Genomic DNA, 128,704 nt, shown 5'->3' with positions numbered 1-128,704 from the left:
GCCGCGCACAGCGCCAGCGAGCCCGCGAGGGGCCGGGCGCGCGGGCGGGCGGCGGCGCCCCCTGGAGGCCGCGCGGGCTGGCCCGAGCCTGACCCCCCGCGGCCGGAGCAGACCCTTTCTCAGACCTGACCCCGACCCCGACCCCGACCCCGACCCCCACCTGTGCCGTGACCCCGACTCCAGATCTGGAACTCCCCGGGGAACCCGGGACATAAGAAGACCCTGGACCCAGACCCTGACCACAACTCGGATCCCAACTCGGATCTGAGACCCCACGATGGACCCCGGCCCTCACTCCAGACTTAACACTTCAGAACATGATCTCCAGGACTTGGACCTCAACCCTTGGACATAACCCCTGACTTCCGGACCTTGGTCAAAGTCCACGACCTGACATTAGACCTGGATAACATTCCTGACCCCAGCCTCCAGAAAGGACCCCAAGCCCAGACCTCAGACCACTGTCTTAGACTCTGTGACCTGAGATCACAACCCTTTGTCCTGCCCTCACTCCACACCGAGACCTTGACACTGACCTCAGACCCCCAATAGGACCCCAGATCTAGTTTTTGGACCATGACCTCAAACACTGATTCCATCCTGGTTACTAACCCCAACTTTGATTCCCATCCTGGCCCCAGACCATGGTCATGACCCTAAACCCTGGGCTTGGAGACAAGGACCAGACCTGAACTTGGACCATCAACCCCAGACAAGAGTTCCAGACCCAACATCAAGAACTCTGTTCACAGAACCAGGACCAGGATATCTAACCAGGGGCCCAGTCTGAACCTAGAACACTTAACAGGTCATCATGAACTTGGGACTTGACCACTGCAGTCAGGTTCCAGGCCTACCCCAGCCCCAACCTCACTCCTCCTGCTTTAGACCCAGCTTTTGCCCCAGGATTCCCATGTAGGACAAAGGACCCCTTGCCAACCCTCACCATCCCTGGACCAGCTTGTGGACCCAGGTCCCTGGCCTGCAGCTCCAACCACCCATGAAATCTTAATGGAATCATCATGATTCCACAACATGGAATCGAAACTCTCTCAGCCTGGGAGGACAAAGGAGTGTCAGTGCTACCTGGTAAGGGAAACTCGCCGTACTGAAAGGACTCGAGGAAGGGGTGGGGGGGAATCCATGTGTCTCAAAGCAGCACCCCCATCTCATCTCAACATGCCCCTCTCTAGAGTCTCTCCTCCTCTGCTTTCCAGGATGACAAGATCCCTTCCCAGTCCTTGAGTTTGAGCTTGAGGCCCATGTCAGTTTGTGGGCCAGTAACCAGGACCCTTTCGCAAACAGAGCCCCCCTCTCTGTGCATTTCTCAGGTAATCTTCTGAGATCAGCACCAGAGCACATCAGAAATAATCAGGTCCCTTCTCAGTGGGTAACACTACCATCCCCCCAGATACACAGGTCAGAACTCTAGGCATCATCCTTGACAACTGACAATTCCCTAGTCTCCTGGCCTAATCTCTCACCACACCCTCTCGTCTGGCCTGAGAATCTTCTTAAACCTGTCCACTTCTCAGGATCCCCATAGCTGCTGCCCTGATGCAAGCCCTGGCCAGAGACACCTTTCCCAAATCTAGACCTGACGGAGTTACTAAGGATTTTGGGAGCTGCTGATGGGGGGAGGGGGGTGTTCAGGGGGGCTCTGGGTTCCCACCCCCTCTGCTCAAAGCAGAGTTCCTTAAGTCAAGGAGCTGGGATGACTGGACCCTGCTCCCCTCTCCTGCTTGTGCTGCCACGATTCTCTGCACCTGGGATCACCCCACCAGCCCACGCATCCTTCTCACCTCTGCTCCTTTATTCTTTCCTCTTCGGACAAGCGCTCCAGTTCTGCACTTAGCCCCGGCTTCCTTGATTTGAAAACAACATCCGTTACAAGATGTATCATTCCAAGTTTTTGACTGGGGTGGTGGGGACTGGGTGGTTGAAGTTTCCTTAAATGTTTGTATCAGCTGGAAAATGCATCCTGATGTTGGGGAATGCTGATTTAAAAAGAAAACAAAAAGGTACATACAATCTCCAACTGTAACTGATAGTCCCAGTTCTCCCCTTGCCCCAGTGCCCACCACGGGACCCCACATAGAAAGGAATAGTCTGTGTTTGGTGCATGAATGAATGACGGAGTGAATGAGCTCCTCAGCCCAAGCAGAGTCTGAGGCTGAACAGAGCCGGTGGTGCACAAGGATGCCACAGCAGGAGGCCTCTAACCTCCCCTCCTCCTGCCCCACCCCAACTCTCCAACTCTTAGGGACTGACTCCAGCCAAACGCTGGCCCCGGTTTTCTGGAGCAGCCCCTTATTTTTAAAATTCTTCCTGAGGGGGCCTGGCTGGCTCAGTTGGTAGAGCTTGCGACTTTTGATCTCAGGGTTGTAAATTCAAGCCTCACACTGAGTGTAGAGATTACTTAAAAAATAAATAATAAGGGGCGCCTGGGTGGCACAGTTAAGTGTCTGACTCTTGGTTTCAGCTCAGGCTGTGATCTGGGGGTAATGAGATCGAGCCCCGCAGCCCCCAGGCTCCATGCTCAGTGGGGAGTGTGCTTAAGGCTACCTCTCCCTGGTCCTTTGCCCTCCCACCCCCACCGTGAATTTGTGTGCGCACATGCTCTCTTTCCCTCAAATAAATAAATAAATCTTTAAAAATATAAATAAAGGGGCGCCTGGGTGGCTCAGTGGGTTAAAGCCTCTGCCTTCGGCTCGGGTCATGATCCCAGAGTCCTGGGATCGAGTCCTGCATCAGGCTCTCTGCTCACTGGGGAGCCTGCTTCCTCCTCTCTCTGCCTGCTTCTTTGCCTACTTGTGATCTCTTGTCTGTCAAATAAATAAAATCTTTAAAATATATATATAAATAAAAATATAAATAAATAAATAAATAAATAAATAAATAAATAAATATTTGAAAAAAATTAAGTTCTCCTTCATCAACTTGTCCCTTTGGGTTCCGAAAGGCCAGCCATCCTGGCCCAGGAGGTCGTTCTTCCCTCCCCTCACCAACTGAAAACCCCATCCCAGCCCTGCCCGGGCCCCGGCAGGCCTGAAGCCCGGGTCCTTAGACGGGGAGCCAGTCCTCTAGGGCAGCCCTCCGATTCCGTTAACCCGGAAGCACGGCTGGGGGAGCCCTGGCTGGGAAGAGGTTGAGGGGAGTCCCTGGCCTGGGGCAGGCTGTTTTGGGGGATGATGCTGCCCCCTGGTGGTCGAGGAAAGGCCGATTGTAAACTCGTCTATGCCCCTTCAGACATTCCTTCTCTTAAAAAACCTTAGTGTTGGCCCAGCTGGGATGCTGGGAGGGAAGGAGTGGAACCCCATCTTTGCCCAGCTGGCAGGCCCGCAGACACACCACTATCTGGCATCTCTCTCAGATGACTGTAGGTGTTGCTGACCTCACGCATCCCACGCACAGCTCTGGCTCCCACCACCCAGGCGGTCCAACCTGCTCCTCTCTCCCACCTACCCATCCCAGTCGTGGTTCCTCCTTCTTCCAAAACCTAGGAGTCACCCTCGAATCCTCTCCTCCCTCATCTGCCACTGCCCCCACTCATACTCCTGCTGTCATCTGGCGTGTCTGCCTCCCAAGTGTACCCTGCGTCCTTCCACTGCGTCCTGCTGAGCCCCATCCAAGTCCCACCATCTCCAGCCTGGGGCTGATACCTGCACCAGCCTCCTCTCTGGGCTCCTGGCCTCTCCTCTAGCCAGTTTCTACAGGCCTAAAGCAAACCCCACCTCCAGTGACTGCCTCTGCACGAAGGAAAGATACCCCATGACCAAGACCGACAGGGTCTGGCCCCTGCCTGCCTCCCTAACTCAACTCCATCTTCCCTTCCCCCAGCCTCTTAGTCTCTGGTCATTCTGGTCTTCCCTCACTACAATAAGCCAAGTTTATTTCCACTTCTGGGGTTTTGACTTTATAATTCCCCTTGCCTGGAATGTTGCTCCCCTCCTTGCTGTCCAGGAAGGCTCCTGTTCACTCCGTGTCTCTTTGGCTGAGAGGTTCCTGCTCAGGGGGCTCTCCCTTGGTGCCCCTGTTTGCTGTGGTCACTGCATCATTCCTCACACCCAGCATGGGGCCTGGCACAAAGTTAGGCTCGCAAAGAGAAACCGGATTTAGTGGTGGCCCAGTCCTGTAAGGAAGACCTCTCAAAGTACACCTCCAATGAAGCTGGCAAGAGCTACACTGTAAGGAGGTGGGTGGGCAGAGAGGGCAGGGGAGAGGCGGGGAAAGTCTTCCAAAGATTTTTATTTATTTATTTAATTTATTTGACAGAGATCGCAAGTAGGCAGAAAGGCAGGCAGAGAGAGAGGAAGGGAAGCAGGCTCCCTGCCGAGCAGAGAGCCCGATGTGGGGCTCGATCCCAGGACCCTGGAATCATGAACTGAGCCGAAGGCAGAGGCTTTAACCCACTGAGCCACCCAGGGGCCCCAAGGCAGGGAAAGTCTTGAACTTGACATTGTGTGTGCATAATAAGCATGCGTCAGGTTGGGGTGAGGACAGACATGTGCCCAGACCCAGGAGTGCCAGTTGCCTCCTGCGGGGGCCTCCTAGGCTTTGAAGATCCAAGAGGATAAGCTCGGAGGCTTCCCTGACCTCATCAGGGTTGTCTGGATTGACAGGGAGAAACTCCTGTCTAACATGGACAGCTACCTCTCTGATGTCTAGGGCTTAGACGGGTGCCAGGCTCTTCCTGGGATGGCAGAAGTTCACTCGCTCACTCCTCCGAGAATATTTGTTGAGCTCCTACTACATGCTAAGCACTGGTGCTTGGCCTTGAGGATCCAACACAGGGAGAGACAAACAGTGAACTTACAGGCAAAATACACATAATAATAACCGCTGACATTTATCGTGTTCTCAGTCTCTGCGGAGCACTGTTGCTAGAGCCCAGATGATCTCATTTCATGCTCAAAACATCCTTATGAGGCAGGTGACAAGTTATTATAAGAGCCAGGAGGGGCGTCTGGGGGGCTCAGTCGGTTAAGCAGGGAGCGGGGTGGGGTGGAGGGGACACTTTTGGTTTCCGCTGGGGTGGTGGGATCCAGCCCTAGGATGGGCTCCGTGCTCCTCGTGATTTGCTTGTTCCTCTTCCTCGTCCTCTGCCCCTTCCGCTGCTTATGCACACACACTCTCTCTAAAATAAATAAATAAAACCTTGGGGGAAAAGCAAGCAAGCAAGCAAGCAAGCAAACAAGCAAGCGAGCAAGCCAGGAGCCTTCTCCTGTAAATCAGGGATACCCCCAAGGAAGGGCGTTTTTGCCAGAGCCAGAAGGATGGGAGGGAAACAGCTTTGTTTTAGGGCAGGCAAAAGAGTTTTTCGGGCATATGGAACAGGAAGTTAAGTGCGAAGGCCCTGAGGGAGGAAAGGGCTCTAGTATCCAGTAGGCTTGACTCTCCAGGACGCTGGTCCTATGCTCCCATCCGCACAGTCCAAGGCCCTTCCTGGCCCCTTGGCTCCCAGACACCCGCCCACAGTTCCGGGCCGGGCTTCCAGACAGCCTGCTCCGCCCGACCCGCTCTCCGGAGCAGCGCCTCTCCGTGGAACCCTCCGGAAGGTCACGCAGTCCCCGCACTGCCCCGGGGCCTCTTGTCTCTCTTTCCGCCTCTGAGAGAGCCTTAGCTAGGCCTGGGTCCCCGCCTGTGGCCCCAAGCGATTAGGGCCCCGGCCCTGGCCCCGCTCCCGCCCCGCCCCCGGCCCCGCCCCGGCCCCGCCCCGGCCTCCGTGGCGCCCCGCACCCAGCCGTCTCTAGCGCGCGTGCGCCCCGGCGCCCCCGGCTCCGCCCGCCTCTGGAATCGTCTGTGTTCTCGCAGGGAGCGTTTGTTTCCTGGCGCCCCAGGCCCCCCTGTGAGTGTCCGAAGCGTGGTCTCGTAGCCCCCACGGGCCTCATGCTGTGGCCTGTGGTACTTGTTGTGTCGCGGAGAGGGAGGACGTGTGCGGAGAAGACCTGGGGTCCGAAGCGAGTGCTGCTTGCTACTGTCCGGGCTGGATGCCCAGCCAAGTTACTTAACCTTTCAGAGACTTGCGTTTCTCTTCCTTGCCTTCCGGCCTGACCTCACCGGATCGCTCTGAGAATTAAGGGAGATGCTGTGTGTGCAGTGGTGGGCGGGACAGACGGCTTGCTGAGTGGCCACTGTCACACGTGGAGTATGTGGGCCTCGCTTGTATCTCCCTCTATGTGTCCTCTATGGCCTCTTTTCTCCCCTCTCCCCTTCTCTCCCTTTCCTTCTCTGGATCTTTTGGGGTGTTTTCCTCTGTGTGTCTATGTCTCTTTCCACTTCTGTCCTTCTGTCTTGCCATCCTAGCACTCCGATGACACATACCCTGGGGGAAGGGCAGCTGGACCATCCAGCCCCCTGTAACTCCCTGGAATGGGCAGGTGGCAGAGGCAGAAGCTGGGTGACAGCGCCAGGCTGAGAGCAAACCCAGGTGCGCCCGACCTCGGGTGCCTGCTGTCACTGTTTCCTGCCCACTCGGGTGTCAATGCTGAGCTTTCCTTCTGGGCTGGGGCACCTGGAAAGGTGAAGGTAGGATGGGTCTCTCCAGCCAGGAAGTGCCAGGCCTGCTCTGCTGCTGGCCTCCCAAGTGACACTTAGCACAGAGCTGGCCTGGGAGGGAGGGCGAGAGCTGCATGTACATAGACTGCAAATGAACTCAGGGCTCCTTGTTTAAAAAAAGAGAAGAGCATTTGAAGATGGCGATAGCAGAGCATTCCGCTGAGTGTGGGATCCTTCTGCGTGCAGGGCCCTGTAAGGCCATGTCCTTATCCCACCGCTCCTGGAACTGATGAAGTGGGAGGTTGAGCTAGCTCAGGCGAGCCCCACCCTCAAGAAGGGCTTGGGAGAGCTGGGGTCAAGGCTGTAGGCCCTGGCCTAGTGTTCGCATGCAGCCCAGCTCAGCCACTGACTCTAGAGCCTTGCTTCCTCTCGGAACCTTGGTTTTGTCATCTCTAGAATGAAGGCACCTGCTCCCTGGTCTGGGGTGTGAATGAAATGTCATCACTCGAGAGCCAGGGAGCCAGGTGGATAGGACTGACTCCCGGGCCAGCCTTAAGGTTGGTTTTATTATAGCCAGGACACTTCAGCTAGCTGCTCAGTATCCATAACTCAGTTCTTCACCTTTATTTTATTTTAAAGATTTTATTTATTTGACAGAGAGATCACAAGTAGGCAGAGAGGCAGGGAGAGAGACAGAGAGAGGGGGGTAAGCAGGCTCCCTGCTGAGCAGAGAGCCTGATGCGGAGCTCGATCCCAGGACCCTGAGATCATGACCTGAGCCGAAGGCAGAGGCTTAACCGACTGAGTCACCCAGGTGCCCCCTCCTTTTTTTTTTAAGATTTTATTTGAGAGAGAGCATGAGTTGGGGGGAGGGGCAGAGGGACAAGCAGACTCCCTGCCCACCCAGCACCTCAGGTACCAGCTGTTTTCACTACATTGTTGATGCCAACAAAAGGCACAGAATGTCCAAATTAATCCATTTTGGGTGGAGGGGAAATGGAGGAAGAGGTTTGAAGGAAAACGTTCATAGTTTTAGTGAGGGTAGCATATCCTAACCCGAGCAAGCCCAGGACCCTGGGATCATGACCCGAGCCGAAGGCAGAGGCTTTAACCCACTGAGCCACCCAGGCGCCTCAGATTACTTAAGATTTTTGAGTGTGCTTTAGGAAGAGTAATTCATAGCTGAAGGCTATGTGAGTTTTGAGAGGGTGGCAAGAGACGGACTGCACTGGGAACAGATGGGCCTCTGAGGATCTGAGCTACTGCTGGGCGCATCACCTGTTAGGTGTCAGGCTCTGCACCAGCTGCTGGAGATGATGTGGGGAGCAACACAGGCTGATCTCTGTCCTCATGGAGCTTCCCGGCTAGCTGGGGAGATGACCTTCGCGTCCTAAAAACTAGTAAGGTACTGTGGGAGCACAGGACTAGTCTAGAACGGGGCGGGAGGTGGCTTTCCAGAGGAAGGTAACAGATAAATTGAGGCAGGTGTACCAGCAGAGGGAATAGCAAAGGCCCAGAAAGGGTTGGACTGAAAAAAGGTAGGTATGGGTAAAGAGGAGTCCGAGGGGCAAATGGTGAGTGAGGAAGCTTGAGGCCTTTGTCCTGAGAAACATAGCAATAGGTTTTAAGCAAAGGAGTCAAATCTAAGAAAAATGTTCAGGCTGCCAGCATGGTGGGCAGGGGTTGGACTGGAGGCCGGGAGGCACTCAGGGCTCTTGCTGTGTTCAAAGTTCCAGACAATGGTGGCTTTGATTAGGGTGGCAGAGATGAAGCCACCTAGAGGCAGATGGGTTTCTGAGGCAGTTAAGCTGCAAACCTGACATCCTTCCTTCCTTCCCTGGCAACATCTGACCACCACCACATCCATATCCATCCTCAAGAAAGCAACATGAAATCAACTAACTCCTTGTCCAAGACCTTGTCCTTTTCTAGAACGTGCAGAGCTGGAGCTTGGGGAGTAGGATGGGCAGGGATTCCCCACTCCTTTGAAGGTAGTGGTGGAAGCCAACTCAAGACCTCCCAGATGTGAGTGCGGCTCTCTGGATATGCTGCCATCAGGGCTGGGGTGGTAGTCGGCTGGCAGCACCCAGCACACTGATCTAAAGGCTGCAGGCTTGTACTCAACAAGCCAAGTGATGAGAAGCAGCAAGATGTGGTGGGACCAGTACTGACTGGAGCCTGTCTGGTGCAGACCTTGCTCAGTGACCTTGAGCAGGCACTATCAATGGGTCGGCTCTGCAGCTTTAGCGGGTGGAGGCTGGTTGGCCTTGGATCTCCAGGGATGGTAAGATTAGAAATTCCCAGGCCTTCTCAGCACAGCACCATGGGAGGGGGGGGCGGGGACTACAGGGAATCAGGTCATCACATTTGCACATTCATTACAATGTTCGCCGTGATGAAGTAAACTAGCATGGTGTTTCTAAAAGCAAGTAATGTTTTTTGACATTAAAAAAAAAAGGAAGGGCAAGTAGTACAGGCCCGTGATGGTTCTGCTGCTTCTCCTCCGAGGATCAAACAGGCAACCCTTGACCTTGGTCTCTAGCACCAGAGCCTCCATGACCTTCTGACACTCAGGCACACACACACACACACACACACCCCAACGCAGAAAAGGTTTTGTTCTTTAGTTTTTAAAGTCTTTTTATTAAAAAAAAAAAAAAAAGAAAGAAAGAAAGAAAGAAAAAGAAAAAAAGAAAAACACCCAAATCCCAAAAAACCCAAATCAAAGTATTTCCCATCGGAGGCTGTTTCTTTTTTTGTCTTTTAAAAATTTTATTACACAAATATCTCCCATTCATGTGTCAGAGGAAAGATGTCCTTGCTCTTTCTAAAACCAATAGTGGAGAACGTTTAGAAAACCGAAGTCCAACTAAGCTTTCCTCCTTCCCTGGCCCAAAACAACCCCCATGTGTCAACTGAGATAGCAGGACTTGCCCCCTTAATGCTTACATTTAATTTAAAATTTTTAGCACAACATTGGAGATTGACTCTAAATCAGCAACAAAAAATATATATTTACAGTATTTCTCCAAAAAACAAACAAACAAAAAACACAACCAAACCCTTTAAACATAGTGACTTTAGGAGTTTTATTTATGGAGCAGTTATTTTTTTTAATCACCAAGTGATTTTATATTATATATATATAAATTTTCTTCCTTTCCTTTGTGGTTTTTCGCCCCGGTGCTTGGAAAGATGGAGGCGGGGTGTCTGGCCCTGCGGTCTGAGGAGGGCAGGCTCTCCTGGCAAGGCCACATCTCAGAGCAGATTGCAGGAAATGCGATGGGACTCCCGGGATCCTCTGTCCCCAGAGACATTTCTTTCCTCCACGCAGACCAACCCTCACCTCTAAAAACCATTTCCCCCCTCACAGTCCTAGAGAAAAAGGCAACCCAGCAAGGGCATAGGTCCATCTGCCACCACTCCTGGGCTCCCTTTCCTGCTGACCAATTTACGTGCGCGGTAAAAATGCTTGTTTTTCCAAACCAAAAACAAAAATAAAAACCAACCCCCCCCCACCCCCAACCAAACCATCAGCTTGGAAATTTCTGTGGATGAAATGTCCCAAAGTCAGAGGCACTCTCCCGGCACAATCCCTGCTCTGAAGGGGTCTCTCCACCTCCCCTTTTATAAAAAGACAACAAAACGAAACAATCTTTTCAGTACTTTCCACAGGAGCAACCAGAAAAAGGCAGGAAGCTTCCAATTATAGGTCATTAACAATAATATTAATAAGGTTTTTGCTCAATACCCAGGGTTCTTTACAGAGAAGTCCCCCTAACTGAGGCACTCTGGAATAAGTCACTGGCATTTCCTCGAAGTTTCAGCCCCAGGTCACTGGGGCCTGGAGACCATCGGAAGGGGCAGAGGGTCACGAGAGCAGACCGCTGCTTTTAAGGTGCAGCCAAGAGAATCAGCAGATTGGAAGAAACAGACACAATGCCACCCCTTACCAGGACCCAGTTTTCTCTTAGGAGGCCAGTCTATGCCAGGGTCAAAGCTGGGCTAGGTGGCAAAGAGGGGGCCCCTCTGCCTCTATTGCTTTGGAAGTGGCAAGTGTGCAGTTGGCGTCTCTCCTCGGGGTGGCTCACGCTTCAGACCCCTGGTGCCTGGGCTCCTTCCCCTCCCCCACGGGGCTCCAGGAGGAGGAGAGCCTGAGACTGGGCTGCAGGGAAGGGGCCAGGAAGGAGGGGGCTGGAGGACGAGAAGGCAGGGCAGGGTTGTGCTATCGCTATCCTCACAGATGGGGAGCAGAGTGCAAATCCGCGTCTGTCACGTGTAAGCTCCTGCCGCAGGCTGCTGCCACTGAGCATCTCCTCACACACTTAAATATTGACCCAAAAGAAATTCCGACCTTTCTTTCCTTTTTTTTTTCTTTTTTTTTTTTTTAAAGTGCAAAAAGCTCTCTGCTGCCCTAGAGAGAGGATCTTTGGACAGGCCGTTCAATGCAAAGTAAAAGGGGGCAGCTGATGGGGCTCGACACAGGGCGGTGGAGGGGGAGACACCATGCTCCCCTCCCTCCCTCCCTCCACACACACGTGTAATACACTCAGCCACACACACAGAGGCACATGCACACCCCCTTCCACGGCTACAGGCAGAGGGCAGGTGACTGGCTTCAAAGCAGGAACCCCCCCCCCACCCTGCCACAAGGTGCCGGATCAGTGAGCCACTGGGGCTAAACACAGGCCTGGGCTCTGGGGGCTACACCACAGCGGAGGCCCGGAGCCTGCTGGGAGGCAGGTGGGGACCTAGCCAAGCTCTCTGTTCTCCCCGGCTTGGGGAGATAGGCTGCTCCCTCTGAGGACACATATCCTGGGAAAGCCCTGTCCAGGCAGGAAGGAGGAACGTGTGGAAAGGGCAGTGGGAGGCTAAAGAGAGAGGGGAACAAGGAGGTGGTGCCTGTCTCAGAATCTGCCAAGGAAGCAATAAAACGGGGGTGTCCCTGGGGTACACAGTTCCAGCTCCTCTGAAGAGCTTCAACCCCAGTAAGTGCAACAAGGACCTCAGAGAGACTAGCGGGCAAGTCTGGTGCGGGGGGGGGGGGGGGGTGTGACCTCATTACGCGAACTACCACGAGCATCGGACAGGATCAAGCTAAAGGAAGGGGCAGAGCGTGGACACGGATGAGAGGTTTTAGACACCTCAACAGCACCAGTATGATCTGCACGGGTCTGGCCTTCCTGGGGCTGCTGGCCCCTCCTGCATAAGCCGGGAGAGTGTGGTGGAGGAGAGACACGCACGGGACACCACGAGGAGAACCTGGCCACGGAGACAGGGCCGCTTTCTTCCCTGGAAATTTGCTCAGAACCAGGCACGGCTGGGGACCATGAATGGGGAGAAGGGCTCCAGGGCCCAGCACGGATGACGGTTGCACAGACACCCCAAACTGAGAGCCCGGCCTCCCGGCCGGTGAACAAGCGGGCAGACAGGCAGGTGAGCAAGCGAGCAGGCACCTTGACAGCATACAGCCTGTGCTCTCCCCTCGGATTCGGATCAGTCTGCTACTCCTTTCTCCTCAGGAGGAGAGGAGCAGGCAGGCAAGCCTGGTGTCTAGCCCCCTCTCTGCCCCGCCTGTAGGGGAAGGGCTCAAGGGACAGGAGAGCAGAGAGGGAGTGTGACGCTGGCCTCAGAGCCCGTGCAGGGTCGGGGAGAGAGGCTCTCCTGGCTGGGGAGTCAGGGGAAGATCGGTTTCCTGCTCAGTCTGGGCTGCGCGTGTTTTAGCTGATCTTCTGTATCAGCTTCTCGTCAGACAGGCAGTAGAGACTGTTGATGGACAAGTCTGAGATGAAGTGCTCGCAGGCTTTTCGAGTGATCTGCTTGCATCCTCGAAGGTCGATCAAGGTGACGTTGGCAATTCGCCGTAGGTAGATCAGGGTCTGGTCTGTCAATTTATTGCAACCTGTGAGGAAAGGGACCACGAGGGCAATGCCGTGCACGCACAGCCACAGGAGCCTGCTCTGCCGCTCAGCTCCCCAGCTCTTTCCCTTCAAATGCTAAGCAAAAGCCCTCTCTGTCTCATAAGCTACCGGCTCAGAGACGAGAAGCGAGCCCTTTCTGCCTCCCACCCGGCAAGGCCAAGGCCGACCAAACTGCAGCCGGCAATGGCCACGCCCTTAAGCACCTGACAAGGACCTGAGGCCTCCATCCCCCGATCAGTTAAAAGAGAGGGAAATCCGTGTCCTTGTCCAGATATGAGGAAAACAACTTAATTCCCTTCAAACAAAGCCAGGTTCTCTGTTTCGCTGGTCAAGCTCCAGGGAGGCCTGAGCCCCTCCGGAGGCGGGCGGCCCTGCCCGTCCTGAAACGCCGCGGCGGCGTACCTGCCATGTTGAGCTCCGTGAGGGAGTAGCGAGTGGAAGACCCGACAGCGGTGAGCAGGTTGGAGGACTGGTCTGTCAGGTGGCTGCAGTGACTGAGGTCTAATCGAGAGAGGAGGGGCATGTGGCGAATGATGAGGCGAAGCGTGGCATCCGTGATGTCAAGGCCTGCCAGCCGGAAGTCAGTCATGTTCCGGAGCTTGCTGCGATTGTCCTGACCTGCACAGGCAAGGCCGGCGCCTAGGTCAAAACTCTCACCTCTAGTCTGGCTCCAACGCTGAGGGCAGCCTCAGCTACTACCGAGCCAGGCCTCCTCGCAGGGGTTAAGCAGAACTGCCCACACCCAGCCCTGCCTGCAGGGAGTGAGTGGGGTGTGGGGGCAGTTTCTAGGAAACCAGACACGTTTTCGTTCTTCCCAGCTGCTAGATTATGCCTCACACAGCAAAAAGGGATGTGTGGAACGCTCCACCCCTCTCCACACTCCCACACTTTTCTAGACCATAATGCAAACGGCTTCTAACGTCCCACCTCAACCATGAAGACTTCCCAGACTTCCTCAGGATTACACCATCTGCGTCCCAGACGGAGTCCCCCTCCTTTGCCTGCAGGCAGGTAGCCGGCTGTGAACAGCTAACCTGTGCGTCCACACCGCCCGGCACTCTGCCCTCCATCTGTACTCATCCACAGCATCATTCTGGGCACTTCCTTAGTTTCTGAGGCAAAGTCTGTCAAAAGACAAAGCTACCCTAAGATGAACACAGAGAAGTCAGGCCCAGAGCATACCTGGTTTATCAGCCGGTGGAGTCAGCAAGTCCCGAATTTGAGGGTCCTTGATTCCTACTGCCCACCGAAGATCAAGGGTCCTGAGAAGGGGGCAGCTGGAGGTGCTGAGGGCAGATACTGCAGACCAGGAGCAGCCTGCTAGGAGGAGGTCTTTCAGTCCTACAACGGGAACAAAGACACATGCAACCGGATACTCTATTGCATTTCCTAGCTTTGGTGGTAAAACCAATTGCTTAGTTCCTACCAGAGTAATGTAGTGAGCGTGAGTGACTTCCTATCTTCTAAGACCCCAAAATGCTGAAGAGAGAAGGCATGCTAAGGGGCCAGTCATGGCAGTAACATACTCAAATCTTGTCAGTGGCTCTGCCAAGAAGACCCAAGGTCTTTGCCGTCCAGGGTGATGACTGACTAGTCCAGCTAGCCTGGAGCGGTGCCCTGGGGACTGGCAGTTAGGGGGCCCTGGGTGAAACCCCTGTTAACAAGCAGGAAATGACAATGGCATGGGACTGCTGCCCAATATTGCTCTAAAGCAATTTTATTTACTTTTTCAAAATTTTACTTATTTATTGACAGAGAGAGAGAGACAGACACAGACACACAGAGAGAGAGAGAGCGATAGCACAAGCAGAGAGAGAGGGAGAAGCAGGCCCTCCCCTGAGCAGGGAGCCTGACGCGGGACTTGATCCCAGGACCCCAGGATCATGACCTGAGCCCAAGGCAGATGCTCAACTGACTGAGCCACCAGGTGCTCCGCCCTAAAGCAATCGGAAGCAGCACTGCCTACAGCCAGCCTTCCCTGCCTGCTCACCCGGCAGCCTGTTGACGAGCCACGTCAGTTGTTTCTTGGAGATGTTGGTCCAACTGAGGTCAAGGCTGACTGGCTGCCTCTTGATGATGCCACTGAGAGCCTGGGGTACAATAGCCTTACACCTACTCAAGTCAATTTTTGTCCAAAGTCTCTTGTCGCAGCACCTGTGATAGAGAGAGAGAGAACTGGCCGTCAACAACCCAATACCCCTGGTCGGAGGAGCTCCCATCAAAGTGTGCTGCGGGCTTCTGGGAGAAGCAGAGCACGTGGAGAGCCACCCTGCCTGGTTAGGCTCTTCTATAAGCAGACAGGTACCACACCCTGGGTTTTTTATTAATTGTTGTTGGTTTTGGTCTTGTTTTTTTTTTTGCTTCAGAGAAAAGGACTTGTCCTTTACGGCAACCATACAGGTTAAGCAGTGAACTTGACCCAGTTCACCAATTTACTCTGGAAGGGCTGAGAACACAACTGTTAGGAACACACAACAGACAGTACTGTAACCCCTCAATTGCATTAAAACAATATGGCTCCCACCAAAGCTTGTAGAAGGACGTATTAAAAAATTTGACTTCTTACTGCCCGAAGCCTTAGACTTGACTCCAAGTTTCTCCCTTGTCAGTCATACCCAGCTGCCCGGGCTGCAGGCTGTTCCTCAGCACAGCTACAATCCATCCTGCCTTAAGCCCTACAAAGAGCCCATCCCTGTATGAGGCCGAAAGACGGACTTTATCATCAGGCCAGGACAGTCTTCTCCCTGCCTTGCATTTCTGCTTCAGTGCTGCCTTTTTATTTTCTGCTCCAGTCCAGATCAGAACTGGAAGGGAAAGGCTGCCTTCCCACTGCAATCTACAGTCCACAGGCCATAAATAGCACTGCAACATGCAGGCTTCTGTTTAATATTTTACAGCCCCTGCCCCCAAGCCTGGCTCAGAGTCTGGTCAGCAGGGGAAGGGGAGACAGCACGTAAGATGAGTCTTATGTGACTTGGTCTGGAAACTGAGGGTTAGAGCCAGGCAGGCCCGCTAGCCCTACAAAGAGAAAATATTAGGACAATTTGGGTAGATCACATATTAATTCAGATTTGGGAAATAAACGCGCATTTGCAAAAAATGAGGTCTTTATTTAAAGACTGAAAATATTTCACCAATGGCGCATGAGACTTATATGGTAAAAAAAAGCTGCTTATGATAGAGCAGTGAGTCTCAAACTTTAACGTGTATCAGAAGCCCCTGAAGACGTGTAAAAAACAGATGGCCTGGCCCCACCCCCAAAGGTTCTGACTCAGAAGTATTGAAACAGGCCATGAGAATCTGCATTTCTAACATGATCCCGGGCAATGCCAGTGGCCCACCAGTAGTCTGAGCGTCACATTTTGAAAACTACTGTAACTGGGTTTGGCCCAGATACAAAGGATATGTTACATCCTAGGGTCTAGGAGCAAAAGGAAAAATAATGCCCTATGGAAACGTCTGTTCATCATCTCGAGGGACTTTTTCTCCCCGCGAAGTATCTCACTGCTGAGCTTGAGAAGAAATGGCACGTCTCATTAGGAAGGATGAGTAAGTCTCAGGAAGCTCAAAATGCGACTCTGCTTCCTGAAGAAAGGAACTAGGGTCCAGACTTGGGAGATAAGAACAAAACCTGGAAAACTGTGAAAACATTCGCGTTTTTTGAAAAGCATGTCCACCTCTTTCAGTAGATGGAGAGGAAACGGAGGCAGGGGCTCGAGAGCAGTCACCTGTGTCAGCAGCAACAGGAGTGCGACACAGCACAGGCTCTCAGCACACGCGTGCTGAGTACAGGTTACTTAAGGGGGGAAAACTGATGACTAAAGGCTTTACACAAACTGTATAAATCCATCCCCCAAATCAGTTTCATACACCCCGGAGAGAGAAACGGGAAAGTACAGAGCAGGGAGAGGAAGCAAAGGGCCAAATTTCCCCGAGGACACGTGTAGGCACAAAGAGCCACATCTTTAACAGGACCCGCTGTCTAGGGAGCGGACTGAACGGATTCAATCCTTGGGGACCCAGCAAGCCTCCAGATGCCAAGGCGCATGCAGTTCTCATATGGAAAATCTGCCACCTACTCCCATACCCCTATTCCTGATCCCTGTATCCCTGCTCACCATTTATACCACGTCTTGCACACTCGCATACATTCACAAAGTTCTCTGCGGCTGAGGTAGCGGAAGACAGACATCCAGACCTCCCGCTGCATCCAGCTTTCGTCTCCATCCTGAGCCCAACTGCCCCGGCCATTCAGCCTGGCTGCACCCCCCTCCTCTGCACTGTCATCTTCCTCCTCCTCCTCCTCCTCTTCCTCCTCCTCTCCCCCCAGCCCCTCCTCATCCCCACGCTGGGGGGTTCGGGCTGGGCAGTGCTGCACTAGCACACGGGGGGAATGGCGAAGGTTGGCAGAGGAGGCCGTGATGGCCTGCAGCTTGGGCACAATGGATGTCCCGTGGAGCTCTTTGGTGGGCCTCTGCAGCGTGACAGTGAGGTACGATCCCCGGATCTTGGCTTTCTCAACTTCAGACAGCTCCTTTTTGCCGCTGGGATTGTTCTCCTTTTCCCGTACCATGGTGCGCTCTGTGGCCTGTAGCCGCAGCAACTGCCGCCGTTTGAAGCGCTCATCGCGGCTGGCACTGTGGTGGTCGCTGGGGCCAGCCCCAGGGGATGACCGAGTCACCATACCCCGGGGGGAGACCGGGTCATGGATGAGCTGCAGCATGGAGGTGGGTGAGTGAGGCGGGGGCGTGAGGGGCTCGTCGCAGCTCCGCAGGGGCCGCAGGACTTTGGCTTGCACGGCTTCGTCGTCACTCTCTTCCATTTTCCGCTTCTGCAAAACACGCCCCCAAAAAGCCCCATCAGTACCTTCCTCCAAAACCCTCTAAATTTGCAGTGAGCCTCACTGTTGCTCTCAGGAGACTAGAAAGAAGACAGATCACTGCTCTTCTACGGGGAAAGGGGTAGCTGCAGGCTACAGGGTGGTCACCTCCTCAGAGTCTGCAATCCGCCACATCAGCAACCGGGCCCAAGCCTGTGCTGGAGAAAGCTGATTACAGAACAAACCCTTAAAATAGGTCACTTGGGAAATCTACCTGTGACACAAAGGTTTGCATCCAAGTATAGAGGAGTGAGATCCAAATTTGGGCTGCATGATTCCACAGCCCACCTTATGCATCTCTTGCCCCCAATTTTGGGATTATAATTCCCTGGATAAAGATATCCTTTAAAGAGGCCACAACTTTACCCCTATGCAATCTGACCATTTTTTTTTTTTTAAAAGACTTTATTTATTTATTTGACAGACAGAGATCACAAGTAGGCAGAGGCAGGCAGAGAGAGAGAGAGGGAAGAACGCTCCCCAATGAGCAGAGAGCCTGACATGGGGCTCGATCCCAGGTCCCTGAGATCGTGACCTGAGCCGAAGGCAGAGGCTCAACCCACTGAGCCACCCAGGCGCCCCCACAGTCTGACCATTTTTAATTCTGTCTCTAATTTAGCTCCTTCACCCTGGAGAGGCGTCTGATGGTAGATGCTTGTGGTAGAAGAAAAGCAGCCCACAGAAACCGTTGAACTAGGACACGGATCTCACAGCAGTAAGCACCACGTTTAGCTCCAGCGTCTGAGCCAGACTCTACCAGGCTGCTTCCTCCCCTCCACACCCCAGCCTATCACTAGAGACCAACCCCACGGAAGACAACGCAGAGCGCGAGAACCTCTGTGAGCAACTGCACTGCTCCAGAGGCGTGTGCGCCAGACGAAGAGGAGGAACTGGGGTTCAGTGAAGCCAGTGCTCCACACAGGCCAACACCTCGTCCCAGGGCACCTGTCTCTTCCTGGCGCCCACCCGTGACTCTGCCGTGATGACGCCAAACCAGTGTTCCACTAGGGATCAGAGAGCAGTGTTCGTATTTTCCTCACGGAGACCGTTTCTGTCCCTCAGCAACAAGCCCCGCTCCCTTTGCTCTGTACTTAGAGCACTATGGCTGGAGAGAACGACCACCTCCTGGGTGCTGGCGTTGACAATGCAGGAAGGTAACACTAGAACCCAGAACCTGCCGGCCCACCTGTTATAGAAGGGAGGCAAACGCCCACCACCACGGTGCTGCCAGCGAGGACAAAAAATGTAGAAGCGTCCAGTATAAGAACCTGAGGTAAGGAGAACTTCAGGACTAGTCAACTCTACATCCCCACAACTGATAGACTGAAATTCAACTACTTCAGTGCCCAAGTGGGAAGAAACAGAAAGACGACAAGGAAATTTGTCTTTGCTCCTGTGCAATGGGCCCATGAGGGGACCACTAGGGGCTGGATGGCTGCCACCAGGCCAGCTGCCTCCTCTAGGTGTGCCTTCAACAGGTCTTGTTCTTGCTGGTCTGAGTAACCAGAGTCCTTCTGGCCCTTTAGCATTACCCATCGGGCCAGCAACCTCGACTACTCAGGGCCAAGGTCATGGCACTGGTCCCCCTGCAGGGAGGGGCTACCTCTGTGGGACATGTTTGGGCACAAGGGCAGGGCTTTCTGCAAGGCCACAAAGGTGAAGAGGACAAAAATGTGAGCCTGCTTAACTGGAAACTCCAGCACACCACTGTACTTACCCACTGCCTCAGGTCACTGCCTTCCCTTTAGTTTCATTCCTCAGGAGCAACCGTGCTCGCCTCACCGCCCTCCTCAAATAACTCAGCTGTCTGTGCCGCCTAGGGTCCCAGAGTGTAAAAAGACCTCAGCGATTTGCAGACCCCAAGTGGAACAGTATTCAGTAATACAAAAAACCCAAACATTAAAAATTCAAAACAAAAGAAAAAATAATTAAGCAAAGGTGAAAAAAAAAGACACAATACAAAATAATCTCTGTGGGTCAGAAAAACTATGTGAATAAAGTCGCAAAGGCAAATGTATTCTAGCCATCCTTCAAGCCTGGCATTTCCTTTCTTCTCCAGTGCCGTCTGGAAAAAGCTCCCCTACCTGCGCTTTCTCTGAGCTGTCCTCCTGGTAGCACTTTGGACACTCCCAGCAATTTGGCAATTCCTCGTTAAGCAGCCCTTCTCCATCCATCTAGAGTAAGACAGGGATGTTAAAAATCTTAGCACATTAGAAGCAAACAAACAAACAAAAAAACAAAATATAAGAAACCCCAGCCTCTTTTCTTTTTTTTAAAGATTTTATTTATTGAGAGAGAGAAAGAGGAAGACAGCACAAGCAGGGGGAGCAGCAGGTTTCCCGCTGAGCAGAGAGCCCGATGCGGGGCTCGATCCCAGGACCCTGGGATCATGACCTGAGCTGAAGGCAGAGGCTTAACTGACTGAGCCACCCAGGCACCCCCACCCCGGCCTGTTTCTTAAGGCTCCTGTATCATACAGTAACAGCCACATGGTTGGGAAGAACGTGGAAGTTACCTATTCATAAACACGTCGGTGTTTGTGGAGATTCCCAAGAGTCTGGGTCAATGTGGGGTCTCTCTCCTGACATACACATGTATATATTCATCTCTCCTGACACATTCATTTTCTTGAAAGTTTCCTGCCACTCTGCGGAAGGAACTGACCACACAATTCAGAAGGTGCCAGACCTTATCTTGATAGTGGGGCACAATAATTATGACTGCTTGGGTTCTGACACCAGTGGCCTAGTCTCTGTGACACTGTGCTCTCAACTATAAAGTGGGGATAAATAACAACTCCTATCTTATGGGGTTGTAGTGAGGAGTAAATGAATTACCCGTTAAGTGTTTAGGAAAATGCTTAGCGTATAGTAAATACTTTATCGACATGGAGATGATACCCTATCTTACTGATCCTAAGATGCATATTTTTTCACATCTGACTATTTCAAAAATTGGGCTGCGTCTCACAATTAACAGTATCTTACAATCATTGTCAGCCAGGTGGCAGTCATGATACAGTTGTCACCCTTGGAGAAATCAACTAAATACCAGTACCAATGCCCTTTAGATTGAAAGAAATATGAAGTAATAGGGTAGACCTGACTTCACAGGGCTGTCTTCAAGACGTAAACAAGAGGGGTGCCTGAGTGGCTTAGTCAGTTAAGTGTGTGACTCTTGGTTTCAGCTCAGGTCATGATCTCAGGGTCGTGGGATCGAGCCTCACATTGGGCTCCGTGCTCAGCAGGAATCTGCTTGAGATTGTCTCTCCCCATCCCTTCCTCTACTCATGTGTTTTCGCTCTCAAATAAATAGATCTTTAAAAAAAAAAAAAATTTAGAAGAAGATGTAAACAAGAGAACGCATGTAAAACAGTGGTTCCCCAGGTGCCTGGGTGGCTCAGCTGGTTAAGGGTCAACTCTGGATTCCGGCTTGGGTCAGGATCACAGGGCTGTGAGACAGAGCCCTGCATTAGGCTTGGAGCTGGTAGTGGAGCCTGCTTTCCCTCTGCCCTTCCCCTCCTCCCTCTCAGAATCAATCAGTGAATCAATCAATCAGTGGTTCTCTGACCCAGCTACACATTAGTATCATTTAAGGAGCTTCTGCACACACTTAGGCCCAGGGTCCCTGCCTGAAGAGTGGACATGCCCTCTTTTTTTTTTTTTTTTTAAGATTTTATTTATTTATTTGATAGCTAGAGATCACAAGTAGGCAGACAGGCAGGCAGAGAGAGAGAGGAGGAAGCAGGCTCCCTGCTGAGCAGGGAGCCCAATGTGGGGCTCGGTCCCAGGACTCTGGAATCATGACCTGAGCCGGAGGCAGAAGCTTTAACCCACTGAGCCATCCAGGCGCCCCAAGGACATGACCTCTTAAAAAACTGCATCAACTTCCCTATTACTTTCTTAGAGGCCCTCATGTGCATACAAAGCGTGATAGAGCATAAGCACTCATTAAACATTAGCTGATACCATCACTCTCAACATCTTTCAGGAACTCATATCCAGAGATACACTGAAGTACAGAGCACAGATGCTTAAAGGCACAAGGCATTCCGAAATAGACCAAGCAGTACCGCCATGGCCTGGCGACTCCAAATACACTCTTTGGAGGCCAGACTGCAAGCTCCAGGAGGACAGGAACTGAACTATTATTTTGTCCTGGGCTATCCTCAGGGTCTAACACAGCGGCTGACACACAAACCAGGCATCCGAATCAACGATGTTAGACTATGACATGACCCACAGCTGACGGTCCCTATTAGGGACGCTGGTGGCCTCTTGTGACAGATTCCCACTCCCTGCTCCACCCAGTGCCTTCAGACATCCTACCAGCTGAGGCCTCAGGGGCCCCTGAGGCCTCTCCTCACCTGGAGGCAGCCAGGATGAACAATCTCATTGCAGATACAGCATTCCATGAGTTTCTTCTCGAAGTCCTGTGTCTCCTCATTTTGATCCACCTCTCCACAGAGGGAACACGTGACGGAGTGAGGCAGTCTGGGCTACAAGAGGACAAAGAAACCAAGAAAAGAGCAGACTTAGATGCTTATCAGTTCAGCTTCCCTTTAACTCAAGATGGGTGATTTGCTTCCTGTAATTCTCAGGGAGCGTGGAAACTGGGCAAAGAGCGGTTTCTGGTAAGGTAACCAGTGGAGGAAGACAGGGAGAACAAACCAGCTGGAAACTGGAAACAAAGACCAGTTCACTCTCACCAGTCAGTCCCAGGCCTCACAGGCCCTCCTTCCTAATCCACGCAAAGAGGGACCGACGGCAGTGACTTGTCCTTGCCATACTGCTTTCTTAGTTGGAAACTGGGCAAGCAAGGACGAAAAATTAAACAGGATCATTTCTGAGCCCAGAGAGAAAACGGACAAACAAAGCAAGCCAAAAGAGACAGAAACTTCTTTCCATCTCCGAAGTCTCTAGAACTCTCACTACCTGTACTTCAGTCCCTTTGGCACCACCTGTCTTCTCCCTCCCCCAAGTTCTTTACCCAGCAGGCCACTTACTGCCAAGCACTGCCGAAGAACACAGGACTGCTTCATGCGACCAGGCCCCCCAAACTTCTTCATGTCCCTGCAGTAGTGGCAAACACCACACTCTCCTTGCACACACGCTTTGCACTTCCGACAGCGCACTCGTCTCCGCCTGGCTCCTGACACTATGGGGGAGGCGGCAGCTGGCCTCACAGGTGTTAACCGAGGAGCCGGTTTCATGGTGTGAGGCTTTGTGATGGGGATGGTAGGAACCCGCACCTTTGGCCGGGCGGGGAATTTAAGCTGGAAAGAGAAAGCAGCGAGGTCAAATATATCAAGTAACTCTGAGGACTGGAGAAGGTGGAAGATAATGCAGCTTGGCAAACTATGGCCCATGAGCAAATCGGCCCACTGCCCGTTTTTGTAAATGAAATGTGACCAGAACACAGTGACGCTCATCTGTTTACGTATTGTCTATGGCTGCTTTCACGTGCAACTGCAGAGTTGAGAAGTTGCCACAGAGACTGTATGGCCTGCAAAACCAAAAATATTTATTGCCTTTATTATATTTGTCATCTGTGTATTACCTGTATAGAAAAGGTTTGCCAATCTCGTCAGTCTTTTTACCTCACCCACATCCGTCTCACTCTGCTGAGCTGTGACATCCCCCCACTCCCTGTACCAAAGCCATCCAGGGGCCCTCTGATATTTCCTTGTCCTGAATACTCCTACTCAGAAGATACTCATAAAGAAGACCGTAAACTACTTGAGGGTGAGACGGATCTTGCTCATTTCTTTATTATTCTCAATCTGGTACATAACACACACTCCAGTAGCCCTTAGGTATAGAATATATTTCTTAGGTATACGTTTATAATCTTATTACTTGTCTTTGTCCTGGTGATCTTTTCAAGAACAAGGACTGGGTCTTTTAGTTCTTCAAATTTCCAGGGTACCTTAAACATGTTTCTGACACAAAACATACAACAGCGAGAAATGACTGAACTGTTTTGAGGCAGTTTCATGTGGTCAAGCATCGGCTAGGTGGGACTTCACCTAGAAAGTGGTTCTTTTAAGACATCTTTCACAGCTATACACCTAAACATTCCTAGAATGTGACAGCTCCGCAAATTTCAACTGGGGACACCAAGGAAGGGCCTACGTATTTGCCAAACTCACGGCAAAGATCAGAATGCTAGCTCTTATTTTTATTTAATAAATAACCATGACAAAGGACAATACAGGAAAAAAATCATACACAATCTAACGAAAACTCATAAACGACAATTTATTAGCTAACAGGTCATTCCTTTCCTTCTTTTTTCAATTTGATACTGAAAAATCCAAATTAAGGGGTTTCCTGAGTGTGTGCACTCACTCCATCATTGAAATATTCCGGCCATTTAAATATATATAATTCTTTTGGCTAGTTTTAAAAAATATCTGTGAAAATAACTGAATCACTGGGCCAGAAGGATAGGAACAAATCCATTCTGGTGAATAAATGCACAATTTTTGGATCTAAACCTGGAGGCAGGTTCCTAGTTTGATAGTTTTGTTAAGAGAGTCACCTCCAAAGACAGCCAATTATCCTGACCTAAGAGTTAAAACAGAACAGAGTAATGATTTTCTGTCAGTTTATTTTAATGTGCCAAAAGCTGTCTGCCTGTAGTTGTGCTTTTTCTTCCTGGAACGGTGATGATCAGCCAGCAAAATGCTCCAGCAGCCTGAAGATCAAGAACAGTTCCTTACCTTATCCCTTTTTGGCCACTGCACTATAGGGACTCCGGTGAGGGCTAACTTGGGATCGCTGTTGGCAAGCTCCTCCAGCAAAATCTGAGGGTGGGACAGGATAGAAGAGGGGGAGGAAAAGCAGGGCACAGTGAACAAAGAGCCAACGACTCCAGCAGCATCAAGACTTAGCCCCGGTCCCTAAAACCAACATGGGAAGGGCAGGCTGGCAACTGTGTTTTCCCGTCGTTTAATAGAGACTCGCTGTAAAACAAACTGAAGATGAAAGAGAAAACTCCGACTAGTGTAGTACTATCAAGACTTTGAATTTACCTTTGCTCCCAACCCGAAACTCGCATACTCACTGTACCGCTGGTATGTACACTGAAGTAGCTAGCTACGTGGCAACAAGTGTTACTTGTCATACAGTTCTATATATGGCAGTACAACTCTATACTGCCCCTTTACTTCTCAATACCAGTCAATGAATATTATCAAGAAGTAAGTACTGCCTTCATTTTGTAGATCTCAGCAAAGTGGCAAAAAAGACTGGCTAATACTGGATTAATTAATATGAAACGCAGAGTCTTAATGTCTTAATTCAACCCAGAGCTCTGTTCTTCTAAAGCTGATTACAGAAATCTCAACTTCAAATCAACCAATCAATTGATCAATCTCTCTCTCTCTCACACATAAAGTCAAGTATTTGGCTTTATTCTTGTAAACGGAGCAGGAACAATCTTAGGGACAACAGTTTTGACTTGAAGACAATGCGACAGTAAGAAACTGCCGCTGAAGTGATTCATACTGGTTGACTGTTACTTGGAAACAAGTCTTTATGTTTTAGACAGAAACTTCTGAATCCCAGACCTTCTAGCAGAGTGAAATCCCTCTTTCCCTGACCTCATAAGCCCTAATGCAAAGGTAACAGCAAAAACCCCACAAATCCAGAAGACAAGTTACCAGATTCCTTTCAGGTTGCCCTCCCTCGTGTATTAACTGTTTCAACAACTAAACTTTGATCCAGGACCGGGAGCGTGCCTGGGCCATCTTTAATGATCATTTCCATATTCCTGCAGGCTCGGCCTAGAAGACCAGGGCTTTTTGAGGCATGAAGCACTTCTCTACCAAGCATTTTCATCCTAACCTAAGGATCATGATCCAAATCCCAGAGTTGGGACTCAGAAAGACCCTTAAAAACTCACACCCAGGAAGCTCCCCCACGAAGATCCCCTTTGCCAAGTCTCCAGATGCCTCTCACCCTCCCCCAAACTGATTTCATTTGCAGACGTTTTATTTACTTCAAGTTGCTATGGCATCCTATTCTGAAGCCTCCTGTTTAACACCACCCAGCGTGGGCTGAAGAGGCGGGGTGCGGTGCCACGTGGGACTAGGCTCTGGTATGGGCTCCTAATCTCCCTAGGGTGAAAAATTCAGGTCCATTCAACGTGTGTGCGAGGGAGTGCACAGCTCCCCTCCCCCAGGTCACACTGCCGAGGAGTAGGACTCTGCCCATTTCCTCTGCCGGAGAGCACTGAGCTGTCCACAAACAGGGACTTTCCACTTTCAGCAAAACAGACCGCACAGAAAGATCTGCGATTGTCTGAGGAGGAAAGGAACCTAACTGCTCACCAAAAGCAGTCTACTTCTACCTGCACGGTTTTTTGTGTGGGGGACAGGGAAAGGTAGGTGGAGAAACTGCCTCTGCGTGGGGGTGGAGGGGGGCAGCTGTTCTCGCACATACCGCTCACTTGCCGGGGTCCGTGTGGGTGTGGAGGGAAATGCAGATTTCCTTCCAACCCTTATTTTGTTGGGGCCATACAACCAAGCTCACCCTGCTCATCAAAAAAGGCAGACTCCAGATGAGGCCCTCTAAGAAACCATATAAAGAAGCCACCACCCTTCACCAGAGGGGGTTTGGGACGGGGAGCGGAGAGCGGGGGTGGAGTGCGGAAAGGCTGACGCCTATCTAGGCTCCTGGCATTCGGGAGAACATTCAAACACAAGCCCACACCCCACACATCACAGGAAGGGGAAGAGAACAGCGGGCGTCTGGGCAGAGAAGGGAAAAGGATTCCCAAAAGCCAAGCGACCCAATTCAAAAGCAGAGCCCACCAGGACAGGGAACAAGTGCGACGACGGCTCACCGGCTCACGCAACACTAAGTAACCTGAGCATTGTCCTGGACCCGCCCGGCAGGCTGTTCTTCTGCCTCTCCGGCGAGACAAAGTCCCTACAGTTACACACACCCCGAGTCAGAAAGGGTTCGCCGCCCGCCCGCCTGACCTTGCGTTTCTCGTCGCTCTGGAACTGCCGAGGCTCTTGGTTGAAGTTTTCCCAGCGTCTTTGTTTTGTTTTCTGTATTGGAAGTTGTGCTGAAGGAGTTAGGTTTTCTCCCTCTAGGAAAATACCAATTTACTTGAAAATTCTGGAATCTCCCAAAGTACATCAGGCAGGGCAGTCCGGTTATAACCCTTCAGGCTACCCAGAGGGAGCAGCGTGTCGTGTTCTGAGCTCCTTCTCGAGCCCTTCAGCTCAGCCGCGGCTTCCTGTGCCTGCGAACAATGCTGCTGCGTCACCCACATGCAGCTCCCAGAAATGCTTTGCAACGGAAGATGGCAGGAGGGGGAGCTGAGCTCGAGTGAGCGAGCCAGGCAGAGGGCCCAGCCGTCCTGCTGCAGAGTCGGGAGGGGGTGTGCTCGGTGAGGGCTGTCGGCCCGTGATTGGAGGAAAGGCTGCCCAGGAGGCGAGCGGGGCCGCGCCCCCGCCTCCTCCCTCCCACCACCACTGCAATAGGAGAACCCAAGGCCGGCCCCAGAGGGCTCCCTCTGGCCGACTTCGGAAGGCGCCAGCGAAAGGAAAGGCTTTAACCCATTCTGCATCTGCGCCCGTGAGTGTCCTTGCCTCCGTCCACACCCTTCAACGCAGGGTCACCTCTTACTCTTACAGCCACGCTCTTTCCCGGGGAGCAAACACACACGACTGTGCCCCCTGCTCTTCACGCAAACAGCAAGTCGCCCGAAGTTCAGCCTGTGCCAGAGCCAGGCACCCGGGCTGAGCTCCTCTGAGCCCCCTTTCTCCCGGCACACCCGCCTGCTTCACCTGCCCCCAGCGCTGCTCTCCCAAGTCCAGAATTCACAACGAACATACGTGTTTCCAGAAAAACCTTCAGGAACAACACATTTCAACCAATACTGAGATATCCAATACATATGTCTGTTTAATATCAACTAGTTCTACAACAGATGCCTGCCTCTGGTTGCGACTGGGCACTCCACCACCACCGGAACAGCAATGCCTAGGCAGCTAGCGCTTCTAGCAGTTCCATCACGACCAAGTCCAGCGAGCTGAGGCTCAATCGCACGTCCAGGTGCTTTACTCTCCTGCCTTGGAACCAGCACAAGGAGCCACTGAATCTGTCTGCCAACTCCATACCCACCAGTCTCCTCCGACTCTCCGGGACACCAGCACTCCTGCGCATTTCCTACTCCAGTCGTTTGTTTTGCCTGCCCCATTCTTGATGTCCCCTGGATGAAGCAGGTGACCCTGCATCTTGTCAGACACCTCAACCATGCCACTCCTGACAGCCCCTTGAGTGATGTGTGTCACACACTCTCCATGCACTGATCACAGTTAGGGAGAAGCTCAGACTGAACACACACTCTCTCAGGCTACAGTGTATCTTTTGGATCCAGATTTATGTAATTTTTGGACTCTCATAAATGTAACTTGGCTTTTTCAGGAATTACAGATGCTGCTTTGAAAGACCTCAGGCCATTAGGAACCTAGCTAAGAAACATTCTTATTTATTTTCAGGACAGTTGTTTCAGTGAGTTTCTGGTGCAGAGTCAGTGGCTAATGGGCTTTATGGGGCCTAGACCAGGGGCTACATATTTTAATTTTCACAGTAGTTTACCAAGGAAAGGTGGGAGTTCTGTGTTTTTGGTAGAGCTCTTCTGGAAAAGGTTCTATGATCATCCCAATCCTGAACCTCTAGTCTGCACTTTATCTTAAGACTCAAAGACCAAGTGCCATCAGCCTACTATGTTTGACAAACTTTCCTTGATCATGTGGGAGGTCTTCTTAGAAAATCCTTGTTTTGGTCTTGGTCCTATCTAACCTAGAGGGATGATAAAGAATGAATACTTAGGAAAACATATTGTCAAGTTGTAGCAAGTGAAAACCCTAAAGGTCACCAGGAAAGGACAAAAACCAGGTATGATACTGGGGAACTCACTCCAAGTAAGTTTCCAAATCACTAATTAAACAAGGCCAATTTTTTTCTATTAATTAAGAATTAGTAAGAACCTGACGTGTAATACAAGAATGTAATAAAAACACTTTGAAGAATTATATACATTTTAATCTAACCTTACATGCCTTGTAGCTGTTAAATTATTTAAAACTTTCTATTTAAGGGTGCCTGGCTGCTCAGTCAGTAGAGCATGAGACTCAATCTTGGGGTAGCGAGTTCGAGCTCCATAGCAGGTGGAGAGTTTACTTAAAAAAAAAAAATAGTAAGTATAAGTAAACAAAGTAAAACTTTCCACTTACTAACAATGTGTGAATTATTACAAATAACAGTAAAAACTGCAAATGAAGTTTTATTTATAGAGGCTGCCTTCTCCCCCCTCTCATCTAGTTTTATTAAAGATTAAGATCCAATACAGGGTCCTCTACCAGTTCTCTTTAACTAGCATCAGAGTCACCTCCAAAGTGTCAGATGAAGCAAACTTGTGATTAGTGTCTATACTTATCTGAAACCATGACTCTCTGCTTTTAGTTCTAGCACACTCCTGAGATGGAGCCGACTGTAAATTTTTAGATCATGGTTGCAAAACATTAGCATCTCAGATCAGAGCAGCAGTAGTAGTCTATGCACCACAAAGAACAACTCTGGAATTTATAAGTTGAGAGCCATTTATATAATGTTGGCAATGAATCTGTATCATCTAACAGGAAAGTTTATTAACGTTCTATTTTTTATTTAAGAGCTCACCTGAAATTTTTATTTTATTTAAAGATTTAATTTGTTCATTTCACAGAGAGAGCATGCATATAAGCAAAGGGGGAGGGAGAGGGAGAGGCAGGTTCTCTGCTGAGCATGGAGCCTGATAGGGGCTCGATCCCAGGACCCTGAGATCATGACCTGAGCAGAAGGCAGACGTTTAACTGAGCGAGCCACCAGGCGAGGCTAACTTTTAATTTTTATTTATTTATTTCTTGAAGCGGGCTCCATGCCCAGCATGGAGTTCAATGTGGGGCCTGAACTCATGACCCTGAGATCAAGAGTCAGGATGCTTCACTGACTGAACCACCTGGGCCCCTTATTTATTTATTTTTACGTAATTTCCCTACCCAATGTGGGGCACAAACTCACAACCCGAAGATCAAGAGTCACATGTTCCTTCAACTGAGCCAGCCAGGTGCCCCCTAACTCTTGAATTAGTAAGAATGGCACCTCCTTCCCTTAGGACAGAATCCACCCACCACACCCAGTGCTCACTCAGCACCCCACACCACGCAAGGTGCCTGTAAAACCTAGAAGGCACTGACTTTCTCAGCCCATTTAAATGGCTGCTCCAACACTGACCTGTACGCCCCCTGAGGGCTTGATCCATAGCACGTCTGCATATTTACTCCAACACTCAGCCTGCTTCCTGGCACAGAGTAGGCAGGCATTATTCGGAGAAGTGGAATAAATGAATTTCATAGATTTGTAACATCTCATTTTGTTTTCTCTAACAGTGATATGGCTTATTAAGTACTCTACTAATATTATCATTAATTTTCAGAATAGCTCCACTGAGGTAGATGTTATTTTACAGAAAACAGGCTTTCATATATCTAGTATCTTGACTGAAAGTCACTTGTTTGCTAAGCTTATCAAAATAGCTTAGAGGGGCGCCTGGGTGGCTCAGTGGGATAAGCCTCTCCCTTCAGCTCAGGTCATGATCTCAGGGTCCTGGGATCGAGCCCCGCACTGGGCTCTCTGCTCATCGGGGAGCCTGCTTCCCCCTCTCTTCTCTGCCTGCCTCTCTGCCTACTTGTGAGCTAGCTCGCACTCATTCTCTATCTCTAATAAATAAAATCTTTAAAAAAAAAATAGCTTAGAGAAACCAAGAAAGTAAATATACAACACTGAATTTGTTTCACTGAGTTGGGTAGCCAAATACACTGACACACTAAAAATCTTTTACTTATGTACGTATATTAAGAGCTCCTTTATGACCAAAATAAATACAAACAACACAATAAAGTCCGATTAAAAACTCAGTCTTCCAGCTGACGCCCACCACATTGCTGTGACCTACTGGCAGCAGTGGGCATGTCCCTCTCTCCAGCACCTCTGCAATGCACATACAAAAGAGACATTTTCTCACATTAATGGGAGTGTACTATACACGCTGCACCAGGTTCTGTCTCTAATCAACATCTATCAAGCACAAGACTTCCCGGTTTCAGAGATGAGAAAGTACCTCACAGTGCGAGAGAACTCCATTCTACTTTTAGGGAGTCCAAGTTACCATACCTCCCAAACAGACACACCACTGACTATTTTCCCCTGATCTTTTACCAATAAGTCAACACTTTTTAATGCCCCTTTTTAAATCAAATTCCCTTCCAATTTTATATTCTACGATCTTTCTTCAACAACGTGGAATTTAACGTTTGGAATCTTCAAAGCCCTTTCCCACCATCACGAGAAAGGACTTTTCTTTCAGGGATACGCAATTACGGATCTTTCATCTTATCACTTCTACTCTCGTCTCCGCTCCTAGTTCTTTGTGAGAGCCACAAAGGCTGCACCAAGAAGCAATCCCTCTCTCTGCAGGAAGAGTAAACTCCGGGCTTGCTGTCGTCTTCCACTGCAGCACAGGCCTCTATGCTACAGGCTCCAAGTTCTCGAGCACTGCAGTCTCCAGCTGTGCGGGAGTGGCACCTACCCAATCCAGTGCTTCTTTTCTTCTTGGTGGTGTTCAGATTCTCAAAGTATTCAAGCTCTACATTCACTATTGTCTGAAGCTCAGACTAAACATGAATAGTCAAATGCAGGCATAATTATCCGTAGGACCTTAAGTGAAAACTACCTGCAGAGCTGGGATCTAAGTCTGTCGTCTTCTGCGATCAGCTTTACTCTAACTACGGTATCAGGGCAAACAAGACAAGGTGTGGACAAGCCCCTGCAGGAATAATCAAACACTGTAACCCCGCGGTCGTCCCGGTGGCCACTCCCTCCTCGTGCTCTAGTCTCTACGCCACTCTACCTTAGCCAGTGATGTCAACCATGTTTTTCATGATTCCTGACAAACAGAAGGAAGCTCTCCCTAGACTCTTTCCCTAATGCTCAGAGCCCTCTTTGGAGATCTTTTTGACTCATTCCCTTTCTTCCTGCCTCCTTTCACTCTGCTTAGATATTTGACACAAATTTTTCTACATTTTCCCGTACCACTCTGCCTCCTCAAATATCTTTATTTAACTACTGTAGTTAAGGGAGCATCTGTATTTCTATCATGACACTTGACTCTGTACAACTGACCAGTGGATTATAATATGACTTCCTACAACTGGATTCAATGGAGTCAAATCCCCTATTCTTTTTCATGATTCAGAAATATAGATATCCAGACCAAAAGAATGTCAATGAGATATAAACTTAGAAATCTTTCTTTTTAGTGATCCTATAGGCAAGTTAATTAATTTAATGTTTCCTACAGGTATCTATGATGGAATAGCTACATACAAAAGAAACTTCTGGGGACGCCTGGGTGGCTCAGTTGGTTGGACGACTGCCTTCGGCTCAGGTCGTGATCCTGGAGTCCAGGGATCGTGTCCTGCATCGGGCTCCCAGCTCCACGGGGAGTCTGCTTCTCTCTCTGACCTTCTCCTCGCTCATGCTCTCTCTCACTGTCTCTCTCTCAAATAAATAAATAAAATCTTAAAAAAAAAAAAAAAAGAAACTTCTGAGGGAAAAAGGTAAAGATGCTATAATCAAACTCTCAGGAAAGTATAAAAATATATGTCCTATCACAATGGAAAAGAAAAAATTTAAATGTTGCTCACTTTAGGGTGGAAAGTGAATTTAGAATCTAGTTTGTGAGTCTGGAAAAGTACGGTTAAGTTTGTTTTGCAGCGTATTTATCATTATAGAAACAAGACCACACCTACCTGGACCTCTGCCATTTCCTCCCCTAAATATAAGCAACAATGATACCACCTGTCTCTTCTAGAAACCTTTTACAAACCTTGTAAAACCAAACTATAAAACCAACTGTCCCACTTCTGTCACTACCGGAGAGGACCAACCTCACCAGGTTACCACTCTTTCCTGCCTCTAGTCTTTTACCCTTTCACTGATGCCTGAACAGTAAGATACAATTAAAAAGTTTATCATAAAAAGAAAAAGGAGGAGAAAGAAAAGTTCAGGTCCTATCCCAGATAACGGAATTTTTTCCTGAGGTGGTTGGCAGAAGTGGCCAAGGAAAAATGTGAATCAGGAAATCAGAAATGGAACAGACATACTGAGATATTAAGCCCATCTTCCTTAGGGCCACATAAATTTATTCAATAAAATACTTCTGTGGCTTAAAATAATCTGTATGACAAATTTTGAAAATAAACACTTATTTACCAATAGCAAGCCAGCTTTCTAATTCACATATCCATGCCCTGCATCCAAACCGTAGCTCCAAAGGATGACTTACAAAGAAAATTGATATTCCCAGCTTTACAGTTTTTGGTGTTTATGGTAATGGTTACTTGTGAGGAAAGACTTAAAAGAATTTCCTCCAGTTTAGACAGTTGATACCTGGACCCCTGCGAAGCTCATTTTTTTGAGACTAATACATGAAGGGCGGGACAGCTCTGAAAAATCACTATTACTGGGAGATCTCTTGAAAAAGTAGAAAAATATATAACATGAAGAAACCTGATCTAGCAATCAGATAGGTTACGTCTTTTTTTTTTTTTTTTTTTTTTTGACCTCTATGCTCAATGTGGGGACTGACCTCACTACCCAGAGATCAAGGGGCGCATGCTCCACTGAAAGAGCCAGCCCAGCACCACAGGACAGATTATGTTTATTTACAATGACACTTCCTCAGAAGCTGTCCAATGGTTTTTAAAAATTTAAATCTTAAAAGTAGATAAAAATGAAACTGAGTATGTGAAAGCTACTCAACATCAACCAGTGGAAAAGAGCTTCTTCCTTATCTGCTTGGGGTGAGAAACTGCTAGAGATTGTTATTGGCCACTTTTATTCTGAAACAGGCCTCTTTATCTGCGGGTAACTTGTTTAAATATTATTTCCTAATACTATTACTTAGTATTAAAAATAAAAAGTCTCCTTTATTTTTAGAATGAATCTGAAATCTGTGTTTTTAGGACTAAATTTAAGTCCTAATTGAACATATAAATGTTAGTATTTTCACAGCAGGGACCTAACCTCACTTTACGAATTCTAACACTGTACAGCACACACATACCAGTAAATATTAACTTCTTTCTGAATGAACCAGATTATCCGGAATTCCTGTACTTTCTAAGAAATGTGAAACTGCTTGCCCGAGCCAGATGAGTGGCTACCATGCCACATAACCAACCCTTACCTTCACGTCGGCAATAAGAGCATCTTCATCTTCTATCCCTGTGGGGACACATTTCTTGTGCAGTGGCAGAGACTCCAACTTATCTACAAGACAGCGGAGGCCTTCAAGCTCAAAATGGGTCAAATGCACCTGCCTGTCCTTTCGAGGACTACACTGGGGATCCCACACTTGGCCATTATGGGAGCCCCGGCTAGAGTCAGAGGAGGAGTCCCCTGACAAGGTTTTCTTCAGACTTGGAAGACTTCGGCAGGTTTTGCCCAGTCCATCATAATCCAGGTTGACCCCATTGGCTACAGGGCTCGTGAGGACAGAACGCCTATTGCTCAGGCGCCTCGGTTCTCGATCCACTGCTTCTTCATCCCCATTTCCAGATTCCAACCCATTTAACTCCAAATCTGCCAGTAAAAAAAAAATATATAGTAAGAACATGCCACTTGACCATGTGATCAACGAGAAAAACAGGCGGCATGGGAGGGACCCTGGGGTTATAAATGACAAAGCTGGGACATTTTTTTTTTTAAGATTTTATTTATTTATTTGACAGAGAGACCACAAGTGGCAGAGAGTCAGGCAGAGAGAGAGGGGGAAGCAGGCTCCCTGCTGAGCAGAGAGCCCAACGCAGGGCTTGATCCCAGGACCCTGCGATCATGACCCGAGCCGAAGGCAACGGCTTAATCCACTGAGCTACCCAGGCGCCCAAAGCTGGGAATTTTTTTTTTTTTTTTTTAAAGATTTTATTTATTTATTTGACAGACAAGTAGGCAGAGAGGCAGGCAGAGACAGAGAGAGGAGGAAGCAGGCTCCCCGCTGAGCAGAGAGTCCGATGCGGGGCTCGATCCCAGGATCCTGAGATCATGACCTGAGCCGAAGGCAGAGGCTTTAACCCACTGAGCCACCCAGGCGTCCCAAGCTGGGACATTTTAAAATGGTCTTTCCTTATCCCAGCTATGGCTACTTGTTGAAAATCATAGTTACAGGTAAGAGTAGGATCCTGAGTTAGTATAACAGCTAAGGTAATGATCAACTGATTTTTCAAAAGATTGAAGAGTCCATGAACTGCGTGCTAGAAATAAGTCAGCTGACAATGACTATAAATTAATTCCAAGTCCAAACTGAAATTTGGGGTTATAATTTCATTAACTTTTTATTTCATTTTATTTATTTATTTGACACAAAGAGAGAGAGCACAAGCAGGGGGAGCAGCAGGCAGAGGGAGAAGCAAGCTCTTCTCTGAGTAGAGAGCCCGATGGGGGGCTCAGTCCCAGGACCCTGGGATCATGATCTGAGCCAAATGTAGACACTTAACTGAGCCACCCAGGTGCCCCTTCATTAACTTTTTAAAAAGCAGACAGTACGAAGCACATACAGTTTTTTTGTTTGGTTTTGAAATTTATTTATCTGACAGAGAGAGATCACAAGCAAGCAGAGAGGTAGGCAGAGGGAGAGAGGGAAGCAGGCTCCCTGCTGAGCAGAGAGCCGGATGCAGGACTCCATCCCAGGACCCTGAGATCAAGACCCGAGCCGAAGGCAGAGGCCTAACCCACTGAGCCACCCAGGTGCCCGCACATACAGTTTTGTTAAAAGTTTTGGTCATAAAACTAAACTATGGAATTGAAATCTCATCAATATGGCTAACAAAACAAAGCAAGTGTTTTTAAAAAGATTTTGATAGGGAGGCCTGGGTGGCTCAGTGGGTTAAGCCTCTGCCTTCGGCTCGGGTCATGATCCCAGGGTCCTGGAATCAAGCCCCATGTCTGACTCTCTGCTCGGCAGGGAGCCTGTTTCCTCCTCTCTCTCTGCCTGCTTCTCTGCCTACTTGTGATCTCTGTCAAATAAATAAAATCTTTTTTTAAAAAAGAAGATTTTGATAGTCAAAATAAAGATCTAATGAAAGAAAAACTTAAATGTTCACTGGTCCTTTATGATGAAAGTAACAGTAGAAACAGACTCTTCACTAACAGAGCAAACAGAGGATCACCAGAGGGGTGGTGGGTGGGGGTGTGGGTGAAACAGGTGATGGGAATTAAGGAGCATTCTTGCGGTGAGGAGCACCAGGTGCTCTATGGAAGAGCTGAATCACTATACTGTCCACCCGAAACTAGTATTACACTGCCTGCTAACTAACTGGGATTTGAGTAAAAACTTAAAAAAAAAAAAAAAAAAGTATAAAAATTAATTAGCCAATCCAAATGGGAAAACAAGTAATATGTTTATTAGTAATAATTTAGAAAATGTAAGATGGTGCAAAGAAGTAAATATTAGTCATCCCTTATCCCTCTAACCTTGGATAACAACTCATCAGCTGGTATTTTCTTTCCATCCTTTTCCCTTTCTTTTTTATAGCGGCTATGTATTTATTTGAGAGAAAGAGGGCATGAGTAGGACAAGGGGCAGAGAGAGAGAGAGAGAGAGAGAGAGAGAGAGAGAAGGAGATTCCCCGCTGAACAGGGAGCCCACTGCAGGGCTGGACACCAGGACCCTGAGATTAGATCCCAGGACCCTGAGATCACAACCTGATCCAAAGGCAGATGCTTACCTTACTGAGCCACCCAGGCGCCCCTGCATCTTTTTCATTGCATATGCGTATGACTATGGTTGCGCTGGGATATGTGGCATATACAATTAAATTCTGTATCCTGCTTTCATGTACTAGGTGATCATTTTTTATTTTCAAACAAGAATATAAACTATCCTCAAAGGAAAATGCTGAAGCAAAAAAAAAATTATCTGGCTTAGATCGAAGATTCTGTGAAAGACATGACCACAGGATATTACACTGCTGACTCCTCCACACCTCAAGGCATGAAACAACCTAAAAATGTATAACTAACAAAGTATCTTGCCATCCAATAAAATACTTCTCTTAATATAAGTTGAGGAAACATTAAAGCACAGAGGTTAAGGGTATAGATTTTAGAGACTTACCAACTTGACTAAAACTGTAGCTTTCACATTTATAAACTATAGGATCATGGACAGGTTTTTTAATTTCTTTGAAACTTAATGTCACCATTTGTAAAATGAGGATAATACCTACACCTCACAGGTAATAACAGAATTTACTCCTTAGTAATGTGCCTGGAATATAGTTAAGAGTTAGCATGACGACATTTAGTTTTTATTGTACCAAAGACCATTCTTTAGATAATAAATATAGTAGAGAAGTGACCCTCTTTCTTAAGGAGCTAAGTATCAACAATTCAGACAAAGAGGAGATCCAGATACTTAACGTTGCCTAGTAATTCATGTCTGGGTAGGAGCTCAGCTGTAACCAATGTTCGACTCCAGTGAATGAACTTGGTAGTTCCAAGCAGGTAAATGCATGTTCATGCAGGACACTTACCCATACTGAGGGACTCTTTCTGAAATTCCTTAGTTAGGTGGGAACGGTTTGTTATGCAGTACACATAGCGCTCCAACACGTACCAACACATCTCGTAGTAGAATGGATAACGGAACTTATTTGGAACCTACGTGAGAACAAAATAATGGGAAAAACAAGCTGATAACAATTTTCAAGGAAAGAGAGTAAGACACACTGTATCACTGCAAAAATTAACCCAAGAAAAACACTCTCGTCAACACCTAGGGTGGCATTTGGAACAAGAACCTAAGTGATCCGTCAACCTAAAAATTGTCGGTCTTGGGAAACGATCACCAAAATAAAGTTTCAGCACCACTAAGAAGGTGTCTTGGGAAAGCATCAAAAGTAAGTTTTGGGACAGAGAGTAAAGTGCTAGAGTACAACACAATACACTTGAGAAAACTGTTTTAGTGTTCTTAGGATACAAAGGCCTGCCAAACAGTCCTAACTTTACGACAGTTCTAACCTGAATTAGAAGGCCACGGGATAAAGAATCTAATGGACAAGAGGACATGAGATGAAGCTATATGCTTTTATTATGTCCTTACCTATAGGACAGTAGATTAGAGAGACCTGTTCTCAAGCTATGCCTAGTCTAGGACACAAGACTGTGTATTTTCACACCATCAGCTCTTAGCTGGTCTGTACAATACTTCGCAGTTTGCCCCAATGGCAGGTCCACAAATGAGACTGCTGCTCCACATGGCCTAATCAGCTACTGCCTTTAGCTCCTTTCATTCCCTCCAGAAGCAGCATGAAATCATTCCAGCTGAATAATAACAAAAAGAACTGCCCTTCAGCTCTAGCATAGTCGAAACAAAGGCAAATCATCATGGATTAATCAGTGAGGAAGACCAACAATGGGGACTACCCTATATATATTTTGCTGTCTTGAAAGCCTAGAGGATAGCTTTCAAAAGCAGCAGCCCCACAATACTTTTAAGATTGTTTTGAATATGCAACTGAGAATGTTTTCATCTCCTTTTCAAAGCTTCATGTCAGGTAGTATTCCTGAATTGAGGAGATCTGGATGGAAGGCCCTTTTCAAAATCCTTCACCAGGTCACAGAGCATGACTGTGGAATGAGACTACTTTCCTCATTGCAAGGCAGGAGAGGCAGGTACTTTTCATTAGGTTTCCAATTCAGACAAGCTGGGCTCTGAGTCTGGGTATCTTAAGTGTTACAGTTTTAACAACTAAAAGCAGTGTTTCCTCTTTTATTTTCAAGTCAAATTAGGGGCACCTGGCTGGCTCAGTTGGTAAAACATGTAATTCTTGATCTCAGGGTCATGAGTTCAAGCCCCACACTGGGCCTAGAGTCTACTTAAAAATACATAAATTAAATTAGTTTTTAAAAAGACCAAATTAATTTACTTTTGATAAGGTGTGTGGGGGAACCAGAACAATTAATAGATACTAGGTCCCCCCAAATTAAATATAACACACGGGCCTCTCCGCTCACCTTTTACACATATTAACACTTTTCTGGAAGGGTCTTTTTTTTCTTTTTAAAGATTTTATTTATTTAGTGAGAGAAAGAGAGACAAGAGGGGGAGCAGCAGGCAGAGGGAGAGGGAAAAGTAGGGTCCCTGCTGAGCAGAGAGCCCAACGCAGGGCTGGATCCCAGGACCCAGGATAATGACCCACACCGAAAGCAGATGTTTCACCAACTGAGCCACCCCGGTGCCCTGTGGAAGGGTCTTTATGAAAAGTTCCGGACAACCCAAAATTCTAAAGCCCTTTGGTACTCTGTTGAGAGCTGAGTATTGACAGCTTTAAAAAAAAAAAAAGACATTAAACTTCCGATTTTTTACTTGGAACTCATCAGACTGCATTAGTAACACCCAAGATACCACACACCCATCCAACTTGCCTCATTATATTTTATCTTTGTTGCCAGACATCACAGAACATATAAATTTCTAAGACTGGGTTAGAATTTTTTGGTGGGGGAATTTTTTTTAATCCTCCTTACAAATTACGGAGCTTTTAAGTGCTATCAGTAGAATAATCACCATCACTCAAGTTTAAATAGTACAGTATTTCCACACTGGCATGGCAAAAGAAACCAAACCATTGTCTTAATTTATAACACACTTTTTTTTTTTTAAAGATATCATTTATTTCAATCTCAAGTAGGTGGAGAGGCAGGCAGAAAGAGAGAGAGAGAGAGGAGGAAGCAGGCTCCCCATTGAGCAGAGAGCCTGGTGCGGGGCTCGATCCCAGGACCCCGAGATCATGACCTGAGCCGAAGGCAGAGGTTTCACCCACTGAGCCATCCAGGTGCCCCTATAACACACTTTATTTTTGTAAAGCAACATATTAAATGAATGCCAGACTGGTTTTGGCACATAAAAGGTTGGTGTAGAAAGCAATAATAATAATAATAATAACAACAACAACAACAATAACACTGTGTGTACATATGCAGGGGACTCAATGAAATTTTACAGAAACACCAAGGAGTTCCTTATTTAGAATGAAAGAATTAAACTATATTTAGGGAAAATGGAATAATGTGGTCAGACTGAAATTTGACATTTTCTGATAAACAAAGTCTAGGAATATTAGTTAAATCAAGATCAGTTATTACAAGTTTAACAGTCTGCAAGAAACTTCTAGCAGAGATAACGTAACTCATTTCACCTATGCCACTAAATACACATTCTCCTTTTCTTCCCTCCAACAGGGCAACTTATCAATTAAGTCAGTAACTCAAAGGCATGATAATAGTAATTTTATCCAAAAAAGGGGGAATAGTTTCTAAAACCTAATTTTCAGATTAGAGTAGATAGGTGGTATTACCTCAGAATGATTCTGAGTTAAATAAGCGTACTTTATTATGAAATTACATAAATCTCTTGAAAAATCAACTTTTTTTTAATTATTGAAATTTCAAACTTAACTATTTTCTTGTAGTTTCATTACTCTTCAAAAACAAACACATATAAACTTTTTGTTAAAAAAAAAAAAAGAACTTATTGAGAGAGAGCGCAAGGGTGTGTGAGAGAGGGAGCAGGAGACTCCCTGTGGGGGTGGGGGTCGATCCCAGGACCCCAAGATCATGACCTGAGCTGAAGGCACACACTGAACCGAAACACCCAGGCACCCTTATAAAATTTTTTTTTTTAAGATTTTTATTTTATTTGACAGAGATCACAAGTAGGCAGAGAGGCAGGCAGAGAGAGAGAGAGAGGGAGAGAAGCAGGCTCCCCGCTGAGCAGAGAGCCCGATCTGGGGCTTGATCCCAGGACCCTGGGATCATGACCTGAGCTGAAGGCAGAGGTTTTAACCCACTGAGCCAACCAGGCACCCCTAAAATTTATTTTAAAAGCACTGCAGGGGCATCTGGGTGGTACAGCTGGTTACGTGTTCAACTCTTGGTTCCGGCTCAGGTCATGATCTCAGGGTCATGAGGTCAAGCCCGGTGTGGGGCTCCACACTCAACAGGGATCCTGCTTAAGATTCTCTCTCTCTGTGACACAGAGCTCAATCCCAGGACCCTGGGATGACAACCTGAGCTGCTTAACCGACTGAGCCACCCAGGCACCCCAATAAATAAGGGCACTGCATCATCATCATCATTTTTTTAAAAATTTTATTTATTTGACAGAGAGAACACAAGCAGGGGGAGCAGGAGAGGAAGACGCTGGCTCTCAGCTGAGCAGGGAGCCCAAGGTGGGGATTGATCCCAAGACCCCAGGATCATGACCTGAGAGGAAGGCAGATGCTCAACTGAGCCACCCAGGCGCCAGAACTGCTTCTTAATTCTAACAGGGAATCCCTATAACTCCAACACTACTACTCTTGTGTGTAAGTAAAGTAATAGGTAGCTGCTAACCAAAATACAGGTCTCTTCTTTTAAAGATTTTTTTTTAATTTATTTGAAAGAAAGAGAGACAAGCAGGGAGAGCAGCAGGCAGAGGGAGAAGCAGGTTTCCTGCTTAGCAGGGACCCTGACACGCAGGGCTCGATCCCAGGACCCTGGGATCATGACATGCACTCAAGACAGACGCTTAACGACTGAGCCACTCATATGCCCCAAAACACAGGTTTCAAAATAGGAACCAAAATATTTGAGCATGTTCACAATAAATATGTCAATGACTGTTCCTTCTAAAAACTGTAAATTCTTCACTGTGATATTTTATTGTTTTTTAATTACTTTTTAGAGACTTTATTTATTTAAGATAGAGAGACAGAGAGCGAGCATGAGTGTGGGAGAGGGGCAGAGGGAGAAGGAGACGCAGGCTCTCCAGTGAGCAGGGAGCCCAACAAGGGGTTTGATCCCAGCACTCTGGGATTGCGACGTCAGCTGGAGGCAGCTGCTTAACCAACTGAGCCACAGAGGTGCCACAACTGTGATATTTAAAAATGATTTTATTTACTTATTTGAGAGAGAGCAAGAGAGAGAGAGAAAGAGGGAGCACGTGCGAGCACATGAGCACAGGGAAGGAATAAAGGGAGAAGCAGACTCCCCTGATGAGCAGGGAGCATGACACGGGGCTCGATCCCAGGACCCCGAAATCATGACCAGAGTTGAAGGCAGACGCTCAACTGACTGAGCGACTCAGGCACCCCCTAACTGCGATTTTTTAAAATTTAACTTTGAAAACTTTCAAATCCACCAAAAAAATTTTTTTAAAGATTTTATTTATTCATTTGACAGAGAGAGAGAGATCTCAAGGAGGCAGAGAGGCAGGCAGAGAGAGAGGGGGAAGCAGGCTCCCCGCTGAGCAGAGAGCCCGATGTGGGGCTCAATCCCAGGACCCTGAGATCATGACCTGAGCCGAAGGCAGAGGCTTAACCCACTGAGCCACCCAGGTGCCCCCCACATCCACCAATTATTAAGAGCAGTGCAGAACACTGCCTATAGCATTATTCGAGATTCACCCCCTATCAACATTTCCCCACATTTGCTAATCTCTATTCATATACCCTGTTATTATTCTGCTGAACTACTTGAGAGCAAGATGGGAACATCACACCCTCTAAAGACTCTATGCTCTAATTGGTCTTTAAGGTCAATACCCTCTATACATTAATCATATGTAATTCAGCCTTGGCTTCTACTAAAGAATTAAGTCCTATTTTGCGAAGACATGGGTTGTTCAGCAAACAGCAGCGAGTGGATTTGGTCTGCTGCCTATTTTTGCAAGCCCTGTGAGCGAAGAGGGTTTTTTACATTTTTAAATGACTGAAAAAAACCCAACAACTAAAATTAGAGCATTCTGTTACACGGGAAAACTATATGAAATTCAAATCTCAGTGTCCATAAATAAAATTTTTATTTTATTTGAGCCATTCTCATTCGTTTAAGTATTTCATTCTACAAGGCAGTTAAGTACTTGCAGCAGATCCTGTATGGCCCACAGAGCCTAAAACATTCACTATCTGATTCTTTACAGAAAAAGTTTTGCCAACTCTCGCCAGGGCATCCACTACATTGTAAGTACCTAACTTTTTTCCGTTATGTCTAGAATGGTATCAGCTACATACCTTCCCAGGGAAAACCTAGAAAATAAGATGCACCAATCATTTTCTGAAGGACTTCATTCTCTCAAGGAACCCCAGCTGGGAAAAACAGTATGTACCCTGATTTATTCAAGTACAACGGTTTGGGTGAGGGATAGTAATAGGAGTAAAGATACGTGAATTCACGCTATGACTCCTGAGTTGATATATCTCATTACATCGAATTATTCTAAGAACATAAAATTTAAAAACATCAATTATCAAATGTCCATTTCTAGCCCTATAAAAATCCAAGATACCAAGAACCTCAAAGAATTAGAGTCTTCCAAATCAAGCATGTAAATCTTGTTAAAGCTTTCCTCTCAGTGTCCCCGAAATGTAAACAATGCATTTTAACTCAGAAAAAACTGAAGTTTTGAGATAACTACCAATGAATCTCTTATAACATCTCTTAAATGGCGGTCATCTCCTCCACATCCAGTTCCATGCAGAATTACTCACCCGTGTCCGATCTTCAATGTTGTATATTTTTAACTGCATGGGGATATTGAAGCTATGCAAAAAATTGCCTCCAAAGACTAATGTGTCTGTAGGAGTGTACACAGCATGAATCCAGCCTAGAAGAAAGGAGTGAAGGGCAACGACTTTAGCACATGTTATAACACGGCTTTCTCAGAGACCTAGAAAAAGACTCCTAGATCACACATTTTACTCTGATTCTGCCACTGAGTGGTTGGTCAAATTATTTAATCTCTTGCAGCCTCAAATGCTCTATAAAAATTAAACTTTATATGGTTGTTAGTAAGCATTAAATCAGAAAATGCATGTAAAGTGTTTAGCATACAGCAAGTTTAACAAATGCTGTTTCTACTTACAGGAGCACCTACTGTGAAGGCGCAGAACCAGAGATTACACAGGTATTCCCATTTACCCCTCACAACAAAATGTGACAGATTTAAATATTTGACCAACGTGGTATTAGCAGGTAAATACACAGAATTAAATACACGTCTGTGATTCCAAAACCTGTGTTCTATTTATTTTAGGACTAGTGACCCAATAAAAATATCACTAATATGGGACGCCTGGGTGGCTCAGTTGGTTAAGCAGCTGCCTTCGGCTCAGGTCATGATCCCAGCGTCCTGGGATTGAGTCCCACATCGGGCTCCTTGCTCATCAGGGAGCCTGCTTCTCCCTCTGCCTCTGCCTGCCATTCTGTCTGCCTGTGCTCTCTCTCTCTCTGACAAATAAATAAATAAAATCTTTAAAAAAATATATATATATATCACTAATTTCTACACCCCTTGCAGCCATCCCTTAGAACAGGGAGCTCTTATCTGGACATTAGACACTGCATGCTGACTAGGTCTTATCCTTAACAGACTCTGATTACCTAGAGCTAATGTGGGGCCCAAACATGTAAATCTGAAAAGCCACCACTGGCAATTCCTTTTTTTTTTTTTAAGATTTTGCTGACTTGAGAGAGAATGCACAGAGCAAGAGCGAGAGCATGAGTGGGGAGAGGGAGAAGCAGGCTCCCCTCTGGGCAGTGAGCCCAATGTGGGTCTCAATCCCAGGACCCTGGGATCCTGACCTGAGCTGAAGGCAGACACTTCACCGACTGAGCCACCCAGGTGTCCCACCACTGGCAATTCTGATTTTAGTGGAAAATCAGTGCTTTTTTAAAAAATCCAAATTCTTAGCATCTGATACTCCATAATGACCGGAAAGGACACTATTGTTTTCTGCCCACCCAATCATAACCATTCTTGGTGGTAATCCATCAATTCTTTTTCTTAAAGGAAAGAAAGTGGCCAAACAACCCATTTTTTCCCATCCTGCTTACCTGAGGGAATGACGAAGGTATAGCCCTGCTTGAGCTCAATGCGCTGGCAATCTGACACCCGGTCACCCAGAAAGATGTCTCCCTGTTTCCCTGACAGCAGCCAATTCTCGTACAGCTCCAGGTTGTGGGCTGTAGGGGGGATGAGCCAGAAGACCTGTGAGTTAAAAAACTTCAGTCTGTTAACAGCTATTGACATGACCCAGTCGTCTCCCTCAACTGATAAATGGGTACAAGTTAAGGTCAAGAGGTAGAAGAGCAACAAGCAATTCCCTTAGCTTACAGAACCTGGCCATTTGGGAAATTCTAGAGGCCCTAAGGAAGTAGATCTTTTTTTGACTTGTTGAAATGGCATTAGAGCTTCTTGGGGGTTTGATGTAGAGTCCAGAACTGATCCAGGACTGAGAGGGAAGTGGTGTATTCAGTTTGTTACCTAGATAGTCCCTTACTTGCCCCTAGCTATCTGGCCTCTATAGTCCTAAGAAGAACAGTTAGGTACAGTGTCTTGAAGAGACAGGCCTAGGTTGCTTTGTTCTAGGGTAGTAACCAAGATCAAAACGACAAAACTTAAGATATCAGTGAAATGGATCCAAAGTAAACAAAATGACTTTGGATTTGGAGGTATAGTTGTTCTAAATTAAGACTTCATATTTTAAAAGCATCGGTTTTCAATCTAGATCTACTTTTTCTCTCACAAAAGCATCCACTTCCAGCAAGGGGAAAAAAGGCTAACCATAGGAGTACAATACTATAAACTTGACATTAATCCCAGATTTCTGTTCTCACACAGCATTTAGAAACAATCTGATAAGATGGAATACACTTCTTTCTGAATGAGAATAATATTTCAAAATCTATTCATACCCTCAGAGAGGACTTAAAGGCTTCCTTTGACCAAATTTCAGATCAGTGCCTTCATATAGGAAAAGGTGGTCTGAATTCTAATTTCTGATATCGTTGTGAATCTATATAAAATTTCTGTTGCCTTCTATTTCATTATTACACTTCCAGGTAGAGAAGTCTGGTCTTCCTAAAGCCACTCCCTTGCCCTCATGTGGAAAATCCGCCCTGGGAATCTAAAAACAGGACTGTTGAGGTTTACTAAGTACTGTGCCAATACTGGTGTAATGATAGCAGACCAGATGAATACTAATTCCTACTGAAGTCTAGCCAAGAAGGTCAACTTAATCTATGATTCTCTCTAGAATAGGGGACAATTCTCTAACAGATTCATTTCCAGGGTATATTAAGCATGCATGAACTGAAGCAGAGTCATAAAACCAGCTTCAGATTCCAACCCCCATCATGACTATGACCGTACCTTTCCCCCTTGATGGATGTGATACCAAACAGAGGTACCACCAAAGTCCACATGGAAGTCAGTATAGCAGCCTCGAACACTCATTAGACAGTACCTGACCCAAAAAAAGCAGCAGCATTAGTGCACTGATTAAAAAAGAGAGCCTGCTCTACCCCAATGCCACACTCTCCCCTTTCACACACTATCCCACTTTGTGCCTAATCAATTCCCAGTGAGAGGAATGCAATTTCAAATCATTGTATTATCAGACCATACATTTTCTTTAACCTCTGTAGTCATGGTTATGACACTGTTACATACACGCTCCCCTTTAGAACTGTAAAGCCTACTGCTTAAAAAATTCATCTTTTTTTTTTTTTTGAAGATTTTATTTCTTTATTTGGGAGACAAAGTGAGAGAGAGAGAGAGAGAGAGCGAGCGAGCACGAGATGGGAGAGGGTCAGAGGGAGAAGCACACTTCCCACTGGGTAGAGTCTGATGCAGGACTCGATCCTGGGACTCCAGGATCATGACCTGAGCTGGAAGCAGTCTCTGAACCAAATGAGCCACCCAGGCGCCCAAGAATTCATCTTTTTGATCATTTAGGACACAGAGCAAGGCTGTGAAGGGAAGAACCAGTCCTTGCTATCACTCTGACTTCCCAATGCACCTGAGCAAATGCAGGAAAAGCCACTTACTTCTGCACTTTGGGGTACTGCATCTCCAAGATGGCATTTGTCGATTCAGTCTGACTCTCCTTCAGATGCCTTGGCCACATGTTGTCTACCCAGTCAATGAAATCCACCTTTAAAAAGGAGGAGGAAACATTTAGGATTCAATGGGAGGACTGGGATTAAAGAGAATTTTAAAGTCAGGAAAACAGAATTTCTCAAAATACACACTGAAAGACTACAATTTATTTATTTAACTTACTTTTTTCTCTTTAAGTAGGCTCCACACCCAACGTGGAGGTCAACGCAGGGCCTGAACTCATGAACCTCAGATCAAGACCTGAGCTGAGATCAAGTCTGACACTTTACCAACTGAGCCACCCAGGGACCCCCGAAAGACTGTAATTTAATTATGAACAAACAATCTGTTGGTGAATCATAGGGTCAGCAGCAAACATTCTAGAAATCATTATTCAGTGAGAACAAAGATTAATGGCTCCATCAACATGATCATAAAGACAGATCTAAGCAAAATGAAGTCACAGTATCTCTTCTGTGTCAGTACTGGTATAATCAGCTGTCTTTTTCTGATTCAATAAAAGGCACTGTCTGGAATGTACTGATAAATTTATCAGAAGATGTAACACTGTTAGAGCAGCTCAAATGTCAAAAATAAAAATAAATAATTTTTTTGGAAAAGGAAAGAAATCCAATAGTGTGCTATAGAATCTATTAGGTTAGGAATCAGAACTTCCAGGTCTGTCATGTTTTCTCAGGGTCACATGCAAGTCCCTGGAACTCATTTGTAAAATGAGGATAATTAACTCAAAGTGATATTATGAGGATTACATGTAAATACAGGTTAAAATTTTTAAAAATAATGTTATCAGAATTTAGGAATCTAATTCATTCATTCATGCATGCATGTATTCATTCATTCATTTAAAAGATTTATCTGAAAGAGAGAAAGCATGAGAGAGAACACACAAGGTGGGGAGAGGGGCAGAGGGAGAGGTAAAAGCAGACTTCCTGCTGAGCAGGGAGCCCAGTGTGGGGCTGGATCCCAGGATCCCAATCCCAGGACCTCGGAATCATAGCCAACTGAGACATCCAGGCGCCCTGGAATCTATTTTAAATATGTGTTGAAAGAAGAAGGGAAAATAGTATGAACTTATTTGCACTTTATAATGAATTGTAGCATGTCGTGTACCTCCAAACGTGTGTACCACCCCATCACTGACCTCTAAGAAACAGTCTCAGGTAGCTAAAATGTGAGCCAAACCATGAATCCAGTACAATACTGACACAGTAAATATCTAGCTTAATGCTATAAAATGCATGTATCTGGTAAGCTTTCCAACAAAATCTACATTTGATCATTTACTTCTCTTATAACACAAACCTGGACAAATACATACACTCTGTGCATAGTGACATGAGGCAGGTGTCTAGGGGAACACTCAGATGTAAACTGTGAAAGAGTGGCCAGAAGGGATCACCAATGACATGCAAATTGAAGAGCAACAAATTAAAGGTTAACTTGCTACTTTACTTTAAAGGATTTCTGTTCAGGGAGCCAAGAGTTTTAACCTAACACCCACTGGGCCTAGAACACTGAATGAACTCTAGCTTCCTTTCTTTCCCTCAAACAAAATTTACTTTCTGTTCTCTTCATGTAGTGGTCAGCATCTCCCCCAACTCCTGGTATTCTCCTTTGGAAAGTCTTTTTTTTTTTTTTTTTTTTTTTTAAGATTTCATTTATTTATTTGACAGAGAGACAGATCACAAGTAGGCAGAGAGGCAGGCAGAGAGAGAGAGGGAAGCAGGCTCCCTGCTGAGCAGAGAGCCCGATGAGGGACTCAATCCCAGGACCCTGGGATCATGACCCGAGCCGAAGGCAAAGGCTTTAACCCACTGAGCCACCCAGGTGCCTCCTTTGGAAAGTCTTTAAAGAAGAATGAAGATCTTACTTGCTCAAGACACCACAAATTCTTATGTCTGGATGGGGGAAAGAAAGGGTTAAGAACACATGGGTATTTTTTTTTAAATCAATTGTCCATTCAGAGAAACCTGAATTTCTTTGGCCAGAATTTCCCACCTGCAGTAATAAGTTACACTTTCTGGCCTCTCTTTAACTGGTATTATTAGGTATCAACTGACTACCGAGAGAATATTGTGTTAAGGTACTCATACTTTTCTCCTTAGATTAATCTTTAGGCTCTGGATAGGACTTTTGCTAAACGTCCGGTTCCACGTGAGAGCAAGTCTCCTGTAAAGGTAATCACCAGTTCTACCTGTTCTGCATCAATATTAGGGCCAAATTGGTAAGAAGTCCAATACCTAGGAATTCATCTATGCATATGCTGCGTGCGCACGCGCGCACACACACACACACACAAAACTCATGGCGTTCCATGAACTAATTTCCCCACTACCAATCTGCATATTTTATATGTTGCTTTTCATCTACCTCTCAGGTACTGCTGGAATGACAGCAGAAAACAATCTCTCTCTTCTCACCAGAGAATCCCACTTTATGCTAACATCCCATAAAAGGCACCTAAAGGCTGCCCACCTTTCTCTCCCTGTGCCTACTTTTATACAGATGACTCCTTCTGTTTGGAATTTTGGTTTTCGTTCTGTCTCCTTATTTCCTTCCTATCAAGCTTAGCTATCACTTCTTCCAAAGAGCTTCCCCTCCCTAATTCTCCTCCAGTTTGTTAGGGGGGGTTCTTCCTATTGTCCCCACAACACTGTATTTATTCACTTCTGAGGCACTCATCATTATCATGGTTTGCAGAAATGTCCATCCTCTGGTTTTTCTTCCTGGTGAGACTAAGCTCTTTGAGGATGAGAATGACCTTATTTTCCATAGGTCCTCCAGCACCTAGCATAGCACTCAGCATGTGGCAGGCACTTGAACTAATAATAAGCTAACTCTGAAGGTGTGAATGACACAGAGAACAAGAGGTTATGTACTTTATGTGAAAGATTATTACATGAATGAGATTTACTCAAACTCACTGAAATGTACACTTAAAATGAGTATACTTTATTGTATGTCAACTGAACCTCAATAAAGTTGATTTCTGAAAAAGCATTATTATTTTAAAAGATTTTATTTATTTATTTGACAGACAGAGATCACAAGTAGGCAGAGAGGCAGGCAGAGAAAGAGGAGGGAAAGCAGGCTCCCCGCTGAGCAGAGAGCCGGATGCCCGGCTCGATCCCAGGACCCTGGGATCATGACCTGAGCTGAAGGCAGAGGCTTTAACCCACTGAGCCACCCAGGTGCCCCTGAAAAAGCATTACTGAGATATATTAGAAAAGACCTAGATAAATGGAGACACACTGTGGGGGGAAAAAATACTATAGTAAATAAATAAATAATACCCCAGCAGAATAAGCATATTACTGCCTACATGGTAAGGTCATCAAAAGCTTTTCTGCTTTCAGGAGGTGACCTTGGTAATAGTTCACTCAATCTTCCTGAACATGATTTGGGTCCCTAAAAAATACCGAAGCATTGTTCTCTGCCCTCTAAAGAATTTTCTGTTTTTGAGTCCTTCCATAGTTCTACTCCTTCATTTAATGGTTCATTATTTTTCTGTTAAATGATGTAGCATTTTTATCATTAAAAGGAAAAAATGAATAAATCAAGAATGTTACAAAAAAGGCTTCCTATGTAATGACACATTTCTAAATTTTAAGAATGGAAAAGTATGCATCAATTTTACTTTTCTTTTTTTAATAAAGATTTTATTTATAAATACAAGAGAGAGAGAGAGAGAGAGAGAGAGCCCACCCATGCAAGTAGAGGGAGAAGCAGAGGGAGAGGGACAGGCAGATTCCCTGCCAAGCACAGAGCCCCGACGTGGGGCCTCATACTACAACCTGAGATTACCATCAAGCCAAAACCTTAACCAAATGAGCCACCCAGGCGCCCCATAAGTTTTACTTTCATAGCTACAATCACTTTTTTTTTTAAAGATTTATTTATTTGACAGACAGAGATTACAAGTAGGCAGAGAGGCAGGCAAAGAGAGAGAGGAGGAAGCAGGCTCCCTGCTGAGCAGAGAGCCTGATGCGGGGCTCCATCCCAGGACCCTGGGATCATGCCCTGAGCCGAAGGCAGAGGCTTTGACCCACTGAGCCAACCCAGGCACCTGCTACAATCACTTTTAAATTGAAATTTAAAAAATATTAACAATGTTCATTTGTAAATATTATAAACAATTTATAAACAATGTTACAGTGATTCTTACATCCCTCTCTATTTTAAACCAATGAACTGTACATTAAAAATTAATTTTTTTTAAAGCAAGCTCTATGCTCAACATGGGGCTTGAACGTATGACCCTGAGATCAAGAGCTGCATGTTCTTTTTTTTTTTTTTTTTTTTTAAAGATTTTATTTATTTATTTGACAGACAGAGATCACAAGTAGGCAGAGAGGCAGGCAGACAGAGAGCCTGATGCGGGGCTCGATCCCAGGACCCTGGGATCATGACCTGAGCTGAAGGTAGAGGCTTTAACCCACTGAGCCACCCAGGTGCCCCAAGAGCTGTATGTTCTACCTACTGAGCCAGCCAGGCACCCTTTATTCTTTATTATGTGGACCACGTCTGACTAATAGTAAGATTAAATCCTTTCTTTTTTCTTTGAAGATTTATTTATTTGAGAGAGGGACAGTGCATTGGGGGGAAGAGGGAGAGAGAATCTTTTAAGCAGACTCCACACCCAGAGCCTAAGAAGGGGCTTGATCTCAAGACCCTGACATCCTGACCTGAGCCAAAACCAAGAGCCAGATGCTTAACCAACTGTGCCACCTACGTGCCCCTAACAAGGCTATATTCTAACCACCTGTCTTCTTGTATTTCCACATGACCAGATGATAATTAATGTAAAAAGAATTTTTATCATCCTAGGGAGATAAAGTTCTCCTAATGAGAAATTCTGTATTTATTTTTCATTTATTCTATTTTCTTTCTTTTTGAGAGAGAACCAGTGGGGGAGGGGCAGAGGGGGAGAGAGAGAAAATCTTTTTTTTTTTTTTTTTTTTTAAAGATTTTATTTATTTATTGTAGAGAGAGGGAAAAGAGGGAACATGAGCAGGAAGAGAGGCAGAGGCAGAGGGAGAAGAAGGCTCTCCACTGAGCAGGGAGCCCAATGAGGGGCTCGATCCCAGGATCCAGGGATCATGACCCGAGCCAAAGGCAGTTGCTTCACCGAATGAGCCACCCAGGTGCCTGGAGAGAGAATCTTAAGCAGGCTCCAAGCTCAACAAGGAGTCCGATGCAGGATTTGATCTCACAACCCTGAGATCATGACCCAAACTAAAATCAAGACTCAGAGGCGCCTGGGTGGCTCAGTGGGTTAAAGCTTCTGCCTTCGGCTCCAGTCATGATCCCAGGGTTCTGGGATTGAGCTCCGCATTGGGCTCTCTGCTCAGCAGGGAGCCTGCTTCCTGCCCCCCGCTGCCTGCCTCTCTGCCTACTTGTGATCTCTCTCTGTCAAATAAAGAAATAAAGTCTTTAAAAAAAAAAAAAAACCACTAAGATCTTGACTGTTTTATTGTTATTTTTTTAAAGATTTATTTATTTAGTTGGGGGAGTGGGGGAAAAGCAGTGGGGAGGGGCAGAGGAAGAGGGAGAAGCAGATTCCCCACTGAGCAGGAAGCCCAGTGTAGGGCTTGATCCTAAGACCCTGAGACCATGACCTGACCTGAAGGCACATGCCCAACTGACTGAGCCACTCAGGCACTCAAGATCTTGACTTCAAAACAAATGATTAGGGGCGCCTGGGTGGCTCAGTCGTTAAGCGTCTGCCTTCAACTCAGGTCATGATCCCAAGGTACTGGCACTGAGCCCCACGTCAGGCTTCCTTCTTTGCAGGAACCTGCTTCTCCCTCTCCCTGCCACTCCCCCTGCTTGTTCTCTCTCTCTCACTCTCTCGCTGTCAAATAAATAAAATCTTAAAACAAAACAAAACAAAACAAATTATTAGAATACTGTTAGTTCTGCAATTCCATACCTAGTATGTAACTCAAGTGAGTTCTGAGATCAAAAATGACTAGGCATATTTCAAAAGTGAAGTGTTTCAACATTCTGTAGATCGCTACTCCTTGCAAAGGGATGAGCTAAATCAGCGTCCACCTTCAGGAGAGTGAAGGTTCAAAAACAAACAACTTTCCCTTAGGATGGTTTGTCAGTTACTAGCCATCTAGTGGAATCTGCTCCAGAAACCATCTCATAAAAATGATCACTTGCCTCTAAACTAGTTTTCCCTCAAGCTTTTCAGCAAGTCTTTTAAGAGTGAATTTTAAGACACTTCTCCACTCTATGCAAAGACCAATGTTATTCTTAAATTAGGTTACTGGTGATCAGAACTAAACGGCCCCTCCCCGGGGCGCCTGGGTGGCTCAGTTGTTAAGCGTCTGCCTTCGGCCCAGGTCATGATCCCAGTGTCCTGGGATCGAGCCCCATATCGGGCTCCCTGCTTGGCAGGGAGTCTGCTTCTCCCTCTCCCTCTGCATATATGCCCTCTCTGTCTCTCTCTCTCTCTGATAAATAAATAAAATCTTAAAAAAAAAAAAAATTTAAATGGCCCCTCCCCATATAAAATTAAGTGATTTTAAAAAATGAACTTCCTAAAAATGAAGGTTATTATCAAATTGTCTTGTTTATCAATTTCATCTTGGTATGTATAAAAAGTTACAGATTCTCCCATTCTCCCATTGTATAAACAACCCTCTTAATGACAATGAAAACGTGGAAAAAATTATTAGACTAACCGTGGAGGGCCTCTGCACCATGTTCTCCAGCCTGGTGTGGCTGAACTCTAGACTGATAACATTATAGAGTTTTTCTCGCTCCTCCTCTGGGGTCTCATAGTAGCGTGTCCACTGAGCCATGGTCATTTCAATGCCTTTCTGTGTGTTCACATCCATGACATCCACCATGCGACGACTCCCTGCCACAAAAGATGTATCAATCATCTCCACTGAGCCACTATTATCCTTAATATATTAAGAATATAAAACAAAAGTGGAAGGAAACAAGCTATCCTTTATTTGAAGAGTGGGAAAGCGTTTTAATTACTCAACAGATTTACTGAGTACCTACTATACTCCAGAGATTGTGCTAGGAACTAGGAAATACACAGTGACAGGCAGATAGCTGGAATCTAACAAAGAAATAGTAAGGGAGTGAAAAATAGAGGGAATTAGAGAACCTTCCTCTACCTGGGTTATCTGGGACTTTCGCCTCTTAGAAAAACAGAAGTTATCCAACCATCTAAAAAGAGCCCTCAAGTGGCTAAGAGACAGTACTGCAATTTTAATTTCCAAAGCAAGAGTATGCACTGGAACTTCAACATAGAGGACAAAACTTAACAAAAAGTAATGTGGGGAGGAAAGCATTAGAAAAACCTCCTTCTGTTTCATGACCTGTCTGAAACATTTCCAAAAGGTTTTAAACCATTTTACTGCTTTAATGTGTATAGGAGAGTGACCATGCCTGAATTCCTAAGGATCCTTCCTGGTGAGTCTCAGGGCTGCACTGAACACCAAATGGTCTGCACAAAAAAAATTGACCTGAATTTTTACCAACACAGGAAGTTTTTTTCTTTAATTAGACTGATCTAATTTCCTTTCTTTTCCTCAATTTTGAATAAAATATAAATCAGACGAAAGACAAGTTAACCAGTCACTGATAAAGAGAAATTTTAATATATTTCTATTTCTTAGCTTACACTGACTGATCAATTTTAAGAAATCTCTCCACCCAACACGGGGCTCGAACCTACAACCCCCAGTTCAAGAGTTCCACGCTTCAGCTTAAAAAGTTTTAAATGTTGACCAAGTTACCAAATGTAGCATTGGTGAAAATTTCCAGGAAATTTCTCTACTGTTTTTAGGGAACGGAAGAGAATCACAGATATGAATGAGTTTCATTCTTGGTTCAGAGGTATAAAATATCCTGGAACAGGCTCTTCATGGAGAGAGGGAGGGACAGAGAGTGATAAAACAGTAGGTAGGAGAGAAATAGAGTTCTATGCCTAATGAGTACTAAATGAAGCAACTTTATAAACTCCCTTTGAGAAAATTCTCAAAGTTGCTAAGAGCAGTGTTCTATAAAAAAACTACTTCAAATGGGGTACCTCAATCATGTACTTCCATGTTCCTAAGCCTTAAACCTCAGTCAGAAATTTAGAATTCAGTCCCAAGTCTTAAATCTTTGCCTAAAAGACACAAAGGCCACAAAGCTCAATACTTACCCACACACATTTTGACATCATTCACAGTGAAGTCTGGATCTGGCATCCTATGAAACAAACACCAGTAAGTGTAAATAGGAAGCACACCTTCTCTAGTCAGTGTGAGTTTTTTCTTAAGAGTACTAAAAACTCCTAAGCTGAGACACATAAATCTTATATTTAGGTTTAAAAACAATATATTTTAAATATATAAAAAACAATATGTTTTAAATATATAAAAAACAATATCTGAGGGTAACAGATTTTAAGAGATTTAAAATTATTTCTTTTTAGCTCACCTGTATTTTCTCACTTAACTAGAACAACCATGAACTGTTTTTGTAACAAAAGAAGAAAAAGACACACTTTTAAAATCTAAATGGGGGATTATTTTCAATTATCTACTGCTTTGGGTTATCAACATGGCATTGTCTATAGCCCTGGTGTAACATGATCATTTTGCAACCTAACAAATCAGGCCAACAGTACTTACTTTATTCCAAGTCCATCAGAATTCTTGAAAATCAGAGGGTCTCTTAAGCCACCCCGCTGGATATATTCTACATTAAAATCTGTCACCATAAGAAAACAATTATTAGAAGGCAAGAGGTACAGTTGGAAAAAGATGAAAGGACCATAAAAAAAGATCCTAAGTAATAAGGTAGAGATAGTGTTTGCTGTTTCTGTGTATATAGTTTCGCTCTGTTAGATACATGCTTGTTATAAAAAGCATCTCTCAGGATACAGGAAAAGCATCCTGACAGGCAGGGCTCAAGGGGTTTGCTAAGTCTATATTTACATAGTAAACGGAATTTAACCAACAGGGGGTAGTACTATAATTGAGTTACCTTCTAAATCCTAAGCAGAAATTATCATCACCCTGTCTCTTAAAAGCCAAAAAATTTAATTCTGTCCACTACAATACATACCATAACATCCTTGTCACTTTGCCAAGGAGCAAAAAAGCCCATGGTACACATGGAATCCCACCTCTGTTTTGTTTGGGGAGAGGGGATGCATGCATAAATGAATTTTTACTGTACTATTTTTAATTAACCCCAAAGCAAGGGATGGAAGAAGGGAAAGGACTTCAGGGAAAAACTCCAACAATGCTTCTGGCCCTAATAAAGGCTTGTTTCTTCTCATATAGCAGGGAATGACTCACAGGGTGGGAGGATTAGGGGATGGGGTTGTGTGTGTTTGTGTGTTGAATGGCATTGTAGAATAAGAGAAAATAAACAGCATCACAACATCAATGGGCAATATTTAGCTGCACAGATTCCGAGCCCACAGTTCCCAGAATCTACAACCTCCTACATCAAGGGACTATAGGTCCCCTGAACCAAAATGATACTGACCTTTTCCCTCCATAAAAGTAACAAAATTTGCATTATATTTATTGGTGTGGAGTTTCTCTTCCAAGTCAAAAGTTCTTTTCCCTTCAATTTCATCATCTGAGATGCCATCATCTTCATAGCGTCGTCGCATGGTACCACGCTGCGGAGAGAGGGACATAAGGATCAAATCATGTACTTTTCATGCCTATCTAAAAGAGCCCAAGAACACGTGCACACTTCAATGTCATGTACTTTCAACTTCAGTTATTATGTCAAACATCAATTCTCCTTGTCTTATAGATCTTCCTCTCAACTAAAGGTCAGCTTATGTCCTCAGAATGTACAGAGCATAACAAAATTTTGATGAGTCACTGGTTCCCTACTTGTGAATTTAACCTCTGATAACTCATTGACCCTAGAGATATAAATTTACAATAGAAATATAACCATAGGGTCCACTAAAGATTGGGGACCAACTGTCTTCATAGACATTTCAGGTCAGGATACAAAATACAGTATTTTCATAGGGTAAAGAGCAGTATCTACATTAGTTTTCATTTTCTTTCTTCTTTTTTTTTTAAAAGGTTTACTTATTTGAGAGAGAGAGAGAGAGAGAGAGCTAGAGAGAGAGCACAAGTTGGCGGGGAGGGGAGTAGAGGCAGAGGGAGAAGTAGGCTCCCCACTGAGCAGGGAGCTAGATGCAGGGTTCAACCCTAGGACCCTGAGCCGAAGGCAGATGCTTAACCAACTGAGCCACTCAGGTGCCTCTCTACAATAGCTCTCTAAAATCATCTTTAAGAACATTTGAATTAATGAATTAATTTGAATCAATGAAGCAAAAACTTCTTTACATCCGATAAAAGAAGAACGTTAACCTAAATAATAGCATTCCAAATAGCAGACCATCAATATTTGGCTTTAGAACATCTCCCTAAAGAAAATATACAGGGGTGCTGGGCTGGCTCAGTCAGAAGAAGATATGGCTCAGGATGCCTGGGTGGCATATTGGTTAAATGTCTGCCTATGGCCCAGGTCATGATCCCAGGGTCCTGGGATGGAGTCCTGTATCTGGCTCCTTGTTCACAAGGGAGCCTGCTTCTCCCCCGCCTGCCACTCCTCCCACCTGTGCTCTCTCTGACAAATAAATAAATAAAATCTTAAAGAAAAGGCGGGGGGATGGGACTCTTGATCATTAAGTTTGAGCCCCAGGTTGGGTATAAAGATTTCTCAAATAAAACTTGAAAAGAAAAGAAAATATACAAATGGCCGATGAACACATGGAAAGATATACACTATCAGTCATTAGGGCAAATGGAAATTAAAACTACAATGAGACATCACTTCACAAGCACTAGGATGGCCATTATCAAAAGGTGGACCATAGGGGCAGTGTCTGGGTTGCTCAGTCAGTCATGATCCCAGAGTCCTGGGATGGAGCCCAGCCTCGGAGGGGGGGGGGCGGTCCCTGCTCAGCAGGGAGTCTGCTTCTCCCTCTCCCTCTGCCCCTCCCCCTGCTCATGCCCTATCTTGCTCACTCTTTCTCTCTCACATAAATAAATGAAATCTTAAAAAAAAATAAAAAAATTTAAAAAGGTGGACAATAACAAGTGAGAGTGAGAATGTAGAGAAACTAGAACCCCTGTACACTGTTGGCAGGAATGTAAAATGGTACAACCACTCTGGGAAATGGCTCAGAAGTTCCTCAAAATATTAAACATAGAGTTATCTTACGACCAGCAATTATACTCCTAGGTACGTATCTAAAAGAATTTAAAACTTATGTCCACACAAAAACTTGGTACACAGATATTCATAGCAGCATTAACCCAAATGTCAACTGACTGACGTTGTGTATTTATACAGTGGAATATTACTTGGCCATAAAAAGAAATGAAATACTGACATGTAACTACAACATGGAAGGATCTTAAAAACATTACGCTAAGTGAAAGAAGCCAAATGCAACAGACCAGGTTCCACAGATGATATAATTTTATTTACATGAAATCTCGAGAATAGGGCGCCTGGGTGGCTCAGTGAGTTAAGCCTCTGCCCTCAGCTTGGGTCATGGTCTCAGGGTCCTGGGATCAAGGCCCACATCGGGCTCTCTGCTCCGCGGAGAGCCTAATTCCCCTTCTCCCTCTGCCTGCCTCTCTCCCTACTTGTGATCTCTCTCTCTCTCTGTCAAATACATACATACATACATACATACATACATACATAAATCTTTAAAAAACAAAACAAAAGAAATGTCCAGAAAGACAAATCCATAAAGACAGAAAGTAGATTAATAGTTGCCAGGAACTGGGGAAAGGAATAGGAATAGGAAGTGACAGTTAATGGTCTGCGTTTCTTTCAGGAGCAATGAAAATATTCTGGAATTAAAGAATGGTGATATTTGTACAACTGTGAATATACTAAAAAGCCAATTAATTATATACATTTAAATGGGTGAGTTTTACAGTATATGAATATTTCACAAGCTAATTTTTTAAAGATTTTATTTATCTATTTGACAGGCAGAGAGGCAGGCAGAGAGACAGGGGGAAGCAGGCTCCCCGCCGAGCAGAGAGCCCGATGTGGGGCTCGATCCCAGGATCCGGAGATCATGACCTGAGCCAAAGGCAGAGGCTTAACCCACTGAGCCACTCAGGTGCCCACAATTTTTTTTTTTTTTTAAAGATAACATGTTGCTCCTGCTGCAAATTTACCTTCTAGCGCATTTACTTTAGCCAGTGTCAAATTTTGCTCAAATTTCTTGAATATGTACACAGTATGGGCGCGGTAGAGGCGAGGGTAAACGCAGCGGCCCCACCCTAGGATGTGCTATGAACAACCAAACCTGGAATTTAAAATTAGATATTGGGGAAAGGTCTTTTGGGAATGGGGGTCAAGAAAGGGGCAGGAATGAGTCATAAAAAATAAAAATTAAAGGAAATAAAAATGACTGTTACCAGCAGAGAGCTAGATTTAACACGCCAGGTTACGTTTGGGTTGAAAACACTGAGGGATACCTGATATCTTTTCCATGTCCCCAAAACTCCTAACACCCTTACCTAGCACCTTTGCTGCCTGAAGTCCCAGCTCAAAGGCCAAAAGAAGACCTAATTTTGGTAGACTTTTCACTTATTTCAATAATGCCATCACTGGTCAAAATATTTTTAGATAGATTTGGGGTGAGGGTATTTTCACTGACAATTTCTAACGAGTTTGTTTGTTTGTTTTAACAAGTTTTAATTCACTATCATTTTTCTTGTATAAAACTATGTGGTGGCCATAGCGGGAGCCTGGATCCTCTGTATAGAGACTCTGGCATGGGTTTTTACAAGATAGTCAGGGCATTCCTGATAGGGAGACTTGGGAACACAGTCTCTTTCCAGAGGTCGGGGGTGAAGTAGCTGAAGTCTTGGAAATGGCATCAAAAGTGGCCTTGGTGAAGTTGCCCACGGGGGATGGGGGGGTGCAACAGAGCAGCCCCTGGGCTGAGGTATGGCAGTCATCAATACCAGCCACTATCAGTAGCCTCAGGGGTACTGCAGCTGAGCGAATTTGTTTTTATAAAAGACATCATCAGGTGGCTCAGTCAGTTAAGTGTGTGCCTTTGGCTCAGGTCATGATCTCAGGGTCCTGGGACTGAGCCCCACAAAGGGCTCCTTGCTCAGCAGGGAGTATGCTTCTCCCTTTCCCTCTGCCCCTTCCCACCATTCATGCTCTCTCTCAAATTAATAACATCTTTTATTTATTTATTTATTTAGAAGATTTTATTTATTTGACAGAGAGAGAGACAGCACAAGTAGACAAAGAGGCAGGCAGAGAGAGAGATGGAAGCAGGCTCCCTGCTGAATGGAGAGGAGAGCCCAATGCGGGGGGCTCGATCCCAGGACCCTGAGACCATGACCTTAGCCGAAGAGAGAGGCTTTAACCCCAAGCCACCCAGGCACCCCTAATAAAATCTTAAAAAAGAAAAGAAAAAAGATATCCTTAGTTCCCTTCCTTACTATACTTGATTTATATGCTTCAGAAGAGAATTCCAAAAGATGAATTCCATAGAGCAAGGGCAACACCATCAAAATAAATGTAGATGCCCCTTCCCCTCACGTGCACTATAACTTCTAATACACTTGTCAAAAAAAATCCCAGTCACATTTTCAAACTTTAACCTTTCCTAGGTCTACCATTACTGATTCTTCTTCAGTAAGGAGGACATAATCACCCTGACTATCCCAACATTTCTAACATGGTAGCCAGAAGATCCCCCATCCTTCCTTCCTTTTTATATGCTTTTCTTCTTCCTATATTCAAGAATTCCTTCTTCCATTTACATTTCCAATATACAGAGTATAAGGATATGGGGAAGGCACTTGCTCTAGCCAAGCCACTTAAAGACAACAGAAAAATGAATCTGGATTGTTTTCTTTTTGATTGCTCCAACTGATAAATCAACAATAATGTGAAAACTATCTGTATCAGTTTTAATACTGTCAAGAATATTGTTTTTTTGCCTATCCTCATCTTAACATAAATCCTAGTGAAAGTAAACAAGTATCTATAGCAAACCTCTCAGCGCTTTAAATATATATTCAATCCTGGGGCACCCGGGTGGCTCAGCTGTTCAAACATTCAACCCTTGGTTTCAGCTCAGGTCATGACCTCACGGTCCTGGGACTGAGCCCCGAGTCAGGCTACCGTTCAGCAGGGAGTATGCTTGAGGATTTGCTCCCTCTCCCTCTGCCCCTCTGTCCTCCCTCTAAAAATAAATATATCTTTTAAAAAAGCACAAGAACATTTTCAATCCTTGCAATAAGCTTGGAAATCAGTAGGCAATAACACAATCTGCTACAGGTAAAACCCAAAAGGCAAGGCTACTTTAATACTAAGGAAAGCAACCATCGAGCTCCTTCAGCACACCAACATTGTCAAATAATTCACAATGGCTTACCAGCGTGCTGTGCTTTTTCATTCTAGGTGATTTCCATACAGGCCATTTTAGGCAGCCCAGAGGAAGTTACTGGTCTCCCATAGATCCCAGCCCTCACTGAACCAAGTGTCACAGAAAATAGCAGGCACAAAGTGAACGCTGAAATCTATTCCAACCACATTTTCCCTCAAAACCAATTTGTACTTTGCAGGGTCCACAGTGAGTTTATAATCAATAATGGTTTATTCTGTTTAGATAACCAAACTACATGAGCAAACTTGTATTTTCCAGCATCCAAACAATGAAAAGAATTTTAAAACTGCCTTAAAAAAATTTACCATCCTTAGTCAAGTGGTGATTAACTATATTTAATGGTAATAATGGCCATGTAAATGAACACCTAGATTAACTCAAGTACTGACAGGTAGTTCAAGCTCAAGGGATACAGATATTAGATACTGTTATACTAAGTATTAGTTATACTAATATTAGTTACTAATATTAGTAATATCTAATATACTAATAATCTACTAATATACTAGTAAATACTCATATACTAATATCTCTCCTAGATGATGAAGAAAAGACAGTGAGGCAAGGTTAGATGCAAATAGGTTATTAATCATTATACAGAAACTTTTGGCATTCCCTTTTCTAAACATGTAGTAAAAAAGAATGATGGAAAGGGCATTGTCTTAAGATGCCTTTACGTTATACACCTAAAAAGTAAAAGAACAGAGCAGAGCGAAGAAATGAGGCATTTTGAGCAGGGAATATTCCTTGATGCCAGAAACCATCTGCCTTTCTTAGATATTTGGGGGAGTGGAATGAGGCGAGAAAGAGAAATCATTTTCTAAAGGTCACAGAAAACTAGACTTGTCCTATAGGAAAACGGCTAAGCCAACCAAGGCTAACATATACTCTAGTGAATATAATGTGACCATCAACATATTTATTACAACAAATAGCACTGAAAAGTGCTTGTGAAATATTAAATTTAAAAATCCGCACATGAGAGGTGCCTGGGTGGTTCAGCTGGTTAAGCGTCTGCCTTTGACTCAGTTCATGATCCAGGAGTCCCAGTACCATGCCCCACATTGGGCTCCCTGCTCTGTGGGGTGCCTGCTCCTCCCTCTCTCCTTGCCCCTGCCCCCATTCGTGTTCACTCACTCTCTCAAATAAATGAAATCTTAAAAAAAAAAAAGGACAAAAATGATAATGATCCTCTCAATAAATGCAGAAAGAGCATCTGGCAAAATTCGACATCCTTTCATGATAAAAGACACTGAACAAATTCGGAATAGAAGGTAACTTCCTCCAGCTAAAAAAGGGTATCTACCACAAACCCACAGCTAACAACATACTTAATGGTAAAAGACCGAAAGCTTTCTCTCTAAGATGAGGAGCAAGACATGGATGTCTGCTCTCATCACTTCTATTCAACACTGTATTACAAGTTCTAGTGAAGGCAATTAGGCAAGAAAAAGACATACAAGTTTGAAAAGAAAAGTAGAACTACCTCTATTCACAAATGGCAGGATCTTGTACATAGAAAATTTTATGGAATCCACACACACACAAATTTGAGTTAACAAAATCCGTTGTATATTTATATACTAACAATGAAAAATCCAAAAATGAAATTAAGAAAACAAGTCTATTTATAATAGCATCAAAAAATACGAAGAAATAAATTTAACCAAAAAAAGCCAAGACTTGTACACTGGAAAAAAACAAAACAAAACAAAACACTATCGAAAGAAACTGAAGATCTAAATAAATGGAAAGACATCCTGTGTTCATGGACCGCAAGATTTATTATGATAATGGCAGTACTCCTCAAATTGATGTACAGATTCAACACAGTATCTAATGAAATCCCAGGTGCCTTTTTTTTCTGCAGAAATTAGCAAAATCATCTTAAAATTCCTATGGAAACGAAGGGAACTAGAATAGCCAAAATAATCTTGAAAAAGAATAATACTGGAGGACTCACACTACCTGCTTTCAAAACTTACTAAGAAGGCTACATAATAATCAGGACTGTGTGGTGTGGGCATGACGACAGACATACAGATCAACAGAACAGAACTGAAAACCCAGAAATAAACCTTTACATTTATAGTCAACTGATTTTCAACAGGGATGCCTAAATAATGCAATGGGGAAACGAGCCCAATGCAGGGGGCCAAAATCAGGAGACTGAGATCAAGAACTGAGCAGAGATCAAGAGTTGGACACTTAACTGACTGAGCCACCCAGGCGCCCCAGGATGAGAGTCCTTTTAAGCACGTGCTGGAACAACTGTATCCCCATGTGATAGAATGAAGTTGGACCTCTAACCCATATCATATACCACACACACACACAAAAGCACATTAAAAATGGATCAAAGACTTAAATGTAAAGGCTGAAACTAGTTCTTAACAAAATGTGGTGTAAATATTCATGAATTTGGATTAGGCAATGGATTCTTAGATATGACATCAAAATAGTCTAACAATAACAAAATAAATGAACTGAACTTCCTCAAAATTAACATTTCTTATGCTTCAAAAAACACTATCAAGAAAAATAAAAGGTGAACTACAGAATCAGAGAAGATATTTGCAAATCGTGCATCTCACAAGTATCCAGAATATATATTTATATCTAGATAGACATATAGAATATATAAAAACTCCTACAACTTAATAATAAAATGACAAAAATTTTTTAAGAAACAGGCAAAGGGCAAAGAGCTTTAATAATTATTTCTCAAGGATATATAACCGGCTCCAAAAGCACATGAAACACTATCAGTCATGAGCTCATCATTAGTCATTAAGGAAACGCACATAGAAGCTGTAAGGAGACACTACTTCATACCCATTAGTCAGATAATAAGTGCTGGCGAGGGTGTGAAGAAAGTGAGACCCTCATACACAGTTGGTGGAAATGTCTGGCAGGTCCTCATTAAACAGAGTTATCATATGACACAGCAATTTCATTCCTAGGTATGTACACACATATACCCACAAAAATTCCTAACATTATTCATTACAGCCAAAACGCAGAAAACAACCCAAAGGTCCATCAAGTGAGGAGTAGATAAAAATATATCTACTAGATGTATGTGGATAAAGTATATCCAGGGGTGCCTGGCTCAGTCATTAAGCGTCTGCCTACAGCCTAGGTCATAATTCCTGGGACTGAGCCCAGTATCAGGCTCCCTGATCAGCGGGAAGCCTGCTTCTCCCTCTCCCACTCCCCCTGCTTGTGTTTCCCTCTCTCGCACAGTCTCTGTCAAATAAACAAACAAAACCTTAAAAAAAAGTATATCCACAAAATGGAATACTGTTTAGCAATAAAAAGGAGTGAAATCCTGATATATGCTACACCACAGATGAACTTTGAAAACATACTGCTCAGTGGAGAAAACCAGTCACAAATGACTACATATTATAACATTTATATGAAATATCCAGAATAAACACACCTACAGAGACAGAAACTAGATTAATGGTTACCAGGGGTGGGAGGGAAAAGACATAGGGAACCACTGCCAATGTCTTCTGGGTTTCTTTGAGGTACTAAAAATGTTCTGAAATTAGATAGTGGTAATGTCTGCACAACTTTGTGAATATATTAAAAAACCACAGAACTGTACACCTTAAAGGGAGAACTGCATAGTACAGGAATTGTATCTCAATAAAAAATGACTGGCAATCTGTAAAAGAAAAAAGGTAATACACATATATGTTTAAATAAAGCAATGTAGGGGCAGCATCTGGGTGGCTCAGTCAGTTAAGCATCTGCCTTCGGATCAGGCCATGACCTCAAAGGCCCCGGGATGGAGTCCCACATTAGGCTCCCTGCTCACCGAGGAGCCTGCTTCTCACTCTCCCTCTACCCCTCCCCCTGCTTTCTCCATACCGCTCTCTCAAATAAATAAAATCTTAAAAAAAAAAAAAGCACCGTAGTTTGATAATATCAGAATAGGGTTTGAGGTAGACTAATTCAAGACACACTGCTTAAATAACATTTTTGACAAAGCACTATTTTTTTCTAAACAACTGCAGTCATTTTAATTGATTTTATATGAATAGACAAGTGACTAAAAAAAGTTAAGTAGTTAATGAACTCCATGAGGTGTCAAGAATGCAAAAGCTATTTGTTAGTTCTAAGAATTTCCACTCCTATCAACTGATGTAATTCACCACATTAACAGATTAAAGGACAAAAGAGATATGATCATCTATATCTGTGCTGTCCAATATGGTAGAAACTAGCCACATGTGGCTCTAAGATGTAAATTAAGATTAAATACATTTTCAACAAATGATGCAGGGAAAACTGGATATCTGCATGCAAAAGAATAAAGCTGGGCCCTTACCTTACACCATATACAAAAATTAACTCAAAATGGATCAAAGACCTAACCAAAAAAGTTAAAACTCTTAACATTTTTAGAAAACACGGAAGATCTTCACAACATTGTATTTCTTAGACATGACACCAAAAGCAAAAGCAAAAAAAAAAAAAAAAAAAAAAGATATACTGGACTTCATTGAAATTGAAAACTTTTATGCAAAGGATACTATCAACAAAGTGAAAAGACAAACTACAGAATGGGAGATAATATTTGCAAATCATCTATCTGATAAGGAATTAATATCTAGACTATATAAAGAATTCTTACAACTCAACAACAAAATAACCCAATTCAAAAATGAGCAAAGGACTTAGACATTTCTTCAAAGAAGATCTACAAATAGCCAATACAGAGTGCCTGTGCATCTCAGTTGGTTAAGCATCCATTCAACTCTTGGTTTCAGCTCAGGTCATAATCTCAGGATCTTGAGATCAAGCCTGTGTGAGTCTCCCTGCTCAGCGTGGAGTCTGCTTCAGATTTTCTCTCTCTCTCTTTCCTCTTGCCCCCCCACCACCACCTGCCCAGGCGCTTGCTTGCTTTCTCTCTGTAAAATAAATAAATCTTAAAAAACAAACCAGGGGCACCTGTATGGCTCAGTTGGTTAAGTGACTGACTTTGGCTCAGGTCATGGTCCCAGGGTCCTAGGATGGAGCCCTACGCCGGGCTCCTTGCTCAGCAGGGAGCCTGCTTTTCTCTCTCCTTCTGCCTGCTGTGCTTGCTCACTCTGTCAGAGAAATAAAATCTTAAAAAACAAAACAATCCCCCTCTCTCTTTGCCTCTCTGCCTACTTGTGATCTCTGTCAAATAAATAAATAAAAATTTAAAAAGGGGGGGGCGCCTGGGTGGCTCAGTGGGTTAAAGCCTCTGTCTTCAGCTCAGGTCATGATCCCAGGGCTCTGGGATGGAGCCCCAAGTCGGGCTCTCTGCTCAGCGGGGGGCCTGCTTCCCCCCTCTCTCTCTGCCTGCCTCTCTGCCTACTTGTGATCTGTCAAATAAATAAAAAATTTTAAAAACCAAAAAAAACCAAAACACAAATGACCAATACACATATGAAAAGATGCTCAGTATCACTTATCATCAGGGAAATGCAAATCAAAACCACAATGAGATATACTTCACATCCATTAGGATATCTATTATTAAAAAAAAAAAAAAGACAAGTGTTAGCAAGGAAATGGAGAAACTGGAACCCTTATGCATTGCTGGTGGAAAAATAATACAGTACAGCCTGTATGGTAAACAGCAGGGCAGTTCCTCCAAAAATTACACATAGAATTACCATATGATCCAATAATTCCACTTTTAGGTATATACTCAAAAGATTGAAAGCAGGGACTCAAACAGATACTTTCAAACCAATATTCATAACCGCATTATTCACAATAGTCAAAAGGTAGAAATAATCCCAAATGTCCATTTACAGATAAACACATAAAGAGAATGTAGGATAGTGATACAATGGAATCTTACGCAGCAATAAAAAGGAATGGAGTTCTGACACATGGGGCACCTTGGATGAACCTTAAAGGCATCATGCTAAGTGGAAGAGGTCAGATTCAAAAGGATAAATATTATACGATTTCACTTATATGAGGAACCTAGAACAGGCAAATTCAAAGAGACAGAAAGCAGATTAAAGGTTACGGGGGTGGGGGGTTCGGTGGCTCAGTTGGTTAAACGACTGTCTTCGGTTCAGGTCAGGATCTGGAGTACCGGGATCGAGTCCGGCATCGGGCTCCCTGCTTGGCAGGGAGTCTGCTCCTCCCTCTGACCCTCCCCCTTCTCATGCTCTCTCTCTCTCAAATTAAAAAAAAAAAAAGAAAGGTTACCAGGGGCTGTGAGGAGGAGGAGGAGGAATAGGGAATTACTCCTTTGTGGTTAGAGTTTCTACTTGGGATAATCAGAAAGTTTCAGAAATAAATAGTGGTAATGGTTGCACAAAGCTGTGAATTAATTAATTAATTAATTAATACCACTGAAATGTACACTTAAAAATAGTGAAAATGGCAAATTTCATGTTACATGTATTTTGCCACAATTTTTAAAAAAATCACACAACATACCAAAACCATTCCTAGAGAACCAATGTACAATTTTATCATTTTAAATTCTATATCAAATAGTTTTTTTTATACCTAAGATAGTCACCCTATGAAAGTCAGGAAATAGGATGGCATTATTTTACAAATGAAGAGGGGAAAAAAGGTAAAATTGACCTAAGTTAAGTTTTTTGGATAACAGAAAAACAAGAAACCAAAAGTGTCTATAAGCAAAAGTATCTAGTGTCAATTCTACTATTACTATTATGCTGTGTGATTTTAGGCAGCTAAGTAAATCATTTAACTTCTCTAGATCCTAATTTTCCCTTGGAGGTAAGTAATTTAAGGTCCCTCTGTGTTTTAAAATAAAGTCCTCTATAATCTGGTTCCAACTAAGATCTCACTCTTGCTCCTATATAAACTATAGTGTAGGGAAAATCTGCTACATACCAGACCCACAGGTCTGTTTCTCTTTATTCAAAGAATATCTAAACTGATAAGAACAGATACTACACTTGATCTTAGCCAAAAGGCCGAGAATATCTAATTTTAGACCCAGCTCCCTGTGTCCTAACCAGAGTGAGACCTGGCAGAGGTTGGCAGGGTAAACCTCCTAGGGACTTCCACATCTTCCTCCTGTCCTTCCATAACTCCTGCCCCTTTATTAAACAAACCTTCACATATCTCAATCTACCAAATGTTAGAAGTAGTTCTTTGGGGGAGCCTGGGTGGCTCAGTGGGTTAAAGCCTCTGCCTTCAGCTCAGGTCATGATCCCAGAGTCCTGGGATTGAGCCCACATCAGGCTCTCTGCTCAGCAGGGAGCCTGCTTCCTTCTCTCTCTCTGTCTGCCTCTCTGCCTACTTGTGATCTCTGTCTGTCAAATAAATAAATAAAATCTTAAAAAAAAAAAAAAAAAAAGAAGTAGTTCTTTCTGGGGCGCCTGGGTGGCTCAGTCGTTGAGCGTCTGCCTTTGGCCCAGGTCATGATCTGGGGGTCCTGGGATCAAGGCCTGCATCGGGCTCCCTGCTCAGTGGGAGGCCTGCTTCTCCCTTTCCCACTCTCCCTGCTTGTGTTCCCTCTCTCTCTGTGTCTCTCTCTGTCAAATTAAAGAAAAAAGAAGTAGAAGAAGTAGTTCTTCCTGGAGAGCTTAGGCAATTCTCATCCCCAAAGGTACAATGAAATCAGAGAAGGAATAAGTTGCATAAAGTAGGAAAAGGCTGTTACTATAACGACACCCAGAAAGGCTACTGCTCTGAAGGTAAACAACAGCCCTGTAAGATTATCATCCTTGGGGTGCCTGGGTGGCTCAGTGGGTTAAAGCCTCTTCCCCGGGGTGGGAGATTTTTGGTATTTGCTAAGGAACACTACATTTCTAGGTCTGCTGCTGTTTATTCTACCATTCCTGGTTTTTAACGATCTTTAAAATTTTTAAGTGATCTCTATGTCTACTGTGTGGCTTGAACCTACAGCCTCGAGATTAAGAGTCACATGCTCCACAGACTAAATCTGCCAGGTGCCCCCTACCATTCCTGTTCTAATTCTAGTTTTTACCTGACAAATTATGTTACTGGTCATTCAGCTATTCTGACTGAAAAATATTACTATTCCTAACCAGAAACCATTTTATATCAAAGTACTTTGAACTTAATACATTATATATGTTAGTAAAATTTGTTCTCATTCACTAAATTTGTAGTAAACTAACATTTATTTACACACCTTCTGTAAAGATGAAATTGCCAGTATTTTTTACCAAGATTAATTCTTCATCTCCTATTTTCTCTAAGATTCTGATTTTACTCCACTGCCTAAGGGAAAAAAAAATTAATTACAGAGCCTCTACTGGTGATGGTTTAAGAAGTCAAGAAACAATTAGATTTTCATGTCCCACAATTTCATGATATTGCTATAAAAAAAAAATCTGAGGGCACATTTTTTAAAATTTAGATGGATTAAATCTGGATTTTTGCAACATATACTAAATCCCCACTTGATTACCCTTAATATGCACTTATATACACTTTAAAAGAAGAAAAATGTTCAGGCTCTCATCCTCCCCCACCCTTCACAAACATACGAATACATATATACCCCCAAATCAAGTGAACTTTAAAGTGTTGTTCTCATTTTCTCTTATTTCATGTTTTGAGAAATCAACGTTACCTACCTCAAGGTCACACAGAGGCAGATACACACACACACACACACACACACACACACTCTCTGACAGATTGCTGTCTATACCCTCCCCCCACTGTGTGCATGTGAGTACTATAAAAATTATCTGAACACTTAACTCATTCATAAAACAGGGACACACTGAATATGGAGTAACAACTAGATACTCCCCATACAAAGAAAAAGGCACAGTTCTAGCCCTCAAGAAGATTGCTGGCCAGTAGGGGGAGACAGACATGTAAATAAATTATTGTATTGCAATTCAATGTGACATGTATTAAGACAAGTAGATACAAATGTTATTAAAACTCGGAAGGAAGAACAACTAGCACAGAGGGGTTGACTAAGGCTCCACCATAAGAACTGATACAAGAGGAAATGTTTATCCATTAAGTATTAACTTTACTAAATACCTACTAAGTTCCAAGGACAAAGGATACAGACTCTTAATGTTGCACCTCTATGAAAAGGTGACCTCTTCAAACTTTTTTGGGCTTCCCTCTCACCCTATCGGATTTCTCAGTATCTCATTAATAAGATATAAGTAGACAGAGCACAAGCATTTTTCAAAAATAAAAGATTATAATCTTGGGGCACCTATGTGGCTCAGTTGGTTAAGCATCTGACTTTGCCTCAGGTGATGATCTCAGGGTCCTAGGGTCCTAGGGTCAGGCTCCACGCTCAGCAGGAAGCCTGCTTGTCCCTCTGCTCCCCCACCCCACCCTGCTCATTCTCTCTCTCAAATAAGTCAATAAAATCTTTTTTTAAAAAGGTTATAATCTTTGTTTAGAAATCTGTATAATTTCACTTTACCTTACTTAATGGGGGATTTTAATGGGAACATCCTAAAGAAGTACAAAAATAGTGGAAATCACTTCCTTACAGTTTTTATCTTTTGATCCATGTAACACTGTCCCCAAAATAGTAGAAGACCGGAGCCCAAGGATTAAGGAAGAACCCACCCTTAGTTTTTTTTTTTATGTATAACTGCTCCAATACATTACAAAGAAGGCATACTGATGAACCGACATGGCTGGAAAAGCTTGCCTTTTTGAAATTTCAGCTATGTCAGTCTTCAAGTATTTTCTGGGCAACTTAGATCAACTTCTGCAGAGATCAACAGTACACAGAACACTTTCTACATATGAAATCTTTACGAGACCAGTTAATTTCAAGAAAAAGACAAAGTAATCCATAAAAAGAAAATTACAGACTTTGCAAGAACCTTATTCACAACTAAGTCTCTCTTGATTTAGAAGGAAAAGGGGCATCTGAAAAGGCAGAAGCTCAAAGATAGTGAGCTTTACTTTGTGTTGGATATACAACACAATGTGAACTTTCTTCTCAAGGTTCCTGCAGAACTGGCGTCAAATACCTACTATATATACAGAATGATCCTAAAAGTCTCTGAAAGAGTCAGCATACACTTAGCCTGACCACAAATATGCCCTCCACAAAACCAACTAGCTGAGAAATGAGTTAAAGTGCTGGATCCCTTCCACCAACATTGCCTGCTTTTCTACATACCATTTAGTATAATCAACTGTTCAGTGCGCTTGCTGCAGATTTAACCATGATATCATCACAATTCTGCAAAGGAAAAAACCGTGGCTGTTAAGTAGCAAAATCACCCTGTGAAATTCAGGATGAAGATAAGACACCTCCATCAACATCCTGAAGAAAAATAATCTGAGTTCAGATGTTATACCAAAAGCACATTTTTGTTCCCTCAAAGGAACAAAAATTTGAATATACCTACTTTTCTCCTTGGATAATGACAAAGAAGTATCCATAATATTATACTTTCTATCAACATGCAAAATATTCAATTAGGGGGCGCCTGGGTGGCTCAGTGGGTTGGAGCCTCTGCCTTCAGCTCGGGTCATGATCCCAGGTCCTGGGATCGAGCCCCGCATCAGGCTCTCTGCTCAGCAGAGAGTCTGTTTCCTCCTATCTCTCTCTGCCTGCTTCTCTGCCTACTTGTGATCTCTGTCAAATAAATAAATAAAATCTTAAAAAAAAAATATTCAATTAGTTTATCCACAAGCAGCCTGGTAAAGATGTGTTAATTCCTCACTCTACCTTCTGTCCCATTCTTTCAAATTTTCACTTCCTTTTTGTAGCCCCAGAACATTTTTTAAACTTATCACTTTCACTAGCTGACATTTAAAAATTAGTCTAAAGGAAACTGTATCCCCCCCAAAATGTAAAAGGTTTGCTTTTTCTAATTATTTACCTCTTAGAACAAAAAAGGGAATTTTAGGGGCGCCTGGGTGGCTCAGTGGGTTAAAGCTTCTGCCTTCAGCTCAGGTCATGATCCCAGCATCCTGGGATCGAGCCCCACGTCGGGAATCTCTGCTCAGCAGGGAGCCTGCTTCCCTTCCTCTCTCTCTGCCTACCTGTGATCTGTCAAATAAATAAATCTTAAAAAAAAAAATTAAAAAAAAAAGGAATTTTAGAAAGCCTTATTACTAGGAAACAATCTTTAAATTACCCACACACAACAAAAAAAATCACCTACCAAAAATGGAAACAATAATGAACTCAGAAATACTCAGTTTCTCGCTCAACCTAACCAATTTCTTAACTTTATTTTCAATAGCCAATGAACATCCACTGAGATCCAAATACTCCCTGAACACTTCTGTTTACTGCTTGATTTGTTTCTACAGCAACAGATACCCAGAACACAGAATACAAAGATAATGACTAGTTTTTTTCACCATCTTCTGTAACTGATGCAACTGATGCAACTCTAAGTCAGTATAATACATGGTACAAGCCATACCACTGCAGCTCCTGGAAGGTAAAGATTAGTGTATCTATTAGGCAAGAACAATTTACAGAAAAAGAGGAAAAAAAAACAAAACACAACCTAGAAGTTTATCTCAAATTTAAAGAAGTAAATGATCTTTATGCCTGTCACTGAGTAAGGTACTGCAGACCTCAGAGGACAGCTTGTTCTGAAAAACACTGACTTGAGACATTTGCTCAGTAAATAACACAATGAAATGTGCCATACATGCATCTTCTGCAAAGTCTTTCGGTTAAGTTCAGGGAGCCAGCAAGTAGTCCCTGGAAGCCAGATTATTTAAATGCACCTACTTCCAGTCTTGCTACATTGCTCTCATCCGGATGCTTTCCTCTACCTCCCTTCTCTCTAGAACGGATAGGTTTTGATTCACAAAGGTCAATCTCTTAAGCAACATATGACCTTTTTTTTCAAACTGTCAAACTTGAGATTTAAAGGGGTCATGAAATTTCATGTGTAGAAGTAGTAGCTCCAGAAGGAACTGGCAAAAGATCAAGAGCTGATATTATAAACTGTCCCCCACTAGCACATACACTCCTCCCCTCTCCTACTGTCATGACTACATTACAATCCTGGCAAGACCTCTTTCCTTCTGAGCTTTCAGTCACCCACCTGTGCCAACTCAAGTTAAAGCAGAAAAAATTATGTCTTCACTCCTGTAACTACCTAGGAACATTAATTTAAGACTGGTAAACTGGGGGCGCCTGGGTGGCTCAGTTGATTAAGTGTCTGCCTTCAGCTTGGGTCCATTCCAGAGTCCTGGGTTTTAAGCCCCACACTGGTCTCCCTGCTCCACGGCAGGGACTGCTTCTCCCTCTCCCCCTGCTTATGCTTGCACTCACTCTCTCTCTGTCAAATAAATTAAAAAAAAAAAAAAGACTGGTAAATATCTTCTTGTTGCTGGACTGTTTAATGCTTGGAGTCAGTTTACTTTTTTTTTTTAAGTATTTTTTAATTTATCTGTCAGAGAGAGAAAGAGAACACAAGCAGGGGAAATGGTAGGCAGAAGGAGAAGCAGGCTCCCCACTGAGCAAGGAGTCTGATGTGGGACTCAATCCCAGGACCCTAGGATCATGACCCAAGCCTAAGGCAGACACTAACCAACTGAGCCACCAGGCATCCCTGAAGAAAATATTTAATAAAAGTAGTTATACTCGGGACGCTTGGGTGGCTCAGTCGGTTAAGCTGCTGCCTTCGGCTCGGGTCATGATCCCGGGGTCCTGGGATCGAGTCCTCCATCAGGCTCCTTGCTTGACAGGGAGCCTGCTTCTCTCTCCCCCTCTGCCTGCCACTCTGCCTGCTTGTGTGCTCTCTCTCTCTCAATCTAACAAATAAATAAATAAAACCTTTATAAAAAAAAAAGTAGTTATACTCAAGCTACTAAGGGAAACTAACAGTGCAACTTAATGGCCACATCTTTGCTAAAATTTCTCTAGACTTAAGCATCACATCTTACAATATTACCAATCACCTTCATCCAAGTTCAAATTCTTAGAAAATTCACTTTCAGGGGCCCCTGGGTGGCTCAGTCAGTTAAGTGTCTGACTCTTGATTTGGGCTCAGGTCATGATCTCAGGGTTGTGAGACTGAGCCCCACGTCCGGCTCCACACTAGGCATGGAGCCTACTTAAGATTCTCTCTCCCTCTTCTTCTGCCCTTCCCCTCCCCTCTTCCTCAAAAAAAAAAAAGAAAAGAAAAAAAACACCTTCAGGTATGACTCTATTTATTATTTATTATCTTAAGCAATACTACATAATGAAAATAAAGGAACTGGAGTAAGAAGTGGGTGTGAGCCTGGGTCTAAGTACTGCCTTGATGAGCTTCAAATTCCCTAAGACATTTTTTTCTTGGTTGAAAATGTGAAGAATTTCACCGAACACACAGGATTGCTGTGAGGTTTCAATGAGAACATATGGGATGCCTGGGCAGCTCAGCTGGCTGAACATCTGCTTCAGCTCAGGTCATGGTCCTGAGATCCTGGGATTGAGCCCCGAGTTGGGCTTCCTGCTCAGTGGGAAGTCTGCTTCTTTCTCTTCACCCTCTCCCTCTCCCTCTGCCCTTCCCCCTGCTCAAGCTCTCTCTCTCTCGCAAATAAATAAAATCTAAAAATAAATAAATAAATATATGAGAACATATGTACAAATACTCTGCAAACTGTGAAATGCCTTACAGATTAAAAGAGAAGCTATGCAGAGTAGTGGCAGGGTTTGGACCAGGTTTCCAGGGTTCAAATCCTGATTTAGCCTCTCACTATATATGATCTACTTAATAGAAGCCATCACCCAGGACTGTATATGGATTAAATTAAACAGAAACAAGGTAGCCAACACATGTTAAAAAAAAAAAAAAGCAATTGTGGTTTTGAACATGAATCAAAATTGGGACTGGGAAACCAACCATCTTGCCTCCAAAGAATGGTCTATGTGGCTAGAGATAAATCATACTTCAAATGCCTCTTCTCAAACAGCATTAAACATCAGACAAGATTTTTTTCTTTATCATCCCAAGTAGTAGGCTTTTAATAAATTTTCCAAGTCCACCCCTTTGGAATGGAGCTCTTTTCTGATTACACCATCTCTAAATCTCTTCACACCAAATGTCTAATCCTAGGGATGAAATTTTATGAGATCCAACAACTGCATTCTCTCCACCCCCTTACTGCCAATAATTTAATATGAAGGTTTAATTTCTGGAAGGTGTTATTCAGGAGAAGGCCCTTCTCTAAGTAACAGAGTTCGTCTCATTCTTAACTTCTAGGTAGAGGGAGCTTGAAAGAATGGTCAAATCTGAACAGGGGAAGTGTAGAGTCAGAAGACATAGCAGCAATGAGCTTATACTAGAACAAACTCCTGGACATTAAGACAATCAGACTGGGGCGCCTGGGTGGCTCAGTCAGATGAGTATCTGTCTTCAGCTCAGGTCATGACCCCAGGGTCCTAGGATCAAGTCCTGCGTTGGGCTCCCTGCCCCTACCTCTGCCTGCCACTCCCCCTGCTTGTGCTTGCTCTCTCTCTCCCTCTCTGACAAATAAATAAATAAAATTTTAATAAGTGTATTTACCAAAAAAGAAGACTAGAGCAGAAGGTTGAAAGTAATCTCAAGGAGAAAAGAGGGCTGGCCAACAAAAATAAAAGGCTTAAACAAAATCCACACCTGCTTGCCCGGGTTGCTCTAAATCTTTAGAAGTAATCATTATACATACTTACAGACCATAAGAATTAAAACATCCTAATCTGAATTATTTGGTATAATAACTGATTCTCTTAACTTGTTGGAATGTAATGAGAGAAACCCTGGTGAAAAGTATGCCAATTATGTTAGAATTTCATATTGCCAAGAGGAACAGGATTAACCAAAGAAACTGATATTTTTTTTTTTTTTAAGATTTTATTTATTTATTTGACAGAGAGATCACAAGCAGGCAGAGAGGCAGGCAGAGAGAGAGGAGGAAGCAGGCTCCCTGCTGAGCAGAGAGCCCGATGCGGGGCTCGATCCCAGGACTCCGAGATCATGACCTGAGCGGAAGGCAGTGGCTTAACCCACTGAGCCACCCAGGCGCCCGAAACTGATATTATTTAATAAATTTTAATTCATCCTTCACTATACTTCTTAGGCAATCTGTTCAGTAGTGGGAAGAAAGTTCCTAAGATAGACAGTAAATAATCAGAAGAAGCCCCTAAAAGCTCTCTCCCCACACCACTATCCTCATGGGAATTCTTTTTTTTTTTAAAGATTTTTATTTATTTGACAGACAGAGATCACAAGTAGGCAGAGACACAGGCAGAGAGAGAGAGAGGAAGGAAGCAGGCTCCCTGCTGAGCAGAGAGCCCGATGTGGGGCTCGATCCCAGGACCCTGAGACCATGACCTGAGCCTAAGGCAGAGGCTTTATTTAACCCACTGAGCCACCCAGGCGCCCCTATCCTCATGGGAATTCTAAACCTGTGTCTCCCATGGCCTTTGCCCAAGGAAGTACACGTCTTAAGTGCTTACTATAGGCGGAGTAGTGTCTAAGGCACAACAGAAAGAAATGGAAGACAGCTACTATTTTCAAGAATCTCACAGTTTATATGGAAAACAAAACCCAATTAAGAAGTCTAAAAGCACAGGAAAAAGCAAAATGAGAACAAGATCCTACAAAGTTTAAACAATCCAGCTTCACACAGGTGAATGTGGCTAAGAAATGCAACAGCTGGAGGCACCTGGGCGGTTCGGTCAGTTAAGCATCTGCCTTAGGCTCAGGTCATGATCCCAGGGTTCTGGGATCTAGCCCCACATTGGGCTCCCTGCTCAATAGTAAGTTTGTTTTTCCCTCTCTCTCTACCCCTCCACCTGCTTGTGCTCATGGGCCCGCGCTCTCTCTCTCTCTCTCAAATAAATTTTTTTTTAAATCTTAAAAAAAAAAGAAAGAAATGCAACAGCTGAATATCAATGTGGCTAGATATTACTACACATTCAAAAATAATAAGAGCTAACATATGAATGCTTCCTATATGCTAAGTATTTTCAAGGCCATTTTCTAGCTCATGTAATCCTCAAAACAGCCCTATGAAATAAAATAGCAAAATATCAATTTTAGTTATGAAGAAAGTAAGAATCAAAAAGGTTGGGTAACTTGAGCCAGGATAATTTAACAAGTAGCCAAGTTGGGAATTCAATCTAGGTCCAAAAGACTGGTTACAAAAAAGTTACAAAAAAGTCTATATTCTAATCAAATTCACAGAAACAGAAAGTAAAATTGTGGCTGCTGGGGGTGGGGGAAGCACAGAGGTGATGTTCAAAGTTTTTAAGGTTTCAATTACATAAGATGAAAAATTTCTAGATCTGTTGTACAACACTGTGCTTACAGTAAACAAAACTGTATACATAAAAACTTGTTAAGGGTAGAGATTTCATGCCATGTATTTTTTTCTTTTTTAAATACACATATACACACGCACACGCGTGCGCACATGCGCAAACACACACACACACACACACACACAGTGCGACACCCTCCTCTCCCCAAGTCGACATTCTTTTTTTTTTTTTTTTAAGATTTTAATTTATTTATTTGACACACAGAGAGAGATCACAAGTAGGCAGAGAGGCAGGCAGAGAAAGAGGGGTAAGCAGGCTCCCTGCTGAGCAGAGAGCCCGATGCGGGGCTCTATCCCAGGACCCTGAGATCATGACCTGAGCTGAAGGCAGAGGCTTTAACCGACTGAGCCACCCAGGTGCCCCCCAAATCGACATTCTTAATTCTCAAACTTCTTAGTCTCAGGAATCCCTTACACTCTTAAATGAGGACCCCAAACAGCTTTTGTTTATATAGGTTATTTATGTTTTATATAGTTTTTTAAAATATTTTATTTATTTGAGAGAGAGAACACAAGCAGGGGGAGTGGGTGAGTGAGAAGCAGACTCCCCACTCAGCAGGGAGCCCTATGTGGGGCTTGATCCCAGGACTCCGGGATCATGACCTGGGCCAAAGGCAGATGCTTAACCGACTGAGCCAACCAGATGCCCCATATTTATGTTTTATTTAGGTTATTTATATATGTTATATATATTTACTGATTATAAATTAAAGCAGAGGAATTCTCTAAATATAAAATGGCAAAACAAGGCAACACATTGTGCCTATATTTCCACACAGGCTCAAGGAAATTTCAGGACTTCAGGGTAATAATTCAGGGGACCACAATGAGAGTACAGAGATTATAGCAGGTACATATAAATCAAAAGTAAGAGCACAACAGGAGTACTGAAAATGCACTTTAATATCTGAAAAAGCACTTGTATACCCTACTACCTTAGGAAATAATAGGAAATACAAGAGTACACAAATACACATGCCATTAGCTCTGCAAGCAATGATATCACACATCATGTAGTTCTGGAAAACTACTGTTTCTAGAAAATCTCCAATCAGAGAATGAGAGAGAAAAAGACAAACAACGTCTTAATTATTACTATGGAAATAGTTTTGACTATGCAGATCCCTATAAAAGAATCCTGAGTATAAATCACACTTTGAGAACCACTGTTCTACATCAACCATCGTTAAACCACAAGTTACAAAAATCAATTCAGATCACTGGGGCACCTGGCTGGCTCAGTCAGAAGAGCATCCAACTGTTGATCTTGGGGTCATGAGTTTTGAGCTCCACCTTGGGTGCAGCGATTACTTAAAATAAAAATGAAAAACTATGGGGCACCTGGGTGGCTCAGTGGGTTAAGCCTCTCCCCTTTGGCTCAGGTCATGATCCCAGGGTCCTGGGATCGAGCCCAGCATTGGGCTCTCTGCTCAGTGAGGAGCCTGCTTCCCACCCCCAGCCCCCGCCTCTCTGCCTACTTGTGATTTTTGTCTGTCAAATAAATAAATAAAATCTTAAAAAAAAAAAAACTAAAAAAATATATCAATTTAGGTCATATATGCATTTTTGAAAAATGAAGTAATAATAGAATGAAATTTCAAGTGTCAGAAAATGTAGTATGGGTAAGTTCCATTTCCTGAAACTTTTGTTAGTTAAGTACATCCAGCTGTATGCAAAGTACTAGGTGGTAAAATAGAATAATATATTTCTTACTGCAGGTCAGTCAAAAATTGTAGAAAACACTGCACAACAAGAATTATTTCCGTATTCTGCCAAAGCAAAGGCCATACACATAACCTACAATCTGTAGCCTGAAAACTGAGAATTTGTGACAACCAGATACTCTCCAACAAGAATGGAATTAAAGGTTTCAGATGGATAAAATTTCTACAGACTTAAGGAAGATCACAGTTCACCTTACCACTCACTGTTAGCCACAGCCATCAATAAAGCTTTTCCTACCACCTTCTCTTCCACCGTCAATTCAGGGAAAAGGAAGACAAGAGAGGTTATCCAAGTTCCATTGGCCACAAATAAAGGTGTTCTTTCCTTCCCTCTAAACAAGCTCTTGTTTTTAATCACTGGATTCACTTCCGAAACGAAGGGCCTGCCTTCACAGCAAACTGGTCAACAACTGCTCTGTTAATGGCATTAAGGTTACTGCTCTCATCCTGAATCTTTTAAGATTTCAGGGGTCAAAACTGCAGCATTCTGACCCAGCAATGGTTCACGTTGTAGATCTCTCTTGGTATCCTGGCAAAAGAAGGCTTGCATCTGGTGAACTGTAACAAATGGAAATGGCACACAGGGAAAGGCAGAGCCGCCTGTGCCCACAGCTGAAGCTCCACCACAGCCTGGCGATCCGGGACACCCAGAAGTCGCAAGCGCTTCGCTGAGAAGCCACAAAGACCGACTGTACTGGAGGCAGTGAGTAAATATAAAATCACCGCCTGTTCCTCTCTACCAGACTGAACTACAGAATTTTATTTCAGAAACCGTTTCTCCCAACTAGTCCAAAGAGACCAATAGGAAGTGTGATGAAAATTACCAAAGGCAGAGGCAGGCCTAAACTTGGTGATGTATCATAATGGCACATACTTTTAAAAAGTGGGGTAACATGCATATAACTTAAGATTTATCTTGGTAACCATTTTTGAGTGTTCAATGGCATTAAGTCCATTCACAATGTTATGCAACCAACACACTATCTGTTCTCCAGACCTTTTGTATCATTCCATACTTAAACTCTATACTTACTGGCATATACTTTTCCAATGATCTCATTTTTTTCTGCTATCAATATACCCTAAGATGCAAATGTATCTCCTTCTAAGAATAGACACAATCCCACTATTGTCTTGAAACCTAGAGGGATAAAAGCAAATTCTGGGAGTAGAAATCTTCCTTTTTACTGCTATCTCCCCAGAACCTAGCACATGCCTGACAAGTATAGATTCAAATATTTATTTGCTACATGGCCCAAGTATGATCCCACAAAATTTATCGTAAAAGGAAAAATAAAGATTTACAACGCTGAGATCTGTTGGTTACGACCTTAGCCAATCTTAATCATCACTACCAGTGGGACATTCTAGCACTGGGAACTTCCTGACTTGATACAATTTTAGTGCTCAATCACGCAGGAACCATTCTTGCCAAAATGTTTAATATGACTCTAATCTTCTAGACCCAGGTTCCAGTTTACAAGCAATACACTTTAGGAAAACAAACTATACAGTTTAGAAACAAATTTATTTTTTATTTTTTATTTTTTTAAAGATTTTTATTTATATATTTGACAGATAAAGATCACAAGTAGGCAGGGAGGTGGCAGGGGGGCGGAGGGGCTGAGCAGGGAGCCCGATGCGGGTCTCGGTCCCAGGACCTTGAGATCATGACCTGAGCCAAAGGCAGAGGCTTTAACCCACTGAGCCACCCAGGCGCCCCAACATATTTATTTTAAATGATAATGTCACTCATACAACTATACTTTTTGACAAAGGACCAAAGACAATTCAACATTTTACTGTGTTAAAAACAGTCTTTTTCGGCAACTGGTGCTCTAACAACTAGATATTCATATCCTCCCCCCAAATCCAAATACTGACCTACTACATTTCACAAAAACTAATGCAAAATGGATCATGGATCAGACTTAAATGTGAAACGCGACTAAAAAATTCTAGAAGAGAAGCATGTGGGTGGCACAGTCTTAGGTTAAGCATCTGACTCTTGGCTTTCAGCTCAGGTCACGATCTCAGGGTCATGAGACAAAGCCCCCACCATGGGCTCCACACTCAGCAGTCGGCCTGGATTCTCTCTTCCTCTGCCACAGGCCCCAACTATGCACGCAAGCTCTCAAATATTTTTTTGGTATGTGTGCTGCCAAAGCGAGGACAAATAAATATTAAAAATTAAAACTTCCAGAAGATAAGAGAAAACTTAGGCTTGGCAGTGAGTTTTTAGCTATAAAACCAAAAGCACAATCCATGAATGAAAAACAGGTAAGTTGGGGTTGATTAAAATTAAAAACTGCTTAAAAATTTTTATAACTTAAAAAAATAAAAAACTGCTCTGTGTAAGACACCGTTAAGAGAATGAAAAGGCACAGACGAAAAAAATTTGCAAAAGGAGTTTAAAACTTAAGTCTACACAAAAACCTGCACACATATGTTTACAGCAATTTTATTTATAATTGAGAAAATGTGGAAGCAACCAAAGACGTTCTTAAGTAAATGGATAAACAAGCTGTGGTACCCCCAGATAATGGAATATATTATTCAGCTCTAAAAAGAAATGAGCTATTAAGCCATGAAAAGACATGGAAGAAACTTAAAATGTGTATTACTAAGTGAAAGAAGCCAGTCTGAAAACGCTATATACATACTGCATGAGTCCATGTACATGACATTTTGGAAAAACGCAAAACTATGAACAGTAAAAGGTTAAGTGGTTGCCAGAGGATATGGAGAAGAAGGGATATAGATGTATGTAGGCAGGGCATAGATTTCAAGACAGTGAGAAAGATTCTGTGTAAACACTAGAATGGTGGTGGATACGTATCATTACTCATTTGTCAAGACCAGCAGCACGTACATCAAAGGTGAACCCTAATGTAAACTGTAGACTTTGGGAGTAATGTCAATGTAGGTTCATGAAGTGTTATTAAATATACCACTCTGGTGTGAGATTCTGATAGTGAAGGAAGCTATGTGCACACAGCAGAACAGGGTATATACAAGAAATCTCTGTACCTTCCACTCAATTTTGCTATGAATTTAACACAGCTCTAAAAAATAGCCTATTTGGGGTGCCTGGGTGGTTCAGATGGCTAAGCATCTGCCTTTGGCTCATGTCACAATCATCAGGTCCTGGGATCAAGCCCCGTGTCAGGCTCCCAGCTAAGCAGGGAGTCTGCTTCTCCCTCTCCCACTGCTGCTCCCCGTTTGTGCTGTCTCTCTCTCTCAAATAAATAAAATCTTAAAAATAAATTAAAAAATGAAATAGAAAATGAAAAATAGCCTATTTTCTTTAAATTATGTCCATATAGGGGCGCGTGGGTGGCTCAGCTGGTTAAGCCACTGCCTTCAGCTCAGGTCGTGATCCCAGAGTTCCGGGATCAAGTCCTGCATCAGGCTCCCAGCTCCACAGGGAGTCTTGTTTCTCCCTCTGATCTTCTCCCGTCTCATGCTCTCTCCCTCTCTCTCTCAAATAAATAAATAAAATCTTTAAAGTATGTCCATGTAAAACCAGCACACAAACGTTTACAGGAGTTTTACTCATAATTGCCAAAACTTGGAAGCAACCAAGATTTCCTTGGTAATAACAAGGACATGGATAAACTATGGTACAGCCATACAATGAAATATTACTCATCAATAAAAAGAAATGAACTACCTAGACACAGAAACAAGGAGCAACCTTACATGCATACTGCCAAGTGAAAGAAGCCAGCCTGAAAAGGTTACATACTATATTCGGATTCCAACTATACAACATGCTAGAAAAGGTGAAACTACAGAGACAATAAAAACATCACTAGTGCGGCGCCTGGGTGGCTCAGTGGGTTAAGCCTCTGCCTTCGGCTCAGGTCATGATCTTAGGGTCCTGGGATCGAGCCCCACATCAGGCTCTCTTCTCAGCGGGGAGCCTGCTTTCCCCCTCTCTCTGCTTGCCTCTCTGCCTACTTGTGATCTCTGTCAAATAAATAAATACAATCTTAAAAAAATATATATCACTAGCTGCTGCTGTGAGGGGAAAAGAGATGGGGAGGCATACACAAGTGGAGCACTGATTTTTTAGGGCTGTGAAACTATTCTGTATGTTATTCTAATAGCAGATACGTGACAATACACATTTGTCAAAACCCAAAGAATTATAAACACATGAGTGCAACTCTACTGGAATCTATGGACTTTGTGTGATAATCTCATGTCAATGTAGGTTCATCAGTTTTAACAAATATGCCAACCAATGCAAGATATTACAGTAGGAGAACTGGGGGGGTTGGGACGGGGTAGTGGAAACTCTACTTCCTGCTCAATTTTTCTGCAAATCTAAAACTCCTTTAAAAATAAAGTTCGAGGGGGGGGCGCCTGGGTGGCTCAGTGGGTTAAAGCCTCTGCCTTTGGCTCAGGTCATGATCCCGGGGTCCTGGGATCGAGCCCCGCATCGGGCTCTCTGCTCAGCAGGGAGCCTGCTTCCTTCTCTCTCTGCCTGCCTCTCTGCCTACTTGTGATCTCTGTCAAATAAATAAAATAAATAATCTTTAAAAAAATAAAAAAATAAAAAATAAAAATAAATAAGTAAATAAAGTTTGAGGGCCACCTGGGTGGCTCAGTTGGTTAAGCTTCTGCCTTCAGCTCGGGTCATGATCCCAAGGTCCTGGGATTGAGCCCCTCACCAGGCTCCCTGCTCAGCAGGGAGCCTGCTTCTCCCTCTCCCTCTGCCTGCCACTCTGCCTACTTGTGCTATCTCTCTGTCAAATAAATGGATAAAACCTTTAAAAAATAAACAAACAGGGGCACCTGGGTGGCTCAGTGGGTTAAAGCCTCTGCCTTCAGCTCAGGACATGATCCCAGGGTCCTGGGATCGAGCCCTGCATCGGGCTCTCTGCTCAGCAGGGAGCCTGCTTCCCTTCCTCTCTCCACCTGCCTCTCTGCCTACTTGTGATCTCTGTCAAATAAATAAATAAAATCTTGAAAAAAAAAATTTAAAAATAGTAAAAATAAATAAATAAATGAATGAATGAATGAATGAATGAATGTCTGAAGGTCCCTGCATGGCTCAATCAGTTACGCTTCTGCCTTCAGCACAGGTCATGATTCTGGGACCCTGGAATTGAGTCCTGCATCAGGCTCTCTGCTCAGTGGGGAATTTGCTTCCCCCTCTCCTTCTTCCCCCTGCTCTCTCTAATAAGCAAATAAAATCTTAAAAAATAAGAATTAAAGGGGCGCCTGGGTGGCTCAGTGGGTTAAAGCCTCTGCCTTCAGCTCAGGTCATGATCCCAGGGTCCTGGGATCGAGCCCCGAATCGGGCTCTCTGCTCAGCAGGGAGCCTGCTTCCACCTCTCTCTCTCTGCCTGCCTCTCTGCCTACTTGTGATCTCTGTCTGTCAAGTAAATAAATAAATAAATCTTTAAAAAAAAAATAAGAATTAAAAATAAAGTCTTGGGGTTTCCAAGTTGATTGAGCATCCAATTCTTGATTTTGGCCCAGGTCATGATCTCAGGGTCGTGGGATCATGCCCCACACCAGGTTCTACACAAGAGTCTGCTTAGGATTCTCTCTTCCTTTCCCTCTGCCCCTCACCCTGCTCATGTGCTCTCTCACTAAAATAAATAAAATCTTTAAAAAAACAAAGTCTTATTAGTTAAAAAAAACAAAAAAACAGAAACACCACTTTATGTCACAAAAACAAAAAAATAGAGGGACTGTTCAGAGCCAGCAAATTTTTACTACAAAGGGCCAGAGAATAAATATTTTAAACTTTGTGGGACATACGGTCTCTATCACAACTACTCCACTATGCCACTGCGGCATGAAAGCAGCCGCAGACAACACATAAATGAATACGTATGCCTTTATTTATGGCCACTGAGATTTGAATTTCATATAGTTTTCATATGTCATGAAATACTATGCCTCTTTGGATTTTTTTTTCAATCATTTAAAAATGTTAAAACCAAAGAACTGAAAACAGGTACCTAAACAAATACTTATACACAGATGTTCATAGCAGCACTATTCAAAATAGCTAAAAGGGGGCGCCTGAGTGGCTCAGTCAGTTAAGCATCTGCTTTCAGCTAAGGTCATGATCCCAGGATCCTGGGATCGAGTCCTCCATCAGGCTCCCAGCTCAGGAGGGAGTCTGTTTTTCCCTCTCCCTCTCTCCCTCCCTTCCCCCACCCCACTCATGCTCTTTCTCTCACTCATTCTCTCTCTCAAATAAGTAAAATCTTAAAAAAAAAATAGCTAAAAGGTAGAAACAATGCCAAAATCCGTCAACAGATGAATGGATAAACAAAATGTGGTATACCTATGTCAATGATTATTCAGTCGTAAGAAGGAATGAAATACTGATAAATGCTACAAATGTGAAAGAATCTCAAAAACACACTAAGTGGAAAGAGACAGACATAAAAGGTCACATATAGTATGATTTCATCTACATGAAACTCAGAATAGGTTAATCCACAAACACAGAAAGTCAACTAGTGTTTACCAGAAGCAGCAGGAGAGGGAATGGGGAAACTGCTTACTGATACAGAGTTTCTTTCTTAAGTGCTTAAAAAGTCTTGAACTTGACAGAGGTGACAGTTACACAATGTACTGAGTATGCTAAATGCCAATAAATTATACATTTTAAAATGTTTAATGGTTAATTTTACGTTATGTGAATTTTACCTTTTTTTATTGATATAGGGAAAAAACATAAAAGCTATTCTTGTCTGGTGAGCTGTACAAAAACAAGTGGCTAGAGAGACTTGGCACATTGGCTGTAGTATGCTGACCTCTGTTCTAGATAAAGACTAAAGAGTCATAATTAAATGCAATGACTAAACAGGACTGACTCCTGAACTGAAACCGGGTTGGCCTCCCTGCTGGGCAGAGAGCCTGCTTCACCTCTCCCTCTGCCTGCTTGTGCCCTCTCTCGGTCAAATGAATGAATAAAATCTTTAAAAATAAATAAATAAAAATAAGACAGTTTGGGGAAAAATGTATTTCACGAATGTAGAAAACTGGCTTGAGATCACCCAATACGAAGTCTGACATCATGTTAAGATTAATGTTCCACATTCCTCAAGAATAAGAGTTGGTAAGAGCTGGGCTGAAGAATGCACCTGGTTCCAGTCTTCTGGAAAAGTAACACTTTTCAATGGACAGGCTCAAACAGGCAGGAATACTGAGGACCTGTGCCTTGTGAACATGGATGTAAGTTGGATCATGATCACTACAATATAGGAAATTCCTGAAAAATAACACATGCATGCACGCACGCAGCACAAAACACACTAATTTGGCACTATAATCCTGTATTCCCACTGACTTATAAAATTAAATTTTAAAAAACTTTCCCCCAGGCAGGGGGAGGGGTTAAATGGGTGGTGTGTTTAAGGAGGGCAGTTGTTCTGATCAGCGCCAGATGTAAGTGATCCATCACTAAGTTCTATGCCTGAAGTGATATTACACTGTATGTTAATTAACTGGAATTTAAATACAAACTTGAAAAAAAAAACTTTTCCTCCCAAGGGGGGAAAAAATCTGACTGTAGAAATTAAACGACCACTTAAACATTTTTATTCAACTTAAATTACTCAACATCTCTGCAATGACCCATATAAAATTTTACAGCAAGAAAAAAGAAGTTATTTATCCCTACTGCAGGTTGTCCTAGACCAGCAAGGCCCAAAAGAAAGATAATGTCAGCTACATGTGTAATTTTTCTTAGCATCTGTATTTTTTAAAGGTGAAATTCACTTTTAATATATTTTAATCTAATAAATCTATTCATATGTAATCAATAACAGCGTTTCAGTATGTTGGCATCTCTTTCTGCCCATGGGTCCTGTCCGGGTGCTTTAATAAAATCACCTTTTTCCATCGCCCCCCCCCCCCACAAAGGGCATTATCATTATAAAAACATTTGGGGTAATTTAGATTCTTATTCCATACTAACTCTTCAGAGGCAATGTGTATTTTACACTCTCATCTCGATTTAGATGAGCCACACTATACTGGACAGGACAGTCTAGCTCTTGGAAGAAGCAACAGAAGCAAAGCTTAGAAAATGAGCTAATGTATGTGTATGAATCTCAAGACAATATATACTGAAATCGTTCTATATTTTCATATGATAACCAGGTAAACAACACTTCACCAAGGCATAAACTTACAAACTAACCTCAATCCTGCTCTGGAACCCTCCATGATATCACCCAAACAAAGAAGTTCTCGCATCTCTATTCTGGTAAGAGGAACTTTACTACACATTCCCACACAAATACACTGAATTGGGAGTTCTGTCCTTTGGCTTTCATCACCAGGTTCAGCCTGAAGACTGGAATGAAGAGGAGCTGAGTCTTTTGTTTCACCCTCTACCACCACTTTCCCAAAGTGATAAGAAATAACACCATTTTAACTTGGCATTTTCCTTTGTCCACTAACCCCTCTCCACATAATTTTGTCCAACTGACTTTCAACTCCCACAAGAGAGATCATGTCAAATCCATACTCTCCAACTCAGATGGCTGCTCCCAAATTAACTGCAGCCTCTTCCTCCTGATATTCCCTTATTTCTAAAGGAAATTCTGTCAGAACAAATGGCTTTAGGAGAACAACTAACGACGCTTCAAGATCAATCTTCTTCAGTAAGGCCACTTACTGAAGAAGTAGAATCTACTTCCTAATGTGTACAGATTACAAACAAAAATGCCACAGGTCACTACAAAAGTAATTTAAATATACTTGATGATCGATGATAAGCTAATAGTTCAATTACTCTTTCCTACAATCCTTCCCCAAATGTTTTCCTTGCCCCCAAAAGAAAGCGGCAAAATTTTCAGTTTTGAGAAAGGGAAGTATTTCTTACTTGTCAGACTACAAACAGTACCTTTGACCCCTAGTTGTGGAATTTAGGATAAGCTGAGACAGTAAATTTCTTAAGTTTTGATCTATTTATTGGTCAGAAAAGCAAATATACATCTTTGAGCTAAACAGCTGAAGCTATGTTTTTATTTCTTCTGGCTTTTTCCCTTTGATTAAACCTTTCTACGTGTATTAAAAAAGAGCTATAATTTGGCTCAAGATCATACCACATTGTTGAATTTTGCTATCTTTTGGTTACTGACCCTACAAAACACAGATTCTAATAACTAGTAATTATAAATATTTATAAAAATACTAAATCACTATCTTTTTAATTCTTGATATAAAGTAGAAACTGTGTGTGTACAGAAAAAGACATGGAAGATACATGAGCTGATAAATGGTTACTTCTGGGAAAGGATTAGGATTGGAGAGTTCAAGAGCATCAACCTTATCTGTAAAAGTTTAATTCTGTTCAATAGTGCATTCATATTTTATTTCCATAATTAAAAACTAGTCAGATCTGAAATACACATAACTTATTCAGTTTTGAAAATTATAATAGATACCATTTATTGAAAGTTCATTGTTTACAAAGCAGTCTACATTCATTATCCCATTAAACCCTCAAACAACCCTAAGAAGATATCATTATTGCCCCTTCCCATTTAGAAATGAGTAAACTGAGACTCAGAGAAATTAGGAAGTGCCCTATTCAAGGTCACACAAATGCTGGGACCCAGAAGAAACTCCAAAACCATACTAAAGCAAACTCACAGGAAATTTAAGACATTGGTTAGAGTCCTGTTAAGAGAATACTGAGTTAATTCAGGAGTAAAGAAAAAACTTTTTTTTAAAAAAAGATTTTATTTATTTATTTGACAGAGATCTCAAGTCGGCAGAGAGGCAGAGAGAGAGAGAGATAGGAGGAAGCAGGCTCCCTGTTGAGCAGAGAGCCCGATGGGGGGCACGATCCCAGGACCCTGAGACCATGACCTGAGCCGAAGGCAGAGGCTTTAACCCACCAAGCCACCCAGGCGACCCAAGAAAACACTTTCTAACTTTTGCCCTTGTTAAAGAGCTCCAAAAGAAAAATCTGCTTATTTATTTGTCAGCCTCAATAAAGCAAGCAGTATGAACATTCTGAAGTATTTGATTGGCTTATTAACCATGCTGAACGTGGTTGTAGCATCCTGAACGTAATGAAAGTTTTAAGAGATTTAAGTAGAACTGCACTAAGCCAGGTACCGTAGGCCCATATCTCAACTATTTTCATTAATTCTAGGTGACGTACCACAGACAGTTTCAGGTGGACTGCACTTTATGGTATGGATTTGTTTCTAATAAAGGGGAAAAAAATCTATGATTTGAGTTTTATCTACCAAAGAAACCCCATAATTTTCTTTACACCAACTATAAATGATCTAGTAAAGACACTTAGTTCAAGCAATATGTATGTACCAATTTGATTTACATCACCACTAGAAGATCAGCTAGGAGTCCTGCTACAACAATCTCTAATGTAAGGGAACTACTCAGTCCCTGGGGAAGCCCTTGATCCCTGAAATTCTCTTTTCTTCTTAGTTTAATAAGGTTTAGCTACGTTCAATGACTCTTGAAATCCAGTGAACAGCCTATTTTTTAATCTGATCTTTCCCAGGATGGCACAAGAGATGTGGTTAAGCCTGGATGAAATACACACAAGGCTTATTTCTACTCTTATACACCAAATCTTTCGTAACAGCATTGTTTTTGAGTTGGTTACATACTCTGGACTCACATGGCAGACACTTTAATAAATCTTAGCCCTGTTTCAACTTCCATCTTGCATAGTTTTTCCGGTTATTTATATCTAGTTCAGGAAATCTTTACTGCTAGCGCTGCAAATTAACTTTAGTACTCAGCCAGGTTCTCAGAGAGTTTCAAACATTAACATGATCCTAAATGAGATCAGAAAGCTACATATCCTTGAAAATTTTTATAAAATACTTATTCTCCAATTAAGGAATAAAGAGATAAAATCCACTAAAATGATGGGGAAAACATGGCATTATAGTTTATAACCAATAATAAACTAAAGAGTTTTCTACAGCAAATAAATAAATAAATAAATAAGACGAAACAGTTATCTTCCATCTACAGGTTTGGTACTGCTCACTTACATCCAGCGGCATCAGCTCATATACACATGCTGTTTCGAGTTCCTTTCCCAAACTCTAGTCCCCCATCTACCATCTTTCCTTACAAATGATGACCTCATGACGTTTTAAAGAACATCAATAGCTTAAAAGCTAACAATTATAGTTTTCCTTTCCCACCATACTGGGGCAATCCCGCCCTCTTTCATCTTGCCCCTAACATTAAGTTACCTCTTCACCCTCCCAGTGGGTCTCAGTAATCTCACTCAGATACTAAAACAACTAAGTTCTTTTTTTTCAAGATTTTATTTGAGAGAGCGGGAGAGAGAGAGAGCATGCGAGCGTGCGCACAAGTAGGGGGAAGGGCAGAGGGTGAAGCAGACTCTCCACTGGGCAGGAGGCCAATGCAGGGCTCGATCCCAGAACCCCAGGATCACAACCTCAGCCAAAGGCAGACACTTAACTGAGCCGCCCAAGCGCCCCAAGACAACTAAGTTCTATATTGTGCTTTTCCCACCTTCCTATCTAAAATTATGATTTCTTGGGGTGCCTGGATGGCTCAGTCCTTAAGCATCTGCCTTCGGCTCAGTTCATGATCCCAAGGTCCTGGGATCAAGCTCTGTATAGGGCTCCCTCCTCAGTGGGAAGGCTGCTTCTCCCTCTCCCTCTCCCACTCCCACTGCTTGTGCTCTCTCTCTCCCTTGCTGTGTTTCTGTCAAATAAATAAAGAATATCTTTTAAAATAATTTTAAAAATTATTATTTCTTTGGCTCTCTTCCCTCACCCGTTCAAGATTTAGTATTTCCAGAGAAGCCATTATTTAATCCTGATTCCTGAAGTTCTATCACCATAGTCCACCCAGTTCTATCTACTTACAGCCATGAAATAACTCTTTTCTTTGCCACTACATTGAGACCAACTAAGTAAAGCTCAAACTTCTGTCTTCTCTTTAAAGTTTCTACAACTGATTGTTATATTTTGCTTACTGATGACAATTTAAAAAAACAAACTCAGAAAATTTAAATAGGCCAAGTATGTATGTATGTTATGCTGTGTTCTACAAGACTGTAACAATTAAAATACAGAACACTGCCTTTGACATAATTCACAGAATACATAATTCTAAAATAATTTAGAGGAGCGCCTGGGTGGCTCAGTTGGTTAAGGCCTCTGCCTTCGGCTCAGGTCATGATCCTGGGGTCCTGGGATCGAGCCCCGTATCTGGCTCTCTGCTGGGTGGGGTGCCTGCCTCCCCCCACTCTCTGCCTGCCTCTCTGCCTACTTGTGATCTCTGTCAAATAAATATATAAAATCTTTTAAAAAATAATAATAATTTAGGAAATTACCGGGGCACCTGGGTGGTTCAGTCAGTTGAGTATGTGATTCTTAATTCAGCTTGGGTCATGATCTCAGGGTCATGAAATCAATCCCCACACTGGGCTCCATGCTGAGTATAGAACCTTCTTAAGATTCTCTCTTTCCGGGGCACCTGGGTGGCTCAGTGGTTAAAGCCTCTGCCTTCGGCTCAGGTCATGATCTCAGGGTCCTGGGATCGAGTCCCGCATCGGGCTCTCTGCTCAGCAGGGAGCCTGCCTCCTCCTCCTGTCTCTCTCTGCCTGCCTCTCTGCCTACTTGTGATCTGTCTGTCAAATAAATTAAAAAAAAAAAAAAAAAAAAGATTCTCTCTTTCCCTCGGGGACCCTGGGTGGTTAAGCATCTGCCTTTGGCTCAGGTCATGTTCCCAGAGTTCTGGGATGGAACCCAGAGGAGGCAGCTCCCTGCTCAGCAGGAAGTCTGCTTCTCCCTCTGTCCCCCCCACCCCTCTGCCGCTCTTGCTCACCTCTCTTGCACATGCTCTCTCTCAAATAAAATCTTAAAAAAAAAAAAAAAAATCTCTTTCTGCCCCTCCCCTCCTAAGAAAAATTTAAGATTCTTAAAAAATAGAAAAGATCCTTATGTTTAAAAACAATAATAAAATAATTTAGGAATTATAAAGTTATAAAAATAAAAAAAATTCAATGGTGCCTTTGGACCTTTTCTCTTCTCTTGAGATCATCTAGTTCTCTTCCCTATGATAAAAGATATGTTATTTAATTTTAAAATTTTTGGTAATTTTGGGGGCTCCCAGCTGGTTCAGTTGGTAGAGTAGGTGACTCTTAATCTTGTGGTTGTGCGTTTGAGCCAAACCATAACTGTACAGACTGTTTAAAAATACAATCTTTTTAAAAAAACTTATTTCTTAATTTTTTTTAAAGATTTTTATTTATTTATTTGACAGAGAACACAAGCAGGCAGAGAGGCAGGCAGAGAGAGAAGGAGGGGAAGCAGGTTCTCTGCTGAGCAGAGAGCCGAATGCGGGGCTCAATCCCAGGACCCTGGGATCATGACCTGAGCCGAAGGCAGAGGTTTTAACCCACTGAGCCACCCAGGCGCCCCTATTTCTTAATTTTTAAAGATTAAAGCATATCAGAGCAAAGACAATAAATAGATGATCAGTGAAAAGTTGCTGGAGAGGACCATCCCACAATATTTTTTCATAAAGGTATGACTGTCAGGTCTTTCCTGTAAAAACGTATTTTGTTCTTTATAATTAGATATAATTTATGAAAACAAAATACGTTTTTACAGGAAAGACCTGACAGTCATACCTGTAACAAAGTTATCAAACCTAGCATCACCAAAAGTGAGGCAACCTGATACTGTATCTCATGGAAGGATCCAATAATATACACAAGTGGTACAGTATTTTTGCCAAAATATTTAACCTGAATCTAACCACCTAAAGTCTCATAAACTTAAAACTAAAATGCTCCTTTCCTCATGTTTTAGTCTCAATTTTGCCTTATCGAAGTTTCTCTAGGAGGATCTCCAACAACACTCATAAAGAATGGAGTTGTAGAACAGGTATGGATTTGGTGTGGACCTCAATTTCCTCACCTATAAAATGAGATTGTATAAAATACTGCCAACCTCAGAAGTTGCTTTAAAAATCAAAATAACATGCCTAATAAATGTAAAATGTCTAAAATACCCCCTGGCTTTATTAGAGCTATTCAGTATATGTCAGTTGCCCTACCATAACACACAATTGTTCTCTATCATGTGTCACGGTTAACAAAGGATTTTTATATACATATAGTCTCATCATCTGATTCTCCCTGTAAACTATAGCTACAAGTCAGTAAAAATGAATACAGTAACATAAATCTTCCCACAAGGAGTTAATCTTTCGAGCATTATAAAAATCAAAGCATTTATATTCATTTGTACATGTTCTTTATACTGGTAGTACTGGTTTTACATACTCCCAATTTACACAAATTTCAGTTACCACATTTTAATTAAGTAACATCAGTTCCCCAACAACATACTTCAAATTTTAATTACCATGGTATATATGAACTGTGACTAGTTGCATTAAATATAAACTTTACTGCAGGTTTCTCAGTCCACAAATCACTATGTAAATAACAGTTTGCATCATGAGCAGGAACCAATCTCCTCACTTCTTTCAAAGTCTGTTAGGGATGGGTCACTGGGCATATTTTTCAGTTCTGTACACATAAAGAGCAAAGTGTATAGCTGTGTTCCTCCTACTCTACCAGGGATAAGCCCATTTACAAAAACAGACAATCAAGAGAGGGAAGTGGCCTACAGAGGTGAAAATGAAGGAAAGAAATGACGGTGCTTGGGTGCCTCAGTTAGTTGAGCATCTGTCTCTTCACCTCAGCTCAGCTCTTGATCTCAGGGTCTTGATCTCAAGGCCCCCACTGGGCTCTGTGCTGGGCAAGGAGCCTACATAAAAGAGGAAGGGCAGGGAGGGCAGGGCAGGGATGAAAAAGGATAAAACTGGAAGTAAAATCTGAATAGGAAATAAATGGAGTTAAATCAGAGGAACTTAGTACAGGTAAACTTTTCCACATAAATAAGGAAACTTATTGTGGCAACAGGATGAAGATGTCCCAGAGAAGTGACACCAGCAAAAAAAAAAAAAAAAAAGCTTAAAGAACTCTCAAAGATATTGCATGACACTGAAAGTGCAAAGGATTAATGATGGAAGCCATGGCATCCAAAAGACATTTGCTCCACATCATAAATTATGACAAGAGCAGGCAAGCATTACTTAAACTACACAGCATGGGATTTTTTTTGTCTTTTATTATTATTATTTTTTAAAGATTTTACTTATTTATTTGTCAGAGGGAGAGAGTGAGCAAGCACACACAAGCAGGGGATGCAGCAGAGGGAGAAGCAGGCTCTCTGCTGAACAAAGAGCCTAATGTGGGACTTGATCCCAGGACCCTGGGATCATGACCTGAGTCCAAGGCAGATGCTTAACTGACTGAGCCACCCAGGTGTCCCAATTATTTATTTATTTTTAAGTGGGAGAGAGAACGTGTTCAAGTAGATGGTAGGGGGTGGAAGGAGAGGAAGAGAGACATATACTTTCTTAAGATTTCATTTTTTTTTTTTATTTGTCAGTGAGAGAGCACAAGCAGGGGGAGCAGCAGGCAGAGGGAGAAGCAAGCTCCCCACCGAGCAAGAAGCCCGATGTGGGGCACCATCCCCACCAACTGAGCCACCCAGGCGTCCCAAGGGAGAGAGAGAGTCTTAAGCAGGCTCCATGCCCAGCACGGAGCCTGAAGCAGGGCTCAATCTCATGACCCTGAGATCATGACCTAAGCTGAAATCAAGAGTGAGACGCTTAACCAACTGAGCCACCCACATGCCCCTAAACTACTCAGTAAGTTTTTAAACTAAGAAATAAAACATTTTATTTCATTTTTTTAAAGATTTTAAGTAATCTATACACCCAATGTGGGACTCGTACTCACAACCCCAAGATCGAGAGATGCATGTTCCACCAAGTAAACCAGTCAGGCACCTCAAGAAATAGAACACTTTATTATTTATTGATTGGCTGATTTTTAAGTAGGCTCCATGCCCAACACAGGGCTTGAATTCATGACTCAGAGACTGAGCCAACCAGGCGCCCCTAAAACACTTTATTTTTTATTTTGTAAAGACTTATTTGTTTGACAGAGAGAGACAAGGAGAGAGGGAACACAAGCAGGGGGAGTGGGAGAGGGAGAAGCAGGCTTGCAACCAAGCAGGGAGCCCAATGTGGGGCTCAATCCCAGAACCCTGGGATCATGACCTGAGTCAAAGGCAGATGCTTAACCAACCCCAAAAACACTTTAATATTCAATGTTTCTAATGTTTTAAATTAGTGTACCTAAATAAATAAGCACACCAAATATTAGTTTTACTATTTTTTCATTTCTTCTTAACCAACCCCAAAAACACTTTAATATTCAATGTTTCTAATGTTTTAAATTAGTGTACCTAAATAAACAAGCACACCAAATATTAGTTTTACTATTTTTTCATTTCTTCTTGTATTTATAGTCAAAAATGAAATAGTTTTTTAGTATTTTAACAAAAGATTTTAAAAGTCACTTCATAATTTTTCCGTTGATCACCTTGTGTGGTTTCAGTTTGCATGGTCGTTTTTATAGTCCCACACTACCATGCAAAGTGAAAACTGCCTGTACATATGTATGTGGATATATATATGGGGGGGGTATTATATATATATATATATTTTTTTTTTTTCTCACTTAGTCCCAAACCATCTAAGAGTCGTAAGTTGCATATACCATGGCTCTTTCACCACTAAATACTTAAGTGTGTATTTCCTAAGAATAAGAATATTTTGGGGGGCACCTGCGTAACTTGGTGGGTTGAGCCTCTGCCTTTGGCTCAGGTCATGATCTCAGGGTCCTGGGATTGAGCCCCGCATCGGGCTCTCTGCTCAGCGGAGAGCCTGCTTTCCCCTCCCCTTCTGCCTGCTTCTCTGTCTACTTGTGATCTCTCTCTCTCTGTCAAATAAATAAATAAAATCTTTAAAAAAAAAAAAAAGAATATTTTTTAACCTAACCACAGAACAGTTGTCAACTTCGATAAATGCTTCAAGTTACTTTTTAAGAATCTATCTATTCTTCAGAAATGAAAGATGGAATCAATGCCTGCTGTTCAAAGACAAAAACAGTAGCTATTAAATTTATAAATTGGTTTTTCAGATGTAATATCATTCAGGCAATTATACAGTTTAACCCCTACCTTCTACTTGAACATGTTCTCTCTCCCACTTAAAAAAAAATAAGTAACTGGGACACCTGGGTGGCTTAGTCAGTTAAGCATCTGCAGTGGACTCAGGTCATAGTCCCAGGGTCCCGGGATCAAGTCCCACATTAGGCTCTTTGTTCAGTCGACACCCTGCTTCTCCCTCTGCTTGCTGCTCCCCATGCTTGTGCGTGCTCGCTCACTCTCTCTGACAGTATCAGTAGTAAAAGTAAATGGATAAAAATAAAGTAAGCTGGGTGGGGGGAACCTGGGTGGCTCAGTTCGTTAAGCGTTAACTCTTGATTTTGGCTCAGGTTGTATCTCAGGGTTGTGAGATGGAGCCCCACATCATGTTTCATGATGGGCGTGATGCCTACTTAAGATTCTCTCTCTCCCTCTCCACCTCTCTCTCATTCTCCCCCTCCCTGCTCACTCTTGATCTCTCTTAAAAAAAAAAAAAAAAAAAAAGAAAGAAAAGTAAATGGGTTAAGAAAACTTCTTAAAGCTATTTAAACACTTCCTAGGTATATAGGGAAAAAAATAATTTTTGTAACCCTTACTTTAAAATACGTTGTAATCCTTCCAGAAATTCAACCACCACAAATGGAACCTCATGATGCTACACAAAAATGCTAAATTAAATACATGACAGGGTTTAAGTACACAGTACAAAAAAAAAAATTGTCACAAGTAGTCATGGACAGAAATTTATTTGTATGTATGTATGTATATATTTTAAGACAGTTTATTATTGTTGTTTTAAGTAATCTCTACCCCCAACATGGGACTTGAACTCAGGACCCTGAGATCAAGAGACCCATGCTCCACCAACTGAGCCAGCTAGGTGCCCCAGGAAAGAATTATATTTAATTGAATTCATGATATATTTTTTTTTTTTTAGCACCTGCCATATGCCAGACACTGTTAATATTCTGGTTACTAAGTGTGGCATGGCTCCTGCCCTCAGAATCTACAGAGAGTAAGCAGAAAGACAATCAGGATATATTCTGCTATCTGCAGAAGAGAGGAGAAGGGGCACCTTATCTAGCAGGAAAGGAGCGAGATGTCAAAAATCTCCTAAAGGCGGGGCGCCTGGGAGGCTCAGTCATTAAGTGTCTGCCTTCGGCTCAGGTCATGATCCTAGAGTCCTGGATCGAGCCCTACATCAGGCTCCCTGCTTGGTGGGAAGCCTGCTTCTCCCTTTCCCTCTACTGCTCCCCTGCTTGTGTTCCCTCTCTCGCTGTATCTCTCTGTCAAATAAATACATAAAATCCTAAAAAAAATTCCTAAAGGATATAACTAACATCTAAGCTGAAATTTGAATAATATACAGAATTAAAGAGAGGAGGAAAAGTGTTCAACTCAAACAGAACTGCATATGCAAAGGCCCAAAGTAAAAGAAGGGACAGAACTCTTAAGAAAAAATAGCTGAGCACAGTATCATTTTCAGTTAATGGGAAAAGAGAAAGGGAGAATATGGTGTAACGGAAAGAAATTCAACCTGAAAAGACCTGGTTTCCAGGCTTTGCTCTACAACTTAATAGTTACATAACTTTAAGACAATTCTCTTTCCCTCTTTTGGGCCTTTATTTCCTAATGAGCAAAATGACAATTCTCTTTTCCTCTTTGGGCCTTTATTTCCTAATGAGCAAAATGAGAACCATATTATTCCCCCTCAAAAGGTTGTCTCTAGGATCAAATTTTTATTTTTTTTTATTTTTTTTTAGGATTTTATTTATTTGACAGAGATCACAAGTAGGCAGAGAGGCAGGCAGAGAGAGAGGGGGAAGCAGGCTCCCCACAGAGCAAAGAGCCCAATGTGGGGCTCGATTCCAGGACCCTGGGATCATGACCTGAGCCGAAGGCAGAGGCTTTAACCCAGTGAGCCACCCAGGTGCCCCTAGGATCAAATTTTTAAAAGAATTTTTTTTTTTTTAAAGAATTTAACAAGCCACAAAAGCAAAAGAATGATAAAAAAGAATTTCGCTCACCAAAATAAACCATTAAGAATATATAAAGTGACAAGTCACAGACTGGAAAAAGTATTTGTGGCTCATACGTCTAAGAAAGAACTTGTATCCAAATATAATAAAGAATCTACAAATCAACAATTAAAAGATGAACAAGCCAATAAAAGGTGGGGAGGGAGATCTCAACAGACATTTCATCAAATGGCCAATAAGCTCATGGAAAGGCATTCATTAGCCATCAGAGAAAATATATCATTAGCCATCAGAGAAAAACAAAATTAAAATAATGAGATACTACTTCTACTGGCTAGAATGGCCGATTTCAAAAACCAAATGAGGGTGCCTGGGTGGCTCAATTGGTTAAGCAACTGCCTTTAGCTAAGGTCATGTTCCCAGAGTCCCAGATCAGGCTCCCTGCTCAGCAGGGAGTCTGCTTCTCCCCCTGTCCCTCCCCTGCTTGTGCTTGGCCGCTCTTTCTCTCTTCCTCTCTCTCCCAAATAAGTAAATAAAATCTTTTTTTAAAAAAATGCTTGCAGGTATATGGAACAAAGGCAGTTCTTGGGGCGCCTGGGTGGCTCAGTGGGTTAAGACTCTGCCTTCGGCTCAAGTCTCAGGGTCCTGGGATCGAGCCCTGCACTGGGCTCTCTGGTCAGGAGGGAGCCTGCTTCCCCCTCTCTCTCTGTCTGCTGCTCTACCTACTCTGTCAAATAAATAAATAAAATCTTTTAAAAAGGGGGGGGCAGTTCCCATACATCACTGGTGGGGTTGAGTATAAAATGGAACAGCACTTCAGGAGTTTAGCTTAGCTATCTTCGAAGTTACACATGCATTTATCATAAGTCCCAGCAAGTACAGCTTCGTATACGAAAGCACATCCATACCAACTTGCATAAGAATATTTATCACAGCCTTATCCATAATACCTCAAATGGAAAACAACCCAAATGTCCATCAAAAAGAGAATAAACAAACTGTGGTATATATACACAATAGAATATATTCAGCAATAAAAAGAACAAACTATGAAAACACATGGACAAATCTCAAAACCATGATGTTACATGAAAGGAGCCCCTCACAAAAGAGAACCTGCTGTAATTCCATATATATATGAACACGAAGTGGGAAAACCTATCTACGGCGATACAAGTCAGATACAGGGATGGAAAGGGAAACTAACTGCAAACGGGCAAAAGGGAACTTTCCACTGGGATGGAAATGTTTTCTGTATGCTATTTTGAATAGCCACCACATTGTCAAAACTCACCAAACTGAACACAAAACCTGTGCATTCTAATGTACGTTATATCTATATCTCAATTTTTTTCAAAATGACACTATGGATATACAACAGCAAAATCCAGAAGGTGGGAAATTCTCTAAGACAAGTGACTGCTTTTTTTCCACCAGAAAAGAAAAAGAAAAGAGGGGGAAAACAACCAAAAGGTTAAGAGAGACTTCAGACACACAGCAACATACAAAACATACGGATGGACCTTGTCTGAAAAACAACACAACCAACCACTTTAAAAAAAAATGATTTGGGGAAATGTGAACAATAAAGATATTAAGAAATTGTTCAGGGACACCTGGCTGGCTCAGTCAGTAGAGCATGTGACTCTTGATCCCAGCGTTGTAAACTCAAGCCCCACACTGGGTGTACAGGCTATTTAAAAATAAAATATTGGGGCGCCTAGGTGGCTCAGTGGGTTAAGCCTCTGCCTTCAGCTCAGGTCATGACCTCAGGGTCCTGGTCCTGAGCCCATAAAATGGTCAGGGTCCATAAAAAGGAAATTATTCACTGTTTTACTCTGATACTGGTGATGTGGCTATGCTTTTAAAGTCTTTGTATTACAGAGCATCATGAATGAATCTCACAATTTGGGGTAAAACAAGCCAGACACAAAAGAATGCATACTATATTATTACATTTCTTAAAAGCTCAAAATCAAGTAAAACTAAATTATAGTGCTAGAAATCTCCACTGGGGAAGAACAACAAATTAGTGATTGGGAGAGGCATGAGGAAGCTTCTTTGTTATTTTTTTGTTTTGTTTTGTTTTTAAAGATTTTATTTATTTATTTGACAGAGAGAGCGATCACAAGTCAGCAGAGAGGCACGCAGAGAGGGAGAAGCAGGCTCCCTGCTGAGCAGAGAGCCTGATGCAGGGCTCGATCCCAGGACCCCGGGATCATAACCCGAACCAAAAGCAGAGGCTTCTTAACCCACTAAGCCACCCAGGCACCCCATGAGGAAGTTTCTGAGGTGGCGGCAATTCCAAATCTTGACCAAATGGTAGTTACGAGGGTGTTCATTTTGTGATCATTCACTAAACTGTAAGAAGTCTATGTTGTATGCTCTTTTGTTATGTGCATTATACTTCACAAACTGTTAAGTCTAACTTTACTACTGATTTACTAAAAACTTAGATATATAAAACTGAAGCATTTATAGATTAAATAAATAAATCCCATCTGGGATTTAATTCAAAGTAACTGAGAGGGAGTGGAGGACACAGATGAAAGAAGAGTTCCTCCTGTCAATGATTTTTGCAGTTGGTGATTAAGTATACAGTTCATTACACCACTGTTTACTCTGTACACGTTTACATCTTTTCGTAAGTTTTTTACTGCTTATAACCTCAAATATTGCACTTCTAGGGAACAATCATATACTCAGAAACATAGAAAAACAAATACATAATTAAGTTCATTGTGTTTTTATTTTGAATGGCCCCCCAAGTGAATACAACATAATGCCCGATAACAGAAAAATAAGCAAATAAATTAGAGGACGCCACAGTGTAAACTTGCACAAGAGTTTTTAGTGACATGTAAATGATAGTGATAAATTAGGGAAGCAAGAGAAATTCTGTATCAAGCATAATCTCAGGTATATAAAAATACTTTTTTTAAAGATTTATTTATTTGACACACAGAGAGAGAGAAAGAGAGAGGGAGAGAGAACACAAGCAGTGGGAATGGGAGAGGGAAAAGCAGACTTCCTGCTGAGTGGGGAGCCTGATTCAGGGCTTGATTCCAGGATCCTGGGATCACAACCCAAACCAAAGGCAAACGCTTAATGACTAAGCCACCCAGGCACCCCCCATAAAAATACTTTTAGGCATGGTTAATTAAAAAAAAAAAAAAAAAAAAAGGAAGATATGCTAAAATGGTGATGCTGGTTAAGTTTGGGATCATGAGGGGCACCTGGGTGGCTCAGTGGGTTAAGCCTCTGCCTTCAGCTCAGGTCATGATCTCAGGGTCCTGGGATTGAGTCCCACATTGGGCTCTCTGCTCAGCAGGGAGCCTGTTCCTCCTCTCTCTCTCTCTGCCTGCCTCTCTGCCTACTTGTGATCTCTGTCAAATAAATAAATAAAATCTTTAAAAAAAAAAAAAGTTTGGGATCATGAGCAACTTTCTTGTATTTTTCACAACCAGGATATGTAACTTCTATCACTTGAGGGGGTGGGGGGAGTCCTCTTAAAACTATTGATTCTATCAAAGTTGAGGGAAGAAAGCAAAAACATTAATAAACTGTGGAAGAGTTATCACTATTACATTCTAAAAGACTGATCAATATGGAAAAAGGTAAACAAAATTTTACCCATGGGAAAATCCTATTTGAATTTTTCTCAAGTCCTTTGTATTATCCCTATATTTAATTACAATTCTAAGAGTCCTTTTAATATCAACTAATCCCTTAGTACAATTAGCCAATAAACTATTTTTAGAATTTAATAGCATATAAAAAAGCATTATACCCAAAAGAACTTCTTTTCAGAAACTGAAGAGAAACTATTTCACAGCTAAGCCAGTGCTCTGGTTTAAAGTCTGCTGGCAATGAACCTAGCAGAGGCTTGTGAAATGAACAGATTTTGATTCAAATGGACATGTGTCAGCTTGCCATTCAATTTCCATTAGATCTTCAGCAGAAGCCAATGAAGTTTACTAATAATGGGCAGGTATACACAGTCATTCAAATGATTATTACAACAGAACAAGGTTGAGAAATTATAGCCAATTGTTTTCTCTTTTCAGATGGGTATTAAAACTAAGTCTCTCACCAAATTAAGGAGCTACATCAGGTGATTAGAAAATTCTCAACCTATGAAGAATGAGAAGGCTGTTCTTACACAGGGAAGGCTGAGAGGCAGAGATGTGCTGCCTTTCTTCATCTAAAACCACCACACACACACTTGACCACGGCATTAGAAATTCCTATTCTACTTTTACACAGTAGGGTTATTTGGCTCACCGCTGGTATAAAGTCACAACCTGACTTAAGATGGCACAAATATCAACGCAGGCTTTCTTGGGGTGCCTGGGTAGCTCAGTCGTTAAGCGTCTGCCTTCGGCTCATGTCATGATCCCAGGGTCCTGGGATCAAGCCCCGCATCGGGCTCTCTGCTCAGCAGGAAGCCTGCTTCTCCCTTACCCACTCCCCCTGCTTGTGTTCCCTCTCTCGCTGTGTCTCTGTCAAATGAATAAACAGAATCTTAAAAAAAAAAAAAAAAAAAAGATAGCCTTTCTTGAATATGCTATTATAATGCCCACATGGATTCCATAAAGGGAGAAATGCAAAAAATATAATTTATTTAAACGATAAAAACATTTGGGGCGCCTGGGTGGCTCAGTGGGTTAAAGTCTCTGCCTTCGGCTCAAGTCATAATCCCAGGGTCCTGGAATCGATCACCGCATGAGGCTCTCTGCTCAGCGGGGAGCCAGCTTCCTACTCTCTCTGCCTGCCTCTCTGCCTACTTGTGATCTCTGTCTGTCCCAATAAATAAATAAATAAATAAATGACAAAAACCTTTAATAAGGCTTTGTACAGAATTTTTATAATGCTTTTTTAAAAAATTAAACTGTACACCCAATGTAGGGCTCAAACTCATAATCCTGAGATCACAAGTCACATGCTCTACCAACTAAACAAACCAGGCACCCCCAGAATTTTTAAAACATAGAATCTGAATAATTTTGTGTCGCATATGAAGAACTGGTAAAAAACGAAGAAATGAAGTACAGAAGAAAATGGGTCTCCCCAACTGTTTGTGTCCTCCGTAACATAATGTTTGGGATGTTCCTAATATTTTCATAAATAACACAGAAGACAACATGGTGGTAACACCATGAACAGATAGAGATAAACTGAGAAAGCTCACAAGCCAAGCGAATGAATGTTACATGATTAGCTCTGACTTGGGCAAGGTAAAAAGTCTAGAAAAAAATTAAGCAATTCATATAGGAATTAAAATAAAATGGTTTCTGAACTAATTTTACCCAATAAAAATTCATCCAAATCTATACTGATATACTTCATGACATTAGCCAAGAATCTCTGGTAGGGTTTTTCATAAAGCACGCTCAATAATTGGCAAATTAAATATACTACCTCAGACATAAAAATTAACATAAAAAATAAAAATCAGGGGCATCTGGGTGGCTCTGTCAGTTAAGGGGCTGACTCTTAGTTTGGGCCTAGGTCATGATCTCAGGGTCCTGGGATTTGAGTTCCAGGTTGGGCTCCACACTCAGTGGGGAGTCTGCTGGAGGATTCTCTCTCTCCCTCTGCTCCTCCCATCATGTGCACATGCGTTCTCTCTTGCTTGCTCAAATAAATAAATCTTTAAAAAATAAAAATAAAAATTAGAGGCACCCAGATGGCACAGTCGGTTGAACCCCCAACTCTTGATTTTGGCTTGGGTCATGAGGGGTCATGAGACTGAGCTCTGAGTTGGCCTCTATACCCAGTGCAGTCTGCTTAAGCCTCTCTCTCTCTCTCTCTCTCTCTCTCTGCCCCTAGCCCCAACTCTCACTCACTCATTCTCTCTCTAAGATAAATAAATAAGAAATATGATCGAGCCTCCCCCCCATGTTTACACTTCCTCTAATGTTTACACTTCCTCTAACGTCTCCCCATTACCAACTGCAGAAGTACATATTACTTTACATGAGTGACTCTTCCCATCTCAGATTCCCTCCCATTCTTATGTTCCAGTAACCCTCAACTACCGGGAATGATATTTTGATCTTGTAACAGTCTCATATGTATTTGCTTCTGGATATGCTGGTTCCTCTGCTTGGAATTTCCCTCCTTGCCTTCTGACCTGCTTAGACAATACTTAATGTTCTAATACCCAACTTAGTAGTTACCTCCTCTTTGAATTTCTTCCTCAGTCATTCCCTCCTTTTTTTTGCTTCTGTACCTTTTACTTCCTAAATTTCATTTATCACAGTATAGCATAATTATTTGTCTATGTGGCTCTTATCAGAGTACAAGGACAGGGTACAAGATATTCATTTCTGTATATCCAATGTATTTATTAAACACCAACAGTAAGCCTGACGTCTGTTGAATAAATGAGCACAAAACTAAAGAACAAAACTTCTGAACTTATTATAATTCTTATAGTTTTGATAACCCCACTAAGAAATAGTTAATAGGCAGAAAAGACGTGGAGAAAGGCGATTACAATTAAAGAAAAAAAAAAAAGAAAAAAAAAAAGCGGGGCACCTGGGTGGCTCAGTGGGTTAAAGCCTCTGCCTTCAGCCCAGATCATGATCCCAGAGTCCTGGGACAGAGCCCCACATCAGGCTCTCTGCTCAGCAGGGAGTCTGCTTCTCCCCTCCCCCCGCCCCGGCCCTTCCACCTGCCTCTCTGCCTACTTGTGAACTCTGCCAAATAAATAAATAAAATCTTAAAAAAAGAAAGAAAGAAAGAACAAGCAACTTCTGTGTAAGGAAAGACTAAAGAAAACAGGCTTCTTCAATTTACAAAGTCTGAGATGCTGTTATAAATAAAGGTATGAAAGGTAAATGGAACAACTGATACTGTTTTCTAAATCCTGGAACCATTCAACCAGGCAGCAACACTGTACCTTAAAAGCAGTTCTTTTCAGGAATTCCATTTCTAAAAGATTCCCTTTATTTAAAGAGAGAGTAAATTTAAACTCAAGGTATTAAGCCAAAACAATGGTGGAAGTAGGCCACATATGAAACACTTAGCATGGCCCTTAGCACAAAATATACATCTGAGATAAGCTATGATTACATGGTTTCTATCAGTAAAGTGTGCAACTCCCTGTGCAAGAAGTCAACGAATACCAACAATGAGCACTTTCAATCCGCAACAACCTGTTGCAGGTAACATTGAGGCAAACATTTATCGCTAAGAAATCTCCTTGGTAATCACTATATTGTACACCTGAAACTCATTCAATACTATATGTTAACTATACTAGAATTAAAAAAAAATAAAATTAAATAAGCTCCTTGGTATAGGAAGTGAATAAGTATATCTAACTGCTACTGCAAAAAAGCAACCTCTACCGTTTGATATCTTGTTCTGCCATAACACTCATTCAAGTCTGCCTCGTAAAGCCTGTACCTTTCCCTTCCTTTAATCACTCTTCACAGAGGAGTTTCCACTGATAGAGAGAAAAGCGTGTGTGTGTGCGTGTGTGTGGTGCATTCATACAGATATAAATACACATGCACATAGTTTGTAAGCCGCAGTCTTCAAATACTTCTGAACTGACTGCCTAATTCAGACACTCCAGTTACACAGCTATGATCAGTTTAAAAAACGTCCACAAATTCGACTGGTTGGAAACAACATGAAGAAAGCTTTAAAAATAACTTTAAGCTCTGAAGTTTAAATTAAGATGGTTAACTATGGTTTTCTGGAACACACAGAAAACAGATAAACTGCTAAAGTAATTCCAGTGGTTCTCAAACTTCACCATCTACCAGAATCACCTGGTGGGCTGGTTGAACTCAGCCATCCCCAGAGTTTCTGATTCAGTAAGTTTGGGGTAGGACCTAATTATCTGCATTTCTAACAAGCTCCCAGATGATGTGGCCAGGAGCACACTTTGAAAACAACTAGTTTAAACTATCAGAACTGAGAAAGACCTTGCAGATGAATAAAATAAAGCTTGGATAACAGCCTTCTTTTCATTGTTAGGTTCATTCCATTCAGTTATTATGTTATACAATTTATGTATTTTTAGGAAGTGCACAACACATTTTGTTCAATTCAACAGATATTTTTCTGAACACTTAAATTAAGACATGATCCTTGCCTTAAAGTCTACTCTAGGGGCACCTGGGTGGCTCAGTGGGTTAAAGCCTCTGCCTTCGGTTCAGGTCATGATTCCAGGGTCCTGGTATCGAGCCCCCGAGCTGGGCTCTCTGCTCAGCGGGGAGCCTGCTTCCCTACCTCCCTCTCTGCCTTCTTCTCTGCCTGTCATCTCTGTCTGTCAAATAAATAAATAAAAATCTTAAAAAAAAAAAAAAAGTCTACTCTAGCTGGATGAAAAAAGAGACTCGTGGTCAAGGGCGCCTGGGTGGCTCAGGTGGTTGCTTAAGCATCTGCCTTTGGCTCAGGTCATGATCCCAGAGTCCTGGGATTGAGTCCCACATTGGGCTCCTGCTCTGAAGAGCCTGTTTCTCCCTCTCCCTCTGCCTGCCTCTCCCCCTGCTTGTGCTCTCTCTCTTTCTCTGTCAAATAAATGATAAATAAAATCTTTAAAAGGAAAAGAGGCTCATGGTCAAATAATTACAACATAAAGTGACTGGTCCTACAACAAAAATGCATACAAAGTGCCTCAGGAATTTAACTGAGGAGAACTCGAGAGAAGAATATCTGCGGGCTTTGGAGGATAATTAGGAGCTCACCAAGAAGGCAGAATGGGGCTGGAGGGAGAGCATTTCAGAGATGCATATTCACGAAAAAAACCCTTCTAATGCCTACTGTGGACCAGACACTGTACCAAGCATGGGGATAAAATGGTGAGAAAAGGCATCATAGCAGCCTTTAATGATGCTTACAATCTGAAAGGGAAAGAGACAATCAAACAATAATTCAAGTAAATATAGCTGCAATAGGTGTCATGCATAAAAGATGTTTTAGACTATACTATGAGAATTTGTAACTAGAAGATCTACTCAAAGAAATGCTTCCCTAAGAAAAGGGTCTGGAGAACGGTACCTTAGCATTCTACACACCATGTTCAAACCTTTGCACATGAAGAGTATTTGTAGACACTATTACTGTTAAGTGGACATTTTTGCCCTTTTGAAAGTTCAAAGGAGGGATCTTGGTAGGCTACTATTCAACTCTTCAAGACAAAAGGACTGCCAATTAACTTCTTCAGAACGCCTAGCCTGGACTTATGAATATTATGAGCCTATTATCCAGGAAACCCATTTCCCAATATCAACAAACAGGGGAACCAAACTAATTATGAAATTGGCCAGTGAACACAATATAAGAACAAGGGTAACTAGATGGTCTCAAGAAATGAATAGTCCATTCCTTTCTCTAATGACTAGAACAAGATGTGGCAAATTTTTGTTCCTTGGCTCTCCTTCTCTTTGATTGTTCTAACCACCACCTTTCTGATAACTGTCAGCACTCAACCACAAAAGGGAGATTAATTTTATTACATTATACTTTGTCTTCTTGAAATGTTAACCAACCAGCAACCTGAGTCTCAATGATATTAATGGTATTATGCTATATGTGTGCCAGGGAAGTCATGCCTTGTCCTCACAAAGCATATAAAAAAGACATAATTAAACATTCTATCTTGTATCCAGCTAGATACCATTAGAAATAGGGAGAAAAAAACATGAGGAATTAGAGAAGGTTGCCTTCAATACACAGGACTAAGGAAACAGTACTACAAAATGGGCTTTAGAACATGAAAACTATGGTAGGGACAGGGAGACAAGATAGCACAAGTGTGTGGAAATAAAAACCAAGAAAGTAGTTTGGTTTGGCTGGAAGATATATGAATATAAGTGTAGCTAATAAGACAGCAGTAGTCTACTGGGGCCTGAATATCAGGCTAAGGAGTTTGTGCCTATAATGGCAAAACCCTTCAAGTTAACTAAGCACTTATAAATCATTTCCAGGGATGCTTGGGTGGCTCAGCATCTGCCTTCAGCTCAAGTCATTATCCCATGAACCTGGGATCGAGCCCTCCATCGGGCTCCTTGCTTATCGGGGAGCCTGCTTCTCCCTCTGCCTGCCATTCCCCCTGCTTGTGTTCTCGCTCTCTGACAGATAAAAAAAAAAAATCTTAAAAAAAAAAAAAAATTTCCAAAAGGTACGTTTTGTTTTCACTAATCCACACATGAAAAGTTAGAGTTTATAGGGGCGACTGGATGGCTCAGTCAGCAGAACATATGATTCCTAATCTCAGGGTTTTAAGTTCGAGCCCCATGTTAGGGGTAGAGTTTACTTAATAAAAATTTTTAAAATAAAGTTTAAAAAATTTTAAGTTAATCAAGGTTAAGTTTAATAACCTGAAATTCAAAGCCAGGTATTGTGAACCAAGTCCAGTGTCCATCCCACACCACCACTGACTATAAAGAGTGGGAATATTATGGAGAATAGGAACTACATGATCAGAACTTTGGAAGCACAATATTAAGAAATAATGGTAAACATATGCCCTTCCCCCCCAAAAAAAAAAATCCAAGAAAGAGGCTATTATGATAGTCTAGACTAAGAGTCCAAACATTTGGAGTAGTAGTGAGAACTACATAGAGATGAATATGAGAAATTCATCAGGTCTTAGCTACTGATTAAATTTGAAGGATAACAGAAGAAGGAATAATAGATGACAGCGCTATTAACAAAAAAATGCAATGGTCTCTTCCATCTTAAAGCAAAATGTAATAAACAAAAACCTAAGAGAAACTTCTTTGGATCCTGCACTTTAACTTACAGCTATGACCTGCTCCCCTTTTCTCTTCACAGCCAAACTTCTCTAAACTTCTTTTCATTCACTGTCTGTTTAATCTGTTTAATCTCACACTTACTTTGAAGAATGTCTTCTGCTCCAAATGCCACTGAAACTCCTGTTTAAAATCACCATTAACTTCTGGGGCACCTGGGTGGCTCAGTGGGTTAAAGCTTCTGCCTTCTGCTCAGCTCATGGTCCCAGGGTCCTGGGATCAAGCCCCACACGTCGGGAATCTCTGCTGGGAGCCTGCTTCCCTTCCTCTCTCTCTGCCTGCCTCTCTGCTTACTTGTGATCTCTGTCAAATAAAAATAAATAAAATCTTAAAAAAAAAACCACCATGAACTTCTATGTTGCCAAATCCAATGAAAATCTCCATCTTTAATATACTCAGCCTCTGGGTGGCATCCACCTCAGTTGATTACCCCCCTCCTTTTTTCACCATTGGTATGATTTTCACCATCGGTATGAAACGTCGTTTAAGAATTCAAACTGGAGGGGCATCTGGGTGGCTCAGTGGGTTAAAGTCTCTGCCTTCGGCTCAGGTCACGATCCCGGGGTCCTGGGATCAAGCCCCACACAGCAAGGAGCCTGCTTCCCCTCTCTGCCTGCCTCTCTGCCTCCTTGTGATCTCTGTCAAATAAATAAATAAAATCTTAAAAAAAAAAAAAAAGCCAAAACAAAACAAAAAAAAGAATACAAACTGGAGCCAGACAAACCTGGGTTCTAAAACCAGTAATCTCAATACTATGCAGCCATCAAAAGAAATGAAATCTTGCCATTTGCGATGACATGGATGGAACTACAAGGTATTATGCTTAACGAAATAAGTCAATCAGAGAAAGACAATTATCATATGATCTCCCTGATCTGAGGAAGTTGAGAGGCAACATGGGGAGTTTGGGGGGTAGGAAAGGAATAAATGAAACAAGATGGGATCAGGAGGGAGACAAACCATAAGAGACTCTTAATCTCACAAAACAAACTGAGGGTTGCTGAGGGGGTGTGGGGGGTAGGGAGAGGGTGGTAGGGTCATGGACATTGGGGAAGGTATGTGCTATGGTAAGTGCTGTGTAGTGCGTAAAGCTGGCGATTTACAGACCTGTACCCCTGGGGCTAATAATACATTATATGTTAACAAAAATATAAGAAATTATAAAAAAACAAAAACAAACAAAAAAACCCAGTAATCTCTCTAGTTATTATCTGGTAGTCTTGGACAAATCATATAGCCCCTTCTATGTCGTTTTCTTGATCTATAAAATTGAGATAATAAAAGCACTTACTTCATAGTTACAAGCATTAAATGAATAAAAACACACTAACACTTAACACAACGCTTGATAAACAGTAAGTACCACAGTGCCTTGGCTTCCAAGACACCACTACTCTCTTGATTTTCTTCTTTGGCCTCCCTTCACTCCCTTTGTAAGCTACTCTATGCCTACCCAACTTCATTTACCAGACATATGCCAATGAGACACAGGTATGTGCCAAAAAACCCTTCCTGTGGTCCAGAATCACAGTCCGTTACCTACTCAAGAGTTCTATCAGATGTTTCACAGGTACTCACATTCAATCTGTCCAGACTTGCTCCAAACTGAGTTTATGCTCATCCCCTCAATCTCCAGACCTGCTCTTCATTCAGCGTGCCCTATCTCAATAAAAGGACTATTACCACAAACTATTCACATGAGAAAACCTTGAGGGTCATGCTTACACATACCCCCTTACAGTCACTCTCCCACACACCCAAGGAATCAAAGTCCTATGATTTTGTTTTCTAAGTATTTCTCAAAACCTCCCTACCTCCACTATCCTTATTCTCAACCATACTTCCATCATTTCTTACCTAAACCACTGCAGCAGCCTCCTAATTGGCCATCACCAAATCCATTCTCACTCCCTCCCTGATCCTTTCTCTAAAGTGCGGCTGTTATTAGTTCAAGCACATTACTCCTCTGCTAAACTTGTGCCTTCCCACTGTCTTCAGAATAAAGCCCTACTTGACCTGACCCCTGATTATTTGTCAAGATTTTAACTCTCTCCTCCACTTACTTCTCAGCAGTTAACACTAGCTTTTTTGGTTTTGTGTGGTTGCTATGTTCTTCAAACAGGTCAGATTCCTTCCAACCTCAGGGTTTCTCCATATGCTAATCACTTCCTTTTTGACAGGTTACCTCTTACTCATCCTTCAGGTCTCCCTTTTAAAAGCTTTCTCAGAGAAAATGTTCTCTGATGCCTCCTCCCACTCCCGATATTTAGATTAGGTCACTTACTATACAGTCTCACCGCGTCCTCTATTCACCTTTGTAGTCCTTTGCGTAACTGTAACTGACGTTACTAACAGAAGTATTCAGTTATTCCCCACCAGACTGGAAGCTTCACAACAGAGGGACCATGCCTGTCTTGGTCATCACTGTATCCCAAGAGTTTTGCATAGTTGTCTGACGCAAAGCTAAGTGCTTGTAATATTTTCCCATTCATACCACAGGGCTTTGCATTAGCTGGTCCCTCTATCCAGAGCTCTGCTGACCCAGACCTGGTCCCTAAGTCCTTGAACTTCACAAGAATGGCTCCTCATCACTCAGGTCTCAGTCGCAAGATGCCATCTTCTCAGGGAGCCTTTAGGGATAATCAATCTCAAGGAACGATCCTCACCCTAATAAGTATAGATGATCCTTGAACAACACTGGTTTGAACCACATGGGTTCATTTACATGCAGATATTTTTTGATAAATGCAGTACAGTACTTTAAATGTATTTTTTTTCTTATGATTTTCTCAACATTTTCCTTTCTCTTCCTTTATTATTAAAAAAAATATGTGTTGACTGTGTATGTTACAAAAGGCTTCTGGTCAAAATAGGCTATTAGTACTTAAGTTTTTGGGGAGTCAAAAGTTACATGTGGATTTTCAACTGTGCAGAGGGTCAGGACCCTTAATCCCCACTTACTTAAGGGTTAAGTGTATTTCATCACCCTCTTAATTTCTTCAAAACATTCAGCACTACTTGAAACCACAGCATTTGGAAGTTAAAAAAGTAAGGCCCAAGTAAAGTAGTTGTCACAGTGTAAGTACCTAAAAAAGACATCTATGTGAATGAATCTCCTGAGTGAGAAAATATTACCTGGGAACATCCAAAGTTCATTAACAAAATATATACAAACTATCTTCCAACAAAGTCGAAAAAGAGGCAATATAGATTAGAAGGCTTGGAAGCCAGACTGCCCACTTTGAATCCTGATTCTTTCTCTTAACTGAATAACCTCAGACAGGTTACTTAATTGTAATATGCCTCAATTTCCAAACCAGAAAATGGGAATCACAGAACCTATCTCAAAGGGTTGCTGAAAATTAAGTTAGTTAATATGTGAAAAGTGCCAGTACCAGGCACACAGTATACACTCAATTAATGTGTACTATTATCCATCAGATTGGGCTTTTTCTTACCTTGTCTCAAATATATGGCGTGACTTTTCCTTTATCTTATCCACCCAAAAAGGCTCATGATTTTTTGTTGTTGTTGTTGTTCACACACAACTCCAAGGGCATCTTTCAGACAGATTAAGATACGTGAATGGCACCTGCTGGAATTGTGAAATATGGTGGCACCATCCTCAAGTTCTGGAAACCCCTCAAAATGATGATGATCAGAAGATTAAGATGATCAAAAGACACAAGAAACAGAGAAGTACTTTGGAAACTATGAAAGTACTATAAATGATCACTGTATTTATGATGCATCTACAATCTCTTGAGGTGACTGTCAGAATCTTTAAGAGTATGTTGGCCAGATTACTGCCCTGAGAGGGTTGTGTATTCCAGGGATATAAAGAATGGATTAAGGTTGAGGCTACATATTGAATTCACACTGAGGGCCACAACCAGCTCTTGGAACTGTTTCTTTTCTTTTTTTTTTTTTTTTTTAAGATTTTATTTATTTATTTGATAGAGAGATCACAAGAAGGCAGAGAGAGAGGAGGAAGCAGGCTCCCTGCCAAGCAGAGAGCCCTATACAGAACTCGATCCCAGGACCCTGCGATCATGACCTGAGCTAGAGGCAGAGGCTTAACCCACTGAGCCATCCAGGCACCCACTTTCTCTTCCTTTCCATTGCTACTAACTAACCCCCAGAACAGTGATTCTCAAACTTCTGCATGTACTGAAATCACCTGGCTTGTCAAAACCCAGATTGCTGGGCCCCAATCCCAGAGTTTCCAATTCAGTAAATACAGGGCAGGGCCCCTAAATGTACTTCTAACATGTTCCCAGATACCCAGATAATGCTGATGCTGCTGATGAGGGAACCACACTTCAAGAATCCCCGCCCTAGAGATCAGGTACCTGATACTTTAAAAGGTAACTTATTTCAATATTCTTTTGGACATGTCCCTGACCTGAAACTGCAAAAAACATTACTCCTAAGACACCACTTTAATCAAATTACCATCTGATTAAAAACAAACCACAACTTCCAATGACTCTCTATTTTCCATGTCTGGCCTTCATAATTGTTTAAAACGTGCTCCCGATTATTATCAACAGTGCCTTCCAAAACAAATCTTCTACTTTAGTCCTATGAATCCAATGAATGTCCTCAGACTAGGCCTTACAAGCATCCCATTCCATAGTAAAGCTTATGCTGTCTTTGCCTCCTGCAAGGCCACCCCCTTCCCTCCTCCTCTCTACCTACCTGAAGGTGGCCTTCACCACTGTTATTTGCCAAAACCACTGGCTTGGTCACTATCTGCTGCCTTTTATCTTTATGGCTTAAGTTTTTACCAAGTACTCACAGATAGAGAAAACCCCCAAGAACCTAAAATTTAAAACAGAAAACAATGACATGAGTGACAGACATCAATAAAAAGTCTGACATATATACAAACAGCACAAATACTCCTGCTTTACTAGATCAAATGCAGTAAGTTCAAAGTTCACAAAAAGAATGTGCCACCTTTTTCTAAACATGATGAAATACTGACTGTCAAATATTTGTAACTATCTCATTTAGGATGTTAAGGTATCTGTGAGGGAAGAAAATTTAAAAGTAGCCTCAAAAAAAGAGAAAGGACTCAGGCTGTAACTTCCTTTAACAGGAATGGGTATAATTTTTTCTGTATGAAATAACACAAGAAATATGAGGTTCAAGGTCTGGTCCCCCTCCCCCACCCCCCCACCCCCGCTACCAACTCTGTGATCTTGGGCAAGTCACAGACTAAAACTCTTATTTCCATAATAAAAAAGAAATTAAAGTTTAAAACTATACCATCTACCTTACAGGCCAGTTTTGAGGATTAAACAAGGTACTGTGTATGAGAGAACCTAGCCCAGTACTCAGCACATACATACTGAATTTGTTGATGTAAAACCAAAACAGGACAAGAGTATTATTCCAAAAATGAGATCACACAGAGCAAACTAATGAAATCTAGTCAAGGATGTCCATTTACCAAGAAGAAAAAAAAATTTTTTTTGAAGATTTTATTTACTTATTTTAAAGGTGGGGTGAAGCAGATGGGGAGAGAGAGAGACAAGCCAACTCCTTGCTGAACGTGAAGCCTGATGCAGAGCTCAATCTCATGACCCAGGAATCATGACCTGAGCCTGAGCTGAAACCAAGAGTCAGCTGCTTAACCAAATGAGCCATCCAGGCACCCCAAGAAGAAAAATTTTAAAGGACATAAAATAATGGCATGTTTCTCTGTATGGAATACAGTAAATATATCAATTCTGACTTTTTTAATGGCCAAAACTAGGACTTGAGAATAATACAAATATCATCACTTGCAACTTCACAACTTTAAAATGGTCTAAAACCCAGCAAAAACCTTGAAACAGAAGATTTTTATAGGATTAAGGGAAGAAGTTAAAATTCAGACTGAGCTTTTAAAGTTAACTAGATTTTTTTTTTTCATTTGTTCTAATGGCCCAAATACTATAAATGTGTTCATCTGGCATGTGTGCTAAGTATAAATTTTTTCTGTCACAGTTTAAAGCTTCTGGTTCTATGCACACTGCAAGACCTAATATCCAGATATTCTGCTCATCCCTACACACCAAACCCTCCTTCATTCCAGTGACTTATCGCTGGGCCTCAAGAAAACTGGTAGCAAAGAAAAGTATTTATCAGGAGGGCACCTGAGTGGCTCAGTGGGTTAAAGCCTCTGCCTTCAGCTCAGGTCATGATCTCAGGGTCCTGGGATTGAGTCCCGCATCGGGCTCTCTGCTCAGCAGGAAGCTTGCTTCCTCCTCTCTCTCTACCTGCCTCTCTGCCTACCTGTGATCTCTGTGTGTTAAATAAATAAATTTAAAAAAAAAAATTTATCAGGGCTTTCACCAAAATCAACAGATACTTATCAAGCACTTTCTGTGTTGTAGATGGAGTACTTTCTCTTTTTCTGAGGCTACTTATTGAGCACTTTCTATGTGTCAGGCACTATTTGAAGCATCCAGTATATACCATAAACAAAACAAACTCCCAACTCTCAAGGAGCTTACACTCCAACGGAGAGAGATGCACAAACAAAACAAACAAGTATGATAATGACTAGTGCTCAGCAAAATAAAACAAGAGAAAGTGATAGGGCTTAAATGCAGTCCTCATTATGGGTCCCCAAAATGCAGCTTACTATGGAAAACTGATGCATAAGAATAAAGAATTAGTTCCCTCATTATCTCCATTTTGAATCACCCAAAAACCGGCAACAAGTTTTTCCTACATCTCCAGGAAGGAGGCTGCAACACTCAGAATAATGTACTCCTCCACCATCACAGACTGAAGGTTAAGTCTAATTAAATAATTATAAATAAGCAAATTTAACAATTTAGACCATCTATAACTTTTTTCCAATTGTTAACAAGATGACACTTTCACGATATGGAAAATATGGCTTAAAAGAAGGATTTTATTTTGCCAAGTCCATTCCTGGTCAGAAAGACCTACTTAGAGTGGGGTCATTCAAAGTGGGACTGTTTATAAAAGGGATAGTCTGGTAACTGCTACTGAATCTGGGAAGACAATTTTTAAGGGTAATCCAAAGAATGGTGAGAATATCATTAGGGCTTCAATGCCCCCAGTTTCTTAAAAAAGATAAATGATTTAGCTATTTCAAAGAAAAACATATGTAAGAAATAAACAGCACTGAACATCTAACAATATAATAACATCCTTTAGAAAATCTCTTAATCTCATCATCAACACTGACAATCAGGAATTCTCAAGAAAATCAACATCTCCTCCTCCATATAAGGTTCCGCAACTTCTCTTACCCTGAAGTATACTGTCTTCACTTTCTTTTACATTGATTCAGGTGTCTGTTTGCTTCTACAATTGCCTTTGGCAGGAGCCAATGAATTTTTTCCATACTAAATGTAATAATGTGTATAATATATTATACCAGTTGAGGACACATAGTCCAGTGTATTAAAATAAATAACAAGGCGCCTGGGTGGCTCAGTGGGTTAAGCCTCTGCCTTCGGCTCAGGTCATGATCTCAGGGTCCTGGGATCGAGCCCCACATCAGACTCTCTGCTCAGAAGGGAGCCTGCTTCCCCCTCTCTCTCTGCCTGCCTCTCTGCCTACTTGTGATCTCTGTCTGTTCAATAAATAAAATCTTTTAAGAAATAAATAAATAAATAAATAAATACCAAAGGTCATCTTTTCCATTAAAAATGAAAAAAGTCCCAAGTTAAAACGATACTACGTAGCATATAAATGGTATTTAGATGCATGCTATTTTGCCCTTGATTTTCTATGCAATTAAGGATTACTCAGAATTGGTATGATTTCAAAAACCTAAAAGATCATCAATTATAATTGCTAAGGATCTAACTAACATTTTAGATAAAGTAACTGTAAGATATTATGCTGAATATTCCCTACAAATCAATACTTAATATACATGGTCAGAAACAACCAACTAAAACTACTCCAACACTTTGGCTGCTGAAATCAAATGAAGAAAAAAAGAAGTTCCATCTTTAGTCCTCGTCAGTATTTCTCAATAAAGTCCTCCATCTAAATTTACTAGAAATACAGAAATAAATAATCTTCACCTCAGGACAATCAAACATCCACCCATCACCAAAGCTGAAGCTTCTACCCCTCTCACTTGAATACCCTTTCCAGGTACATCAACGTGCCTTAGAGATCTGTCTGGCTTTGTTCTAGGAATCCATACACAAAATGACTCATCTTTTCATTAAAGAACAAAACTACGTCTTGCTTAAGAATAGTCAAACCTCATTCATTTCCCACATTGCAAAACAAGCATTCTAGTTCCAGAAAGTAGAGCTTATGTCCCAAATCTATACATATACACCATCTTCAAAGGTACAATTCTCTTCCATATGTATAGTAAAATTTAGCAAAAGGCAAGCCATTTTTTAAAACTAGCTATTTCTGAATTTAAGAAATGACCTGTCACAAAATTGATATAAATATATCAAAATTTACCAAATTCTGCCTGTGCACTTGAAATAGCTATCTCAGTAAAAAGCATTAAAATGACTTACTCAATTTTTAATAGTATTGTTACTAGTAAGAATACAACTTTTCTTTCTCTTAAAGATAGGTAAATGGTCCCAAATACAGTAAAATCATTCTGAAATGAGTCTGGACTCAGACTTTTTTTTTTTTTTTTTTAGATTTTATTTATTTATTTGACAGAGAGATCACAAGTAGGCAGAGAGGCAGGCAGAGAGGGAGGGGGAAGCAGGCTCCCCGCTGAGCAGAGAGCCCGATGCTGGACGCTGCGGGACTCGATCCCAGGACCCTGAGACCACGACCTGAGCCGAAGGCAGAGGCGTAACCCACCGAGCCATAGAGGCACCCCTGGACTAGGACTTATAATACTGATATTCTCTCTCGAGAGGCTATTTTATAGGCGTATCACAAGGGATGACCATTTAGGTTTTGTCCCTTAAAACAACATGGAAGTAACATTTAGTAACACTAAAATCAATGTACCAAGTAACTCATTTCAATTTGACAAATATATACTGTATGAGGCCACACAAATTTTAATCACTAAGCTAAGTAAACCTGTCGTTTGTTTCTCTTTCAAACTTTATGTTTTATGGCCAATACCTGCAAAACAAAGTAAGTTCTATACTGTGACCTACTTTAAAGACAGACACAGTGTTTAAAAAAAACAGCTAACTACTATAAAAATTAGCCATTATGATAGTCTTAAAATTCCTCAAATGAGATCTAACTTAACCAATGTAACATGAGGATTCACCACAGAGACAAACATTAAAAGTCTAATAAGCAAACTTGTCATTCTAATAAACTGCCACTATGCTCTCAAATCAAAAAAGTTACGCTACAGGGGCACCTGGGTGGTTCAGTGGGTTAGGCCTCTGCCTTCAGCTCAGGTCATGGTCTCGGGGTCCTGGGATGGAGCCCCGCATCCGGCTCTCTGCTCAGCGGGGAAGGGAGCCTGCTTCCCCCTCTCCCTCTGCCTGCCTCTCTGCCTACTTGTGATCTCTGCCAAATAAATGAATGAAATCTTAAAAAAAAAAAAAAAAAAAAGTTATGTTACAGAAGGAATTTACACTGCAGATAGAATTTTGTCATGTAATCTTAGAAAAACAGACATCAGTCACCCTAAACTTCAGAATTGTTACCCAAAATTCCAAGACCCCCCCCAAATATCTGATGCCCTCTCATACAACACATGAACCAAAACCGAAATATGCTAGATACGGAAAGGGTTAATGTGTGCAACAGGTAGCAATCACTTTACAATTAAAAAAAAAAAATCTTACCAGGACAAAAGTCACAGATTCCCTGGTTTTCTACCACTACCTTTCTACTTTGTTAAAAAATGTGAACTTTTTCTGGCTGAATGAAAGGCTCTTCCTTTGAAAGACTGGATCCCAAGATCCAAGATCCTTCAAGTATTTACATAACAGCTCAACAATTCTGCAAGTCTGACACAATAAAAATGATTCCCCATATGGCTGGGAATAACCACCTGGGAAGAGAACTCTGCAGCATCCTCTTTCTTCTCCTACGGTCCCAAAGAAAAGTTTAAGGAATGTCAAAACAAAACAAAACAAGCACCCAAAATTTCACTACTGATATACGCAGTTTATTTCTGAAAGTTAAATAAGAGTTTATTTCTAAAAGTTAAAGAACTATATTCTCAATACACGCTTTAGGAGACGAGGCAAATCTCTGGAATAAGACTTGCCAGAACATACATGCCTGCTGGATATACTTGCACTCCGCACCTTTCTAACAGTCACGTTTAAACAAAGTAGCGTCTTCTCAAAAAGAGTGGAGATCATCAGAAAATGATTACAGAATCACTCTGTTTCCCTCCAAACTCAGTCTAAAACGCAGAGCCAAAGAAAACCACCATAAATTCCTTTAGTAATCTTTTAGGTCTCTCAGTTCACCAAATTTCACATAATACATACAATTCTTTGGCTTTCCCCATACCTTACTCTAAAGACACAAATGCAAATTTCTGAAATGAATATATGGTGAGAATATTAATAAAGTTCTCTTTGACCAGGGAATACAAAAATCAAATTTTTAAACTCCAATAGGGAAATACTGAGAGGAAAGCAGGGCTTAAAGAAGCAAATATTCATATGCACATACAAGCAAATTCCCTCCAAACCATTACTAAGTAAAAATTTCTTTCAACATGATGTATCTCATACTTCCTTCCCAAAATACAAAATATAGAACTTCTGGTATTCTACCCTTTCTCAATCAATCCCCACCAACCCTCTAAACCTATCAGTGTTACTTGTGTTAAAAATAAAAATAAAATCCATAGTTCTACCCCCCAGCTCAAAGCCACAAATCCTGACATACCATCATCTACAAAAATGATACAGAACTATCCTTTCTCAGTTTTGTCCCTAAAATTTGCATTCTAATCTAACTTAGATTTATTACAGTGTCAGTATTGCAGAATTAGTAATCCCTGTCACAATGTAATCCACAAAATCCTTTGATTTACAACAGTTTCTAGAGAAGTTAAGGCTACATACAAGTCCATTTCCAAACAGGATGAATATTAAGGCTCTCACTACTTGGCCTAAAAACCAAATGAGATATTAATACACCATCTCTCCTCTGGTAACAGAAAAGCCACCTGGAAAGTTTTAATCACAGTAGGTTCACAAATGGAGACAAAACAGTTATTGTACTTCAAAATTGGAAAAAAAAAAAAAAAAGAGAGAGAGAGAGAGAGAGAATAAAATACTAACCAGTCTCTGGCTGTAACGAATCCTTTCTTCTTCGGGTTCCATCTCTCACTCTTCTGTTGAAATTACTGTGAAGAAACCACTCCAGGGCTGCCTTCCTCTTCCTTAGGAACCAGGTTTACAACACTAAAGAATAAGGATAGGAGCAGAGATGAGAACTCATCCCCAAACTGAAGCTTTCTTTTCACAGGAGGGGAATTTAAGATGTAAATTAAAGGCTCTCTGACAAATCCGGTTCCTCTTCGTCAGTTCGGGACCCCTCGGCTTTGGGGCAAGCGTTCCCCTGCCATGACCAACGTTAATCACATTACAACTGTCTGAGGCCTAGGCAAAAGGAGATGATGTTGGTTTCAGTTCCTTGTGGATGGGCCACACACCACTGTTTCTTCCCCACAGGATTACAATAAGCCAGCCTCCCCTTGATGGCAGCAGTGGCAAAAAAAGAAAAAGGGGGGGGGGGGACTTTTATCTGTAGAGAACTGACCAGGTGAAGCGGGCACTGAACAAATCCAGATCCGAACCAAATTAGCTCTCTCTCACCGATAATTAGAAATTAAAAGGAAAAAAGGGCAGACTATAATTTTGAAAAGGACAAAAAAATCAGGATAAAGAAAGGTTCCAAAACAATTTCCCATACCCCTCTAGGAAAGCCTCACACAATCGTCGCCTTCCTTCCTAGAGACCCTGGATCTTTTCATTCCCAAACCAACACTCCACCCCAACACAAGATGTGTGTAACTCTGAAACAAATTCAAGAGAGTTGCAAATCAGGGACCAAAATCACATTAGATCTTTTTGAATCAAGTAATAAAATGACCGAATCCATCTACAGAAATAAGTAAAATACAGCTTTCCAAAAATTACGACCGAACTGCGCGAGGGTCGAGCGGTAATACCAAGAAAGGTTTTTTCTTTTTTTCTAAATATTCTCAAGAATAATGGCTTCCATAGGGAATGCAGATTTTTTTTTTTTCCTTTTTGCAACTACATTACAGCCACGTTAATAGCATCCTTTCAAAACTGTTACGAGACCAAAGGACCCAATGACACAGTTTGCAAGAGCAGTTCGTGGCAGCCCTCCTAGAGGAAGCCCTTGTCCCAAGTCGGGAGGAAAAGAAACCGTGTTTGAACCCCTGGGCGAGGACCGCCGGTGACTGAAAGCAGCCAGGGCCGGAGAGGAAAAATGGCAAATCTCGCTGGGCTCCCCGAAGGAAAGGCGTTTCAATCGTTCACCCATCGGAAAAAGAAATAGAAACTTTACATTAAGACTTTAGATAACACGGTGAACCAAACTTCCAGGGGGGAGGCCTAGGAGGGGGAATCTCACCGGGGATTTTGCTCGTGAGTTCTTGTCCAAGTGAGAAGTAAAAGATTCCAAAAACTGAGAGCAAAAATTAAATCCCAAACGTCGTCTTCGTTTTTTTTTCCGTGGATCAACCCAGTATCCAGAGAGGGTCAGAGCGACCCGGAAAAAGAGGAAACAGTTGCTGAATCAAACCTCCTCTTCAAGCTTCGGAGACCGGGAGTCGGAGGCGTCAGGAGAGGGGAGCGCGACCCCTCGGCGCCGAGCCCGGGGCGCCCCCGCCTCCCCCGGGCCAGCGGTCAGCAGCCCGAGCCCGAGCCCCCGGCCAGCCCCGGCCAGCCCCGTCCGCGGGGAGCGCCCTCTTCGCTGTGCCCTCGGCGAGCAGCCGCCCGGCCGCCTCCGGATCCCAGAAGCGGCGGCCGATCAGCTGAGACCGGCCGGCCCGAGGCTCCCCGCGCCGCTCCGGCCCCCCGGAACGCGGGCCCCGGCCCCGGGGGGCGGAGAGGGCGGGAGCGGCGCGGCGCGCCGGGCTGGGGGCCCGGACTCCCCTCGCGTCTCCCCCTCAGCCCGGGCTCCGCGCTGCGGGACGAGCCCCCGGCTACTCCCCAGTCGCAGAGGAGGGATTCCGGGGGATGGGCCCCCTGGCGTTGCCCCTCCTCCCGGAGCGCCCCCTGCCCAGGATAGACGGAGCGGCGACAGGCCCAGCCGCTGGGAAGGTGCTCTGCGAGCCGCAGCCGCCGCCGCCGCCGCCGCTGCCGCCGGGGAGGGGTGTTGTTTCCCTCACACAGGAGGAGCCGCTGAAGCAGCCGCCGCCATTTTGAACCCGTCAGACTCTCACATACACACAGCTCTCCGCGGTGCACTGCGCAGGCGCCGCCCCCCCACCCCTCCTCCGGCTCGCCTCCGCCCACCCCCCCTTCAAGCCTCCCTTCGTTTCTTACCGCTCTCTCGAGCGCACGTGAACGCGCACGCGTCACTCCCCTCTAACGCGGACACTCCGCGGCGCGCGCACGCGCGGATGCGTCGGCCTCGAATCGCCCGCGCCCGGCGACGCCGACGCGGCTCCCCGCCCCCCTTCGCGTCAGCCTGCCCGCCCTCCCGCCGGCCCACCGCCCCCGCTCCCCACAGGGCCTTCTTCCTGGGCTCGGGCCCGACCCGCTGCTCGCGCCTGCGCGCAGACCAGGATCCTCCTCCGCGCGCCCTCCCCTCCCACACGCCCTCGCACGAACACACACACACTTTGCCTCTGTGACCCCGCCCCTCGCCGGCCAGCTGCGCCGGCGGCCCTCCCCCACCTCTCCGGGGAGGGTGGTGACCCCCCCGACCCCCCATAAAGCACAACAACCCCCCCAAGCAGAAGGGAGAAGCGCCCCGTTCCCCTTCAACCGCCCTTTGCCCCAGTCGGCCCGTCACAGTCACACAACCTGAAGGCCGGGTGGCCTGGGCCAGAGCAGCCGTTGCCCGCCTGAAAGCCGGGTCTCCCGGGGTCAGGCTGCTGGGCCGGGCCGGTCCGAGCTCGGCGCCGTGTTCGGGCCTGCCCAGGGCGAGGGGGCGCCCCGGCGAGGGGGCGCCCCTTCCCCCGGTTGCCCTCCCCTCGCCCTCCGGCCGCTGGGCCGAGGGCGGCCTGCCCGCCATCCCCGGGCAGGCCCCAGCGCCCCCCCGCCGCGGGGCCCGTTCGCCCACGGCTCGGGGGGCTCCTCGGTGCAGCGGCTCGGCCCCGCCTCACCCACTCCTCGCCGCTCCGAAGGGGCAGGAAACGGGAGTAGCATGTCTGTCCTGGGCTCGGCTCCCCCGGGGGAGCTCCGGGCGCTTGACAAGGGCGTCCACAGGTACCAGGCGCGGGAGTGGTCTCCGCGACGGCCCGGGGGCGGCGGCGGCCGGCGCGCCCACTGCGGGCCCGAGGCGCCTGGGGAGGTTGGCCCCGCAAGCCCCCGCTCCTCGGCCACGCTCAGGTTTCCGCAGCGCCGGTGCCCCCGGCGCCCCGGGTGGGACGTGACCCCGCCCCCGGCGAGTCGGGGCGCCCTCCACGGAGGGGTGCGCGGATCGCCCCTCGTCCCTGGGCCGACCCCGCCGCCCCGGGCCACGGCGGGCGCGGGAGGCCCGGCTGGGAAGATGTCTCCTCTCGGTGCGCGCAGCTTCGCGCGAGGGTCAGCGACGGGGCAGCGGCCGCCCGAGCCGCGCCTGCCCTGCCCACGAACGGGCTCCCGCGGCTCGACAGCTGCCCGACGGGCTAGCAGGCTGGGGACGTCGACGGAGCTCGGCCAGAGGTATCTGAGCAACGCCATGCGAGCAGCCCAACCGCGATCAGGGCATTTCCCCAGCCAATCTCGTGCTTTGGGGCCCGTTTAAATTATAAATCCCATAAAGGACCGTGGCTTGGGCGTTACGCATCCGGGTAGACACGCTCGGCTTCGCTAAGGTCTTGCTGAGAGGTGTCACCCAGCTCTTTTTCTCCCTGCCTTGGGTTCCTACTCTTTAACCTCTGATCCTGGGAGCCAGGAATGCAGGAGAGGGGAAAGAATATGGAGTGAATCATGTAACTTCTTTAAACAACCTTCCGCTCTTTTAGGAAGACCAATGGGGAAAGACAATTGAAATAAAGATCGCTTCTGTTTCTATCACAGCTCTGGGTTTGAACTCTGGGGTAAAGGCACTAGCTACACCCGAGGTAGTAGTATTTATTACCACAGGGTGTTTTTCTACATGCACATGTTGGGAGTTTTAAAAAACGTTCTCTGTTTCACAGCATCCTTGGGAGTCAAGCTAATGCGCCTGGTAGTATTGTACTCATTTTAAAGATAGACAACCGAAGTACAGAAAGGTTAAACAGCTTGCCTAATTACTCGAACAGAGAGGAGTCCAGCGGTCTTCGAGAGCTGACTGCAACATCTCCCAACAACAAAACCAGGTTCGTTAGTGCACTTGTGGTGATGAGCCCCGTGGGATGTGTGAAACCCCACAATCCCTGTGCCATACTCCTGAAACTAATCTACACCGTATGTTAACTAGAATTAAAATAAAAAATTTGAAAAAAAAAAAAAGATTTGTTGATATGGTCTTACTTCTTGCGTTCCAGTCACTGGGAAATGGTCTTTATTCTGATACCATTTTTGTTCAGACTTCATGGATTTTCAGGAGTACTGTTGTGAAGATCTTCACCAAAACCTTATCAGGTCTAAAGCCTTTTTAAGTCTTTCCGACTACAGTAAAATATATTTTAAAAGCAGCAGAGGCAACTGGATGTCTGCAGGTATAGAAAAAGGCAGCAGCTTGTTTTAAGAGAAAGACTTTTGCCATTGTCAGATTAAGCAAGTGTTAGGCCTCATTGCTATTTGCAAAATAAATGGCTTTATTTACTTCCCATCTGTCCTTATAACCCATGCTTGGGGGCAAAGAGAAGGAGAAGGGGTTCTTGAAGTAGCTCAACTTGGTCTTGCCCTTTTCCTTAAGGTCCCGAGCCTCTCAAGTCGTTAACCCTCAACACTGAGTGTGAGTTTCTCACCTTCAGCCGATGCCTCCTATAGATTTAACCCAGGTAGGTATGCTGGGAGGAAACCTAAGAAGATTCTAAGAGCAGTTGACGGTCATATTAACTTGGAATAGAACTGCAAGTAAAGGTTTGTCAGAAGGCAACCAGCTCTTTTCCAGTCGGAAGCCGTTTGTTAACTAGTCTGGAGGGGGTGTGTGGCGGGGGGGTGATAGCATTTAAAAAGATACACATGATGGGTGTGCACCTGGGTGGCTCAGTTGGTTAAGCAACTACCTTTGGCTCAGGTCATGATCCCAGAGTCCGCATAGGTCTCCCAGCTCCACGGGGAGTCTGCTTCTTCCTCTGACCTTCTCCCCTCTCATGCTCTCTATCTCTCTCAAATAAATTAATAAAATCTTAAAAAAAAAAAGATATACATACACAATGGCTTTTCCACAGGCAATCTTTGTTAATATTTGAAAGCAGATATGCAGAATAAGTTAAGAGATAGTCAGGTAGCAATGATGCCCCCAAAATCACAATTGGCAAGGGTGTGTTTTGAGGCTCACTGCTTTGCCCTAAAGGAGACATTTTCAAGAATAAAGCTTGGGGGTCCCTGGGTGGCTCAGTTGGTTAAGCAGCTGCCTTTGGCTCCGGTCATGATCCTAAAGTCCTGGGAAGGAGTCCCATATCGGGTTCCTCGCTCCATGGGGAGTCTGCTTCTCCCTCTGACCTTCTCCTCTCTCGTACTCTCTCTCACTGTCTCTCTGTCAAATAAATAAATAAAATCTTAAAAAAAAAAAAAGGAATAAAGCTTGGGTGATTCCCCAAGAAGGGCACGAGAACTATGGAACTATATGGCTTCAACTGTGACTGCAGGGAGAGGCAGAGTGGTGGACGGGAAGAAGGAAAGAAAGGTGTCTTCTAGAAACACCAAGGAGAGGATCCCTGGCTGGAATATGCTGGCACCTAATAAGATATTAACAAATTTCTGCCTTCTTGAGCGAAGCTGACACCCAACAAATGCTGAGTCAAAGTCCAGATCACCTACTTCTTTTGGGAGACTTTAGTGGGTGGAAGGAGAACTGTATAGTCTCTTCAACCAAATCGAACTATTTCTAATTTCTCTGCACCCCTTAAATGTTAAGGAGGAAGTAGGGATGTCCCAAACAGTGGAAGTCTAAACCAAAATAGAGAAGTTCGTTTTGAAGATGCCCCTGTGGTAGCATAACCAGTGGTTAAAAAGCTTTGACGTCAGAGACTAAATTACCAGATCTTTGATCCTAATGAACTCCTCAAAGCCTCCATTTTTCATCTATGAAGTGGGAAAATGCCTAATGCTCAAATGAGTAATGTTTTAAAGCTCAATGTCTAGCACATAATAGTCTCCAATTATGAGCATTTACTATGTTTCTGACTTCTAGTTTTAAGGAAAGTTTTGAGTAAAGATGCTTCAATGTTTAGGTAAATTGACATGGAGTGCAAGTAGTCACTTAGAGCTTCTCTTTCCCTTTCTAGCTCCTAGCCTTTCTTTCCTCCCCACCCCTGATGTCTCTGATCTCCATTTTCCTCTCTCCCTGCATTCTGTCTGTGTCTCTCTCATCATCACGTCGCTCCTGAGGTCTCTTTTACCCATCTATTTGGAGCCCTCAAGCACATACTCTGTACTTGTGCTAATCATTTCCTGAACATCTCCCTCTACCTCCTTCCACTAGACTGTAAGTTCCTTCAAGACAGGAGTCAGGCCACATTCGTATCCGTCAAAAACCTTCCAAAATCAATATCACATACTTAAAGGTGTCAACCTTAGGAGAGGTTAAGAAAAAAAAAAAATGTGCTGGGTGATTGTGGGTTTTAAAGGATAGAAAGCTTTCTTTTGAGGATGGAAGTAAAATCTGAAGTGATCAGGAGGAAAAAATGGAAGCCAGAAAAGCCCTGAGGATTGTCGTAGCATTGAACATGAATAGCACAGGAGATTCTTGTAAGTTTCATGGAGCGCTGTTGATCCCTTCTGCAGGACTATGGGACCACAGCTCTCCCTGGCCCAATGCCTCCTTGGTGCCATTTTTTCTGGGCGTATAGCCTGCCTTTGTGCAGACCTGCCTCTCCTGATGTGAGGGGCTGACTTCGGCTGCGAGGGCAGCTACAGCAGCATCTGGAACCTGCCTGCTCTTTTTAGCCACCTTGCTTTCCCCCTTGGGGCGAGGCCACCATCACTTCCACTTCTAAAAGGGAGGACTCCCTGCGTTTTCCAGGGGTGGGTCTTCAAAGATGCCAAGCCCTGTGCCTCACCATGCTTGGGCTTTGTCGGGGGTTCTTTCTGGCACCCTGAGGTTTCCAGGTCTGTTTGCAACCTTATGCTTGTTCACTGGCTGAGCTAATGAGAGCTTATAGTGTTGCAGCGGCATCCCCAAGGGGCTAGTTACCTAAACACTTGGGCCTGTTCCTGGATCTGCCTAGTGGGTCTGATCTTTGCCCATCTTCTATAAGAACATCCCCTGCCTTTTATCAGCTTTGGCTAAGTCTAGTCCTTCTTCGGCCGCTTTATGAGAGGTTCTTACCAGTTGTATGTTATTAACCCAAGCCCTTAACCTATCAGAAACCCCGTTCTCTCTTTAATAAAACGGAGATAACAACTCCTGCCCTGTTTCCTGCTGGGATTATTGTGGAATCAAATGGACAAATGCGCACGAACACCCTATGGATGCTAGAAGACAACACGTTTAGATGGGATTGCTGGTTCTCCTATTTTTTCTCATTTCTCTTTTTTCCTACATGAAGAATTTGTTTTGCTACTAAGTACCCTTGTGCCCAACACTAAATGGAGCGCTAAGATGGAGACAGGAGATCTGAAAAATTAGAAAGCTTGGCTTTTACCCTTGGACACTCCACATCATGGAGGACATACTGGGAAGACTTGACATGCTTAGAAAAAATCATCATTACAGTCAATCACCAGACGATCGTGTAGACAGCAGGAATTGGAGAGAGAATTCCACTTGGATGTGGGCCCCAGGGGAGAGGAAAAGTTGCACGTTTTTGTTCATGTTCATTAGTATATCCCCAGTGCCCCAAACCCCAGGCTTGGCTGGCACTAGTCTGTCTGTGTTTATTGACTCCATGAATAATGTAGCATGCTGGTGCTTTTGAGACACGGGAGGGCTTTGAACCTCTGCACAGGTAGGTTTGGTTTGGACAGAGAGGCACATAGGTTCCGGAAGCAATGGGTTGATGGGACAGCACTTGTTGGAGGTGAACTGTTCTTACAGTTGTCACTTCAGCCGGAATAGAGCTGATGGAACCCAAAACCCCTACCAGGAGGTAAGGATGCAGATCTTAGGGCAAGTGCTTTGCTCTCTTTACTCCAGGTTCTCTTGTGATCTAGTCCTTCTGTTTCACTGATCTCTACTGCCTCCGGTTTCTGGGTGCCGTCTTCAGAGTCCACAACAGAAGCACAGCTTTCAATGTGATATTATGAGCTTAATATCGCCAGTCAACTTTTTTTTTCCCCTGAATGCCTCTAATTAAATTGTCGGTAATATTGGACGTGTGTAATTTTCAAATGATGATCTTCTTTTACTCCCCCCAAATGCTTGCTAAATATTTAAACTCTGAAATGTATTCACTTGTCTTTTTCTTTCTGACTAGATCTATTTTCACACTCCCTGGGGGAACCACAAGAAAATATTGACTGCATTTAAGATGAGCTTTTCATGTTGTATTTTTGGCAATTATACTTGATTTGCCACCCAGCTTGGGGTTCATGTTTTGATTTTGTCACAATTACTAGTTCTGCTTCTACCGTTGATCTAGTTATTGTCTCATTGGTGAGTTGCGTGTCCTTAATAAATTTTCTATCCCTGTATAATTTATTGGTTTGAGGAAAGTGGGAGACACTATATGTCTATGCCTTAGTCTTTATTATTGAAACTGATTACAAGATTTACCAATATCCAAGCTTTTAATAAACATGTTTATAATGGTGAAGGCTTATGTTTTGCATAAATGTTAGTATTTTCCATAGCCCCAGTACTCATTTACTATTTCCTT

General features: G+C 43.3%; 2 protein-coding genes, 1 long non-coding RNA gene and 1 pseudogene across 6 annotated transcripts; 2 read left to right on the top strand and 2 right to left on the bottom strand.

The window, feature by feature from the left end:
- Positions 1-11,540: 11,540 nt before the first annotated feature.
- Positions 11,541-122,149, bottom strand: KDM2A (lysine demethylase 2A). 4 transcript variants are annotated; one of them, XM_032879599.1, is made up of 22 exons: positions 121,210-121,505; positions 120,520-120,622; positions 119,886-120,008; positions 55,876-56,014; positions 55,011-55,089; positions 54,539-54,585; positions 53,055-53,233; positions 46,290-46,396; positions 45,613-45,706; positions 44,295-44,448; positions 42,950-43,065; positions 36,953-37,079; positions 33,610-34,004; positions 24,023-24,106; positions 22,304-22,573; positions 21,665-21,796; positions 19,383-19,472; positions 16,538-17,250; positions 14,410-14,573; positions 13,602-13,760; positions 12,822-13,037; positions 11,541-12,400 (listed from the first exon to the last, which is right to left on the bottom strand). In XM_032879599.1, the coding sequence occupies exons 3-22, from the start codon at positions 119,925-119,927 to the stop codon at positions 12,219-12,221; spliced, it is 3,489 nt and encodes a 1,162-aa protein (XP_032735490.1). In that variant the 5' UTR covers positions 119,928-120,008; positions 120,520-120,622; positions 121,210-121,505; the 3' UTR covers positions 11,541-12,218. The 4 variants fall into 4 exon arrangements, with proteins under 4 accessions (XP_032735490.1, XP_032735492.1, XP_032735489.1 ...); XM_032879601.1 differs by lacking the exons at positions 120,520-120,622; positions 121,210-121,505 and adding an exon at positions 122,127-122,149; XM_032879598.1 differs by lacking the exon at positions 120,520-120,622.
- LOC116880470 lies at positions 25,483-27,743 on the top strand. Its single transcript, XR_004385207.1, has 2 exons — positions 25,483-25,686; positions 27,247-27,743. It is a non-coding gene; the product is annotated as an uncharacterized LOC116880470 (long non-coding RNA).
- Positions 67,620-67,770, bottom strand: LOC116880623 (annotated as a pseudogene).
- LOC116880604 (basic proline-rich protein-like) lies at positions 120,926-124,197 on the top strand. The gene is made up of 5 exons (XM_032879913.1): positions 120,926-121,032; positions 121,393-122,433; positions 122,616-123,452; positions 123,755-123,829; positions 123,932-124,197. The coding sequence occupies exons 1-4, from the start codon at positions 120,926-120,928 to the stop codon at positions 123,783-123,785; spliced, it is 2,016 nt and encodes a 671-aa protein (XP_032735804.1). The 3' UTR covers positions 123,786-123,829; positions 123,932-124,197.
- The last annotated feature ends 4,507 nt before the right edge of the window (positions 124,198-128,704 follow it).

The sequence above is a fragment of the Lontra canadensis genome, unplaced genomic scaffold (assembly GCF_010015895.1).
Source record: "Lontra canadensis isolate GAN:19392208 unplaced genomic scaffold, GSC_riverotter_1.0 scaffold66, whole genome shotgun sequence".
Taxonomy (NCBI): Eukaryota; Metazoa; Chordata; class Mammalia; order Carnivora; family Mustelidae; genus Lontra; species Lontra canadensis.
This window is presented reverse-complemented; position numbering and strand designations above follow the sequence as displayed.

Bases quoted from the DNA above. Each gene is read 5' to 3' on its own strand.
- LOC116880604 (XM_032879913.1), top strand. From the start codon at position 120,926: ATGACACAGTTTGCAAGAGCAGTTCGTGGCAGCCCTCCTAGAGGAAGC. The intron at 121,033-121,392 runs GTGACTGAAAGC...CTCCTCTTCAAG, and splicing joins CCCCTGGGCGAGGACCGCCG to CTTCGGAGACCGGGAGTCGG. The intron at 123,453-123,754 runs GTATCTGAGCAA...CCGCTCTTTTAG, and splicing joins TCGACGGAGCTCGGCCAGAG to GAAGACCAATGGGGAAAGAC.
- KDM2A (XM_032879601.1), bottom strand. From the start codon at position 119,927: ATGGAACCCGAAGAAGAAAGGATTCGTTACAGCCAGAGACTG. The intron at 56,015-119,885 runs GTTAGTATTTTA...CTCTCTCCGCAG, and splicing joins TTCGTTACAGCCAGAGACTG to CGTGGTACCATGCGACGACG. The intron at 46,397-53,054 runs GTTAGTCTAATA...TCCTTTTTAAAG, and splicing joins TGGTGCAGAGGCCCTCCACG to GTGGATTTCATTGACTGGGT.